Raw genomic sequence first — 144,179 nt, 5'->3', positions numbered from 1 at the left:
TGAATAGTGCCGCAATAAACATATGTGTGCATGTGTCTTTATAGCAGCATCATTTATAATCCTTTGGGTATATACCCAGTAATGGGATGACTGGGTCAAATGGTATTTCCAGTTCAAGATCCCTGAGGAATCGCCACACTGACGTCCACAATGGTTGAACTAGTTTACAGTCCAACCAACAGTGTAAAAGTGTTCCTATTTCTCTACATCCTCTCCAGCACCTGTTGTTTCCTGACTTTTTAATGATTGCCATTCTAACTGGTGTGAGATGGTATCTCATTGTGGTTTTAATTTGCATTTCTCTGAGGGCCAGTGATGATGAGCATTTTTTCATGTGTCTTTTGGCTGCATAAATGTCTTCTTTTGAGAAGTGTCTGTTCATATCCTTCACCCACTTTTTGATGGGGTTGTTTTTTTCTTGTAAATTTGTTTGAGTTCATTGTAGATTCTGGATATTAGCCCTTTGTCAGATGAGTAGGTTGCAAAAATTTTCTCCCATTCTGTAGGTTGCCTGTTCACTCTGATGGTGGTTTTTTTGCTGTGCAGAAGCTCTTGAGTTTAATTAGATCCCATTTGTCAATTTTGGCTTTTGTTGCCATTGCTTTTGGTGTTTTAGACATGAAGTCCTTGCCCATGCCTATGTCCTGAATGGTATTGCCTAGGTTTTCTTCTAGGGTTTTTATGGTTTCAGGTCTAACATTTAAGTCTTTAATCCATCTTGAATTAATTTTTGTATAAGGTGTAAGGAAGGGATCCAGTTTCAGCTTTCTACATATGTCTAGCCAGTTTTCCCAGCAGCATTTATTAAATAGGGAATCATTTCCCCATTTCTTGTTTTTGTCAGGTTTGTCAAAGATCAGATAGTTGTAGATATGCAGCATTATTTCTGAGGGCTCTGTTCTGTTCCATTGGTCCTATATCTCTGTTTTGGTACCAGTACCATGCTGTTTTGGTTACTGTAGCCTTGTAGTATAGTTTGAAGTCAGGTAGCGTGATGCCTCCAGCTTTGTTCTTTTGGCTTAGGATTGACTTGGCGATGTGGGCTCTTTTTTGGTTCCATATGAACTCTAAAGTAGTTTTTTCCAATTCTGTGAAGAAAGTCATTGGTAGCTTGATGGGGATGGCATTGAATCTATAAATTACCTTGGGCAGTATGGTCATTTTCAGGAAATTGATTCTTCCTACCCATGAGCATGGAATGTTCTTCCATTTGTTTGTATCCTCTTTTATTTCATTGAGCAGTGGTTTGTAGTTCTCCTTGAAGAGGTCCTTCACATCCCTTGTAAGTTGGATTCCTAGGTATTTTATTCTCTTTGAAGCAATTGTGAATGGGAATTCACTCATGATTTGGCTCTCTGTTTGTCTGTTATTGGTGTATAAGAATGCTTGTGATTTTTGCACATTGATTTTATATCCTGAGACTTCGCTGAAGCTTTGAAGCTACTCTCTTCAAAGCTGTCAGAGAATGACATTTAATTCTGCAGAGGTTACTGCTGCCTTTTTGTTTGTCTGTGCCCTGCCCCCAGAGGTGGAGCCTACGGAGGCAGGCAGGCCTCCTTGAGCTGTGGTGGGCTCCACCCAGTTTGAGCTTCCAGGTGGCTTTGTTTACCTAATCAAACAGCTAACTCAGCAATGGCGGGTGCCCCTCCCCCAGCCTGGCTGCCACCTTGCAATTTGATCTCAGACTGCTGTGCTAGCAATGAGCGAGACTCCGTGGGTGTAGGACCCTCTGAGCCAGGTGCGGGATATAATCCCTTGGTGTGCCGTTTTTTAAGCCCGTTGGAATAGCACAGTATTAGGGTGGGTGTGACCTGGTTTTCCAGGTGCCCTCTGTCACCCCTTTCTTTGACTAGGAAAGGGAATTCCCTGACCCCTTGCGCTTCCCTGGTGAGGTGATGCCTCACCCTGCTTCCGCTTGGTGCGCTGCATCCACTGTCCTGCACCTACTCTCTGGCACTCCCCAGTGAGATGAACCTGGTACCTCAGTTGGAAATGCAGAAATCACCCGTCTTCTGCGTCGCTCACGCTGGGAGCTGTAGACCAGATCATTTTTCTTTTTGAGGGAAGAAGAATGAACAACCAAAAAAGCAAACATTAGGAAATAATAAATTTCAGTATATGCAAATAATAGTGGGCCTTATTAGGCTGCAAATAGTAAAAATTGACCTGGTTTTGTCTTTTGATTGCTTATCATTTAATGTTCAGGTGAAGTCAGTTATTTAGCCAGAGAATTACACCTACATACCTGTCTGTGTTATAAGGAAATGATGTATCTGAATTAGATTATAAGCTCCAAAAGGGCAAGAAATATGTATGTTGGTTTTTAATACCTACTGATCCTTCAAGTATTGAATGAATAAAAATGAATAAAAAAGTATTTGTGAAGTATTAATATAAGGCAGGTATTTTCAAATATTCCTACCAAAGAATGCAGAGAGAAAATGCAAATTCTAGGACTATGGAGTCTGTAACCAAGAATTGTATCCGTCCTTGGAGCACACCATTTTTAAAATCTCAAATGTTGTCTCAAAAATAAGTTTAAATATTGCCTAATCAATCTAACTTTGTTCTACTACAAAATCAAGTTTTACAATTCCTGAGTAAATTGAGTGCTCCTGAAAGGTGTGCTCCATTTTTTCTATGCCTCAAGGAATTGCTAGCTAACTGGAAAGTAGCATAGAAGTCTACGTTTTCTCATTTGAAAAGCACAGAGTAAGGTATCATTGCTGTAAATTTATATCACCCAGCTGAGATCAGATTACTTACCGTAGTATTCACTAAAAATGATGAATATTTATTACCCTGCCAAGCAAACCATGTCACATGGCTATTTTATCAAATAATATCATATGTAATCTAAAGAATTTACAAAATTTAGTAAAAGCTGTCTATAAAGTCGACCTAAACTGAACAGTATTTCTTAACACTTTTCAGTTCTTAGATTCTTTTGTGAATGTGATGGAAGCTATGAACTCTGTCCTAAGGAAAATGGATATATGCAGATATACTCAAATGTTTTATTCAATTTTTATGAATCCTTTATAAACCTAGATAGGCTGAGAAAAGTACCATGTGGATTATAAATTGGAATAATTGTGAAGGTAATACATCTTAGACATTTTAAAATGAAAGTGTGATTCATGGTCGGTACCTCCTTCCTCTACTTCTTCGTTTTGAGAGGAAATACAGATTTTAGTGTCTAGATGTGTGTGTGAGGGGTAGTATTTTTCTTAATATATGTGCATTTAAAATTTACCAATGGTAGGAAAGGTTATGTAGTGAATATTTCCTCTTTTCCAGAGGTTAAAATTATTACCAGTTTCTTTGTAAGATAATTATGTGTACGTACGCATATATTTCATATGCACACATGCTAAAAACACAAAAATGTTTGCATATTTTGCAGACTGTTCTATGCTTTCCTTTTTCCCCCATATCACACTTAAAGCATATCACACTTAAATATGCTAAACTGTTTTTAATGTTGCAGAGTATTTTATTTATGTACTATCTATTTACCTCATCTCTTATTTTTTGATATATATTTAGGCTGTGTGTTTGTGGTCCTTTGCTACCAAAACAAATGAAACACTAAACATCCTGGTACACATGTCTTTATGTGCATAGGAGTCACTCTATTTTAAATACACTGAAAAGCTAGGGTAGTCATGGAATGACTGGCACTTGGTCGCATGCTCACCACATTCAGCACAGTATGTTCAATCATAAGAATGCTGTAGGGAAATTAATTCATTATATTCATGCCACCTAAGGGTACCAATCATCCTTTCTATTCTTGTTTCCATGTCTCTCATTGCAGCTTGGTTCTGTAAGGGAACGGAAATGAGGCTGAACCTTAATTATGTTTCACCATGTAGTTTGCCTGAATTATAGAAGAAAAGAAAAGCTTTCAAGGCTCTGTCTCACCCTGCCCACACGTCCTTCCCACAGATGCTGTCCAGAGTATTGTACACTGATTGTAGTCTGTGGTGGCGGTTGGCAATGTCTGACGCTGAGAGTTTCTGTGGGTGCATTGGGGAATAAACTGTGGCCTCTCTGGATTTCTGGTCCATGCATTTTCTTTATTTAATTATAAATTGACAGATCACATGATATGTTTTTATCAATAATATGATGTTTTGAAATACATACATATTGTGGCATAGTTATATCTAGCTAATTAATTGTTTACTTTCCATAGCTATCTTGTGTGTGTGTGTGTGTGTGTGTGGTGAGAGCAATGTAATATCCATTCTCCTTACATTTTTCAAGAATACAATATATCCTCATTAACTATAATCACCTTGCTGCAAAAAGGTCTCTCAGAATTTATTTCTCCTGTCTAATTGTGATTATGTATCCTTTGACCAACATCTGAAAAATTTGAGAAATTAAAATAACAAAAAGGCATACCTGTCAAATTTCTCTAATTAATTGAGTCAAGGTGCTGTAGTTATACATCAAGACCAAAAAGTTGATGCATGGTAAGAGTGTTGCTGTTCCAGAAGGCAGCAAGCATCTAAGACACTTTCAAACCTAAGCCATTCAGTTATCTCAGTATCAGTGCCTTTTTTTTTTTTTTTTTTTTTTTGACAATCTCACTCTATCACTCAGGCTGAAGTGCAGTGGCATGATAATAGCTCACTGTAACCTCAGACTCCTAGGCTCAAGCAATCCTCCTGCCTCAGCCTCTTTAGTAGCTGAGACTAGAGGTGAGAGCCACCACTTCTGGCTATTTATTTGTTTTTTTGTAGCGTAAGGGTCTCATTATGTTGCCCAGGCTGTCTCCAACTCTTGATCTCAAGCTATCCTTCCACCTCGGCTTCGCGAAGTGCTGGGATTACAGGCATAAGCCACCGCGCCCAGCCTGTGCCTCTTTTTGACTCATCTTGGCTCTTCTGACAATTTTGCACGTGATAGGTAAATGCCATTTTTTTCTGGATATGCTGACTTCTTATTTTTATCTTATTCTATGGCAAGCTTCCCTAATTTGCACATTGGCACTGATTTACTTCTGGCGTTTGACCCATTGTTTAAACATATGTCCCATTGGTGCTTACAGACTGTATGCTGTTTAGAAAACTTATGATTCACAGTACGTATAGATGTGTCACCATGTCCAACTGGTCTGTCTTCCTTGGATGGGCTTTATTCTTGTTCTTTCATGGTGGCATATGTATTCATAGGTGATTGGGGTTGTCAGGACAGAAGTCAGAACTGGGAAACAAGAAGCAGAGTACAGAAAGGTCTTCTAGGTATCAGAGGTCAGAGTAGAACATGAGTCAGGCAAAACAGATGCTGAATAGATTCATGACAGAGGATCAGGATTTAGTTAGATGACTTACAACAAAGAAGACCCCAAAATCAAACTCACACAAGAGAGCTCACAGCCAGGCAAACTGACATGGACCAAGAGAGCTATAAGTGCTGTTGGGGAAGATAAAAGGGATGAGAATAAATAAGGAACCAAGGCAAATAGAAGAGCTTATAACTCATTCAACAAATACTTGTGATGCAACTACTATGTGTTGGAGTCTCCTTTAGACATTAGAGCTACAATAAATTGTGGGGGATATAATAGCAAAAAAAATCGCTATTCACGTAGAGCTTATCTGAAGCAAAGTGTCTCTTTATATAATTAAAGTGAAAGGAAGAATCAAATTCCCCTGGATGAGTGACCCGAGATTTGTATTTAGAAATAATGTATAATTGAGTTTTATAGAATAATATTTCTTTTTTTTTTTTTTTTGAGACGGAGTCTTGCTCTGTCACCCAGGCAGTGTTGTGATCTCAGCTCACTGCAACCTCCATCTCCCGGGTTCAAGTGATTCTCTTGCCTCAGCCTCCCAAGTAGCTGGGACTACAGGCATGTGCCACCATGCCTGGCTAATTTTTGCATTTTTAGTAGATACAGGGTTTTACCATATTAGCCAGGCTAGTCTCAAACTCCTGACCTCAGGCAATCCACCCGCCTCGGCCTCCCAAAGTGCTGGGATTATAGGCGTGAGCCACTGCACCTGACCAGGATAATATTTCTTTAAGCATCTTTGGTGGAAGATAATTTTATAGACTGTTAAATATATATACACATAGAAATTCATGAGTTCTCAGTACCTTTAATAGCCCAGGGTCCCAAATGGGCTTAAAGAGAGTTAACATTTTGAGTGTTTCCCAAATGTACATATTCATGGAATCCTTTTTGAAATTGAGTATCTTCTAGAACTACTAGTCCATAAAACACATTTTTGACAAATGATGATGTAGGGAATAAGTGAGTAGGGAAAAAAGAGATAACTCCTCTCACCTGATGCCAAGTAATGCTTCCGTTGGCTCTCCTGCTCCTCCACTGTCAGTCCTCCTTGTGATGACACCAACTGTGCATGGCTGGGTGGGGGAGGGTGGGGGCAGAGAGACAACTTCAGCTACTTAACTTCTCTCCCTTCATCTGGCATGAGAGCCATTGGACCACATGAGGAGAGTCTATGAATTCTTTCCTGCAGCATATGGAGAAGTCAGTGTCAGATGTTGACAGAAAAGATGGCAGGTGCCTTCCTTCTAGCTGGAGTGGCTTCTGACTTTAATACATGAAAAAAAGTGTTGCCATCTGTACTTGAAGTCAGCTGTCACCCCAAATGTGAAAATGCGGGAAGTGGCTATCTCATATTGCCATGCTGTTTTGACAGGTGGAGTAGTAGAAGGATTTTCTCTAAATCTGCATTTTGTGCAATTCTTTCTAATGCAAGTCAGTCCAATCTCATTGCTTCTGAGAAAAATTCCTTCTGCCAGTTTCTAATATGTATCCCTCACTTGGAGACTTAATTGCAAGGAAACCTCATAATTGTTCACAGTTGTCACCTATATTTCTGTTTACTTCATGATAATTTGATATATGATTTAAATTTATACATTTATCTAAAAAATCAATTATCTGATTTGTATTTGTTAGGTTATTGAAAGAGAAAGAATAATATGTTTTAAGGGTTGCACTGTTTTTTACTTTTGTAAAAACATGGTTTTACAATGGTTAATGAAGTATTTTTTTTTACTGTTTTCATAATTTCAGAAACAATTCATCTACCTAATGGCTCTGATATATAATAGAAATAGAGCACACTATCTATATACTTGTAATCATAAGAACAGAGAAATACTTCAATAAAATACTCAAAGCACTGAAAGATAACTGCATGAATTGTGTCTGATATGAAAGAGAGGAAGTACCCCTATTGCTAGTTTGGCTGAAACAAATGTAAATATTTATTAAAATAATAGAGGTAAATATACCTTTCTTTGGTACACAGGATGGTGAGTTCATTGGCTACATTAAATTAGTACATTTCTCATGGAAAGTGGTTAACCTTATAGTTCAATAGACTGAAAGTAAAATAAGGTGTTGATTAGTGAGGGTATCTGTGCAATGCATCTGGGTATTTTGACAATCTGTATCCAATCTGACACTAATTAATGTATGATTCACAGGGGATGAGAGTTCAGTGGCTAAATGTCCTAATTGTCACAAAAGTTTTCTGCTTGGGTTGACAAGAGACAGAAACATGGGCAAATTACTTGTCTGTGATGATAAACATCATAGTGAATTAAAGGGTCAAGATAAAATGTGTGTAGAGAAAAGTAACTGAAATGCACAGCACTCCAATACCTTTTCTTCTTGGAGACAGTTAGGGAAAAGGAAAAGGGAGACTGCATGGACATAACTGAAGATAACTAGCATAGCTTTCAGAAGGCAGTATAGCTAGGCAAAAATGTCCGGTCCTCAACCGCAGATGGAGTTAGGTCAAATTTCTGTTCTAGCATCATTTACTGGAATAGTTCCATGGGCTTAGGCATGTCTTATCATCATGATTTATAAATATATATTTATAGGAAGGGTAAAATGAAATATAAACATGTCCACTACAGTAGTCATCATACTACAAATGCTTCATAAAAAGTGTTTTTATTGTTTCATCCCTATATCACATTTATATTTAAATCACATGCCTATTCTATACCTTTAATTTTCTTTTATGTCAGAACCTCACTTTCAAGTGACCCAGATTCAATTTTTATTTCATGTAATGTGCATTATGCATGTGTGTATATAGATAAATCTCTCTCTATATAAAGACAGACATATATGTGTGTATATATATACATGTGTGTAAATGATACACGTGTGTAAATATATACACATGTGTGTATAGATATATGTTTGTATATATAGATATCTGTGTGTACATCTAGATATGTGTGTATACAGATATATGTGTGTGTATGTAGATATATGTGTATTTATAGATATATGTGTGTATATAGATGTGTGTATATATAGATATGTGTGTACATATAGATATGTGTGTACATATAGATATGTGTGTACATATAGATATGTGTGTACGTATAGATATGTGTGTACGTATAGATATATGTGTATCTAGATATATGTGTGTATACAGATATATGTGTGTATATATAGATGTGTGTGTATATATAGATATATGTGTGTATACAGATATGTGTGTATATATAGATGTGTGTGTATATACAGATATATGTGTGTGTATATAGATATGTGTGTATATATATGTGTGTGTATTTACAGATGTATGTGTGTCTATATAGATGTATGTGTATATAAATCTAGGTATAGATATATCTATCTGTATCTAGATATGTATCTATATACAGAGAGAGAGATGTGTGTGTATATAGATATATATCTAGACATATCTATACACACAACAACATGGGTTAATATTTTCTATTTTCTTTTCTTTTTTTTTTTTGAGATGGAGTCTCACTCTGTTACCCAGGCTGGAGTGCAGTGGCACAGTCTCAGCTCACCACAACCTCTGCCTCCCAGGTTCAAGAGATTCTCCTGCCTCAGCTTCCCGAGTAGCTGGGATTACAGGCATGTGCCACCACACTAGGCTATGTTTTTGTATTTTTGGTAGAGACGGGGTTTCACCATGTTGGCCAGGCTGGTCTTAAACTCCCGACCTCAGGTGATCTGCCCACCTCTGCCTCCCAAAGTGTGATTACAGGCATGAGCCACCACACACCCAGCCGGGTTAATATTTTCTAGAAATACATAATAACATGGATACGTTTGCTTTACCCATTCAGTAGCTCCCTAGCAGACCATAGCTTTGAAGAAATAATAGGACAGCAAGAATCACGTCTGATGATTGAAAAAGGTAAAACCCAAGGCAGGAATGTCTTAGGAAAATGAAAACAGCCAATGCCCTGATCCTATGCTTCTATTCTCCTCTCACAGTCACTTTTTTTTACTACTGTCATCCTAATGGCTCTAATGAGTACCATTTTATTGTCTCTGTGTCTTCTCTCTCCACTCCACTGCATATACAAGCTTAACCTTCCTCACAGAGGATAGAAAGGTTTAAAGTACCACTCTTTCCAGATTTTAAGAATTTAAGAATGTCATCATTAGTGCATAAATGTCAACAGCGCTTTTAAAAAATGCAAAACTGTTTATCTTTATTTATCATTATATCTTCCCTCAAAGCCTCTTTGCTTACAAATAGAATGACCTTACCCTTTTCAATACATGAGGACCCAAAAGCCTAGACAGAGTAAACAACTTCCTTTGTTCACTGAGCAATGAAGAGGATGAGAATTTAGGCTCCTGATTCACTGATGTTCCTTTTACTCCATCTTTTCTTGTTTTTCACCCTATTCCACTTAAAACCATTCCCTCAATTGCCTTTAGTAAAATCCAAAATTCAATTCAAAATTCTAATGGCATTCTAACCAAAATACTCTGGAGAGGAAAAACATACTAAAATTCATTCATCGGTGGCTCTTGATATCTATTGACTTTAAATGCATATAATTGAATTGGTTGAAAGACCAATTAAAATATAATTAGACTTTCTTCCAGGCAGAATTTTACCTTTGAGACTGATTTGTTGATAGCAACCAATAATCTTCCTTTCCGATTCCATCAGGTACAATATTCTAAACTGAAGCCCCCCCCTCTTTTTTTTTTGGCTATAACCCACACCAAGGCTGTGGCATTTGGCAGGATGGTAGTACAAAATTGCAGACTTCTTCTGTTCATTCCACTACTATACATCTAGATACTAATGATATTAATGGACTTTCAGGGATAAGGGGAAGACTTAATTATTATTTGGTTGAAACCTATCATTTTACAGAAGGAACTTGGTTCAGAAAGGGAAGTGAGCCGTTCAGAAAAAGCAACAATTAGTGGTGGGTTTAGGACTACAATTTAGATATTGTGACTCTTCTGACACTTGGTTTAATATTTTTGTTTGTTTTTTAACTGTTAACTCAATGGCCCCTTTTAAACTTATATAACAAACTCAGTGGCCCCTTTTAAACTTATATAACACTATACATTTCCTGACAACTTACAAGTTTCAAGGTTGTATTCTGATGGATGCTATGCTCAACAAAGTGCACTAAATTTCTGATCACCTATAATCACATTGAACATGGCTGATCTCTGAATTATCCCTTAGGGTAATCATATATCTCATAAGAACAGAGATTTTTTAGCATCTCCTTTAGAAAAATCTAGTTAACTGATGACTCCTCACACTGAAAAGAAAGAAAAAAAGGCCAATGAGATTCTTAAAGATATCTATTCCCAGATTGACTTTAGAATTAATGGATCAAAATTTCCACACATGATGTCTAAAAACAAAAACAAACAAACAAAATACATAGGGTTATTCTGTTATACTACACATGGGAATCTCTTCACTAAGCTACGCCAGGAGGCAATACAATAAAAGTTTAGTGCAGGGGTGTCCAATTTTTTGGCTTCCCTGGGCCGCATTGGAAGTAGAATTGTCTTGGGCCACACGTAAAATACACCAAGACTAACAACAGCTGATGAGCTGAAAAAAGAAGATCGCAAAAAAAAAAAAAAAAAAAAAAAAAATCTCATAATGCTTTAAGAAAGTTTACAAATTCGTGTTGGGCTGCATTCAAAGCCGTCCTGGGCTGCATGTGGCCTGTGGGCCATGGGTTGGACAAACTTGGCTTAATGGTTTTGGAGATGCCTCTTGGTGTTACCAGCTAATCTGACACTGGAGAAATCTGGGATGCGTAATATCCTTATATACGAGCTATTGGGACCCCTGTCCCGGATGCCATGCTTTTCAGGGGTCTGCTCTTGCTGTTCCCGGCTGTGCCCACCCCTTCTCCAGAATAAGGATTCCACTGGAGCCAGTGAAATATATCCACAACTGGAATATGTATTTATGTTCTCTTCCAGACCATATTTTAGGTATCTGGGACCCAGAAGGTTCTCTGCTCAATCTGTTTTAAGTTTGTTTCAGGGTCTATGAGGACCTTTTCCCAAAATCAATCCTGCTGAAGGCACATTAACCCTTTAAGGAGAATTGCTGTTAGCCCTAGGCCTTGTGGGTATGAAGTGTGGATGTTTTGATGGATGTCTGTACACATACCAGCTAGGTCTGCGGCAGTGGATGGGGTTGGAGTGAAGTAAGAAGGTGGGAGTTATCCATGTGTACTTCTGTTCCTAGTTCTGCAATGTCAGGAGCAGTCTGTTTGAAATTACCTGATTTCATAAAATGTGGTAAGTCAAGACTAAGAACTTCTCATACATCATGTTTTTGTTTTAATGATATGATTAAGGTACAATGAGAAACTAGTATATTGGTTACAGAAAAATATGAACGAGGTGAAGTTTTTCTTTTGGTGCTCCCCCAAATTCAAAGTGCTATATGCTTTCCACAACTGTGATAAGCCACACCAATGCTTCCCTTGTTAGGCAGTGCCCGAGGTTGAAAGTAGTAACCGATTATAAAATAGATCTTTGCTCTGTTTATCAAGTGCCTGCTATCTTCTTTCAGAAGCTAATCAGCCATATTTCCACATTACTAGGAAACATATGACCCTAGGCATTAAAATGTACATGTCTTAATATATGGTACATCACCATGCCTGAACCCCTTCCTTTCTTTAGAATTAAATGATTCATCAAGAAGTTGTGTGAGGTGAGTGTGTTAGTAAAATGTTACATTTTACTAATGAGGAAACTCATCATGGGAACATTCCATTTTCTTGTGTGAAGTTAAATACTTAATAATTGGTAGGACTGAGACTCATTGGGGGATATAATTCAACCCAAAATTCTACATATGGTGTCGTAGGTAGAAGATGTTAGGGGTAAAAGAGACTGAAGGGGAGATTATGTTGGATTCTTGTTTGTGCCTATAATTTGGAGGCAGAAATATTCTTAAGTTTAGGAAGATAATAGGGAACATTTTTACTGTGATCCATACGTACAAGGAACCACCTGAAGAATACAAAAGGTAAATATGGCAAGTAGAAAACACAAAAAATAAGATTCAGAATAAATCCTAATAAATGAATTGTTATAATACATGTAAATAGGCTAAACTCGTTGTTCAAATAATGGCCAAGGTGAATAAAAATCAAGAACCTCTAAAATTATTATAGGAAAGATGCATATAAAATGATTATTTTTTGTTTGAAAAAATGTATAATCTAAAAGAAATGCAGGTTAGGACATTTAAAATCAAACCAAATTTACTATAAGAGTAGATGAAAGGGAAAATGTATCAAAAAGATACAAGTGATGGTTAGTATATATTTGTTGAAAAATATTTTCAAATTCATAATTAATAGTTGACAGAACTGTATGAGAAAAAATAAACAATTATAGTTCAGTAATGTAAAATACTCTTTCCTGAAAGTAAGATGTTAAGCAAACACAAAAAAGAAAATATGTAGGCCATTTGAAAACGATGATCCAGATAGAAATTTAGTCAACAAACATGTATTTTTTAAGGATACACATATATCTAAATAGGTATAAAGAAGGGACATTGTAAAAACATGTAATCCCAGGAATTTGGGAAGCCAAGGTTGGAGGATCACTTAAGTCCAGGAGTTCGAGACCAGCGTGGGCGACATGGTGAAACTCCATGTCAACAAAAAATACAAAAAATTAGTTGGGCATGGTGGTGCCTGCCCGTAGTAGTTCCAGCTACTGGGGAGGATGAAGAAGGAGGATCGCTTGAGCCTGGGAGGCAGAGGTTGCAGTAACCAAGTTCATACCGCTGCACACCAACCTGGGTGACAGAGTGAGACACCGTCTCAAACAGACAAACAAAAACAATATATATTAAATATACTAGTGTGAATATTTTTCAGAAGAGGGAGAATCTCAGTAGGAAAGAGAATGAAGAGAAAAATAACGAAATAAAAGGAGCTTTGTAAGGGTGAGTCAGAAGAGTGGGCATGAATAATTTAATTCTGTGTACCTAAGGTACAGATAAAATTTTTTAAATAAAGTGAAATTGACTAGTGATAGACATACATATATATGGAGCTTTCTATTTTCATCTTCCTTGCCAGGATTTCTTAAATTACAAGTTCTGCAAATACATTTGAAATAGGATTCAAATTACATGTTTTTTATCCCTGTGAACACATATGTAACGTAAGGTGAATTTCACTTGGAGTTACTTTTCAGTGAATCATAAGTTTTCTCCTTTTCCTTGGCTGGAGGAAACGGAATGGATAAGTTTAGATATTTCATTTTTCTTTTCAGACACTAAAGATGAAAGGAAGTCTGGTTTTTAGATAGCCTTTGAAATGACATGTTGCCACCTTGACTCTGAATCAAATTTCCCAAGAGTCCAGCTGACAAAGTAAGCCACTCTATGAATATTCTTTCCTGATGCTGAATTGAACTGGGGACCCAGTTTTAATGTAGCCCAAACACCTATTGTAACAATACACAAATGAACAAATAATGACACGTCAAACAATAAAAATTCTTGAGCAAGTATTATTTCATTTCACTGATGAAGAAAACTGAGGCACATGAAGATTTAGTGACATATTTCAAATCATGCCATGAATCAGATAAAACTCAAGTCGGAACTAGACCCATATTTTCTGACTCCTAGCAAGCCTTGTTTCCACTGTGTGCTCCCTAATAAAGTATTCAAGCACATGTGATTTAAGGTATGATAAAATGCATCATCAATATTTAAGATTTTGTATATGATGCTTTCCATGGAGTTTGAAGGTTTATAGGAAGATGCAAAATAGCAATTTATGTCTAAAGTAGAGACATTTTAAACTAAAGTTTTAATTAACTGGTATTTTTTTGTCTTCTCACAGTGCACAATAAACTTTATCTGTTTGCTGTCTGAAGCTCTGTGTTTGCAAATTAGGAGCTCCAGCTTCTTTCCATTTTAATTAAAAATTGTGAGCTTGACATAATCAACTTCCTTCCTTTTTTGGTTGTTTAATGAACATTAATGAAACAAAATTAAAGTGCTATTTAACATTCCGCCAATTTATTAATGGTTAGGCAGGATAACTTTGTTCTCAGGGACTGAAGTTGAACTTAAATAATTTAGGGAAATTAACTTTCCCAGTAGCATTTAATAAAGTCACAGTGGGCCATGGGACCTGCAAAGCTGGGTCAACACATCATTGATGTTATTGTTTATATTGAGAAGCATCTTAAAATCAGAGAAACAATCAGAAGCCCAATCAACAATGGCTTCCTCATGATTAAAATTCTGGCATTTCAGATGAAGGCAGAGTGCCATTCTTCCACGATAGTGCTTTGCCCACTTTATTCGTATATTTTATGTATTCGCATACATGCCCCCCAACTATCATTTTGTGCGTTATCTGCTTACATATTGAATGCTTTTTACAAACCTCGTCCTACCTTAGATTTTATATATTGTACTCTGAAGTTAATTTTTAAAAGTCCGTAAGGGGCAATATAAGAGAATATTCTATAATAAGTCTTCAAACTTTCACACCAAAAAGACCTTAATGTGAATTCTACATCTGCCTTTTACCTTGGGCAGTTTATTATTTTCTTTGATTCTCAAGTTTATCTCATCTCTGTTTGCAACATAAAATTGGTCATTCAATCAGGAAATATTTTATGCCAGATTTTGTACTAGGTCTTGGGCTGAGCAAGATGAACATCTAGGCTTGCAGGGAATTTACCATGTAGCAGGGGAGAGAAATGTAAAATATTAAATCATACATAATGATTATTTACTTAAATTTTTACCAAATTTTAATGAAATGCTTAGAAGTCTGAAAATCATTATAGAGTCCCTTAAAAAAATACAAAACAGAACTTGAAAGAAGAGGGGAAGTTGGCCAGGAGAAAGAGGTGGAAAGAGTGGCTCCGGGAGAAGAAAAAATGTGCAAAAGCTGGGAACAGGAAAGGAGTTTGTAGAAAGAAGAGAGTTGACAGATGTAGGCACAAAGTTGATCATACAGCACCTTGTAAGCTAAATTGGGAATGTTAGGTGACCCTTGAGTGCAATAGCAAGTCACCAAATGATTTTAAGCAGTTCAGGAAATGAGAGTGCATTTGTTTTCTATCACTGTTATAATCAACTAGCACAAACATAGTGGCTTAAAACAGCACAGATCTAGGATCTTAGGGTTCTCTAGATCAGAGGTCCAACACAGGTCTCCCAGGGCTAAAATCAAGGTGTTGGTAGAACTGTGTTCCTTTGTGGAAGCTCTAGGAGAATCCATTTCCTTGCCTTTTCTGGCTTCTGGAGGCAACCCACATGTCTTGGTTCACGGCCCCTTCCCTCTCCTTCAAAGCCAGCAACAGTGAGTGGAGTCTTCACTTTTCATCACTCTGACTGCCTCCACTTTTAAGGATGTGTGTGATTATAATGGACCCACCTGGATAACTGAGGATAATCTCCCTATCTAAGGTCAGCTTATTAACAATTTAACAATCATAATCTCATCTACGAGCTTAATTTTTTTCCATATAACATACTTATTCACAAGTTCTGAGGATTAGGATATGCAAACTTTTCTGGAGAGGTCTCATTCTGCCTACAACAAGAAGGAAGAAAAGCAAGGATATGATCTCAGGAAGAGTCCTGTAGAAACACTTTGGAATATAGATCCACATTAGAGTTAATAAATAACTCTAAGAATAACCCTTAAGAAATAAGGTTGCTCCAGTGAGAGGTAAATTCTAAGACTCTTCAGTTCTTATAGTCCAAAGACAGACTTCCTAAAGAGATGAAGGTACAACCAGAAAAGAAGGTAAATCAAGGCGTGTACAATGCACTATTGTCTTATGTAACACTAAAAGAGAATATCCTGGTAATTAAACTATATCAATTATGGGACATTTCTTGAATTTAGCAAGGATAAAATGTGAAAAATATGCATCTTACTATCAAGGAAATAAGACAATGATATAAAACTTTTATAAAGTACTTACCCTCATCAACTGATAAATCTAACTATCTTCACTCTCATTAATGTGAGCTACATATGCCAATATAGAACATGTTGTCAAGTTATACTCTCCCATTTGTCTGCTCCCTTACTCTCCTAGCTAAACAAAGTATTTGCAATGAACTCATACATTAATATGGACATGACAAACATGAGGTATATAAGCTCTGCAGCCATCTCTCTCAGGTTTTAAACTATTCATAACTCTGGGGAGGCATCACAAATCAATCAAAAATATTTCTATGGAACTTTAGGAAGACTGAGGGTCTTTCTCATAGGTGAGGTGACAATGTAATTGATGATTGAAACTAGGACCCTCCTGCGAGTCAAAGAGAGATCTATTAATAAATATGCTTCAATAAAATATCTGAAATGGTAATAACATCCTAGGCAAACTGGGATAGACTGTTCGTCACCTCATATAAGTTCCATAATTCACAGCCGATGGATTAAAGTTAGTGTGCATGTTGAAACCTCTTTACCATTCCTGTCTGAAAAATGCGTTCCTGATATAGTTAGAAACCGTGAAAGAAGCTCCTGGCTGGGCTGGAAAGGATGTGATGTCACGATTCGTCTGAGGAATCCTGGCAGTTGTTGCCTCCAGAGAGCTCTCTGTTCTGTGTATTCCTATCTTCCGACTTGTTTTCTCCCTGATCGTGGTTAGCTGTGTAGCCTTAACTTTGGTTTCATCATGCTGAAACCCTGAGCAGCTGTTTGGTGAGGTGGCCACTGACTCTTCTCTGTGTCTGGCTATTTCAGTGCCAATGTCGCCCTACTGACTACAGCAGCTTAGGAGCTGTCACCAGCCCTACTGTGGTTTTGACAATTGATGTGTCAGAGAAACACGGAAGAGAGAATTCAAAGGACAATGAACCACGGAATAGATACCCTTTGCAAGAGTGGCACTATGTAATGAAGAAATTATTAAAAATCACTTAAAATTGGACATTCATAATTGTAAAAAGTATAAATATTTTCTTTCATTTCTGACTAGAGCTTTGTGAAAAATGTAAGGGAACTATCAATACTCTAAAGGAGATGTAACATACAGAAGTGAGATGAGAAATAATTCTATTAAATAGTTTGATGTTTTATGTGTATAACGCAAATGACCTAAACAAGTGAAAATATGAGGAAAACACAAAGTATCTGATTACTTTGTGTTCTATGATTTGGAACACAAAGTAATCAGATACTTTGTGTTTTATAATTTAAAGTACATAAACACAAACATATACTATGCACACATATACAAGAATTAACGCCATGACATTTCTTCCTCATTTAACAACAAAATATTAAATCACAAATCCAGTTGATTCTACTCTCTTCTGACTCTAGGATAAAAAAATAAAGGCCACATGGATTAGAAAATCTACTATTCTACTCTTTTTCATAGCACAATTATTTTGTCTCTTTTGAAAAGAATTCAAGCATAAATATTTCTATCACAAATATTAAAGCTTATATTTTAATCACATAGCCTGAAGAAAGAAATTTAGAAGAAGAGAGACAAGATTAGAAAGAAGACAAAGGAACAAAAAGATAATACTTTTAGAAAGCTTTCTAGGTGGCTGAAGACAAACCACCTATCCAATATTTCCTCTCAAAACAATTCAGAACAGTAAAAAGAGGAATTACATATATAAAACATATTATAAATATATAACATTATATATAACATAGTTAACATATATAAAATGTTATGTATGTATATATAACATATATGTATATATAACATGTATGTGTGTATGTATGTGTATATATATATGTGTGTGTGTATATATATATATATATATATATATTGCTCTGGAAAATTAAAAAACCATAACATGTTCAATTTTCAAAATGCCTTAAGTAAAACGAGAAAAGTCACCAGATCCTAGCTCTATACTCTCTCCTGCTCCCCCTCTACCCCTGCCCCCTGCAAAACTTTGTAACAAAGAAAGATGGAAAATAATTTTGAAGAGAGAAGGCTCAGTTACCTATGAGGCCTAAGTTTAATTCAAAGCCACAGCCCTTAGTGTGAAAATACTAGAAAAGTGTCAATGTAGATCAGAGCATAGACTATTAGAGAAACTTAAAAGTATGTATGATTTAGAACAACAGTTTTGATATGCATAGTTTCTGAAGGAGGAAAAGGGAATAAAAGGAAGAAACAACCCCCCTTGTTGGATTATGAAGGGGAAAGAAGAAAAAAGAAAAATTTAGGTCTTTAAGATAAAACTTAGGATCTGCAAGTCACAGAATCTAAGAATTTTAAATCCTCCCCTACCACGAGAATAAACAACAAAATCCATTACTATATACATGGACAGAATAGGGTACCTCTAAAAAATCCTGTAAAATACCTCAATACCACAACAATTCATAAAAGGAAAATTAACAAATGCACATAGGGCTATTGTAAAAATTCAGAAGACAAAATTACAAATACATCAGCTGCAAAAAATTCTACAGGAAGCAGAGAAAACTGCAAGCTAACACTCCAAAATATACTGAAATAAGCATTTGAGGATATGAAAACCACATTGAATGAGAAATTCAAAAACTAAACATCAAAATAGACAAAAAGTAGAAATAAAGACTTGATTGGACTCAAGAAAATATGAAAGAAAGACAAAATTATTTCCAGGATGAAAAATAAATTACAAGAAAGAAGAGACTGAAATAAAAATTTAATACAGGGTGATATAGTTTGGATGTGTGTCCCCACCTAAATCTTATGTTGTAATGTAATCCCTAGTGTTGGAGATGGGGCCAGATGGAAGATGACTGGATCGTGGGGGCAGATTTGTCATGAATGGTTTAGCACTGCTCCTCTTGGTACTGTCCTCGTGATAGTGAGTGAGTTCTCGTGAGATCTGGTCTTTTAAATTGTATAGCACCTCCCCACTTGCTCTCTTGCACCTGCTTTCACCATGCGATGTGCCTGCTCTCACTTTGCCTGCTGCCATGACTGGAAGCTTCCTAGGCCTTCCCAGAAGCAGACGCCACTCACTATGCTTCCTGTACAGCCTGCAGAACCATGAGCCAATTAAACCTCTATTCTTATAAATTACCCATCCTCAGGTTTTTTTTCTTTCCTTTTCTTTTCTTTCTCTCTCTCTCTTTTTTTTTTTTTTTTTTTTTTTTTGAGACAGAGTTTCGCTCTTGTTGCCCAAGCTGGAGTGCAATGGTGAGATCTCAGCTCACTGCAACCTCCACCTCCTGAGTTCAAGCAATTCTCCTGCCTCAGCCTGCCGAGTAGCTGGGCTTACTGGCGCACACCACCACACCTGGCTAATTTTTTTGTATTTTTAGTAGAAATGGGGTTTCACCATGTTAGCTAGGCTGGTCTCGAACTCTTGACCTCAGGTGATCCACCCGCCTCGGCCTCCCAAAGTGATGGGATTACAGGCATGAGCCACTGCCCCTGGCCCCTCAGGTATTTCTTTATAGCAATGCGAGAATGAACTAACACACGAGTTTTTGAAGAATGTCAGAAAATCAACCAAGAGAAAGAAAATGATATAAAGAGTTAAAAAATGATAGAAGAAAAAGTAGGAGAAATAAAAGGCAGAGAATGAATAATAATGATTAATAATATTAACAGAATCCCTAAAGAAGAAACACTACATAATCAAATAGAACTAATAAAGAGAGTCACCATTCATAAAACACCATCAAAATAATTATTTCAGGCAAAAACCACTGATGAATGATAAAATCAGTGGGGGAAAGTACAGTGAGAAATAGAAAATGTGCATACCTCAAATTGACTCTACACTATATACTTATTAATTACAAAGGAAAAAATAGCAACTTTACAATGGAGAAACCTGGCAGACAACATGCTAATCAAGACATCAAGGTTAACACTATTTAAGATAGACAAATGTATATCCTGATAGGATACATTGAGAAAGACACACCGCCTCTGTGTTACTCTTGTTGAAACTGTGTAACCTCATTCTAAACATGAGAAGACATCAAACCTCATTGAAGGACATTCTACAGGAAACAATCACTGTTAAAAGTGTCAGGGCCATGAAAGACAACAAAATGTTAATTTCCTGGCTTCTATAACTTTAGTGTGGCTATGTTAGTTGTATATATTAGGGGAAGCTGAGTAAAGGATATAAAGGTACTACTTTTGCAGCTTTTCTTCATCTAAAGCTATTTCAAAAAGTAAAAATTAAAAAGAAAATCAAATGACGGTAACCACTATTTTTATTCTATAATGTGGTTCTGTAAGAATAACAGTTTATATATCAACGCTATATATTTTAGTTTAGTTTTATTTATATGTAAACATAAATATACAGCATATAATATGTATATATATTTTTATGTATGTAAAATCATCAAATATAAGCTATTTCCCAGTGGAAAAGATTCTTCAAGAGGTTTTCTTTGTTTTACACACTTGGTTATTTAAACTCTTATAATAGATTTTTACTTACTAATTAATTTGGTTACCAATGTATGTTAAAATCTACATGTAATACAATTTTCACATATTTCATTAAACAATGTTATTTAAATTCTTTAAATCATCTTTGCCATTAGTGTTTTCATTATCATTACAGTCACATTTTGGATCCTCTCACACAGTTATCTAGAGCATATCATCTTTTTTTTTCTAAATTATTTGATACATGGTACTTTTGAATCTGTTGATGGGGCTGTCCCTAAAATTTTTATTCTTAGACATGGTACTAAATTGCAAATAGGTAATGCTGTTTTTTTTTAATCCTTTTAAAAATTTCATCTTAAAATAGAAAAATTTGGTTGAATGATGGAACAACTTACTATACTGGGCCTTAAAAATTTTTAACATTTAAGAAAGTTTTATTTTTAATTGACAAATAGTAATTGTACATATTCATGAGGTGTACAGTGATGTTTTGATACATATATAGTGATAAGATCAAGTAGTCTGCAACTGCTTTGTAATTTGCTGATTAAAAAGTATTTAACACTCACAGCTATAAAGAATGATTACCATTCTAAAACTTTTAGTCTCTTTTTAAAGTTTACTGTCCCACAAGTTTTTAGTCATCAATACTTTTATTGTTTGAGATCTCTTCAATCTAATGTGCATTCCCCAAACAGTTCTTTAATGTACAAAATGAATTAAGAAACCATTTTGTATATAATATGTTTCTTGCATATTTTTTACTTTAGAGGAAAATGCCAAAAATCCACGGACTTTTTAAAAGCTATTCACGGCAGTGCTTCAGAACTGTGTACAGACTTCTAAAGTGGGATCGTTACTTAAAATCACGCCTCTGTGCATTGGGCTGGCTGGACTTCATAGATCCAAATCGTTCTCTGACCTTTCTCTCCATGCTATGGTTCTGATTAAAGCAGAATGGCTACAGAGAAACTTTACAGTTGCAGATAAAAGTCTACCCATTTTGGTAGAAATGAAATGATGTCTGACAACTGGTTGGTAATAAAATGAGATGAGAAGGTGCCTGCTTCCTGAAGTGGCCAGGTCCAGTGCATTCTGCTGTGCACCAGCTGGAGATAAATCTGTCAGCAGAATTTTATTTTCCTTGTCTTTAAGTCCATACAACTCTCTTCACAAATATTTTATTTTCTTTCACAGACCTGCAAATCTATCTATCTATCTATATATATATATATGTTTTGTTGTTGGTGAGATACATGTGGGGAATGTGATGTAGTTAACAAACTCAGGTGCACAAAAGAACACTGTGGGGTGAGGGAAGGGTAGGAATTCTATTACTACCTCACTCATTTATGGGAGATGTCCATGCTTTTAGGGAAATCCAGCAAATTCTAGTCTCCATCCTGTCATGGTTATTGCTGCTGGCTTTATTGTTCAAGTCCATGTGTTTCCTGGAAGACTGGCGGCTCTGGGGTTCCATGACACATGATGGCATGTGATTCTTCACTAAAGCAAGGGAAGCCAGGAGTCAGGGGCCAGGGGCTGGCCTCCCTAAGCATGCCAAACTTCAGCCTCAGCATGTTTCACCAGCACGCTGAAGTGATGTCTGGAATTGGATAATGTGTTCCTACTGCCTGCAAAACCCAGAGACCTTTAACTCCTACTCATCTGGGGGGGAAAAAATCTCATTTTCTCCTCTTATAATCTACAAAGGTAGAGACTCTCTGATATGGTTTGGCTGTGCCTACATTCACATATCATCTTGAATTGTAGCTCCCATAGTTCCCACATGTTGTTAGAGATAACTGAATCATGGGGGCAGTTTCCCCCATGCTATTCTTGTGGCTTGAATAAGTTTCACGAGATCTAATGGTTTTATAAGGGGAAGCCCCTTTTGCTGGCCTCTCATTTCTCTTTTGCTGCCACCATATAAGACATGTGTTTCGCCTTCTGCCGTGATTGTGAGGCCTCCCCAGCCACATGGAACGTTGGAACTGTGAGTTCATGAAACCTCTTTTTCTTTATAAATTATCCAATCTCAGGTATGTCTTTATCAGCAGCATGAACATGGATTACTATACTCTCCTTTTTCTCTAATGCTGCAAGAATGTTTTCTTCCCCGATTTTAAACTTTTACTAAAGACATGAAGGAAATATTTCACTTTGAAGCTTTTGATTTACTCCTATAAAATTCCTGAGACAAGGAAACACTAAGACTGGCATGGCATGGATGAGGGGCACAGAATAGGGAAGAAGTGAAAAATACTCTTAACAAAACCAAACTAATATCTCAAATTGCTGCAACTAGGAAAATTATAATTGACTAAATATTTGACCAAATGAATATCAGAAAAATCTGTTACCATTGAGTCTTAAGAGGAAGGTCAAGACTACAGATTTTGTTATAGTGATAGAAAACATTATTTGCATCCAGAGAAGCAAAAGCTGTGTGTCTTCATATATCCTCTCATTTGTTTGTCTCAGATGCTAACTTCTCTCATTCAAGAGGGCCTCCTCCCTGATCTGTGAACTCTCTAAGTGCTATTCTGTTTGTCTCTTTTACTTAGCTCATTCTAGCTTGCATGTATGTATACATGCTTGCTGTTCCAGTCATATGCTAGCTCTCTGAAGTTAGGATCCCTGTTTTCTTCATGTGGATAATGTTCACAGTACTGACGACAGTACCAAATTTACATAATACACACTTAATAAGTTCACTAAGATTGTACAACATAAGCATTCAGCATATGCAAATACAACTATACAAGCAAAGAAAAAAAGTGCTTTTTTTTTTCTTAAGAAGATAGATTTAGGCTTTTTTTTTTTTTTTTTTTTTTTTTTTTGGCATTTCACTTCTTGGGCACTGGGACACATTTGCTGCCTGTTCTCTGTATACCTCAGCATTCCGTTTCCCTTACTATGACTGTAATGATTGGAAAGCCCTTGTCTTTAACATAAGCCAAGCACAAAACTGGAATACAACAGTTTTATCCAAACTAGCAGTAAATGTGGCTATATTCAATTTAGGGAGGGATAATACAATACTGGTCATTCAGTAGAACTTATGGGACACTCAAGGGTAGCGTTCATTTGAAGCGATTTTCAGGTTATCCTATAATTGTTGAACCCAATCACCAGATGTGGTAAATCATGTGTATTGGCTCTCTTAGCTGTCTTTCTATCCATTTTCTCTTTAGAGAGGCTGAAAACTGAAAACTACACTTCCCACACTCCCTGGCAGCTGGGTCCAGTTATGAATCAGGTAAAGCCGTTAAAAGAATGTGTGCAAATCCATGAGTAGTTCCTTCCAGAATCCATCATTCAGCCCTTCTTGAGGGGTACTAGAAGTATTTACAGTAGCTGAATGTCTTGCTCCAGTGTTTAGGTTTCAGAATTGTAGTGGTGAGAGGCCTTTAAGGCTTGGGAGCTGCAGCAACTTGCTAACCTCAAGGTTGTAGCTACAGCAAAATGTTTCTAAATTTAATAAGCAGGAGGCTGACTTGTACCACTCTGCCCTCCCAACTATTTTGTAAGCACTTAATTACACCTTTTAAATCAGTAAGATTAGTTTTTCAAGAAATTACTGAGCACCTAAAAGCATGCCTATTTCCCTCAACCAGAAGTGTTGATAAAGAAAAACTATATATGAATGTATGTGTGATATAAATATGTATGCATATTTTACTGATTTTATTACCTATAACATCATAGAATGTCACTGTAATAAGGAACCAGAAAAAGTATATGTCCCCTTCTTTCCACTACAGTTGAAAGAACTAAAGGCAAAACTAATTTTGGCATGTCTAGATTTAAACCACACTGATCTAGAGCCCGGGCTACCACCCAGATGTTTCTGGCCACATGTTCAGGACCTTTTCTACTGTTGAAAAAAAAATCTGGTTGCGCCTGGGCACGGTGGCTCACGCCTGTAATCCCAGCACTTTGGGAGGCTGAGGCGGGCAGATCACGAGGTCAGGAGATCGAGACCATCCTGGCTAACATGGTGAAACCCCGTCTCTACTGAAAATACAAAAAATTAGCCGGGCATGATGGCAGGCACCTGTAGTCCCAGCTACTTGGGAGGCTGAGGCAGGAGAATGGCGTGAACCCGGGAGGTGGAGCTTGCAGTGAGCCGAGATAGCGCCGCTGCACTCCAGCCTGGGCGACAGAGCCAGACTCCGCCTCAAAAAAAAAAAAAAAAAAAAATCTGGTTGCAAAAGATTCAAGAAGATATTTTATAAATTTAAAGTCATTGTAATTTATGTATTCTATTCTTTGTTTTTCCTCTGTCTCTCCTCTTTATCTCTCTCTCTCCTCTATTCATCGACCCAGGGTCTAATTAATTGAAACTCAAATTTGATGCTTATACTTACAGTATGAAAGATGAAAAAAGTGTGAGGATAGATGCAAATGTCACGTTTTCAGGAATATCATTTAAGTTTGAAGATGATTTTAACCCAGTAGTTTTGTTGGTTTGCTTAGTTTTAGAAAAGAGGTCTTTCTGTGTTGCCTGGGCTGGAGTGCAGTGGCTACTCACAGGCATGATCATAGTGTATCGCAGCCTCGAACTGCAGGCCTCAAGCTGTCCTTCCATTCTCAGCCTCATGAGTAGCTGGGACTACAGGTGGACACCACCATACCTGGCAAGTAATATTATTTAGATGATACCATTTACAAAGTACTAGTCACTTGGGATATTATCTATGTTCTAACACTTTAATAACTGTGTGACTTTGGAAAGTTTATCTTTCTGGTCCCCAGTTCAATCTCTGTAAATTGAAGTTAATATGAGTGCTATTAAACAGGGCTTTCCTGTGTATTAGGTTAGTTATGCTTATGCATAATGAGGCCAATTTTTCATCATCTACATGAAATCTGATGTTGATCTCGTGACACTGGGATTGCAAACTCTGGAAACATACAATATAGCACTCTTGGCACAGACATTGCTCATGTCATGATTAGTAGAAGCACCTGTGAGACTTCTCCAAGCAGCCATTTAAACAGAATTTTAAAGAAGGAAGGAAGGATAGAGCACATTTCTTGTGGTGACTTTAGATGACAGAAAGGCATATAGGCATGTTGGAAGCACCCCATTGTGGATTCAAAAACATGTCTACTTTTGGGAGGTTTGTCACCTTGCCTGGGATAATAGATGTTACTAAGATAACATATTTTTATTATAAATTTGAAATCCTTAATAACAAATTATTTGGTATGAGAATATGCACTAAATAATTGATATGTCCTCATTACCCAGCTACTGTATTTTGTCGTTCTAATATAAAGAAGTTTTTGTCATTACTCCATGGGCAAACTTTTTTTTGCACAACCAGTTTCTATAGTTAGCAGAGTTCTAGGGAACTCAGCAATAGCTAGATTAAGAGATGCCATCATCCCAAGATGATTAAAGACCCAAAGAAAGTCATTTACATCACTCGCTGAAAGACAAAGTTAGGGGCTATATATTTCATAAAAGATCTGGGCACAGACATTGATTCTGCCGTGGACCAAGAGAGTCCACGCTCTGTCCTGGGGAAGCAAAATTTAGTGTTATTTTAAAAAGTTAATTAAACTCACTGATGTATGACCGGTAAAAAAAGTGAGCATGTCAGAATGCTGGTATTGCAAGAAGGCACTCAGAGAGAGCAGACTTCATGATGGAAAGGATGTCTTAAGAATGGTGCCAACTCCTGCCCTCATCTTTCTAGAGAAGCCCTGTTTTTAAAAATAAATAACAATAAATACCCAGATAATATAATAGCTTCTGAGAAGTCTAATGGCATACTATAATGAAAAGAATGCCAAGAAAAGGGCTCTATACTCCTTCTTCTCTCCATTTACTTATTTAAAAACATTTATTGAGCACCTAGGCCCTGTGCCGACTCTAAGAGATATAACACTCAACAAGAAAAATTATGTCTTTGCCTTCAATGAGCAGACACTCAATAGGTTCTGGTTGTACTCACTGTATGTACGTCATAGGTTACATTTCCTCCCTGTGGTTCAGTTTTTTTATCTGTTAGTTGACTGATAACCTGTGATTCTTTTTGTCAGACCTTGGGAAATAGGCATGCAAGATGACAAATTAGATTTGAAGGACAGCAACAGAGAGGTGGTGGGGTTTCATTTGGGACATAATGAGTGTGAGGTCCACCAGGGATTGGGAAATTTTGGATTGAAACTAAGGATGGAGGCAGAGATTTAACATAAAGAGGAAATGAATTTACAGGGTTAAAGCTTTATCAACTATCATTCTGAAGGGGATTCCACAAGGGAAGGGGAAAAGAGGATGGATGAAAGGAATGCACAGGGTTAGCACGCTTACCACATCTTCTTGTGATTCCTGTTGTTGAGATGAGAAAACTGATAGGCAGCAAGATTAAAATATCCATGATTACACACTTGGAACCTTGAGGCATCCTCTCCAACCCAGTTCATTCTAGCTGTATAGCCTATATTTCTCATTCCCTATTATGTGGCCTGTCCTAGAGTGCACAAAGAACAGAGAAGCAGCAAAGAAGGAAGCAGTGCTTCCCGCTGGGTGAAATCCTGTGGAGTTTTATGGAAGAGATAGCATTTAAGCTGGGTGATATTAGGACATGTGGCAAGGAGTGGCAGAATTGGCTATCAGTCAAAATGCGATATGAATAGAGAGAGAGTAAAAAGCCAAATGATGTAGAATGAACAATAAGATTGAGGCTTATGATATAGTAAAGAGACAACAAAGAGTGGAGATGTAAGTTAAAACCAGCTTTTCTAGGCTTTGAATACCAGGCCAAGTATTTTAGACTAATGCAAAATGGCAGAAGATCCGATGTGGAAAGTCTATGAGCAAAGCCGTGGTGTCCTCAGAGTTGTACTTTGTTAAGTTTGATTTTTCCATCATTTTCAGATTGACTGAAATCCTTGGTTATCATCACCAAAAAACTTTGAAATCTAGAGGAAGAAGGTCTTAATTGTGGTGCCTGGCTTTTTCGCAAAGTTGGATTTTCTATGCTAATTCTATTGGTTTATTTCTGGCTCCAGTTAAAGTAAATAAAAATGGAGACCAGGCTTGAAGAATCCCTGAGCAAACAAGGCCAATTAGGCCTCATAAGTGACTTTAACCTTAAGGTTAAGTGAAACTTAACCTGAGCCATTTCTTGTAAATTCCTATATTAAAGGAAAACAGAACTTAAGTTCAACCAATTAGAAGCAGCCACAAATGTATAATTATATAACTAGAGACTTTCTAACTGGGCACATCAAATAAGGCAACTATAGAACTATAACCAATCAAAATATTTTCCTTGCTTTACTTCAATGTTTGTCCAAAAAAAACACAAAAAACAAACAAAAAAAACACCTCTTTGTTTTACTTCCTTGATGGAGCATCTGAATGACTTCTGGCTTGGCATTGCCTGATTCATGAATTGCTGTTTGCTCAAATAAACTCTTTTAAATTTTATTGTGCCTCAGTTTACTTTTTAACATTCTTCCTCCCACCCACATCCCCTAAGAATATGTTGGACCCAGTGTCCTAAAATATTTTGACAGAATTGCAGGCTTCCCTGTTCCTATTCTGTTTGGTTAAGCCATGGCACACCGCTCTGTGTGTTCAGTGAGCTCTGATAAACGTCGCTTCCTGTGTTATTGCGTTGCTCTCTTTGTCTCCATGTATCAAATTAATAAGTATATGTCCATGAAACAGAGTTTCAGACACAACCTCTTAGATAGACATAAATCTGCTTGCATTTTGCCTTCTTCTGTACCCTAAAACCTGTCCCAGCGCAACGTGGGCTCTCTCTGTTATCTAGAAAAATCCTCTGGGGATCTGAGTAGATGGCTACAAGAGTCAATGTGGGCTATTGTTTCACCAATCGACTTTCACTGTCATCTGAAGGTCTCAAAAAATAAAGGACAAAAATAACAACAGCTCCTCATTTGTGTGTCTTTTTGGAACTATTCCATCAAAATGATACCCAAATGCCATTGTATTTTGGATACTTTTAAAAGGGAAACAATGTGGTTTTGATTCCCCAAGAACATGTTTGTAGACCTGGATGAAGAAAACCTGTTCTACAATGAACATCTATCTCTGCAGGCAATACCATAATACTGTTCACAATAGGTCCTTCTCCAAATGACTATGTAATCCTACCTTCTGGTATCAGGCCCATAGCATTTTCCTCCTAATCTTGAAGCCTAGATTGTCTTTGCATTTTTTTTTTACTATTGAAAAGAATTAATTTATGTCTTCCATTAACTAAATTACTTTATAAGACTCTACACCAAAATAAATAAGCATATGAAATAGTGGTTATTCTTTCTCACTTACATGACAAATACGGAGGTAGTTCCATATTGTCTCACTGATAGCTGGGTACTAGATGCAGTGACTACCTCATTATGCGTGTTTTATAGGAAGACTAAATAAGAAACACTAATGGTTCTTTTCCTATTATACTTTAAACAAGAACTTAGAAGTGGCATATGCTAGAATATTTTCTTTGGGATTATTCACCAGCAAATTTGGAGAGTTTTTAGATCTCACAAGATTTGTAACACAGAATATCCCAAGAATGTAGGCTACGCGAGACACTTAATTTACTGTAAAATATTGTGCCTCTCAATATTAAAAAAGACAAACTGTTCTAGCATTAGCTAGCTATTTCTTTTACCAGAACATTGAATCTAAAATTGTAAGTAAAACTACCCAAATTGCTAGAATTAATTTTCTTTTAAAATGTTTGTCTAAGGTGTTTTTCCATCCATAGACAATTATTTTTCATTACAAACCTGCTAGAATGCAGGATGCCTGTCAGTTATTAGCAAGAAAATAATGCATAGTTTGTAACTTTGGAGTCAGGAGAGAAAGATGCATATTATGGATGACAAATGTGAAGTGAAAACATCACTCCTTAACAGCTGTGAAATCCCCTTTGACCCTCCTCCTACTTTTAAAAATCAACTTGGTGCTTAGCATTTTCCTAAAATGAAACTACAAATATTTCCTTCACTAGAGAAATATGGTCTCACTCATTATAGTGACTTATAGTACACTGAACAAAGAGGGTTCTATTCTGAATAGATTCTATACACACAAAGAGAGAATGGTCTGCAAAGAGATTGCTCATATGCAAAGTCCAAAGAAAGTCAGTTACTAAAAGAATTGCATAAATTCTTCCCCCCCTGCTTATCTAGAAACCCAAATGGCAAATTCTCCCAAGAATTTTATATCAAGTCACTTTTATTATGCCCATAATATGACCCTCCAGGATTTGCTTGCAGCTCATCTTCATTTTATTTTCTTTGATTATTTAATCATTCATGAAAGCCTCTCTCCTGTCTGGCACTTCCATTTCTATAGAAGCTGATAATAGAAAGATATATTTTTAAAGCATCCAGTGAGGGAATTCATTAATTCCACACACTCTCAAGACAGCACCTACTTGAAGATGATCAGGATGTTTTGCTGGCGAATACATGACTCCTGATTCTTGCTCTTTGAAGGTCATTTGGCCAAAAGCAATTTCACTTGTCTTTTGTTTCTTTAACCTAATTATTCCCAAACTTTGTATTTTTTTTTAAATCAGATCTCAGCTAATAATCAGATTCTGTCATCAAACATGGAACAAGCCTTTTGTTGGCAGGAAGTATGAAAACCTAGGGAAGCTCACCGAATTTATAATGTGGATTTTATGTTTCATTTTCCTTACAATTTTTACTATGATGTTCAAAGATTTTTTTTATTATTATTAAGACTTGCATTGTTCTCTATAAGACCAAAACTGATTTTCAGAACTTAAAGTTCCCACTCAAATGCTCTGTTATTTGGAAGCATCTATTTCTGCCTCCATATTACTCTGTCCTTCTTCTATTCTACTCCTCTTACTTTCTCCTCCAGCTTTTCCCCATTCTCTGTTGTTTTTACAATGACCATGTTGTCAAGAGTTATGTATGGCACATATTGAAAATATTAGCATGCAATTGTCAGATGAATGAAAGGTAAACCTCATAGCTGTGAAAAATCACATATTGCTATTATTTTTTATTTTGTTTGGTTTTATTTGTGTGTGTGTGTGTGTGTGTGTGTGTGTGTGTGTGTGTGTGTGTGTGTGTGTGTGTGTGTGTGTGTGTGTGTGTGTGTGTGTGTGTGTTTGAGACGGGATCTCATTCTATTGCCCAGGCTGGAATGCAGTGGCCTGATCATGGTTCACTGCAGCCTCCCCTCCTGGGCTCAAGCCATCCCCCCACCTCAGCTTCCTGAGTAGCCGGGACTACAGACATGCACCGCCACACCCAGCTAGTATTGTTTTTATCTTTTGTAGACACAGGGTCTCACTGTGTTGCCCAGGTTGGTCTAGAATTCCTTGGCTCAAGGGATCCTACTGCCTTGGCCTCCCAAAGTGCTGGAATTACAGATGTGAGCCACTGCACCTGGCCTGTATATTTTTTAAAATATAAAAAAAATCACAGTAATAAGTAGATGGCCATTACCTTAGCTATGTGTACACTTTTGATAATGCATAGAGAGGTTGTTTGTTGCTCCTTCTCTAAAATGTATTCCTCTAATTTGATCACTGTCCTACTTCAGTGGAGTAGGAGAACATTAAAAAAGCCTGTGGAGATCAGACTTATCCTTGGCTACTTTTTCTTGCTGGGCATTATAAGAAGTTCTGCTGCACTCTAAATCTGCTGCTGTTTCCTGAGGCACAATCCTAGAATTGTGAAAATTGTTGATCCAGTTTAGATGAGAGAGTCTTATAAAACAGCAGCACGTTTTAAGCCCACATAACACAGCAAATCCAGCATAGAATCCGTTCTAAAACAATGTGTCCTGGGTGTTATGATAGGAAGTATTAAAAATTAAAAGGCTATATGATATAAATGCACTATATATTTTTTATTTTTCAGAAGGCAAGCTCTATATCAATAAATATGCAGTTACAGTAGTAGCCTTTTGAGGTGTGTATATGTGTATGTGCATGTATGTATGTGTATGAAGGAGGAGAGAGAATGAGAAGAGAGTGTGTATAATAAGAGTAACAATAATATAAATAATGTATAATATTTATGTAGTGTTTAGTATATATTAGATAAGACAGGGATGGGACTAGGATGAAACAAGGGAGGTACTCACTTCAGAAGCAAAATTTAGGAATGTGCCAAAGTCAGTAATCAAAATTAATAACATTTTAAAGCAGAGTTTTTTAAAAATCATAAGACAAAATATTTCATGATGAAAAATATCAGATTATTAAATAAAGCAGGTTGAATAGTAAGGTCCAAAACTCTTTGCTTACATTGTCTGGTTTAATATCCCTAGCATCCATATAGAGTTGGTATAATTGTTATACATATTTTACTGATAAGAAACCTGAGGCCCAGCACGGTGGGTTGTGCCTGTAATCCTAGTGCTTTGGGAGGCTGAGGTGGGAGGATTGCTTAAGCTCAGGAATTCAAGACCAGCCTGGGCAAGGTAGGGAGACCCGCTCTCTAGAAAAACATGATTAAAAAATTCTTAAATAAAAAGAAGAAAAAATATAAACCTGAGGCTTAGAGTCATGAAGAACAAAAAGAGAGCAAATCACCTGACAGTTTGCAGCCCCAGGTTTGGAAGAGCATTTGCTGTAATTTCAGAGATAGACATAGGTATCGCCTAATGGCCATTGTGCCCTGGGCAGTGCACGGGAATCTAGGCAGGACTGGATGGTAGATGCAGAAAGGAACTATGACTAACGGTTTTGGCTTTCCAGCTGAAAAGTTAGGGGCAGTACTGATCTCCCTGATGAAAATGAAGCTGGCTTGTTATAATGTGGTGGACTGGTAGCATCCAAGCCCTGTTCTTGTGCTTTGATATCCAGGGTTGGTGGAGCACTAATACCATTGCTGACATAAATAGGGGCAAGAATCCATGCATTGGGTGCAGCTGGATTGTTGAAAATTTTCTGTCTTGCCCAAACCTCAACACATTCTTAGTGAGAGGCCCAAGTTCCTCCACTATATGATATAACTTCAGTACGGTCCGCTGCTGCCTCAGAGAACTATGACTGATTGCCTGAAGCTCCCAGGTGTGGCCAGTTTCCAGGGAGCGGTTTTCAATTCTCAAATGGCCTTGTTCTGTAGGAGACCAACTGTTTTGCTGGGAGGCCATCCTTCAGGAAAACTCATATTTCAGGGGCTCCCTGAGTTAGCCCTTAACTCAAGTTTTTACTGTATTTGTGCAAGGCCATAGAGCCAATACATTTGGAAAGTAAGGATTCAAATACAGGTCTGTCAGATTCCACAGCTCAAGCATTTAGCCACTGTGTAATATTGACGTCATGTATTCATTCATCTGGAAAATATTTAATCTAGCTTATCTTGTGCCAGATCATTTTCTAAGTGCTGGATATACAATAGTAAAGAGAACAGTCACCATCTTTATCTTCACAGGGTTTATTAGTTAAAAGACAAGGAACGTAAATCTTTATGATTTTAAAGCAAAGGAAATCTTTCAGTGGGTCACTCCCCTTTCTCCAGGTTTATGTTGTGTGACATGCTATAATGGACCATGCAAGACAATCATAATGTATTTAAAATGAAATCCAGTCCAGGCCGCAGCTTGCAAGGCTGTGAATTTGGAGGGCCTTGCTATCTTTCACCATCATTTCATACCACAGTCTCCCTTGCTTGTTATATTCCAACAATTCTGGTCTTGCTTTTTAGTTCCTCAAACATACCAAGGTCCTTTTTGCCTTGGGAAATGCTGTTCTCTCTATTGGTAATTTCCCTCTACTGGCTTTTCTCTCCAAGCTATTTCATCTTTTGGGTCTCAGTCTAAATTTCCATTCCCAGAGAGGCCTCACATGACCACGCTAAGACAAGTGGATGATCACTGTAATCATTTTAGTTCTTTCTCTGTCTCTCGTTGTTTCTTGTTTCCTCATCAAAAATTGTAATTTGTAATAATTGTATGTATTTACTCGTTTACTTTTCTTAGTCTTCTTTAACAGACATTAAGGCTGGAAACAGGTTTGTCTTGTTTGCTATTACATGCCTAGAAAATTGCAGTGTCTTACATAAAATAAATGCTCACTAGATATTTGCTGAATGCATGTTATAATACTATGCATGTAGCAATAAGAGCTACATTCAACCAGGATTTAATCTGTTCCAAACACTTCTTTAAGTGCTCACAACAATTCATAATGTAGAAGCTATTTTCATAAAAACATCTTATTTTATAATTATAAAATAATCTTTTATAAGAGAAGAAATGCAAATAGTGCAGAAGGTTTCTTTTATCTAAATCAACTTTCCAGATGTAACTACTGTTCATAGCAAGCTACCTATTCTTGCAGATATGTTTTTATGACTATAAATGCTCTCAGATTCATCTGTGGTCCCAAATGTCAGTAACTCCACATTTTAAAGTGAGTCTATAGACCAACTATAGAGAACTTACAAGAGTTGATTAAGAGCAAAGAAATAAAATTTCTGCTATTGGCCACACATTTCCATCCTTTAAGACTCAGGAAACCAAAAAAGAAGATGCCGAAGTTTAGATAAAGGATTTATTTGGAGAGACTTGTTAGTGCTGTGGGTTCTATCCATGCATGCCTTGGCCAGGGTGTTCTTTTCCCTCACTTCAAGCCTCCTCTAAAAGAGTGCATCAGATTTTTCCCCATGAAGATTTCTGGGGCAGCAAAGGAGAGGTTGTATCTGTTTCTGTAGATGAGAGATCAACTGTGCATGTTTTCGTTTGGCTAGATATGAACCACATGTGAGAAAGAGCAGCTCTGGTATTGTTGGAGAGAGCTGCCTAAAGGAGCAAAGAACCCTATGCTAAAAGTGTTGCCACCAAATGCCTGAGGGTGAGGGGAAATCTGAGTCACATTTATATGAGTCAATAGAGCTGTACTTGTTTCTGAAGAAATCTTCAGGAGTAGATGTTTCTGAAGAACTTAAAAAGTACCACAGAGAAGAAGAAGTTAGCCTAACATATACCTGGTTCAGAGGAAACAAATGACAGATCGCATTAGTACTAGTTAGCAAGACCTTTGCTGGTCCTACCCGCCCTCCTGCTTTTGCAGAAAGAAATAGGGATAACAATAGCATTACTCTGTAGTTGCTTGATTGTATATTGACGTGGAAGTATTTGCATGACATAATGCAGAATAGGAGGCATGGCATGCTCTAATTTTATTTTTTTAAAGTGTGTGTGTGTGTGTGTGTGTGCAGTTTCATAGATTGATCAAATGGGACTCCAGGTACAACAAGAAAACAATTGAATTTCTTTTTTTATCATTATTATTATTATTATACTTAAAGTTTTAGGGTACATGTGCACAATGTGCAGGTTTGTTACATATGTATACATGTGCCATGTTGGTGTGCTGCACCCATTAACTCGTCATTTAGCATTAGGTATATCTCCTAATGCTATCCCTCCCCCTCCCCCCACCCCACAACAGTCCCCGGAGTGTGATGTTCCCCTTCCTGTGTCCATGTGTTCTCATTGTTCAGTTCCCACCTATGAGTGAGAACATGCGGTGTTTGGTTTTTTGTCCTTGCGATAGTTTGCTGAGAATGATGGTTTCCAGTTTCATCCATGTCCCTACAAAGGACATGAACTCTTCATTTTTTATGGCTTCATAGTATTCCATGGTGTATATGTGCCACATTTTCTTTCCAGTCTATCATTGTTGGACATTTGGGTTGGTTCCAAGTCTTTGCTATTGTGAATAGTGCCGCAATAAACATACGTGTGCATGTGTCTTTATAGCAGAATGATTTATAATCCTTTGGGTATATACCCAGTAATGGGATGGCTGGGTCAAATGGTATTCTGGTTCTAGATCCCTGAGGAATCGCCACACTGTCTTCCACAATGGTTGAACTAGTTTACAGTCCCACCAACAGTGTAAAAGTGTTCCTATTTCTCTACATCCTCCCCAGCACCTGTTGTTTCCTGACTTTTTAATGATCACAATTCTAACTGGTGTGAGATGGTATCTCATTGTGGTTTTGATTTGCATTTCTCTGATGGCCAGTGATGATGAGCATTTTTTCATGTGTTTTTTGGCTGCATAAATGTCTTCTTTTGAGAAGTGTCTGTTCATATCCTTCACCCACTTTTTGATGGGGTTGTTTGTTTTTTTCTTGTAAATTCGTTTGAGTTCATTGTAGATTCTGGATATTAGCCCTTTGTCAGATGAGTAGGTTGCGAAAATTTTCTCCCATTTTGTAGGTTGCATGTTCACTCTGATGGTAGTTTCTTTTGCTGTGCAGAAGCTCTTGAGTTTAATTAAATCCCATTTGTCAATTTTGTGTTTTGTTGCCATTGCTTTTGGTGTTTTAGACATGAAGTCCTTGCCCATGCCTATGTCCTGAATGGTATTGCCTAGGTTTTCTTCTAGGGTTTTGATGGTTTTAGGTCTAACATTTAAGCCTTTAATCCATCTTGAATTAATTTTTGTATAAGGTGTAAGGAAGGGATCCAGTTTCAGCTTTCTACATATGTCTAGCCAGTTTTCCTAGCACCATTTATTAAATAGGAAATCCTTTCCCCATTGCTTGTTTTTCTCAGGTTTGTCAAAGATCAGATAGCTGTAGATACGCAGCATTATTTCTGAGGGCTCTGTTCTGTTCCATTGGTCTATATCTCCATTTTGGTACCAGTACCATGCTGTTTTGGTTACTGTAGCCTTGTAGTATAGTTTGAAGTCAGGTAGCGTGATGCCTCCGGCTTTGTTCTTTTGGCTTAGGATTGACTTGGTGATGCGGGCTCTTTTTTGGTTCCATATGAACTCTAAAGTAGTTTTTTCCAATTCTGTGAAGAAAGTCTTTGGTAGCTTGATGGGGATGGCATTGAATCTATAAATTACCTTGGGCAGTATGGCCATTTTCACGATATTGATTCTTCCTACCCATGAGCATGGAATGTTCTTCCATTTGTTTGTATCCTCTTTTATTTCATTGAGCAGTGGTTTGTAGTTCTCCTTGAGGAGGTCCTTCACATCCCTTGTAAGTTGGATTCCTAGGTATTTTATTCTCTTTGAAGCAATTGTGAATGGGAGTTCACTCATGATTTGGCTCTCTGTTTGTCTGTTATTGGTGTATAGGAATGCTTGTGATTTTCGTACATTGATTTTTTATCCTGAGACTTTGCTGAAGTCGTTTATCAGCTTAAGGAGATTTTGGGCTGAGACGATGGGGTTTTCTAGATATACAATCATGTCATCTGCAAACAGGGACAATTTGACTTCCTCTTTTCCTAATTGAATACCCTTCATTTCCTTCTCCTGCCTGATTGCCCTGGCCAGAACTTCCAACACTATGTTGAATAGGAGTGGTGAGAGAGGGCATCCCTGTCTTGTGGCAGTTTTCAAAGGGAATGCTTCCAGTTTTTGCCCATTCAGTATGATATTGACTGTGGGTTTGTCATAGATAGCTCTTATTATTTTGAGATACGTCCCATCAATACCTAATTTATTGAGAGTTTTTAGCATGAAGTGTTGTTGAATTTTGTCAAAGGCCTTTTCTTTTTTTTTTTTCCTTTTTTTTTTATTATACTTTAAGTTTTAGGGTACATGTGCACATTGTGCAGGTTAGTTACATATGTATACATGTGCTATGCTGGTGCGCTGCACCCACTAACTCTTCATCTAGCATTAGGTATATCTCCCAATGCTATCCCTCCCCCCTACCCCCACCCCACCACAGTCCCCAGAGTGTGATATTCCCCTTCCTGTGTCCATGTGATCTCATTGTTCAATTCCCACCTATGAGTGAGAATATGCAGTGTTTGGTTTTTTGTTCTTGCGATAGTTTACTGAGAATGAGGATTTCCAATTTCATCCATGTCCCTACAAAGGACATGAACTCATCATTTTTTATGGCTGCATAGTATTCCATGGTGTATATGTGCCACATTTTCTTAATCCAGTCTATCATTGTTGGACATTTGGGTTGGTTCCAACTCTTTGCTATTGTGAATAATGCCGCAATAAACATACGTGTGCATGTGTCTTTATAGCAGCATGATTTATAGTCCTTTGGGTATATACCCAGTAATGGGATGGCTGGGTCAAATGGTATTTCTAGTTCTAGATCCCTGAGGAATCGCCACACTGACTTCCACAATGGTTGAACTAGTTTACAGTCCCACCAACAGTGTAAAAGTGTTCCTATTTCTCCACATCCTCTCCAGCACCTGTTGTTTCCTGACTTTTTAATGATTGCCATTCTAACTGGTGTGAGATGGTATCTCATAGTGGTTTTGATTTGCATTTCTCTGATGGCTAGTGATGATGAGCATTTTTTCATGTGTTTTTTGGCTGCATAAATGTCTTCTTTTGAGAAGTGTCTGTTCATGTCCTTCGCCCACTTTTTGATGGGGTTGTTTGTTTTTTTCTTGTAAATTTGTTTGAGTTCATTGTAGATTCTGGATATTAGCTCTTTGTCAGATGAGTAGGTTGCGAAAATTTTCTCCCATTTTGTAGGTTGCCTGTTCACTCTGATGGTAGTTTCTTTTGCTGTGCAGAAGCTCTTTTTTTTTTTTTTTTTTTTGAGGCGGAGTCTCGCTCTGTCGCCCAGGCTGGAGTGCAGCGGCGCGATCTTGGCTCACTGCAAGCTCTGCCTCCTGGGTTCACGCCATTCTCCTGCCTCAGCCTCCCGAGTAGCTGGGACTACAGGCGCTCGCCACCACGCCCGGCTAATTTTTAGTATTTTTAGTAGAGACGGGGTTTCACCGTGTTAGCCAGGATGGTCTCGATCTCCTGACCTGGTGATCCACCCGCCTCGGCCTCCCAAAGTGCTGGGATTACAGGCGTGAGCCACTGCGCCGGGCCAGAAGCTCTTGAGTTTAATTAAATCCCATTTGTCAATTTTGTCTTTTGTTGCCATTGCTTTTGGTGTTTTGGAGATGAAGTCCTTGCCCATGCCTATGTCCTGAATGGTAATGCCTAGGTTTTCTTCTAGGGTTTTTATGGTTTTAGTCTAACGTTTAATCTTTAATCCATCTTGAATTGATTTTTGTATAAGGTGTAAGGAAGGGATCCAGTTTCAGCTTTCTACATATGGCTAGCCAGTTTTCCCAGCACCATTTAAACTATCTCTCAGACCACAGTTCAATCAAACTAGAACTCAGGATTAAGAATCTCACTCAAAGCTGCTCAACTACATGGAAACTGAACAACCTGCTCCTGAATGACTACTGGGTACATAATGAAATGAAGGCAGAAATAAAGATGTTCTTTGAAACCAACGAGAACAAAGACACAACATACCAGAATCTCTGGGACGCATCCAAAGCAGTGTGTAGAGGGAAATTTATAGCACTAAATGCCCACAAGAGAAAGCAGGAAAGATCCAAATTGACACCCTAACATCACAATTAAAAGAACTAGAAAAGCAAGAGCAAACACATTCAAAAGCTAGCAGAAGGCAAGAAATAACTAAAATCAGAGCAGAACTGAAGGAAATAGAGACACAAAAAACCCTTCAAAAAATCAATGAATCCAGGACCTGGTTTTTTGAAAGGATCAACAAAATTGATAGACCGCTAGCAAGACTAATAAAGAAAAAAAGAGAGAAGAATCAAATAGACACAATAAAAAATGATAAAGGGGATATCACCACGGATCCCACAGAAGTCAAAGGCCTTTTCTGCATCTATTGAGATAATCACTCAGTTTTTGTCTTTGGTTCTGTTTATATGCTGGATTACATTTATGGATTTGTGTATGTTGAACCAGCCTTGCATCCCAGGGATGAAGCCCAGTTGATCATGGTGGGTAAGCTTTTTGATGTGCTGCTGTATTTGGTTTGCCAGTATTTTACTGAGGATTTTTGCATCAATGTTCATCAAGGATATTGTTCTAAAATTCTCTTTTTTGGTTGTGTCTCTGCCAGGCTTTGGTATCAGGATGATGCTGGCCTCATAAAATGAGTTAGGGAGGATTCCCTCTTTTTCTATTGATTGGAATAGTTTCAGAAGGAATGGTACCAGTTCCTCCTTGTACCTCTGGTAGAATTTGGCTGTGAATGCATCTGGTCCTGGACTTTTTTTGGTTGGTAAGCTATTGATAATTGCCACAATTTCAGAGCCTGTTATTGGTCTATTCAGAGATTCAACTTCTTCCTGGTTTAGTCTTTGGAGGGTGTATGTGTTGAGGAATTTATCCATTTCTTCTAGATTTTCTAGTTTATTTGCATAGAGATGTTTATAGTATTCTCTGATGGTAGTTTGTATTTCTGTGGGATCGGTGGTGATATCCCCTTTATCATTTTTTGTTGTGTCTATTTGATTCTTCTCTCTTTTCTTATTTATTGGTCTTGCTAGCGGTCTATGGATTTTGTTGATCTTTTCAAAAGACCAGCTCCTGGATTCATTAATTTTTTGAAGGGTTTTTTGTGTCTCTATTTCCTTCAGTTCTGCTCTGATTTTAGTTATTTCTTGCCTTCTGCTAGCTTTTGAATGTGTTTGCTCTTGCTTTTCTAGTTCTTCTAATTGTGACGTTAGGGTGTCAATTTTAGATCTTTCCTGCTTTCTCTTGTGGGCATTTAGCAAGCTGTATGTAGTCCAAATTTAGCAGGCATAAAGGGAGGACTATTGTTGATTAGGATGCAATGTGTGCATATCTTAAGGATTATATCTTTTATCAGAATGGACAATAACTTTTTGTACAACCAGTACATCTGGATGAGGTTTTGATTGTTTCAAGTCTAGGAGAATTTTGATAATGGTTGTTGTGTTGCATAACTTTAAAAGTGAAACCCCACTGGTGTGCAGATACATGTGCCATTGCACATAGCTTAGAATCAAGGCTTATGAAGGTCATCAGGGTCAGAACTTGGCTCTGCACTTACTTACTATGTAAGTAAGAGCATGGACAAGTTGCTTCATCTCGAGCCTCATTTCTTCATTTCTAAAATTAGGTTAAAAATACCCATCTCGTGTGTTCTCTATTCAAAAGAAAACACGGTTTAAAAGCACTTAGTTGACATGTGTTATAGGCTCAAAATTTGTAGCCATCATTATAACCCCATTTCTCTTACTTTCTGCTCCAGTTGGATGGAGGTAAGGGAAAGGATTTTCTGTTTCAACATGTCCAGGGCCATTATCCAAGCTCTGAAAAGACCTTGGTAAGTGGGGCACGGCCAACAAATCGCTTGTTCTGGTCTCATATAACAACAATGGCAAATTGCCTTGTGTGGGAGGCAGGACCTTTATGATCTATGAGACTTTTACTATGTTGATATTGCTGTAGATGTTACAACAGTGTCTTTCTTGGAATTTATAGACAGAAAAACCCATGACCTTGCAATCTTTAAAACAGGAAGAATAGAAACTGAAAAAATTTTTATGTTTTTTTTTTGTTGTTTGTTTGTTTTTGTTTGTTTTTTTAGCACATCCAAGATTCTTTTATTTGGACTGAACCCTGACCTATATATTCAACAAGAACAGCTAATTAGCTAGTTTTTCTATCTGTTTACATGCATCTAACACTGATGAAATTTTGGGGAAGGCATTAGCATAAAGTACAGGAAAGGAACATTGTCTCTGCTCTTTCTACATCATCATGACCCCACCCCAAATCCAAGCTCCACATGGCAGCCAAAGGGGCATTTTACAAATACCGTCTTGACTTGTGTAATGAACTGAGTTGGGTTTCCCCAAATTTACATGTTGAGGTTATAATATCTGGTGTCTATATTTACAGATAGGCCTTTGAAAAAGTAATCAGAGGTAAATGAAGTCATTAGGAGGCATCCTAATCTAATAGGATTCCTTATAAGAAAAGGAAGAGATATCAGGAGTGTGCATGCACAGAGAAAAGGCCAGGTGAGGATGCAGCCATAAGGCAGCCATCTGCAAGGCAGGGAGAGAGGACTCACCAGAAACCAACCCTTCTGCCACCTTGATCTTGGACTTCCCAGCCTCCAGAACTGTGGGAAAATAAAATTTGGTTGTTTAAGCCACCCAGACGGTCATATTCTGTTGTGGCAGCCTTAGCCAACTTAAAAACCTTAAAAGTCCCTATCACTCCCCTTTTATTTCTGAATAAAATTGAGTCTTCTTAAGATGGCCTCTGAAACCCTGTGTTTGGCCTTTCCACTTTTCCAAACTTATCTACTGCTCTTTTCTCCTACTACATGCCATCCACAGGGACTTGAATTCCTTTGACAGACAAAGTTTGTTGGAAAAAAAATAGTTATCAATGTCCTTACGCTTGAAGCTTGTTTATCTGGAACTCTGTTTCCCTGATAGTTTGCAAGGCTTCTTCTCTTTATTCAAGTCTCATTTTAAATGCCTTCTCATCAGAGAGGTTATATCTGAGCATTCCATCACAAGTATCTCTCCTTCTCCCCTACCCTCAGTACTTTTGACCATCTTATTTTATTCCCTTATCACCATTTATTACTGTCAGACCTTATCTCCTTTATTTACCATCTTTGTGTTTATTGTATGTCATTTCTCACTAAAATGAAAGCTCCCAGAGTGCAGGAACCTGTCTATCTTGGTGAATGTCTGTTCTCTATCTCATTGTCCAGCAGAGAGCCTGATATATGAGCTGCCCAGTATGTGCATATTGAATGTTGAATGAATGCATGCTTTTCTTCTTTCTGTTCCCTATTTCCCATTTCCCTTTCCACTCTATGCCTGTCTCATAGCTCATGTCCCAAGCTTCATGCTTTCAGATATCTGCTCCAATTAACTAAAAGCTCTTATCAAATTAAGAGAATCCTTTCACAGGTGCAGTTGTATTTCCCTTGAAATTGGACTTCTTAGGTTGGAAATTTAGTCAAAAGGACAAATATTGACAGATACCATGACTTATTCAGTGCCCCTCAAGTTGAGATCACCATCAGTAGCTTTTTATTCTCTCATCCCAAAGCTCTTATAGGGTCTTTAGATCTATAAGAGATAGTAGTCTTATATGAGGTAGAACACTGGCTTGTTTTGAAGGTCTTTCATTGCATCAGGGCTTCAACAAAAGAGAATTCCTTCTGCCCTGGAGGTATGAGAGGGAGAAAATGTGGGAATGTGTTGGTCACAAATACAGAAAAGCTCCATAACCTGACAACATTGAAAATCTGTAGTGCATAGTGTAAGCCACTAAACTATGGCTAGATTGACTTACAGCAACTATACCACTTCACATGCTGATAAGACAAAAAAGTAATGTGTTTAAAACCAAATAGAATTCCTAATCACTAGTTTCCTCGTTTTAAGATGCCCCCAATCTATTATCAAACCCTTTATCTCCATCTGTTCCTGCAAATTGTTCTCACTGAAGCCTTCTGATTAATGCTGTGATCTTTCTTGTCATGTTTCATTACAAGTGTTTGTATAGGAAATATTATCCCACCTTCATGGAGGAAGACTCGAAGTTCATTTCCTTCTTCACTTCATTATGCTGAGCCTAAGCTCAGTTTCAATATCAAAGACGGAGAGAATGATCTGAATCTAATAGAGTAGAGATTGGTTACGGAGAAGAATTGACCAGGCCCCTACAAAGAAACATGGTTTCTCAACCAGTATCTTGCTAACAGCTCCTTCCCCCTACTTTATTAAAATAGCTTGACTAACTGGAATGGTTCCAGATTTGTTTTCCCATTGGCATCCAATGCATCATTTCAGTAATTTGCAGATAAGGATTGTATTAGGTGGTGTTATATACTTAGCATTGAATATATAGTTATTTTTCCCCAATTGTGCATAACAGAAAAAGGCTACTTCAGTTCACAGAATTCTTAGCACACAGATGGCTTACCAGTTCATTGAACAGCCCTAATAAAAACAGGCCTCTGTAAGTTTAAATGCTACCTTCAGTCTATCCCATTTGGCTTATCCCGATTGCCTATGCATGTAGAACCGTGTCCCTATTTTGCTTTAAACTCGATTTGATTAAAGAGAAGTTGCTTGTATTTCCTTTGCCACAAACATAAAGAGCAAAGGCAAATCCTACAAACATCCCTCACCTTTAACAGGAGAGAAAAATAACCATGACATCAGATCAGCTGAGAGGGCTGATGAGATAACTTGCAGCTGAAAAGAGAAGTGAGGATAAGGAAAAAAATAAAACCTTTAAAATTATAATAGACTGGGAGATGAAATATATTACCTTCACGCCCTGGCAATGATTTCTGCTGAGAAGGGCATAGTCTTATTTTCCCCCTTTTCCCCTTAAGAAACAATTTTCTAGGAAAGTGAAGTGTTTTTTTCCCTATTAAATGGAAAATCATAGCAGTTTTGCAGTAATACTAAAAAAACTAAGAATACATTCTATTTGTAAATAAATTATCCTTTTGGCAGACTTGCAAGAACAAATCAGCAGCAATGTTTGGTCTGGCATTTATTTCTACATATAGGAACTCTCCCTAAAGTAAGTTGCTGATAACATTAAGTACAGCTTATTAAAATAGATGGCAAGACTTTTAAAGGACTTGCATCTTCTTTGCTTATAAAGAAAGAAAAAATTCTAGTAAATAAAACTTCTAATGTTTATACAGTCATATGCTATGGATTAGCCATTTAAATATATGGGATATAAGATGAAGCATGAATGCATATTATCAATATTTTTATGATCGCTTTTGTTATTCTTCACAAATAGCAAAGTTATTATTCACTATGCCAAACTTTCTCCAATTCACAAATAAGAAAGATGAAAAACTCGGCAACCACTTATTTACATGATCTTTTTCTTGATAAGCTCTCTAAGTTGGCATGATATTTTCACCTTGTGATCAGACTCAATTTCAAACCTACTGAATATTATGGTATTTCCCTTAAGATGAGTGCAGAGTTGTTTAGCTGGATATATAGTAATAATAATGTTTGTTAGGGTAGTAAAATAATAAAATAAAAAGAACTAACCCTACTCCAGTATGCCTATTTTCTAATTTAGCTCAGTTTTAAAAACAATCTTTAATTTCACCCTTAGATATTCTATATTTTGTTTCTCATGTATTGTATATTTTATTTAAATAAAAGTGTAGTGGGATACATATTTTTTTATTTTCATTTCCTGCATATCTTAATCATTGTTACTTGTCTCGCGTTTTACGAACAGCAGTCTTCCTGAGGACTGCTTCTAGAATGAAGTAGTAGCAGTTTTGGCCCTCTGAAAACTCTGAATCATTATGTTGCTGGATAAAAGTTTATGTTTATTTGTTATTATAGTGATGGTTGTATTTAGAAAAAAACACCACTTTAACCTCTGCAATTTATTTAGTAATAGATAACATTTATTTAGTAGACACTGCCTGATGGACACTGTTGTAAGTGTGTGGTAACCCAAAAGAGAAGAGATGCCATATTCAAAAAGGAGGATTTGGGAGTTTAATTAAGGGGCTATTCACAAAAATATGGGCAGGATTAAGGTAAACCAATAGAAGGTGGTGAGGTACCTCTAAACTAGAAGGAGCAAAAGGTGGGAGAGGTTAACAGAACTTGGCAAAACTGTAGGTGTGGAAGAATGCCATTCAATGTCTGCCACTCAATACTTCAGTTTTGGTTGCCAACTGCAGCACTCTCTATCTGTGGCCTGGCAGGGAGCTGGCCTATAGGGAAAGGTACACAAACCTCATTTTCCTTCTGACCTCCCATCTCCTGTGGTGTCTTGCATTTGCTGAACCTGATAGGAAACCAGAAGAGAAGGAGGCTTTATCGCAGCAGAATACACAAGCCTGCCTCCCAGGCACCAAAACGAGGGGAGAAAAGTGGATTGTAAACCCATGGAGGTGAGTGGAAACCCTCCAGCCCAAAGTGATTCCTGTGGATAACTGATTTAATCGTCACAATAACTATACCATACTGATAAATAACATTAGTCCTATTTTACAGGTGAGGCAACTGATTTAGGCACTCTGCCGTTAGGTCATACATTTCATGAGCAGCAGAGGAAAGATTTGAACCCAGACAGTCTTTTTGCACAAACAGTACTCTGACTCACTACAATGTGCTACCCAAGGAATAGCTTTCTCCCTGCTCCAAGGACAAACCCCAAGACACAGAACATGGCTCTCTTCCTGGAGGGTTTCTTCCCTTTCATGCTTTCCCATTTTTGTGTCTACACATTTAATTTGAGAACCATAGCAGCCATGGGATAGTGTGATATTTGTCATTCACCTTAGGATGTAGATAACCATGTGAGACATTCTTCTCAGAACAGTTATATTCTTTGAATCAGTAAACTATTTTAAGAAAATAGGCCCACGACTTCCTAGAATTATTTTAAAATTGCAGGGTAGGAGTGAGACACAGGGAAGGGTGATAAAAAGCATATGGAGAAAGAAACTAAATATTGGCTATATGTTATGCTAGGTATTTTCATGCAGTAATATTAATAGTAGTAGTAATAATAGAAAATGTCATAATAGAAAACATTTATTGAACATTTACTACATATCATCCCCTAGATCTAATTTTTGCATATTATGTTAAGTAATCTTCATAACAAACGAATGGGGTAGGAATTAGAATACTCATGTTATACATAAGAAGTTGAGATTTTATTGGGTTAAGATCGTCACATAGACACAAACAAAAGTTAAAGCTCTAAATCAAACATAAGATTGTCTGATGTCAAAAGCCCTGATCCTAATCAATGTGTATCCTTACTGTTAAGCTTTGTCAGATGATCATTATTCAACTAGCTTTTTTAGGTGCCTAAGGGACTTACATAGCTCATCCAGTTTCCCAGTGTTAATAAAGGACAAGGCTGGAATTGGAACCCATCAATAGGACTTCAGTACCACTTCTAATAAGAAGCACACAAAGGCATCAATTGTGTAATTTTATCTACTAGCACAATGAAGTCTCCTAGAAAAAGTGAACTGCTATTTTCATTGTGCTCGCTTTAATAAACCATAAAGGTTTAGGGTATATCTTACGTAATAATTCCACTTATGACAAATCAAAAGTGACATCAATGGAATCAATTGAGTGAGTGGACACTTAGCTGGACAATTTGTTTCTTTTGTCACTTAGTCACTGCAGTCATTTACAAACCATCTAACCAGGCCTAGAGATTTAGTTTTCAAATTAGTTATTGATCTAAACTCTAGGAAGCACAGTTTTTTTTTTTTCCAGATTCAGAGGAATCCACAAAATAAACGCTTCAGAGTTATGATGAACAAATATCTCATTTTTAAAGAACTTTCTTGTAGTTCTGAATCTCTACCTTAAAGAGATAACACATTGGTATTTTCTATAAGGAGTGACTCAAGAAAACATGAGGGAGGATCTTAACCTAGTACTCTTTGTCTTTTTTTTTTTTCTTTTTGAGATGGAGTTTTGCTCTTGTTGCCCAGGCTGGAGGGCAATGGTGCAATCTTGGCTCACTGCAACCTCTGCCTCCCATTAACCCTAGTACTGTTTATCATACACCTCTGCAATGACTCAGGTCACAGTCACATTCTGATATTATAATTTGAATGGTTTATTCTTACATGTATTAGTTTTCTATTACTGCATAACAAGTCATCAATCACTTAGAAGCATAAAACAACACACATTCATTATCTCACAGTTCTGTGAGTTAGGAGTATTGGTAAAGCTTAGCTAGATTCTCTGCTCAGGGTCTCGTAAGGCTGTAATCAAAGTGCTTCCAAGCTGGATTCTCATCTGGAGGCTGTATTGGAGAGGAGTCTGCTTCTAAGCCTACTCAGGTCAGTGGCAGAATGCATTTCCTTGAGGCTAAAAGGTGTACGTCCTTGGCTTCTTGCTGACTGTTGTCCAGGGATTGCTGTCAGCAATAAGAGGCCAATTGCAAATCTGTCACATTGCCCTCCCTACAGGCCCTTCTATAATATGGTAGCTTACTTTTTCAAGGCCAGAAACAGAGAGGAAGAGAATTTAGCAATACCTAGACAGGTACTAGAGACTTACGTAATCACCATAATCTTTGCCACACTCAGATTAGAAGCAAGTCCTAGATCCCACCCCCCACTCAAGGTAAGAACATTTCACAAAGGTATGAATGATGGGAGTCAAGAACCATGAAGGCCACCTTAAAATCTGTCCTACACTTTGCTAAAATGGAAACAAGCTCATTCTGGAAAGGTGCATTGAATAGTTCCAAACATATTATATCACTGAAAAGGCCAAAGTCTAGAGTTTTCTGGGAGATAACCTTTAGCCATGTGTAGTAAATAGATTTTTAGGAATCTTACTGTCTTGTAAGTATTAGAGTCCCATTAAATCTAGCTTACACTATAAAAAACAATTTGTAGACAAGAAGCTACCTGTCTTACAATATCTGGACTTTGGGCACTGTTTGGAATCATGTATGAAGTAGTTGTAGGAAAGCAGAATTTCTCTCTTTCCATCTCTTGTTTTTGTTTCATTTTGACCTGTTGTATTCTCCTTTCATATTATAGACAATTTTCTCTTTTGTATTGGCCCACATGCAGGAAAATGGTTGGAATGGAAGGAAGGCTTAAAAGAAGTGTCCATTTATGCACTTTGGGCCAAGAATTTAACTATGAATTATACATTCATGACCAAGGGGCAAAATTATGTATCTGATTGTGCTTACCTCAACCATGTTTTACTTGGAGGTGGGGAAAAAAGGAAGACTTTCTAGAAAAGTGATAAATGATAGAGTTGGAGTCTTTTCTGCCTTATTTAATGTCTAGGAATTCTCTCTCTCTCTCTCTCTCATTCTCTTTCTGTCTCTATTTTTCTATTTAGTGAGTGAGAGAGCAGACTGTGCTTTTCATGAACTTGAGTCTTAAGATCCTGAAGTACTGGCATTTTTTAGCACTGTGATTTATACATTTAAATGTTCAATAAATGCTGAATTTAATCTGTTCTATTTTCAGTGACAGCAAGTCAGAATTTTACTCTGTTGCTTAAAGCCTTCCAAAGGCTTCCTATTTTCTTCAGGACTTTCAAAGATGATGGGCTATGTGGCTTATAGGATGAGGCCACTGTTTCTTCTCTGACCTCATCTCCACCTACTTTTCCTCTCTTTCACTGAGCTTCAACCACACTGGCCTTCTTGGAAGCACCAACCAACTTTTTCGTCTCAGCTCTTTACGCTTGTCCCCCAACCTTTTTTTTTTTTTTTTTTTAGACAGAGTCTTGCTCTGTTGCCAGGCTGGAGGCTGGAAAGTAGTGGCACAATCCTGGCTCACTGCAACCTCCACCTCCGGTTTCAAGCGATTCTCCTGCCTCAGCCTTCCGAGTACCTGGGACTACCGGTGCGCACCACCATGCCCAGCTAATTTTTGTATTTTTAGTAGAGACAGGGTTTCACTCTGTTGGCCAGGATGGTCTCCATCTCTTGACCTCATGATCTGCCCGCATCGGCCTCCCAAAGTGCTGGGATTACAGGTGTGAGCCACCACATCCGGCTGATCACCACTTTTAAAATTGCGAATGCTCTTCCTTGTTCCTTCATTTCCTACTGGCATTCCCTAATTTATTGCATCTACACCATTTATCATCAACCAGCATACCATATACTCTGTTTTACTTGCTCACATGTTTAGTATATATTTCCACATCTAACATGTAATCATGTGGGCAGGCATTTTCGTCAGTTTAATTCAATGTTATGTTGCTTGTGATCAGGGCTTGGTACATAGGAACCTTTAAATATGTATGTATTTATCACAGTAATTGACTTTATGGCCACCCACATTATTTGTTTAGATTGAGACTGTGGGAAAATTTCTTTGGGCCATTCTTTTCAGCAGTGTGTAAAAGGCATATTCCTAGAGCATGCATAGGATGCCAGGTGGAAGTAGAAGGCACTGGGGACTGTGAAAGGAGGACATTTGAGCTGCAGTTCGATGTAGTTCTATGGCCTCTGAAATTCTTCGTTTTATACATCATTGTTTATACATACTTTATAATTTAGTGCCTCTTAGTTTTCTGGTCATTGAGAGCTATGCTCTTTGCATTGTTTCTGCAGCTTTTTAAATTTAAACATTGAGTAGAATATTCATATAACTAGAACATAAGAAAGGAATGTAGTCAATGTCAAAATCATATGCTGTAAAAATGACCATAAAATGGCAGTCTTTTGGTTGTGCAACTGATGTTATACCTTGTTTTATTAGCCCTGGCAGAATTTTGTAAATTGGATTTATATTTCCTAATTTCTATCAGTTTGGCTTTTTCATTACTTTCAGCTTGGACAATCAAAATAAGGCATTCATTATGTTTCTCTGCTGTGTTTGCACTTCTATCCAGGCAATAAACGGGAGAGATGCCTGCATATACAAATCAGATAGAGAAGAAACTCTGCTTACAAATTGAAGACTTTATAGCTGATCTCATGGCCTTTCTCATTCACCAGGAAGGTTGGGGCAAATTCAATCCTTTTATTAGGGGGAGTAATATAAAATAGTTTGGGTGACTAAGACAAATGATTTCAGTGATTAGGGAGAACATATATGTCATTAAATGCATTAACCTGTTCCCAATCTTATTCACTGCATCAGGCACTGTTCATGCACCACTGCATAGCCTCTCAGTTTTGCCTGAGTGTTATTTCAGCAGAGGCTGCAGTGATGCACTCTGAAAGGATTCTGACCAGCTTCGCTCAGGCTCAACCTGCCAGTGTCTTCCTCATACCTGTGCCATGTACTTCTTGCCTCCCACCCTGGGTCTTCTGTGTTGACATGGGGCTTTGCATGTGGTGGACTTTCCTCTGTGACCATAATAGTGAAACCTGCTTCCTTCTTCACTTTCCTGACCTTTATCCTGCTCGCTGGGATGCCATTCCTGAATAAAGCAGTACCTTATAAATCTTTGCATTGTACTCTGCTTTGTAGCAGAAGGCAGGTTAAGACCGTTGGTATTGGGGAGGTGGCAGAGCTCTAGAAAGAAGATGAAAATTTGGAACTTGATGACTCTTTGATCTGGTGTCAGTAAGATCATTGCTGGTGATAATTGGGGTGGTTGTAACCATCAAGGCTTTCAATTGTGAATAATCGGAACAAAGGGCAGGTAGAAGGTAAGCCACTGGATTTGCAGTGGCTGAGGGCTTGGATGGTGTGGGGGAAATGATAATCATAAGAAATGTGAATGTGTTCTATTCTTTTTCGGAAAACTTGAAATGAGAACGTGATAGGCTCGGGACAGCCAGCTGCTAACTCAAAGCACACTATAAAGCCAAAGAGCCTCTGGGACAGCTATGAAGGGTACTTTCATCTTCTGAAGCCATAGCACAGAATGCACTGAAAGTCAGGCTCATTTTAAGAGTGACCCCTCCATGCGGCATCCTTCCTCCAGAAGACTGGCCAGTCCCATGGTGGCAGGTCAATTAATTTGGATCCCTTCCACTAAGAAGGGAGAGAATTCCTTCTTACAGGAATCAACACCTACTCCAAATATGGGGCTTCCTTCCCTACCTGCTGTATTTTCACCATCACTGCTTAAGGACTTAAAAATGCCTAACTTATTGTCATGGTAGCCCACACATTATTTTGGAACAAGGGATTCTTGTACAGCAAAGGAGCTACGAAAAAGTAGCATGATAACAGATGCATTGTTCTTATCATAAACCCCATCACCCAGAAGAAGCAGTAGAATGCATTGTTAAAGGATTAGCTAAAAAGGTAGTGAGGGATCAACATCCCGTGACACTGAGGCACTGCCCACCAGATTACAGTCTGTTTGCTGGACCAAGAGTGCTCATAATAACTGGTATATATAAGCCTGGGAACCAAGGAGTAGAAGTAGTGCTGGCTTTTCTCACCTTACCCCAATGATCTGCTTGTGGAATTTGTGATTTCTGTCCCCCTGACTGTAGGCTTTGCCAAGTCAGTGGTCATAGATCCTGAGAAAAAGAATGTTTCTCTTAGAGACACTAATGTTTCTGTTGAATTTTAGGCTTTAGCTACTTTCTGGTTGCTTTGGGATTCTTAAAATAGGGAACAGGCATAAACAAAAGAGTTACTAGATTGTTAGGGGCAGCAGACCTGATTACCACAATGAGCTAAGGTTGTTCTACATAGTTGGGGGTGAGAAGAAGGTATATTTTGAATGCACAGGGTTCACCTTGGCACCTTGTGTTTCTGTACCCATGATAAGAATAAACTCTTGATAAACCTTGACTTTAAAAAAGTAGAACAATTGAAAACACAGATATGGAAGCGATAAGTGCCTTGGTCACCCCACCAGATAAGCCATCCAGATAAATTGAAGTGCTGACCAAAAGTTAGGGAAACTGATTATGGAGCCAGATAGGATAAATACCAAAGATAATCTTGGCGCAAACTGTAGCAGTGTGGATGGTAGCTTTTTCACTAGGCTTCTGGGCTTACATCTTTTCAGATATTGTGTCTGTTCTTACTTTGAAGGGGATTCTATGATAGACGGACGGGGTTTGTAATTCACCTTTCAAGAAAAAACAAAGCATGCTGTCCCTACTACAAATGGGAATTTCATACTGCAGTATTGGAGCTGGATAAAATGAAGAACGTACAATGAGACATGGTTTACATCACATCTTGGAGGATGATCACAAGACGGAGCAATCACTTGCCCTTTGGAGCTGTGAGCTCTGTAGTACGTCCTTGTCACAGGCTGACCCTCCTTTCCTGTTCTGCTCTCCTAGTCCCTCACTTCTGCTCCTTGGGATTGCACTCGAAAATAACAAAGCAACTCAGTAAGATTTTGCTTTGTTTCTGCTTTTGTGGGAATGTAAACTGAGATATCTACTATATATTTTAATAATTTAATAATTTTATCAATAAAGTTTTATTATTTTAGCTTCAGACCGAAGAGTTTAAAATCATATTACTTATCAGTTGGGTGATGTTGGGCATGTGGCTTAACCTCTCTGAATTGTTGCTCCTTGAATAGGTTGTTGTAATATCAAGAAAATATCTTCAAAGCACGTTAGATATTTAATAAATGGTAATTATTATTGTTGTATTACAAATTCCTTGTTCATGGTTGAGCTAACAAGTAAAAAGGAGATTATTTCCCCAGATTACATGGAGGGTATGCTAGAATGCATCCAAATCTGTGGATCCACCAGGATAATTTCCTTACTATGGTATCATCCTAGAAAAAGGAATCAATCACAACCATTCTATAAAGGTATAAGCATCTGAATTGACACCACCTGGCATTCCACAGAGAACTGTCTGGGCTCTACTGGCTGAGATGACCATGGATGGTGTCCTGGAAGAAGTGCCCCTTAGCTTTGTCCTTGAAAGCTGAATGGGTTTTTGTCTCTACCTTACTAGCTTATTTACATTTACTTCACTCAAGTCATTCATAATAATTACCTCTTACTACTTTTCTTTCATGGTTTTAAGGTGAATCACAGATGCATATCCTAAGATAATCAGTAGAATGACAAGGTTTGGGCCTAAAAAATCATAAACTCTAAAAGGACTGGGTAGCTCTTCTTAAATAGCTGAAGGGCTAAGGAAGAAATATTCTGTCTTCCTGTATAGCTCCAAATGAGAGAACTGGGACCAGTAGATATACATTTAAGGGAGACATACTGTAGAGTTCCAATGACAAGACATTCAGTAAAAGGCAAAATAGTGAAAAGATCAATAGTTGCCAGAGGTTGGGGAGGTGGATGGAGAGATAAATAAGCAGAGCTGAGAGATTTTTTAGAGCATTGAAACTATTTTTTATGATACTATATTAGTGGATACATGTCATTATGCATTCGTCAACACCCATAGAATGTAAAATACCAAGATGGAATCCTAATGTCAACTATAGACTATACATGATAATTATATGTCAGTGCAGGCTCATCAATTGTAACAAATGTACCACTCTCATGGGGGATGTTGATGGTAGGAAAGGCTGGGGGAGGGGAGGGGGAGGAAATATACAGGAACTCTTTGTACTTTCTGCTCAATTTTTCTGTGACTATATATACATTTCATATATGTATACATATATACACACATATATAAATAAGAAACAAAACAAAATATAATAACAAATTGAGAGTCAGAAGCATGTAAAAATGGAATGGGTTGCCTTTGTCAATAGTAAGTTTCCCACATTAGCGTTTTTAAGCACAGAGTGACCAAGGGGCCAGGTATTTCACAGAGGAATGAGATGACCTTTGGTGTGTCTTCTCATCCTGAGACTCCAAGCCTCAAGAGATCCAAAGATTAAATTTTATTTTCTAAATCAATTTAGCATCTCCCTGTTTTGTATTCATTGCCTGATTCCGTTTGGATACTGTTTTTAATTATTCTGATAAATAGATGGCAACTGCCTCCTTGATTCCCCTACAGAAACTTGTTCTTCATGATATATCAGGTGCACAGAAAACAAGAAAAACAAAGTTCTCAAGTAATGCCTAAGATGATAATTGGGTGATGATTAACTCTCAGGTTCAAAAATACATACACTTCACATACAGTAAGCTGGTGTTTAAGCAAAAGCCTTTTCATAAGAAGTGCAGATAAGAGCTGTTTGTTATTTCTTTAGAGTAAAAGGAAAAACACCTTAATCATCGAAGGGAAGAAACCAACCTGATAGGCTAATGAGATGTTCGGCCTCGATAAAGGAGGATCCAGGAAGGAAGTATTGCCAAGATCAGGTTTTGCTGCATTGCCATGTTAGGAAGTCCTGGAGCAAAGAGCAGAGGAGGAAAAGTTGAACTTCAGGTGCTCGGCAGGAATTATAGGGGGTGTGGACTATAAAACAGCAAGGCAGCAATTCTGCTCCACGCTATTCTGCTCTAAGATCTTTTTTTTTTTTTTTTCTTGAGATGGAGTCTTGCCCTGTCTCCTAGGCTGGAGTGCAGTGGCATGAACTCGGCACACTACGATATCTGCCTCCTGGGTCAAACAATTCTCCTGTCTCAGCCTCTTGAGTAGCTGGGACTACAGCTGCGTGCCACCATGCCCAGCTATTTTTTTGTATTTTTAGTAGAGACAGGGTTTCACTATGTTGGCCAGGCTGGTCTCAAACTCTTAACCTCAAGTGATCCGCATGCCTCAGCCTCTCAAAGTGCTGGGATTACAGGCGTGAGCAACCGTGCCCGGCCCAAGATCTTTTTAGGTAGGAGTGATCCTCAAGGTTTGCTATGTGGACTTGAACAAATCATTTATCTTTTTAGAATTTAGAATCATTCGCTATAAAATAAATCACAATAATGTCTTTATAATACTCTAATTAGACAATATTATTAGCCTGTTCTATTGCCTATAAGCTGAACATTAAAACCGGAAGTATTATCTATTCTTCCTATTTTGAAATAGATTTTATTCTTGAAAATTTGCAGCCTTCACTAGTCACTAGTTTCTGCTCTTTGTCCCAAGAAAATAAGACATTCATCCTAGTAACCCATCAAACTTTGCTCTGACTTACAGTAACTTTATTTTCTTGGATATGATCTTCAAAACAACTGCCCAGGATTCTCGTAAAAGATACCTGAAAGTAGTCATTAAGGCTTGGGTGGAATGGAAATGTCTCATTAAAACAATACTGCTGTCTTAATGACTGTAACACACAGGTTCAAGTAAGCATTAAGACTGTTGAAGATGCTGTACAAGACATAGCATAGAGAAAATGGCTATTTGTTAGAAGAATACCAGGAGTGAGATCTAAGGGGAAGAGACTGAGTCTTACCTGGCAGATGCAGACCTTCCTTAGTGATCTGCCACTGGTTTAAGCCGGCAATGGCTTTGTGGGTTTTATTTCAGAATCTCAATGCCCAGCAGAAAAAGGCAATTTTTTTCCCAAGTAGATTTTGGGGAATTATACACATGAGGCTGGTTATAGAAAGTATGAGTTGCATATAAAATTATCTGAGCACCTAAACATATCTTTGATTAGTTGGAAATTGCAATTATCTTGTAATAATACTTTAAAAGCAGCTTGTAAGAAAAAAAATTGACCTTTTCTCTCCCATTTGAAAACACTTCTTTGAGATTAGCAGATAGTATTAGAGAAATATCTGCTTTTTCTGCATCTAATCCTTCAAAGACAGGGTGGCTGGATGTTTAGACAACTTCGTCAAAGTAATTACAGGTCTCTTTGAAGAGTTGGGGTTATTTAGATGTTCTGAGCCAATTATAGGGCTCTCCTATTTTTCTTGGTTATACTACAAAATTCAAGTCAAATTTTCCACCTGAAAAATGCAGATGAATTGTTATATCTGGTAGTGGCAATAATATCTACTTCTCATGGGATGATCAGTGAATATTCAAATTACATATATAAAGCATTTTCTTAAACATCAAATAAAGTCTAATATTATTATTCTTACCCATTCATTTGTTTCTTAAATGGGAAATACAGTTGGTAAAAATTACAAATTTGTTTCTTTTTCTGAAGCTGGCCAGGAGTCAATCATCATCGTGAAAACTTTGTTTTGTTAGACCCTAAATATGGTCTTTGTTTTGTTAGAATCTAAATATGGTCTATATATTCTGTATTCTTATACAACAATGTTGAACCATGAAGAGAGACATCAACCCCTGCCCCAAGGAAAAATGAAAGGATGAATTGTAACAATGTGGTCTTAATATGTTAGAGTCAACTCTCATTGTGAAATCTGTTTTGTTAGACCATATTTAGGTTTCACAATGAGGATTCACTCTAACATAATTAGACCACATTGTTACAATTTATCCTTCCGTTTTTCTTTGGGGCAGGGGTTGATGTCTCTCTTCATGGTTTAACATTGTTGACTACGAATACAGAATATATAGATTTCTTTACATATCATCTATAATCCAAAGTGGTTATTCATTGATGAAATTATTTTACTCACCACAGCAGTCTCAGCTGTGTTTTCCAATATAGCTGCCAATTATCTTACAGATTCTATGGACACTCTGATGTTGTCTAGACAAGAATGTGAAATCATGTATATACTTTTTGTAGCTCAAATGTACTTAGAAATTAGTGTCATAGTAAAAAAAAATAACAATCAGAAATTGAATTAAAGAAACTGAGACCTACTCACTAATTAGTTCCTATATTTTCTTACCTAGCATTAGTTTAACCCTTCTGTAAACCAGGACTGTGAATTATATTGCCTATCATTTTAGTTGTCCCTATCAGATTATCTGGTCCATCCTTCTCACCCTTGTTATTATGTTTTAATCAACAAGGAAATAAAAACTCAGGAAGTTGAAGTTATCTGCCCAAATATATACAGGTGTGTGTATGTGTGTGTGTTTGTGTGTGTATATGTGCGTGCACGCATGTACGTGTGTGTGTGTGTGTGTTTGGCAGAGCCAAGAATCTTACCTAGATTTAGTTTCAAGGTCAACACATTGGGTAAATTTTCTTGTTGATCTCTGCCTATCTTTTGAAATGTTAAATAGATGAGATTATATACCTCCTAGATTATCAGAAAGAAGCTAGTAAAAATAGATGTTTCATCCTTAAAAACTGAAGGCTAAGAGTTGATCACAGTAAGTCACCTTCAGGCGTGGAGCAGTGTGTGAAGAAGTTATCATCAGCACCTAGTGTCATCTCCCTGTAACTCTTCCCCTGAACTACCTAAGGTCATACCCCTCTCAATGCAATTTCTGCTTGATATGGTTTATTATTTATTAAGAGCAACTTAATGTGGCTCCCACAGCTCTCTCAGCCTAGAGGACTGAAACCCCCAAATTAGATCTCTGAAACGATGCCACCAAGCTGAACCCATTTAATTTTGTCTGGTTCTATTCATTTGCATAATGAATATTGAGTTTATTTATAGCTCTATGAGAACACTCCATATTAGCTAACGGCAAAATAAAACTCTTTTATCACCAGGATTTTGTAAGTAGCATTCACCCAAAATAACTGAAGAAAATATTTAAATTGTGAATTAAACTAAAGATAAGTCTATATGTATATTTTCAAAGTTAAACAAAAAATTTGAAATAAAAGGAATAATTTGTTACTTAGTATAATTTAGTAATAAAATGAAACAGAGGAGAATTGGGGAAGATGGGTGATTAAATATGTGTTTCTCATCTGCAGTTTTTGTCATCTTCCTGCTTGGCACTTGAACTCCTAAAATAATTAGAACTGGCTGTAGTTGCCTAGTGGAGTACCAGACATACAGGTCAAAACACTCATAAAAACAAATAGAGGCCGAGTGTGGTGGCTCATGCCTGTAATCCCATCACTTTGGGAGACCCAGGCAGGCAGATCACTTGGAGCCTAGGAGTTTGAAACCAGCCTGAGCAACAGGTGATACCAGGTCTCTACAAAAAATACAAAAATTAGCCAGGCATGGTGGCCCATGCCTGTAGTCCAAGCTACTTGGGAGGCTGAGGTGGGAGAATCGCTTCAGCCCGAGAGGTCAAGGCTGCAGTAAGCTGTGATTGGCCCACTGCACTCCAGCCTGGGCAACAGAGTGAGACCCTGTCTCAAAAAATAAAAAAGAAAAAAAGCAGATGAAGTTTAAATTGTATATGTATTAAGAAGGCATCAAAAACCTGCAGGAGCATATAATATTGAGTTAAGCCAAATACCTATGACCATACACTTAATGATTCTATTAATATAAAGTTCTAAATAGGCAAATTTATGGTGATAGAATTCATAATGGGGTATATTACTTATGTATCATCACTGCATAACAAATTACAACAAATGTAGAGGCTTAAAACAACACATTCATTATTTATTTCATGATTTCTGTGGGTTAGGAGGTCAGGCATGGTTTAGCTGGGTCCTCGGTGTAGGATCTCACAAAGCAGAGATCAAAGTGTCTGCTCAGTTGAATTGTCACATGCAGGTTTGGCTGAGAATTTCTTTCCAAATGCACCCAGGTTGTTGGCAGAATTCATTTCCTTGGCATTGTAGGATCGAGATATCCCAATTCTTGCTGTTAACCTGAAGCTGCCCGCAGGTCCTAGAGGCTTCCTGCAGTTCCTGCCCTCAATTCCTGACCCTGTGGTTTCCTCAACATGATCACTTACATCATCAAGCCAATAATAAGTGTCTGCAGAGCCAATTTGCTAGCAAATGAAGTCATATATAACATAATTTAAGCTCGAGTGACATCTCATCACCTTTATTGTGTTCTTTTGGTTAGAAACAAATCACAAGGCCTACCTATACTCAGTAGGATGGGTTTATACAAAGGCATGAATACAATAAGAGTTATTGTTAGGTATATTAGTCTGCTTTCACACTACTGATAAAGACATACCCGAGACTGGGAATAAAAAAAGGTTTAATTGGACTTACAGTTCCACATGGCTGGGGAGGCCTCAGAATCATGGCAGAAGGCAAAAGGCACTGCCTACATGGCAGCAGCAAGAGAGAATGAGGAAGAAGCAGCAAGAGCAGAAACCCCTGATAAACCCATCAGATCTCGTGAAACTTACTCATTATCCTGAGACTAGCACAAGAAATACCAGCGCCTATGATTCAATTACCTCCCCCTTGGTTCCTTCCACAACACATGGGAATTCTGGAAGATACAATTCAAATTGAGATTTTAGTGGGGACACAGCCAAACCGTATTAGTAGGGCTTTGGGGGAAGCCCCTAAAAGTCTTTCTGCCTTGTATGTATACAAAGTTGTACAGTGGGAAATTACTGAAATGGGGCACAAGGGAGGTTTTGTGAAACTGAATATATGGCATTTCCTTTGGTGGTGGTTACAGCAGGATGGTCACTTCGTAATGGTTTAGCTAACTATGACTTTATTTTTACCCCTTAAGAATGTTATGTTTTAATTAAACGTGTGTTTAAAATAAAGGAAATGTATATGCACGCATTCATTTATAATATATATTTTGTATTTACTATAAATATGGTAATACATTATGTAAATGCAAAAATAGAAACTGGCTTTATTAATAATAATGTTTCATTCAATGCTAACTCCATTATTTAATAATAAAGAATAGCTTTCTTTTCCAATGTATACAACCTATAGTAATAGACTAGTCATTACCTTCTTGTACCAAACCTCAAAGCAGGGAAATACATAAAGGAAGATATTTTACAGAATTTGATACATCCAGTAGTCAAAAGTCAAAATTTGAAATACAATCAAGTATTTTCACAGAGATCATCACACGTATACATATTCTTTTCTTAAATTGATGAAATATTCACTGAAAAGCCCACTAATATAATTAGTAACAGAAAATCTAAACTTCCAAATATTTGGTACTTTATAGGATGAATTCTTTTATCATAGTCAAATCAGATTACATAACAACAAAGAAACAAACATATAACAAGAAAACAAAATTATACCCCTTCAAAGGTAAGAAACAATATTATAAATATTTCCTAATTCAAGTGATGTTATACCTAGAATTATAAATTATCTAGATGTGAATCAAAGTAATAAATCATAGCAAAATATGAGTTTAAGCTAAAGCTGTACTCAGAGAAACATTTGTACCTCTAAATATTTTTAAATTTAAAAAATAAACTTGTGAATAAATTATTTATTTCAAGAACCTAGTAAAGTAAAACTAAAAATGAACCAAAATATTGAGAGGAATGTTTTAATAAAGATAAAAATAGAAATCAATGAAATAAGAAAGTGGAGAAATTACATCTAATCCAATAAATAGCTACTTTTCAAAACATTGGTTGGTTTGATTAAAGAAAAGAAATAAATACATCCAAAATTAAGAATGAAAAGTATTAACCTGATTTCTGTAAAAATTATAGAAAGTTGCAAAATACCATTGTGTAGAACTCTTTGAAAATATATTGAAACTATGAAAAATAGATAATTTTGTAACAAAATATAAATAATACTTTGAGAAAGTTATAAAGCCCGAACAGAAAAATAATCAAAGGAAAGTTTTCAAAATTTGTTTAATAAAGGTAACTTAATTTTATTTATTTATTTTGAGACAGACTCTCACTCTGTTACCCAGGCTGGAGTGCAATGGCGGGATCTTGACTCAATGCAACCTCTGCCTCCTGGGTTCATGCAATTCTCATGCCTCATTAAATACAAAAATTAGCCCGCCGTGGTGGTGGGTGCCTGTAATCCCAGCTACTGGGGAGGCTGAGGCAGAAGAATTGCTTGAACTTGGGAGCTGGAGGTTGCAGTGAGCCGAGATCATGCAATTGCACTCCAACCTGGGTGACAAGAGTGAAATTCCGTCTCAAAAAAAAAAGTGCAAAACTCAGATGAGTTTGTTAGTTCCTCAGGAGTTACATAAAAATTTAGTTAAAGCTGATTAATAATTCTTATAGGTCCATACCAAAGAAAAGTCCAATTAATTTTATGGGTTAGCATAAATTTTCTTAACCAAACCTAAAATAGATAGTACAAACACCACAGACAAAACTCATTTATAAATATAGGTGTGAAAATCCAAGATAAAATATCAATAAATCATATGTCAGAATAAGATACTTCTCAGCAAGTTGGGGTTATTCTAGGAGTGCCAAAAATATTCAGTGGTAATCTATCAAAATGTGAACACTGTCTTTAAAGTAAAAAGTAACATCCACAAAATATTAAATGAGACATATATTAATGTAAAAGAACAAAAATGCAATCTAAGTAAAATTCAATGAAAGTAAAATACAAATAGTACGAAACTACCTATATATGATCCTATTTATCAACCCCAAACTAATAGCAAGCATCATCTTAAAAAGCTAAATGTTGAAGTCATTTTCACTGAAATCTGGATCCAAACAGGTATGATCGATATCGCCACTATTAATCAGTACTTTAACAAATGTTTATCCAATTAATAGAATTCAAAATATTTCATAACATGAAAAAAATACAATTAACTTTGAAGAATTGATTACATGCTTGTATTTTAGAAAAATCCAAGTGAATCCAATATACAGGAATTAATAATTAGATGTTTGATTATAAATCTAGAAATTCCAAAAGTTTTCTTTATTCAAAAGTAATGTCAAGAATGAAAATGAAAAAGAGTATTTATAATGACCACAAAAATATAAAATACTTAAAAATAAATTTAATAAGATAGATAGATATACATATATATATATATGGCACCTAATATAAAATCTAAAAAAGTTATAGAAGAGCATAAAATAAGATCTTGATAAGTAGAGTAACAGATCATTTTACTACATGATATCAATTAACATGAAAATGTTGTTTCCTACCAAATATATTAAGCATCAGATTATTTAATTATACTTTTAAAAATATACTTTGAATCATATCACCAGCTGACATTTTTTGGAAAGAAAAGAAAATGTAGGCCCACATGTAATTTCATATAGAAGAATAAATATAGAAATAATTAAGAAAAGGAACAAAAATGTGGTCAATAGTGATGAAGCATTTGTATCTACCTCACATTAGAAAGTTCCTTTCATGTTAATGGTGTGTGATTAGAATAAGGATAGGGAAGTGGATAAGCAGAAGAGAAAACAGAAAGTTGAGGAAACATTTTTATTTAATAAAGTAATTTAATATATGTAAAAGATGGCCATTAAATTTAGTGGAAAAGAGATCGATTATTTAGAATAACTAGATACTTTCCATTTATCCCTCTATATTGCTGCTATAAGTCACATATGTAATTTCAAACTGGTAGCCACAATTAAAAAGTAAAAAGAGGCCGGGCATGGTGGCTTATGCCTGTAATCCCAGCCCTTTGGGAGGCCGAGGCCGGTGGATCATGACGTCAAGAGATCCAGACCATCTGGCCATCATGGTGAAACCCCATCTCTACTAAAAAAAAAAATACAAAAATTAGCTGGGCGTGGTGGCGGGCACCTGTAGTCCCAGCTACTCGGGAGGCTGAGGAAGGATAATCGCTTGAACCCGGGAGGAAGAGGCTGCAGTGAGCCAAGATCATGCCGCTGCACTCCAGCCTGGCAACAGAGTGAGACTCCATCTAAAAAAAAAAAAAAATGTAATATATTACCATTTCAGTGCAATGAATATAAACAATTATAAATGAGTATTGCATATTCATTTTCTTTGTTTTTCCTACTAATTCTTTGAAATCCAGTACTTATTTCATACATACAGAACATCTCCAGACTGGCCACATTTCAAATACTCAGTAGCTGCCTGTAACTAATGCCTGCCATATTGGATCCTGTCTCTAACCCTCACCATTCACTGAGACCAAAGGTGTGGACTACCTTGATCAGTCCCCTTGTTATCTGGTTTCTTATTGAATTCAGCCTAACACAGACAACAAAGAGATGGACTTAGAGAGTAAAAGGAGAGTGATGTTGTGTATATATTACTCCATGTACCTCTCTGTCGGACTGTGAGTTTGTTTCATTGCTCTCCTGGGGCAATAAATTCATTTAATGGCCTTCTCCTGCAAGGTCCTGATAACACATCTCTCCTCCTCTTACCTCTCCAAGTCTAATGAAGGAGAAGGATGCTTCACTGTTTCTTGGTTTCCCTCAAGCTTGCCCTCTCCCTTGTAAATTATCCTTTTATTAAGTTGTCTACTTTTACCCTGTTTGATATTTTTCATACCAGGATCCTGGTTGATATAACTATTCCATTAGAAGAATATAAAAGTATACCTCATCTCATATCACATGCAACACACACACACACACACACACACACACTAGATGAGTTATTGCTTTAAATATAATATATAAAAGACAAAACTTTTGAAGAAAATATTTGTATAATTTTGTGGAGAGGAGCAAAAAAGCCAAGAAGCCATAAAGCAATAAGCAAAACAAACAACCCTGATGGATTAGATGACATTGTACTTAAAATTTTTATATGGCTAAATTTGGGCTCATGCTTGTAATCCCAGCACTTTGGGAGGCTGAGGCGGGCGGATCACGAGGTCAGGAGATCGAGACCATCCTTGCTAACATGGTGAAACCCTGTCTCTACTAAAAATACAAAAAAAAAAAAAAAAAAATTTAGCCGGGTGTGGTGGCGGGCCCCTGTAGTCCCAGCTACTCGGGAGGCTGAGGCAGGAGAATGGCGTGAACTCGGGAAGAGGCGAGATTGCGCCACTGCACTCCAGCCTGGGCAACAGAGCGAGACTCTGTCTCAAAAAAAAAAAAAAATTATCAAGAATAGTCAAAAGGAAAAAAAAGACAGAAGAAAATATTGACATCACAAAAAATGGGCAAAATGTTAATTTCTTTAATATAAAAAGATCTATAAATTGTTTTTAAAAAGAACAACTGAAGGAAAATGGACAATAAATTTGAGTAGGAAATTCACAAGAAATTAAATGCAAACATCAAACAACCCCATGAAAAGACATCCAACTTCACTAGTAGATAGATAATTGCAAATTAAAACAATAATATACCTTTTTTTTATTCACAAAATGGAAAGGATTATTTTCAGTTGGTGCTAAAAAAAAAAAAAACATTAGGAATAGCTGCATTCTCATAGACTACTGATGTGAGTGTAAATTTAAACAACCATTTACTATCCTTCTTGGATAGTAAACCCCGTGATTACTCGCCATAATGAAGTAAACGTATAAGTTAATCTTATCAAAAAAAGAAAATAATAAAGGAAAAACACATGCATTTATATGTATATAGAAAACTATTATGAATGGATAGATAGAATATTAAACAATTATATCAACAAGTTGGAATTGAAGAGGGAGAAGTCACAGTATTACAGTTACGTAGAGAAAAATACATAATTGTTCATTACAAAGAGCAAATACTTTGAAATAAGAATAAAGAACAACAAAGGAAAACTATACAAAACATTATTTAATCTTTAAAAAATATAACAACAATGTTCTGTTAACATCCTAAAGTTAGATTCTGGCTTCAATCTGGGTATCTGAATGTTGCAAAAAGAGAAGGTTTCCACTCATACAAAACCAGATTCCTATAAGACTGACCTACTGTCAGATCTTCTGTGCCTAGAGATCAGTTACCAATTTAGCTCCTTATGATCATTGTGTATTTATGAATTCATTAACTAATATTAATATAATTATTTGAAAAACTTATTTGACAGTTTTGGCAATAGATCTGTCTAAGTTTAATTCAGGAAAAAAAAGTCTGCATTGGGAAGTGTGAGTTTCTATATCAACATTTTTTTCTATAGTAGGGGTACATAGTCAGTTTTATACATCTTAACCTAAAATGGTTTTGTAGCACCTGAGGAAGTTGAATGAAATCTATGTCATGTGTTATTAGAATTTTAATATTTAGTAATCCCTATTCTTGTTCTTAGCTATTCTATTGTAAATGATCATTTCTTTGTTAATTTGTTTTCTCTGCAGATATCTGTACTTAATCTGATTTTATAGTATTATTGGTATAGAGAGTTTATGAGGGCAAGAAAGAAAACTACAAATTCCTGCTATTCTAAAATAAATGTCTGTTGGAAAATGGCCAACAGGTACATGAAAAAGTGCTCAACAGCATTAGTCATCAGGAAAATACAAATCAAGACCATAATGAGATCTCTCTCACTTCTTAGGATGGCTATATCAAAAGGACAAGAGAAAAGTGTTAGGAGGATTTGAAGAAAAGGGGATCTTTGTACATTGTTTGTGGAAATAACAATTAATACAGCAATTATGGAAAACAGTATGTTTGTTCCTCAAAAAAAAATTAAAAATAGAACTATTGCATGATTCAGCAATCCTACTTCTGGGTATATTTTCAAAGAAAGTGAGATCACTATTCGGAAAAGTTATCCTTATCCCTATGTTTATTGCAGCATTATCCACAATAGCCAAGATATGAAAATAACTTAAGTAGTTGGTCATTGTTAAATGGATTTTTAAAATGTGATAGCCATACACACTGGAATATTATTCATTTTTTAAAAATAAGGAAACCTGACATTTGTGACAACATGGAAGAGTCTGGAAGACATCATGCTAAGTGAAATAACCCAGAGGCAGAAAGATAATTACTTAATAGTCTCACTTACATGTGGAATGTACTCTCAGAGACACAGAGAAAGAAAAATGTTACCAGGGATTGAGGACCATAAGAAATGGAAAGATGTTAGTCAAAAGTACAAGCTTTCAGCTTTAAGAGGAGTAAGTTCTGGAGACCTAAAGTACAACATGGTGACAATAGCAAATAGTAAAGTAGTGTATTCATGATATTTGTTAGGAAAGTAGATCTTAAATATACCTACCACAAAAAACAAAATGATAGCTATGTGAGGGGGCAGATATGTTAATTAGCTTGATGGTGGTAATCGCAATGTTTATACATATCAAAATATCACATTGTACACAGTAAATAATAGAATTTTTATTTGTCAATTATACCTTAGTAAAGCTTGGGGGGAAAAAAGAGATGCCTCCATTTGGAACTCAAGATGAAAAAAAATTAAAGTTCTTGAATATAACCAAAAGCAAATAAATAAATACAAACAATCAAAATGTGCTGCCAAACAAAACTTACCCTCTGTGTTTGTTAGGGCTCTCTCTTGCTCTCTCTCTTGCTCTCTCTCTCTCTCTCTCTCTCTCTCTCTCTTCTTCTCTCTCTCTCTCCTTCTGTCTTTCTCCTTCTCTCTATGTATATAGATAGATACCTCCAATATCTATCTATCTATCTATCTATCTATCTATCTATCTATCTATCTATCTATCTATCTATCTGTCTGTCTCTATCTGTCTATCTGTCTCTATCTATCTATCTATCTATCTATCTATCTATCTATCTATCTATCTATCTATCTATTGAGAGATACTATGCTATTATGCAAACTGAGGAACTAGCAAAGACAGTGGTGTCATTCAGTCCAAGTCTGAAGGCCTGAGGACCAGAAAAGCCAATAGTATAACTATCATTCTTATTCCAAAGTTATGAAAACAAGGGGTGAGTAGCAGTGGTGTAAGTCCCACAGGCCAAAGCCACAAGAATAAGAGTTCTGATGTCTAAGGATGGGAGAAAATAGATGATTTAGCTCAAAAAGAGAGGGAGAGGTAGAGATAGAGAGAGAGAGAAAGAGGAAGTGGAAGTCAGCTTTTCTCTCTTTGTTTTATTTGGGCTCTCAATAGATTGGATGATGCCCACTCACACTGATGAGGCTGGACCATCTCAGCCTACTGATTCAAATACTAGTATCTCCAGGAAATATCCTCACAGATACATCTAGAAATAATATTTTACCAGGTACAGCTATCTGGGCATTCCTTAGCCCAGGCAAGTTGATACATAACATTAACCATCACATGCTCTAAATCCAAAATCCTAATATAACAAGTCTATAGTTGGCAAATCTGACTGGCTGTTGTCTGGGAGACTACCAAACTTAACATAAATTTATTTTGCTAGGAATCTATGAAAAATCTTTGTAGGTAACAATATGTCTTTTTAGTCCTGCAATTTTCACTTCCTGGCAAGTCCTACTCAATTCTAACCATACCAAATATTTTTTCTACCCAGTCCTTGTTTAAATTCCACATTTTCCCTAATGATTTTCTTAATTACAGTGATTGGAAATTAAATTTATTTTCTCTTATCTAATACTGCCGTATAATTTTGATAAGTGTCATGAGTTTTAGGATTCTTAATACATTATAAACTTCCAGTTAGTTGAACTTTGCACATGACATCTTTTTTCATAAGAAAAATATTGAATATCAAAGGATCTTTTATCCTTTTTACACCATGTTAAAGTAATTCCTTAAAAGATTTCAATATGGATGTTTTGGAGAATTGCAGGTACAGCCCAAGTTTCATAACAGAAACTAGTTCATGAGTTAGAGGGAAAACAAAAGGCAGTCCACTGGTTCTATATCTATTTTATAATACTTTAGAGACCAGAGAATATTGGAATCAGGAGATTTATAAAACACTAGCCCTCCAGGTTTCCAATGTTTGGTTTTCCAGATGGTACACTGCATATTGTGGTTATTCATACAATACAGAGAAGATTAATCAAAAGAGCAAAACATGTAAGTGTCTTTTTAAATCATTACTTTAATACTCTCCTTTCTCCACCTCCAAAGATTTGGATAAAATATTTTTCCACATTGGCAGTATTTTTCTTTGGAATGCAAATTCCTAGTGTGGACCAATCCTATAATTATTCAGGCCAGACGTCTCTAAAATGGTAAACATAAGCGGAAGGTTTACCTGTAAATTTGTGGTATGTATTCAAACTCACTGATGATTTTAGATAAACATAAGTAGAGAACCTAAATGAAAATATTTACTTACCTTAGGAAAATAAAGCTTGGAAAGCTGGTATCAACTTTCTTTCTGTCATATAAACCTTGCTTATCCCTACTTCTGACCATTTACTCATGCACTTCCATGCAAAACTTTCCTCTTCTCAGCTCCTTTTTATGAGTTTATATTCAGTGGTTACTTTAAGTTCTGTCTCAAAACTAGTTTCCTCCAAGTTACTGTTCAAGATTTTCCTACTCTGAAAATTTCTTTACCTAGATTTCTGTTTAGTACATATCTAACCATTGTCATATAATTTTCTTATCATGTATATGTTCTAACTTGCTAATATGTTATTTTGCCATTATTCTTGAATGGGATTGTCTTTTTTACTTGGAATATAAGCTTCTTAATATAAGAAACTTTGTTTCAAGCTTGTCTAACCTGCAGCTGAAGGGCCACGTGTAGCCCAGCATGGCTCTTAGTGCAGCCCAACACAACTTTGTGAACTTTCTTAAAACATCATGATTTTTTTTTTTTTGCATTTTTTTTCTAGCTCATCAGCTATCATTAGTGTTCATGTATTTTATGTGTGGCCCAAGACAATTCTTCTTCCAGTGTGACCCAGGAAAGGCAAAAGATTGGACACTCCTGCTTTATTCCATTAATCTTCTACTTAGGGGTTAAATATTGATGGCGGAAAAACACATCATTAATATATTAAATGAGAGAGTTAAAATAAAAAACATTAGAAAATACTGAAATCCTGGACTTGGTCTGGTGAGGTGAAATTTTGATAATTGTATTATCTTTTGGTTCACAGAAACTAGAGCCCAAATGCATAATAGAGAGATATTGTAGCATAGAATTACATGTGAAAAGGCCAGTGTTCTATTTGGCTCTAAACTAAGTCATTGGAAATCAAATCTGCATGTTATAGAAATGATACCTATCGAGAATGGTTGGAGTTCATGATACAAAAGCTGAAGGAAGGCTCATGAGATAGCTAAAGTACATAAAAGTCAGTTCATGAAAGCCTTGCATGTCATTATTTTTAGGCCAAGATTTATTGAGCACTGAACAGATGACAGACACTGAAAATAATCAATTTCAATCCTTGCACTATCCCTAAGATATAGGTGGTCTTATTCACACATTATACATGCAAAACCTAAGCCTTAGGGAAGTAGAATAGCTAAAAATAAGTAGAGAAGTTTTTATTGGTTATTTGCTATGAAGTTGCAAATAACCAAAAAGAGAATAGTCAATGAAACAATTTATCCAAAAGAGTGATAGTGTCAGATGTGTTATAAGACAGAGGGGAACTTCCTTGATTTTCTATAAAAAATAGTAATCATGAGAGATGGGAGAGCTGTATGCAATTTGGAGGGGGCAGGATAAAATTTGGGATTTTGGTAACCTCTCTACTTACCCATTTGAGAATCACTGTTTCACAAACATTTGTTGACAGCAACATGGAGGGGGACTTCTATTATGCCCACTTCAATTTAATATTCCAAGAAAGAGAATGTTTGGTCTGTTCTCTGCATGGTCTGTTCTCTACTTTTAATACATCATTTATTTGCAAGACACTAATTAAGATAAATTGATAAAGTGCCTGTTACTCAGGGTCAAGCAATTAGGATGGTGAAGGCAAAAAATCATTTTATAATGAAAAAGAAATCTGGATATGTATTTAAAGAAGAGAATATTTGTGCAGTGGAAGAAATATGCATTTTGAGTGATTACAAAATATAACTTTTTCAGGGTTCAGCTTGATATAAGCAATTTTTCATAATCATCTTCTACATTGGAATGGATTGTCATTGAAATAGGTGAATTTCTAATTACTGAAGGTTTTAAAACATGCTGTGCAACCTCTCATCAGAGGTATTATTCTCTCCCAGTTTTTCCACTGGATATGTAAAATTCTTTAACACCGGTATTTTCTATGTTGCAAGCCTACTCAAACCAGCCTAACTTACAAGGGAATTCATTAGCTTATGTAAATGGAAGTCAGGAGATATGGCAAGCTTCAGGAATAGTTAAGACCCAGAGGGTTATCTGTCCTTGACACCAGAGGTATAGTTTCATTTCTCAGGCTGGCTTTCCTCATGTTGACTGCAGGTTGGCATTGCTCTTGAGTTACATGCATCTTGGTTCATATTTAGACAAAAGAAATGTTTGTTTCAATAAATTTACCACATTCAGTTTCATATCTATCCCTGATACTTACAATGGCGGAGGTCTGCGTTATAAGCCCATCCCTGACCCAAAACTGTCAGAAATAGATTGTGAATATATTGATAAATTTGGCGTATTCCCCTGAGCAAGAGTTTTCAAACTCTGGCATCCTAAGAATCACCTGTATTGCTTGTTAAAACACAGATTCCTGGGCCCCACATCCAGAGTTTCTGATTCAGCTGGTGTGAGATCCAATGATTTATATATTTTTCTTTTATTGCATATGTTTATTGTATGCAACATGACATTTTGAAACATGTATACATTATAAAATAGCTAAACTGAGTAATTAACATGTGCATTCCTTCACATAAAATTTGCATTTAACACCTCCCCAGGTAATGATGATGATTAACCACTGCCTAGGCCTCATCTCAGAATAATTAAATGGGAATCTCTGAGGATGGAACCCAAGCATCTGTATTTTTTAAATGTGCCTACAGATCGCCTGGAAATCCTGTTAAAATGAAGATTCTGATTCAGTAAGTCTGGAGAGGGGCTTGAGATTCTGAATTGCTAATAAGCTCTCAGATGATACTGATGCTTCCAATTTGAGGTACTGACTTTGAACAACAAAAACTCGACAACATTCTGGTCGAATTAATCTGAGGAAGACCCAGGTGTTTCCAGTGGGTGGACGTAGCTGAGAATCATTTTCTGATGTCACCAGGACCCAGGAATTAAAACTCAATGCAAGAGAAAGAGGAGTGAGTTTCTTCTGGAAAGACAGTCCCTTTGCCAGACAGTGGGTAATTGGATTGGTTGGGTGATCTTTAAGGTATGTTGTAACTTTTGGCTTCCAGGAATTGTCTTGAGTTCCTTTGTGTTAGCCCACAAAAAACAGAACTTTGCTTCAGAATCAATTTATAGTTGAAAAATCAACTTCAATATAAATATTTGTTTTGTTTTGTCAACTCAAAAGGAATCTGAAATCATAAAAATCTTCCATTACTGGGCTCCAAGTCATCCTGTTTTAAGTCACCAGCATCGTAATCTTTCCTTAGAACCTTAGGCACTTACACAGCTGTCATCATGGAAAAAAAGGAAAAATCATTTTCACATGCCACACAGAATTTGGATAAGCACATCAGTGATTTTTTTCCTAACTCATCTGCAGTGTTTAGTTTACCTTACCAATGTGTGTTGCTTACTAATAGCTGCTGATCAGAGCTGAATGAATAGATTTGTTTATAGGAAAGATTTGCATGATTGAGAATCAATAAGGCATGTTTAAATCCTCAGGTGATATGAAGAGAGGAAATAGGACAGATTAAGCTGGTGAGTGTTTACAATTTAATTGTGAGCAGACAGGTGAAAAAAATCTACTTTGGGAGAAAAAGGAAAAAGAAAAAGTTGTATGATGTCAAGGGCGAAAATATCAGAAAAATGTAAATACAGGAATCTGGATATTTTAGGCCTATGCCTTAGCCCACATTGATTAAAAGTGATTTGAGCTAGTGGTCCATCTGTCCATTATTAATGGGAGAGAATGGCTTCAGCAAATAACTCATTAAATATGCACTGTTTGGCCCAATGTGAAGTGATATATCTAAATGGCATTTGTAAATGCTTATGTGAAACTACTTTTAGAAATGTCTTAAACCACAAATAAAAATAAAGAGATAGAAAGGAAGAAGAGACATCTTTCTGTGGATGCTTTTGTTGTTGTAGGTACCCATTCTCTTTAATTCTGAAGCCTGGTAGGTGGAATTGAGATGAATTTGTTACGGTCATATTTTAAACCTCAGGTAGCACTTCCCCCAGCTATCCACTATCTTTCCATGGCATATTTTATAGTTTAGATCTGCAGGGTAAGCCTCATAAAAATTACAAATTTTATCACCTCACATTAAAGTGACTGGTATGACGATCTGTATGAGTTAAGAGCATGGCTAATTATCTACCTCTTAGCATTTGCAAGGTCAGTGCATCAACCGCTAAGAAGGTCAGTACTGGGTGAAGGGCTGACAAGAATTTGGGAGGTTTTGTGAAAAGATCAATGACCTTCATTTGTCTTAGGAGGCAAAACAGGCTGAAACAATTCCAGCAGAGGGCAGCAGTACCTACATCAGCATGGCACTGTGTCAGAGGCCAGTAGCAGATGGCAATAATGATAGTTGTAGCAATAACAACAATTACCAATAGGGTTTGTTACTCTATGTCAGGCTTTTTATATGTATTCTTCCTTTTAATTTTCAAAACAACCACATAAGGTTTTTATTATACTCATTTTACTAACAAAGAAGCAGGCTTTGATTTTAAGTAATATACCAGAATGAGTTGACCAGATGTATATAATAGAAGTATGACTTTTGAATCAAGGACTGGCAGGCAGGTCAGCACTCCAGAAAACGATGGGTACTACAACTACTATAATTCATAGTGTTCTGACCATGGTCAATGTGACTTCCTCCAACTGTATTCTTAGAACACTAACATTCCTGTTAAGATGTTACTGAGTGTTCTTTGTGTGTGTGTGTGTGTGTGTGTGTGTGTGTGTGTGTTTGTGGTGGGGTGGTGGTGGTGGGGTTCCTACATGGGAAGGAGTTGGATAGGATTTATGACAATGTCGAGTTATCTAATTTTTAGCAAGTTTATCTCTTGTATTACTTTTGCAAGGAGAGATACAATAGGGAACATGATCAATATATTACAGAATATTATCTCCAGTGGAACACAATTTATAAAGAGCTGAACGAGAAAAAGAATACAAGATCAACAGTTAAAAACCTAGTGTGTTAGTCTATTTGGGCTGCAATAACAGAATACTACAGACTAGGTGCTTATAAACAACATACATTTTTTTTTTTTTTACATTTCTGGAGGCCAGAAAGTTCAAGATCAAGGCACTGTCAGACTTAGTGTCTGGTGAGGGCTCACTTCCTGGTTCATAGTTGTCCATCTTCTCACTGTGTCCTCACATGGCAGAAGGCATGAAGCAGCAATCTATAGAAAGATTGATTTTATATGTATATAAAAGAAAAGAAAGCAAAAACTATCAGACTCATTGGTGAATTTAGTGGATCAAGCCATAAGAAAAAGAATGCAGACTTCTAGAAGATAATAAGTAATATATGGCAATTAAATAGTTGAACCTCAACTTGCTTCTAAACTTCTTTATAGCTAAAGAGTCTCAAATTTAAGTGTCTTCACCTAGTGACTTTGCCTTGTCACTTGGAATTGAAAGTTTGTTTTCAAAGTAGAAAACAAAAACCAAAGAATAGGAATAAACTATATGTTTAGGGGAAATAAGAGAAGAAACTGCAGAAGTTTAGAGAAACTTAGGAAACAGAGCCAGAGGATTCTGTTTGATCAAAAATACACATTTTAAACTCCTGGATTTAGAGACCTTACTTGAAATATATACCTCTTCTTCTCTGCAACACTGTATCTATGCAATTCCCTACTTTGATATGAATTGTGATCATAAAAATGATATTATAGTATTTGTTCTTCCCCTGTGGGTCTAAGATATGTCTGCCAACTAAGATTTGCAGAATATAGAAACAAAAGAAAAAATAACATCTGGATGACAACATCAGAGCACATGGTTTAAATGGGAATTTGTTTACTTTGGAGATGGACCAAAAACAACATCATAGAAACCCTTAAACCATCAGGAATAGAAGAGCCTCACATCTGGCATCTTTTCTACTAAAACAGGAAATTCTTCTTTTTTGACTAAGATGTTGCCCCCCTTGGCTGGGTGCAGTGGTTCACGCCTGTAATCCCAGCACTTTGGGAGGCCGAGGCGGGTGGATCACGAGGTCAGGAGATCAAGACCAGCCTGGCTAACACAGCGAAACCTTCTCTCTACTAAAAATACAAAAAATTAGCTGGGCATAGTGGCATGTGCCTGTAGTCCCAGCTACTCAGGAGGCTGAGGAAGGAAAATCACTTTAATCCGGGAGGCAGAGGTTGCTGTGAGCTGAGATGGCACCACTGCACTCCAGCCTGGGCAACAGAGCGAGACTCCATCTCAAAAAAAAAAAGAAAAGAAAAGAAAAAAAAAATTGCCCTTCTTACTAAGTGTACTCTACAGGATTTATTTGAACCAAAAGTACCTGTACTCCTAGAATAGTAGTACTTCAGCTCAAGAAAGTTAAGTCAAAAGAGGCCTTGAGGGGACCAACATTTTCCAAATAAGAAAACTGATGCCTGGTAGGGTGCCATGCTTTCTCAAAGCAGCTTGATGACAGAGCCAGGGCTTCAAGTCTCTAGTGACCCTGTATGCAACCCTTTGAGAAACTGTCCATGTGTCATTTTATATCTACATTCTCAAAACTGTAGTGTGTTTTATAACTCAGAGTGTCAGAGTTAATTGGAAGTCAAAAGAAGAAGGTATCCCATTGAACATCTAAAACAAAACAGATTTCAAGTAGGCACACATGGAAGGAGAATGACCTGTGTTTCTGCTTTAGAAAGTGTTTGGGGAATGAGGCTAAGCACTTAAGAGTTAGTTAATATTTACCATGCTGTGTTATAATCACAGGAATCTGAGCTGATGCTGTTGGGTAAAAATGGTCTCCATCTTTTCAGAAAGCAGCTTCTACCCAGCCATGGGGAGGGAACAAACAAGACCATGGAGAGACATGACTGAATTATTAAAAGCCTCGTCTACTTATAAGGATTAATTGTGAGTTCTGAATCAATATTTTATCATTTTAGCTAGTGAAAAATTTATGAGACAGCCCCTTTCTGGCAAGTGCCCCAGTATAATTAAAAGAGATCTAACCTTTCAATTGGCATATTTTTCTGCTTATACCTAGATGACATTGATTAGCTAAGCCCTAATCGAGCTAGGAACAGTCTCTTAGACCCTCTTTACTCAGTATCATTGTACCCATATTCCCTGTATACACACAATGCTTAATGTATGAATTTATTCACTCACTGAGAAAACACGTGTTGAGTATTCAAATGAAAATCACTGAAACAGATGCCATGGGGTATATAGTGATAAGAGATACATAGTCCTGGTCCACGCACAAAACCCAGATATCATTATGATTAAGCACCTACATGTAATCCAGCTTTTCTTAGGTCACACCACTGTGTATATATGTGTGTGATGTGTGTTTTTGTGTGTGCGTGTATGTGTGTGTATGCAATGGATGTAGTTATTGATTCACAATAACGAAACAAGAAGCCGAAATTCTCCTGTCTCCTACTTAACATTGTCAGATATATTCTATATCCTCTTTTTAGTATCTTTCCTAAGATAATACTTTTTTGAAAGCTCTCAGGAAGTGATCCACATAGAAGCAGTGTAAAAAAATGGATGTCAGCATGAGCTTGGAATTTGAATCCAGACTACACAGCTTAATAGTTTTGCGACCACAGACAAGTGTCCTAATCACAGTTTCACCATTTGTAAAATAAAGATAAACAAAGTACCTCCCTCCACATATTTGTTATAAAGATTAATGAGAATAAAAATGTTTGGTACAGTGCCTGATGTAAAATAAGTGATCCATTGTTATTTATTATAAATACGTGTCTAGTTTTATGTATCATATATTTCACTGGCTCTGAAGTGCATTTTTTTCTATTTCAGCATCTTTGAAATTGGGATGTGATTTAGAATCTACAATGTCTCAAACATGATGAAAGACAGAATTATATGAGAGAATTATATAAAGCACATATGTATATAACAATAAATGATATGTATTATCATGGGCTCATGGACAATCACGTCAGCAATGTTAATACTTCTATCCTTTTATTCCTTCTTGATCCAGTTCAGTGTGGTGAGTCAATGTTTAGGTCCAGGTATCATGATGTGGGCTTTATAGCTGGGACTCAACAAGACTTCTTGCTGTGCTGTTGTTGTTGTTGATGTCTGCTGATACCTGAACTGGGGTGTCTAGCAGTCAAGATCTGGTGCATCAAGGTAACTATGGAGAGCATTAAGGCCTATTACTACAGGAATGATTTGAGCTTATTATGACAAAAGTCAGTGTAATTTCTGCTAATGTGGGAGATCTTTTCGCTATACCTTTGTATCACACTCTGTTGCCCACAACTCAAGGCAGTTCTGCCTGGGACCCCTTATACTTGAATGTATTCATTAAATAGCTCATTCAGGTTTGGTTTGCAGACTGTCCTTGAGCTCAGGCTGGAGGGAGAAGTTAGGTGACTGGCAATGTGTGCTTATCACACATTGTCCCCTTTCTCAGGAAAATATGAATATCTGACTCTTATTCAAAGACAACTTGTTTCCTAGGTGTCTGATCACTCCCAAGTTGCCTGTGTGTGCTGCACAAATATCACAGCAGAGCGTTCAGGTGGGGATGTGCAGTGTGTGGTATGGCGGTCCTGGTGTCTGTTCCTGTGCTGTCTGTTTCACTTGTCTGTGCTCAGGTGCATTTCCTGCATTTCCCCTGCTTGGCTTCATATCATAGGGGATTGACCCCTGCAAACTCTGTTTCCCAGGACTCCGTCTCCTTCTGGCTTCCAGCTAGGTCTGGGCAACAGTGAACACTCACAAGAGCTTGAACAGAGGGAGAAAAGAAAAACTTGAGTTACTTCTCATTTTCTCTGTTTTTGGCAGTGTTGTTAGAGAGGACTGCATGTCTCCTATGGTTCCTGTTCTTGCTGGACATCTCCTCTTGACCTCACCCCCTACCATTTCTACCCCACCAAGGTAACCAGTCTCTCGGACTCTGGAAATTCCATTCCCTCCCTTATTCCTATAGCCTAAGGGTGATAGCAACTTTCTACTTTTGCTAATTTGGGGGTTACCTTTTTATCAACTGTTTGGTATTTAAGCTCCTCCCACATGTTTGTAGCTAGTTTTCTATTTTAATACCATACTAGTTGGCTACCTGGAATGGGTTTTACTTTCCTGATATAGGCCCATGCAAATAGACCTCAGGAGTCCCAACCCTACAAAATACCTACCCAGGTGTATCTGAACACTGGTGAAGGCAACATAGACTTCACTTGCATCTGTAATACAGGCATATATTGAATCAATTAACATATGGCCAAATGTGAAGACAGAGTCATTCAAGAGCCATCTGGAACTTTTGAACAGGCTGATAGAAAAGATGGCAAGGGTGGTGATGAATGTTTCAGTGCATGGAGTTCAGGATGAGGGGTGGCATTTCTGAAAAATGAAACATCACATTTATAGAATAATGAGTCATTTAGGCTGGGCCTGATGGCTCAAGCCTGCAATCCCAGCACTTTGGAAGGCTGAGGTCGGAGGTTCAGTTGAGCCCAGGAGTTAAAGACAAGCCTGGGAAACAAAGCAAGGACCCCTCTCTACAAAATAATACTAATACTCTAATAATAATAATAGTTAGAATAATGATTCAGTTTGGAGTATGGTATACTGTGGAAGACAGGGAAGATATTACAAATTAATAACAATATCAGTGACAACTAATATTTATTTTCATTTTAATATTTGCCAAGCACTAAGTGGTCAGTATACATTCTGTAATTTATTCTTAGAAAACCTTGTAATGGAAACATTGTAAGCTACATGTAATGATGTGGAAACCTAAGATGAGAAATGAGAGTAACTCTTGAAAGTAGAAAATGAAAACTAAGTGGCAGAGCTAAACTATCAAATGTGATGCCAGCCCCATCTACTCAGCCCAGACTTACTTTTCAGCCTTCAACAGGCCAAGCCAATGTCCACTTTAGGGCATTTTCACATTTGCTTTTATATCCTTGGAATGTTGTGCCTCCTGATCTTCACCTTTTCCTCTTTTTGACATCTAGAAATAGTGTATCCATGTATTTGTTTCTGATTATTTTCTCCTGCTCCTACTTCAGCTAGAATATAAACTTCATAAGAGCAAGAACTTAAACTACCTTTAATGTTGTGTAACTTGTGCCCAGAACAGTACATGGTATGGAGCTACATCATAATTATTCATTGAATAGAAGAATGGCACATAATAGGGCTTTAGTAAATATCCATTCTCAGCTCCCTGTGTGTCCAAAAGTCAGTCCCTCAGCCACTTTCAAGGGCATAGGCTGCATACCCATAAAGGTCGATGTATCTGCTTTCAGAAAAAAAAAAAAATAGGGCAATCTATAAGCGGCAGCATTTGGGACAATCTCTCCCAGCTAACTATTATCGTTTAGGCTGAGAAATGAGATTCGTACCCTGCCAAACTATTTATACTTTTTAGGTAATTAAAGTAATGAAGTTGTCTGGGAGCACAACACATTGCGTGCTATCCCCTCAGGTCCAATTCATCTGCTTTAGTTTCTGACTCCAGTTAACAGTTTTATGTAGGAAAATCACATAGAATAGTGGGAATTCATGCAGAGCCGCACGCCAGAACAAGCTATTTGCTATTTCCAAGAGAGAAATGAATGAGGAAAGGAAACAGGGCTTAAGTCTGCCTTCTCTGTTTCACACAAGAACTGTGTATTTTAAATAGGCCTAATGAGGCGTGGGGAGTCTCAGCCTATGCAACACAAGCCCTCTATGCGGACATTGGAAAGCACTTTGTATTTAAAAATATATACATAGATGTAAACATATAGAGACAATTTATTTTGCCAGAGATCAGTGTAGCATAAAGGGTATGTGTATTCCTATAGAAATATTTTTCTCAAACAGGACACAAAGCACTGTTTCTTTGTTAAGACAAAGCCTTAGGCAGGAAATTGCCTCTGGGGTGGATAGTTTGAGCTTCTGCACACCTTCAACAGCCTCTTCCTTTCTACAGGTTCAGCCTAAGAGGCAGAAGTCTTAAGGCAGGCTCTCTTGCATCTACTCTGTGTGGAAGCAATGGCTTTCCTGGTTCCCTACCTCTTGGACAGCAGAGACCTTGGCTGCAGGCCAGCAGGAACACAGACATGCCAGCCAGTAGGTTAGTTATGCTTTCTAACTAGTCACTGCCAATCTCTGGAACATTTTCCTTCTTTTTTTCTAATTTTTCCCTCATTTGTTTTACTATGTAGATGGCTTTCAAATTTGTCTTCAAATAATTACAAATATTCCATACCATTCCAGTTGAGGTGTAGAAAACAGAGTGAAAATATGATGTTCACAACACTGGGGAAAACCCACCAGGTTTCCTCTCATCTGGGCCCAGACAGTACTGGGGAGCAAGGTAAATAAATCTTCAGATCTGCCTATAGACACTGGAAGCTGCATGTGTGAGCCAATTTTGCTGTTTTTCATGCCGATGTGTTTTACTACGATTCTCTTCACAAATATCCCTTCAAAGATCACCTTCCATCCAGGTCTGACATTCAGACTGTGTACTAGAATGGCTATGTCTGGTCTTTTTGTTTATTAAAAAAACAACAGAAATATTTCCATACAAGCTGGTAAATAGCCATGCCCTGAGCCCCCTAGATTCCCCAGCTTCCCTGGCCACCTTGACTCAGAGAACCCTTGATTTTCAGGATCCAAGTTTATATCTGGCCCCACAGGTGGTCTGTCAACCTGTTTCAACACTGTAGATGACAGCAGTTGTGACTGCCTGACCAAGTTTTGAAGATTAGGAATAGCACTCCTGCTTCTAATAAAAAGGGGGTTCATCTTTATAGCGCCATCCAGTCTTCCCTCACTTTGGGAATAACTTAGATTCCATGAGAAGAGCTAGAAGCACTGTTAGAAGACAAAGCTGCACAGCACAATACAGGCTTGGGGGTCAGCCTGAAATGTATTTTAATTTTACTTGCCAGTTGGATGAGTTTCTGCAGTTGTCTTCTCCAAACATTGCTATCATATTTTGTCTTTGAACTTCAGTAGCCTGATCTGTGAATCAGAGTAGTAATTGGAATGCAAGCAAGAGGAATCGAAGTGACTGATATTTGAAAAACAATTTTTTAAGGATGCAATGAAAAATAATTTACTGCAGTTCACAGAGTCAAAGGAGGAATTGAGCAATGGAGCATTGTTGGGAAGAGTAAAAACCACAGCAGAGCCGGGTGTTTCTGAACAGATGGCCGGGCTTCAACTATGTTCCATTTCCCTTTATATTTTATTTTATTTTGTGTCTTGGAGACAGAGTCTCTCTCTCTCACCCAGGCTAGAGTACAGTGGCACGATCTAAGCTCACTGCAACCTCTGCCTCCAGGGTTCAAGCGATTCTCCTACCTCACTCTCTCAAGTGACTGGGATTACAGGTGTGCACCACCAGGCCTGACTAATTTTTATATTTTTAATAGAGATGGGGTTTCACCATGTTGGCCAGGCTGGTCTTGAACTCCTGACCACAAGTGATCTGCCTGCCTCAGCCTCCCAAAGTGCTGGGATTATAGGCGTGAGCCACCATGCCTGGCCATTCATTTGTATTTTATTAAGATTCATATTTTTGGGACAGAGAATCTGGTTGCGCTAATTTGTTCTCCTGTCTGTCCCTATATCTAGGAGAGCAAGTCTGTTTTATTGGTAGCCCCAAAAGAATAGTAAAGAGGAATTTCCTGAAGAAAAGGAAAACAAGTAAACAACAATAATCAAGATATCTACTTATCCACTAGACATTAATCACAGGGTACCACAGAGTTTAAAGGAGATAACATATATCAATTGCTTAGCTTAGTATGTAGTTCAAACACTCAATGAATAGATGCTAATAATATAATGAATGATAATAATGCGGCATAGAAGAAATATAATATCAGTGCTATTAAAAGTAGCAGCTGCTGGGTGTGGTAGCAGGCACCTGTAATCCCAGCTACTAGGGAGGCTGAGGCAAGGAGAATCCCTTGAACCTGGAAGGTGGGGTTTGTGGAAAGTGAGCTGAGATCACACCGCTGAACTCCAGCCTGGGCAACAGCGCGAGGCTCGGTCTCAAAAAAAAAAAAAAAAAAAAAAAAAAAAGCAGCTGTAGTGCTGGTAGTAAGGTGAGAATATGGTCTTTAGCTTTAAAAGGCTAGATATAAGATCAATGGCAAATCTGAGACTCATTTTCTTCATTAGAGAATGAGGGATATAATAGTTTTTTTGAGTTACTAAATTAAATAACATAATGTACATAAAGCACTTATGGTTCATGGCTAAGTACTAAATTTTTTTTGTGTGTGTATGTCCTTATGTGTATATATATATATGTGTGTATGTATGTATATATACCTCTACACCTAAATTTATATATCTTTATCTGACATATATGAGATTATATCTTAGGACTTTAAAGGAATCATAAAATCCATGATTAAGGTAGGTTTGAGGTTGTGTCTATCGGTAGCCTTTCCTTGACCCCCTTCCATCTATAAATAGGCTCCCTTAGCATCCACATGTAGATAGATCTGGCATTTCATTCTATAAAACACATCTGCCTCTTGCAGTCTTTGTGCAAGAATATTGTTTCCTCATCAATTTTAAGGGTGATTTATTATTGTTTTTGCTGTTATTACCCCACATTAATTATTCAAAATTAATAACAGCTGCATTTGTAAAATGAGATCTAGATAGAGATGAAAGAATCTGCTCATGAAGCTGACCCCAGTCCTGCGTGACTCAAAGCCCACTCCATGCTCCTTTTCTGTGCTTCCTTCTGGAGAAGAAAAGCTCAGAGCCAGAGGGGTTGATGTCATTAGGAACAAACGGACACTTTCCTGGTGACTTCCTTGGGAATTGCTCCTTTGCTTTCCTATCTGAAGTCCACCTTGATAAAGCAGCTGGCCCTTTGTACTGAAAGGAGGGGTTCTCTCTTTTCAGGGAAATCTCTGCTTTGAATTATTCGTCTTTGAAAGTAAATGAATTAATAAAGTTGTCTCACTACAGAAGAGGACACAGTCTATCAACCTAAGTCCCCATTATGTGTTGTGTTTTGTGATGTTCCAGAATACAAGGGGAGGAACATTAGGCATAAATGACATTAAAACAGCTTGAGGTCAATAGATGATGGAACTAAGTAGTTGTGATAGTGGTAGTTTTCCCCAACAGCTGCTGTCCATTCAATCCTAGCTAATTGTTTACCCTTTGACACACACCTAGATGTATTTCAAAGTGGTCCCACTCAACTATTTAAATAAATGATGATGCAAAGATGTAGTGTAGCACTGGCAGCTGTTCTTTTTAAAGACTCTATAATGACATGGGAGAAATCTTTCAAATATATTGTTTGGTGGAAAAAAAAAGTCAGGATTCAAACATGATGTAATATAATCTCAAATAATATGCTTATATAAATGTTTTTAAAAAGGCAACTATTCAAAATTCTACTTTCCAAATATTCTATAAAAAATATATGTTTCTTTATAGACATAAAATCAATAACTGCTCTGCTGTTAAAGAGGGCTTCAGCAGTTCTTTATGCAGCCTAAGGATCCTGGTAAGGAATGTCACTGGACCCACCCATCCCTGGAAATCTAGGATGCCCTCATCCCTTTTCATGAAATTTATTCTTCTACATGTGATTGCCCAGGAAGTTACTTTAGTCCACTTACCACTTAGACTTTCAGATAAGATTCAAAGTCTATACCTGACCACATTATTTCAATTTGAATGGTGGAATCTTGCCACTTCCATACTGAATTCATACTTAGGAATTCCATTATATTCCCCAATTCATTTTTCCACCTTGTTTTATGATGTATGTACCTAGTAAGCTGTCTCCCTCTAGATTTTGGGCTCTGTAGAGGACATAGAGCGTCAGATTCTGCAATACATTCTTTGTGTCAGCAGGTCACCAAAGAGCAAACAGTGCTAAAAATTGGTATGAGCAAGGTCTTCTTAATGCAAACTGCTTTGGGGTCTGCAAAGATTACTATATTCCACATCTTTTTTTGTCAAGGAGAGAACAAGGTGAGATAGATATGGTGATTATGTGGTGACAAGAACACAAATAACTATTATATAGTCATAGGACAGAAGACGTGTCAGGTTCTCATAGTATAAGCAAAGACTTGAGAGATTCAACGGAGATTGAACTCGTATGGTTTAGTGGGTTTCCGAGGATGACTGATGAAGGATTTTTCCCTCATGTTGGGACTTGAAGGAGATAGAATTTGGTAGGCCGATAATAGGGTACTTGAAGAAAAATGCAAAGCATGAGTAATTGGAAAGTGTGGATAATTTCCAAAGATGGGTATATTTCTGGGAGCCAAGAGAATTTACTTCTTACTGTGTCATAAGGAATAATATAGAGAATGCAGGGTACTTAAGTCAAGGTCCTATTGCCAGGGTTAGTTTGTTACAGGGAGGTTATTTTCAATTTGGTAGGAACTGGAAAATTACAAGTGGTTTTCATGTAAAGTTATGATATTACTCAACTGTGTGGAAGCCTGATTTATTTAGAAAGAATCTAGGGACGGGGATACTAATTAGGGGGTTATTATATTATGTTGTTAAAGATAGAAGGAGAAACTAGATTTGCAGCATCAGGAATAGAAAGGAGAGAAATACTGAAATGCACAAAATCCATGTATCTAAATCATAGCCATTTTGCAAGGTACATAATGTTCTTTACAACCTATACTTAATTTGTAACTCATGCAGTAATGGATTACAAGTCTCACCTACCCACATGCATTTCTGCCTCCATGAGTACATCATTCTTCAAGCAATTCCACATCATTCTCTAGTCTGTTGTTTTGTGCATGCCATCTTTGTCCAGAATCCCCTCTCAGTAGCTCAAATGCTGCTTCTCAGTATCTATTGACTCCTCCAGGAAGTTTCATTTAATTTTTCTGACAATATTTAGTCTAATATTTGATAATGCATGGTAATCTAAATGAATGCATATCTGTCTTTCCCACTAGAGCCTGAGTTCTCACTCCCAACCTCGGGATATCTGCACATTCAAAAAGCATTTCTTTTAAGCCCTCTAAGTCATTGCCCCAAATATTAAACCGGACAAGGCCAAGGCCCTGTCATCCTCCAAATTAATTTTATTTTAAAATATTTATGGAGGACTGCACTCTGATGAATGCTGTGCAGGATTTAGAAAAAGTAAAATGCATAATTCCTGTTCCCAAGTTGCTCACAATATAGCGCAAAAACAAGACTGACACTTGTAAAACAATTAGAGGACAAATATCACATTATATAATTAAGGGTTTAATTGTATGGTGAAGATTTACAGGAGACTTAAGTGGAGGGAGATTGGAGAGCATGAAAAAGTCAAGAATGGCTTCATGGAAGAGATGGAAAGAAACAAAAGAGAAATAGCAATAGGACTGGAAGGTGTTTCCTAACTAAACCACCTGCTCTGACTTTCTCCCTTGTGACATATACCTCTGAGACTTGTCTGAGACAGATGGAGACATGGATGTGCAATGGCTCAGAGTCAGGGGATGAGGCAGGAAAGGACGTGAACATAGACATTTTGAAAATAAAGAACTAAACCAGCAGTTTTATAGGACAAATCAGCTTTATATATGAACAGTTCATTTCATCTGAAGTTAGAAATAGAGTTCAGCTGACATATTCACTGTCTCTTTCATAAAGATTCAAAAAAAGTTGGTAAACCAGGAAGAAATTGATTCCTTTATAATAATTACTAAAAGGTCCTTGTATCCAAATCTTTCCTCTGAACAATTCAAAGCAGTCAAGGAATTGAACTCTAGCTATTCAAATGAGACAAATTTTAAACAACTATAGACATAAACATTAATGCTGATATTTATTTGAAATTATTTGTCTTTGATCTATTTTTGGCTTATCATTCTAGAATCAGTAACAATACATGATTTGCAGATTATAAAAACCTGGCTTGGCCGGGCGCGATGGCTCATGCCTGTAATTCCAGCACTTTGGGAGGCCGAGACGGGCGGATCACGAGGTCAGGAAATCGAGACCATCCTGGCTAACACCGTGAAACCCCGTCTCTACTAAAAATACAAAAAAAAATAGCCGGGCGCCTGTAGTCCCAGCTACTCGGGAGGCTGAGGTAGGAGAATGACGTGAACCCGGGAGGTGGAGCTTGCAGTGAGCCGAGATGGCGCCACTAAACTCCAGCCTGGGTGACAGAGCGAGACTCCGTCTCAAAAAACAAACAAACAAACAAACAAAAAAAGCCTGGCTCAAACCAGGTATCCTCAGAAATGAGATGTATTCCATTTCCGCATTAAAGCTGCATAATGTTAACACGGTGCATGGAATAAGAGGTTGCCATCAGTGAAAACCCGCTGCAGTACTGTATTTTGTCCATAACCTTGTTTTTCTTCAATATCAAGAAATTAATTTTTATGCCGAGTTTTTTAGTCCATGCATCTGAGAATTAATAATTGTGTAGAATTGAGGATGAGCCAAAAAATCAAAATGTGAAGGTAGATTTAATATTTCTATCTTCAAATGGTTTGCTGTTTTTTTGTATTGATATTTTATGAACACCAGCAGTAAAAGTATGCATATACACGTATACACACACGTATATGACAGTGCATATACATCTATTTTTGCAACACACTATTCTTGTATAATAATATTGAAACAGAATATTTCTCTGAAATCTTTAGATTAATTTGCATCACTTTTATATAATTTTCTCTCTGTATGATTGAAGAAATATTTGGGTTGTCAGGCTTATTTACATATAAAGAGAACAATCAGAAATAGTGAAAATTTACACGTGATATGTTTTTCTCCATCTGACTTTACTGCCTTTTAGCCACAAGGTGGCACTCTCTAGATATGTCTAAATTGAAGCCTTTTTAATAAAGATACATCAAAATAGAAATCTTCCTCAACCAACCTTCATTGTTAACAACCTTCCCAAAAAACAAAGTGAATTCACAAATGCAGTTTGGAAAACTAGTATGGTTAAATGTATCGCATAGATCCCTTACAAGATGTCACTGTTTATATTGTAAATCTGTAAAGTCCTTAATTCTGGATCAGTCAATTTAGGTCTGATTTTGTTCTCAGTATGAACAGCAAAGCGGATTGTCCCTACTAAATCTGATTAGTCTTGAGGCACCTCTATTCAGTATTTCTTCTTAGGAAGTACACAGGCGCAGCCCAGAGGATGGGGTTTATGGAGAGAACTGGTGTGCTGTGATTGCAGTGACCACATGTCCCCAGTTTTTTTGGACAAAAATAATTTTAAATGGGCTATTCTAATAACCACATCTGGATATTCATATTTCTAGAGAACGTCTTCCTTTTTTTTTCTTTTTTTTTTTTTGAGACGGAGTCTTGCTGTGTCGCCCAGGCTGGAATGCAGTGGCGCGATCTCGGCTCACTGCAAACTCCACCTCCCGGGTTCAAGCAGTTCTCTGCCTCAGCCTCCAGAGTAGCTGGGACTACAGGCGCCCACCACCATGCCTGGCTGATTTTTGTATTTTTAATAGAGACAGAGTTTCACCATGTTGGTGAGGATGGTCTTGATCTCCTGACCTGTGATCCACCCGCCACGGCCTCCCAAAATGCTGGGATTACAGGCATGAACCACTGTGCCCGGCCCCAAATTTTTAAATTCAAAAATAGTTAATATTAAAGACAGTCTTGATCTCCTTCTCAACCAAGTGTACATGGAGTCTGTTAGCAACATGACAACAGATGTTCAGTCCTTTTTTAAGTTCAATATTGGCCCTGGGAGATGTCCTATTCATTGGTCGGTGGATGCACAAAGGCTCTGGCAGCTGGATCCTAGGATCAAGTCCTCCCTATCAGCTTTCACTGCCTTTCTTAGAAGCTGTATCAGGAAAGAGATATGCCCTTTGCTTGAGACACTTCCTTTGAAATTGAACTCTTAAAAATCAGAGAGAGCATCCTCCAAAAATAGTTCCATAGATCTACATTCTAGTTTTTCAGACAGAATTTTATAAAGCCTCTTTTTTTACCATTGAATAATTATAAAATAAAGAGTTTTTCAGTAGAGAAAATGATATGTTTTCTATATCATGCAATTGCTAGGTGCACACTGGGTAGTGCCTACAGATAAGAATATTAGAGATCTCGCCCCTCACCGACCCCCTTATGTATGTAAAAGAAAAGCAAGTCATACTATAACTGGTTGTCACTAAGACAGGTTAGAGTAAGGTAACAGATTTGTTACAATCCACATCTCTGCCTTTTGCCTAGGTAGAGATAAATCAGCAACAAATTCTACATTCTACTAATGATGCTACTAGAGATGCAGTCTGCTTATGTTTCAAAGCATTTTCTTGGTACATGGAGCAGCTGATTAAAATGTCCATGAGGGAAAGCTCATGTATAAAATGAACTCAATTTGAATGAAAGGAGGTGGAGCCTGTAGAAATTTCAAATACAGAAGAATGTGAAGTGGGTAATGATTACCAGGAACCAGCAAAACAGAATAAAATAAAAATTTGATTAACTAAAAAATGGACTAGACAGAGAGAGGCATTGTGTAAAATTTTCATACAAACAATGTCCTCCCTTGTATTATTGTGAAAATGACAACTGGGAGGAGTTACGGGCTTGCAAAATTGAGTAGATGCAATAAAATGGGAGTTTTGCTTTGTGAAACATCTTTGATGCATATGGTATTGTGAAAAGCATTACAGCCCTGGCATAAATAATCTAGGTATAAGTATACCTGATAGACACTTGCAGGCAGTAATGTAAGTGGAAAGTAAACAGAAGGATTTGATTTGATTTAAAATGAGGAGGGAATCTGGTAAAACAGAGACTATGATAGAGGAGTCAAATGGAAGAACAGGAGTAATAAAGCAGACACAAATCAGCATAAAGAGATGAAAATGACTATAGAGATGAGCGAAATATCAGCCCAGCCCTAAATATGTTACACATTGGGCTCCTGCTGTACACAAAGAATATATGCTACCTGACCTCAGAGGCTGCAAAGGGGAACAGCATAACACAGAATCTTTTACCAATAATATTATAATCTTATTGAGGAGAAAAGATATAAATACATTAAAAAGTTAGGTTTAATACAAGCATTAACAATACAACAAAATTTTTACAACATAATTCATGAAGAGTTACAGAGAGACAAATCACATAACTGTAAATGGAGTTTATCATCAACATTAAAAGGAAAAAATAGATAATCAATATCACACCAATTTCTTGGACACACTTTTACACAACTGTTTGAACTCTGATAATAAGAACTAACACAAGCTAAGGTAAAATGATATAGGCATATCGAGACTTTGCTTTAGTATTTATGGTTTTCCAAAATGTAAGCTTCAGCCTTTGAGCTCAGCAATTTAAAACTGTAATGGCTATGTTTGATAACTCAGAAAAATATGCTTTCTGAGTCCTTTATTTTTATATGTTTATTCGATTAAAGCAAAGGAAAAAAGATGCTAAAATAGAAAAACGGTCTCTATACTTAAGTTAATTTAGCTTGCGTACCAATATTTTTAAAATTAATTTTTGGATCCCAGGGAGAATCACTCACTCACATTAGATTTTCTTTTTAAATCTTGCCAGTGGTCATTGATTATGTACAATCATTTGTGACATTTAAAACTGTTAATTTCCTTTGTGATTTAGGCTGTGGGGATTTTATTTTTCAAGGAAACAGTTTCTCAAAACCCATACTGTAAATGATTTTAAAAATACCTCAATGAATAGTAACCATTTCTTCTTCTTCTTATTATTAATCTATTTGAGTACCTAGGCCAGGAACTATGTATACATCAACCCTAGTTGACAAATTTGTAGTTAAGTCATTCAAAAGACAGGAACACTCAGAAAGGTAAAGTGATATTCCCTAACTAGAAAATGGTTGAGGGAGGGTTTATTTCCAAATCTGCCTAATTCCCAAATCATTGTTTTTTCCACCAGCTAATGCTGCCTCCTTAGAGAGAACCATATTGAGATGCTGCCATATTATAGATGCCTCTGTGTGTGTGTGTGTGTGTGTGTGTGTGCGTGCCCTCAGAGGCTTTCACACAAATTTTTATATCCTAAATAAGTCTCTAACCAGCTTTATAATTTGGCAAAAACTGAAGTGCAAATTAGAATTAGATTATTTGTTTTATCTTTTCTGTTCTCGGCCTGCACTACCTTCATCCTATTCAAGAAAAGAGACTTTGCTGGGTGGCATGAAATTGGTTGCCAATGACTCTTAGGTGTCTTTTTGTTTTTATTTGCTTCCAGGGACTGATATTTCAATGGCTGCATAGTACCTGACCTAAAGAGGATACTCAATAAATGTCCTTGAAAGACTGAATTGTATTAATCTGTGTTTATATCTGATTGTTCCACACATAGCCCTTGTTTTCCCTCTTCTTGAAAATACCCAAATACACATTGCAATTTTACGTATTAAATAAAATGTATTCTCAGATGCACTTACATATGGACAATGTTTTAAAACTCACTTATATTTGCATTTGAAAAGCTTGTATCAGACCATTATATAATCTAACAATTATTAGGGCTCTTAGAGATACTATGGTTGAACCCTTTCATCTTACTGAAAGATAAAATTGAATCTTTGAGAAAGTAGGACATCTTTGTTTTAAAATTAAATAAGATTATAAATTCACCTAGGAAATTTAGAGATGTGTTTCTTTCAGTAATGGTAGTGTTTCCTTATGTTGGTGACCACTCCTTCCCTTGCTGGCTTACCTGTTGTGGCTGGGTAGGAGGCAGCGTTGCATGGAATGTTGGGGTCAGAATGACCTGAGTTTGGGATATAACTCTGACATGCTTGACATGTGGCTTTGAGCAAATTACACAATTTTCTCTACCCAGAATTTCATTTTTTTAAATAAATTAAGCATTATAATAACTATCCCCAGAGATTGTTTTAAAGATTAAATGAGATAGTGTATGATAAGAACTTAGCATAATCCTCTTATAGTAAATGTTCAATAAATCTCAGGTTTTAGCACTGTTGTGACATAACCACTGCTTATAGTCTTTGAATTTAAAGATATCTATTTAACCTCTCTAAAATACATTGAAATGAAAAATGTTAATCATTCCTGCTCTGCCTACTGTGGCACTCCTACTGTGATTCCTTATCCTAACACCTCCTTTACTGGCTTTTCTCCTGCTCTGAACTTCTTTCTCCACTCTCATCATCTTGTTAAATTTTACCTTAAATTAACTATGTGCACCCAAACCTTTGACCCAGGCTCTGTCTGTAGGAGAGTTCATCAAAGACAGCCCTTTATATGAATTCATTTTCAGAGCTAAGTAAATTAAAACCAAATTTAAATGGATTGTTATGATAAAGAAATTTGTTTGATTCACACAATTCAAAGTCCCAGAGAAAATATTTATTCCTGCACTTTTACTAAAGTGCCAATATTACAAAGATTTGATTTCTCTCCAACACCTTGCTTAGACTTCTAATATACCGGCTTTATCCTATGGTTGCTATTCCTCATGGTCCCAAGATGGGTTCCAGAAGCTTCCACAGTAAGATGCATTGCCATTTATGGGTGATGTGAACGACGTGATGTCTTCATTCCAGGGTGCTTAGAAAATTTCCTGAGATTCACCCTGACTGCATCAGCATATGTTCCATGTCCATGCCTGTACCAATCACTGTGACCAGGGAAATTAAACATGTGGATTGGCTTAGATTCAGTTATGGGTTTCAGCCTAGAGTGGATGAAGGAAGCAGCTTCTTTGAACCTATAGAGATTCCCAAGCAGAAGTTGAAGCTGCTGGGAAGGGTTAACACCTGGGAAGGTGGTGAGCAGGTAATAAAAAATGTCGGCTGGGTGTGGTGGCTCACGCCTGTAATCCCAGCACTTTGGCAGGCCAAGGCAGATGCATCACTTGAGGTCAGGTGTTCAAGACCAGCCTGGCCAACATGGTGAAACCGAGTCTCTACTAAAAATACAAAAATTAGCCAAGCATGGTGGTGCATGCCTGTAATCTCAGCTACTCGGGAGGCTGAGGCAGGAGAATGAGTTGAACCTGGTAGGGGGAGGTTGCAATGAGCCGAGAGATAGCACCATTGCACTCCAGCCTAGGCGACAAGAGCTAAACTCCATCTCAAAAAAAAAAAAAAAAAAAAAAAAAAAAAAAAAAAAAGTCTACTACTTGACTTCACATGATTGCAGTGAAACAAAAAGGAAATGATATTTGTGAATATTCTCTATAGTATAGCTATAAAGTGATATACAAATATCTGGTTATTATCATCTGATTTTCCTTGGCAGGAGCATCTCAGGAGGTCTATCCATTTGTCTCTAACCCAGACCAAGGACTCTATGCAAAACAGTCCCAAGACCAACTTCACTTCTCCTTGGTGCTCAGTGAGAATGGTTGCTGCCTTTTGAGCCATGGCACACCAGCAGATGTGCATGGGCAGAAAAGCGCTGATAAATTTCTATATAGACAGAGCAATGCACGTGTTCCTCTGGGCAAGATTTGATATTCACTGAAACAGCTGTTATCTCTCAGCCGTTGCACATAAGGTTAACGGGAATAGGATATTGTTAGTATAGACTCAAGCAGTTTTTTTTTTTTTTTTTGTAGCAACAGGACCACACCACACATGGGCCATTCTGCCATCTATGAGACTGTTCAATTTTGTTCCTCACAAGAGGAAAGAAATAACCTGAATCCACAGAAAACGTTACAGTCTACCCTAAATATAGCATGCATTCTGCTTTCCATATTCCAAAACTCTGAAACAAATTCAGGAAGTAACTTTGACTTCTTGTCATCAACTATGATTTATTTAAGAATAGCATTCCAAAACCTGAGTCCCAGAACCAACTAAATTAAAAAGATGAAACACATTTTAAAATATGTGATGGTGTTTAGATCAAAAGGATCCCAAATGCTGAGGTAATTGTCTTAGTAAATAATACGATGGGCACTTCAAATATGAACAAGTGTTGGTCAGAGCACAGATAGAATTTGTAGATGACATTTAACAAAATGCAGTGAAGACGGCGAATGTAAATGTTTTTCTTTTTTTCTTAATAAAAGAACATAGGGGCCATATGCTGACGCACAAACAGTTGGAAAATGCAGTAATCCAGGAAAAAGAAGCAGATCAGCATTAATTCTAGCCTTGCTTTGTAGCGATAAATGTGTTTTTTAAAATGACTAATTGAATACATGACAGGAAAAGACATTCCTGGAAAATAACTAGCAGTTGAGAACATATCGCTACCTTGCAGAAACCGTCTCACAGTAACTTATACTGAAACGTGAAGTCAAACAAACAGAGTTAGAATTAATAAACCACAGCAATAACTCAGGGCATTGTGAAATGACTGAAAAAAATAGTCGTTACTCTGCAAACTTTTGGCACAAAGCTGCTTCTTTAAACCTGCTTGTTTTTGCGGGAAATCACACGTGATGGATGTTTCTATGAGTAAGAAGTCATGAATATTTCAGGCTATAGTAGTCGATTAAGTACACAGGCAGGAAAAGTGAAGAGGGAAATAGCTTGAATTGGTTATTGGCAATGTCTATGACTTGATGGTATATTTACAAAAACCCCCAAGGCATCACCTGGTTTTATGAGTTGTATCCTATCATCTGATGCCACAGATAGGGTGTAGTAGTGTGACCAAATCTGGGCCAATGGTATGGGAGAAATATTGCAGGGAAAGATTCAAAATGTCACTATACAAAAGACATGTAATATGCAAGATTGGGATAGAAGGCAACTACAGCAACTCAGAGGCAAGAAACTGTATCAGTTCATTCATTAGCACTCCAGAGGACACATTCATACAAAGAAGAACAAGGAAGTTAATTTCAACACAAGACAAAGGAAAACTTTCTACCACTGAAAACAGTTCAAAAGTAGAAGGTCTAATCAGGTCCTTTCCAATGAATGTGGTCAGAGACCTCTACCCCCAGAGATGTTGAGCATCCACCTCAGGGCTGAACCAAATAACTAGGTGAGGATGCAAAAGCTCTGGGGGAGATCTTTTTTTAAATTTTTATTGCGAATATTCTTCTTATTTCTTTGGGACTTTGGAAGTTAGGAAGGAATTTCTGGAGCATTTGACAAACATTTTATATGGAGATCTGCAAACAAGGAAATTTCACTGAAGTTCTCAGAATTTATGAATTGCAGGACAAAGTTATTGGCTTTAATTTCTTTGAAAATAGATATTTTTTCTAAAATGAGAAGTGTGTATATTAGGACTGAAATTGATGCGGATGCAAAATAGCATTTAAGAATAGCATTCCTAAACCTGAAAGCCTAATATGACCAAAAGGGAAAGTTAAAACTTAAGTTGTCAATATAGAAATATTATGAGATTAAATGAGAATACACATATTAAAGGTATGTCATATAAACACTGGTTCCCTATCTTTTCATGGAAAACTCAGAAGACATACTTTCATATGTGCATGGTAGAAGTGTACAAATTCTAAAGACCTCTAACTTGGTAGTAATAGTCTACAGTTCAGAAAATCATCCACCCCTAGATTTCAATCTTTGGTTATTTAGTCAGGGGTTCTGCAGTGTCTGCGAGTTCTTGGAATGGGAGTGTTCAGGTTTTCTCTGCCTTGAATTGTGGTTGAGATTAAAAAACGCCTTGGCACATCCTGTTTGAAGTACAGTAGATGAATCAAGTTCTGGCCATGTCCCAGCTATGGATGCTAAAATGGTATCATCTCCCTCAGCAGCTAAGGTTCCCAGCCATAAAGGCCAGGCTTCTTTAAGTGAAAACTTCAATGGGTTAATTGACACTTAGTGAGGTTTTTTTTTGTTTGTTTTTGTTTTTTGACAGAATGGCACAATCTCTGTTATCTCATGGGAACAAGATGGTAGAGTTCTGGCTATGGTGTTCTGTTGGACATCAAGGCATAGCCCAATCAGCATGGGGAAGTGTAAAATGTAGTACATTTGAGGTTCCCTGGTAGAAAACGAGAACTTCCCAAACATGAAGTGATGCATGGAGAGAAACATGGAGATAGCACGCATGTTCTCTCCATGTATGAAGAGAAATCTTATTCATAGAAGACTTGAGCTAGAAGGGGATAAACTGTGACCTTGCCAGGAAAACAGTCTTGAAAGCTGAGGTTACAGTGATGTGGCAAAGTACAGGTCTTTTTTTTTTTTTTTTTTTTTTTTCGTGCCTGCTACCTTTGTTACCGATGGGAGTCCTTCAGAGTGGTTCTTTAAAGGAATAAGATATTTCAGTATCTTGCTTAGGCACCAGATCCATACTTTTAGATGTCTTCGCCATTACACAGCCACTTCTTAGGTGCAAACCAGCCTTGACATTGCGGTGACCTTATGGATTTGGCACCAAGCCTGCTACAGGCCAAGAACCACTCCCTACTCTACCTGAACCACTTAATCCCCCAAACATGGGACATCTTATACACATCTCTCCAGACAGTGAGGACTAGCCCCTTGCAATTAGTCTCCCAAGGAAGATGATAAGTGAATTCAAGGTGATTTGTCAGTCTCAGTGTGTACTCTGAAATGTTTGGCTCTATTCACTGAATAAATAAAGATGCCACATTCAATCTAGTGATACATCTTTCTATTAGGCATAATGTTGGAAAAGATATACAATAGTGTTAATATTAGTGTTAATATTTAAAGCAAACACTCCCTCACTGTTCCTTTTCAAATCTTCTAAAGTTCATAGGTGAAATTTTTAAGGTAAACTGTAAGATAACTTTGTAAAAAATGTCATCAGGATTTCAATTATGTTTGGTACATATGTATTATTTGCAGAATTTTGAAAATATTACATATATTTATTTCTTCCCACCAGATGAATAATCTATTCCTCCATTTATTTGAACTTTTTACACATTTTATGATGAATTTCTATAGTTTCCTGATTTTGGTTCTAGACTTTGTTTTATGACGTAGAGTTTTGGAATATAAAAAGCTAAGAGCTTTATATATATTATATTCTCACTATTATATCTTCATTGTTTTAAAGTTTTAAAGTTAATTTTCTTTTATTTCTAGGGACAATCATATCATTTTGAAGTAATGTCTGTGTCCTTGTTCTCATCTGTTATAATCTCAGTTGACTTTTTGTATTATTCCTGATCTTAGGAGAAAGCATCCAATCTTTCACCCTCACATATGAGATTAACTGTGAGTTTTGATAGATTTCCTTTATCAGGTTGAGCAAGTTCTCTTTTTTCCCTATCTTGTTGAGTGTTTTATTTTTTTCTAACCATGAAATGAGATTGGATTTCTTTTCAAATACCTTTATGTATCTAGTGAGATGATTGCATAGTGTTTTCCTTTTATTATATTAATATGGTGTTTTATATTTATTGATATTTGGATATTAAACCAGCTTTACAACCCTGGGATAAAGCCCACTTGGTTATAGAGTGTAATCATTTTATGTGTTAATTGGATTTGGTTTGCTAATATTTTTTCAATATTTTTTGTGTCTATGTGTCTATATTCATAACAAGTATTGGCCTGTAGATTTCTTTTCTTGTGATGTCTTTGGTTTTAATATCAAGGTAATACTGACCTCATAGACAATTTCTTCCTTTTTAAAAACAGTTTGTGAAGATCTAGTATTAGCTGTTCTTCAAATGTTTGGTAGAAATTACCAAGAAGGCCCTCTGAATCTTAAGCTCTTCTTTGTGAAAAGTATTGAAATTATTAATTTAATCTCCTTACTTTTTATATTTACTTTTTATTTGTGTAAAGCATCAAATATACTTTATTTGTTAATTTCTTTCAAATTATGTGTGTTTGGTACTGATTAAGAGAATGTCAGTACCAAAACACAGAAATAAAGGAATAATAAGGAAAGAGTATTGCAACTGTATGCCAATCAGAGCAGTTCCAAACATATTTCAGCCTTAGATTTAGAAATATGAATCCTTTATCATTTTTCTTAATCATCCTAAATTTTTGTCAATTAAGTAATATTTTAAAATAACCAGTGTTTGTTCTGTTGATTTTCTCTACGTTTATTTCATTTGTTCACACACTTATTTTAATTATTCCCTGTCTTGTGCTTGCTTTGTGTTTAGCTTGTTCTTCCTTTCCCAATTTCTTATGGCAATAGATTATCAATTTGATTTCTTCTTTTTTTTCAGTATAGATGTTTAAAGCTATAAATGTCTCTGTCAGGACTATTTTAGTTTCATCTTATAAGTTTAAGTTTTAGTATGTTGTATTTTTGTTTCCATTATCTCAGAATTTTCTAGTTTATCTTGTGATTTCTTCCTTGACTCTGGTTATTTAGGAGTGTGTCATTTAATTTCCATATATTTGTGAATTTCCCAAATTTATTTTTGTTATTGATTTCTAATTTAATATCATTGTGGTCAGGAAACATGGTTTATATGATTTTAATGTGTTTAAATTTACTGAAGCTTGATTTATAGTCTAGCATATTGTCTATTTTGAAAATGTTACATAGTACCAGAGAAGAATGTGTATTCTTCTGCTGAGTGAAGTGCCGTATAGATATTTGTTAGATTTAGTTGGTTCAGTGTTGTTCAGGTCATCTATATCTTTGTTATTCTCTCTAGTTCTATCCGTTATTGAAGTGAATATTTAAATATCTAACTATTGTTGAATTGTCCCTTCCTCCCTTCAACTCGTATAGACTTTATGAGTTTTGGGGCTGTGTTGTTATGTGTATATTTATTTATAATTGTTATTCCTTCTGGATTTATTGATGCTGTTACCATTATAAAATATCTTTCTATTGATATTTTTGTTTCAAAATCTATTTTGCCTGGTATTAGTATAGGTCAGTTTTTTTTATGATTGCTGTGCGCCTGCTATATTTCTCTTCATCCTCTTACAGTCAACCTGTTTCTATATTTGAATCTAAAGATACAAAGTATCTTTCCATCCTGAGAACAGAATATTGTCAGAAATTTTTTTTTAATGCATAAAGTCTAAAAAACCCTGCCCTTAATGCATTTGCATGTAATGTTGTTATTGATATAGTTGGGTTTAGGTCTGCCATTTTTCTTTTTGTGTTTTATATGTCTGATGTGTTTTCCTCCTATTTTATTCCTCTTTTACTGACTTTTTTTGTGTTAAGCTGAGGTTTTCTGGTGTAATGTTTTAATAACTTGACATTTGTTTTCATTTTTTTATTCTCTTAGTCATTGGTCTAGGGCTTACCATATGTTTGTTATCAGAATCTACTTCAGATTTATACTAATTATAATGAAATATAAAAATTTATTCCTATATATCTCAATTCCATCTTCTTCCTTTTCATGCTATTATCATTTTACATATTATATTTATATGTTATAATATAAAAACACATTATAAATGATATTTTATATATTTTTATGTTTATAAAAAACAGGAAAGAAAGAAGATCAAGTATATATTTATGAAGTTTGCTATATTATTATTCTTATTTTCTGTTTCTGGTTGTCTTCTTTTGTTCCTATGGATTCAAATGACAACTGATGTCATTTTATACTTCAATACAGCTTTGTTCCCACCTGACCCCTCTGTGCTGTTATTGTCAAATACATATGTTCCTCCACTTACAATGGGTTGTACCATAAACCCATTGTAAGTCAAACATGCATTTAATACCCTTATAAACTCATTATGAAATTAAACATTTATAAATTGAACCATCATAAGTCCAGATGCTTCCCAACTTAGGATGGGGTTTTGTCCAAGTAAACCCATCATAAAGTCTAAAAATCATAAGTCAAACTATCAAAAGTTAGGAACTGTCTGTATGCTAGATTTCTGCATGGTATATGCCCAATATAAAAAGTACAATTATATACAAATTGTGTTAGACAATATTTTATCAATCTGTTGAGAGTAGAAAAGAGACAAAACATGCATTTATAGTATCTTTTTAAATTACACAGTTACCATTACCAGTAATCATTCTTTTTTCATGTAGATTTGAATTACTATCTGGGATCACTTACTTTCAGCCTGACGAAATTTCTAAGTATTTTTTTAAGATGAGTCTGCTAACAATATATTTTCTCAGTGCTTCTGTTATCTGAGAATATATTTATTTCATCTTCATTTTTACAGATAGTTTTGCTGGATGTATAATTCTTGGTTGACAGCTTTTTTTGTTTTTTATTTCTTCTTTCAGTACTTTGAATATGTCACCTCACTCTTTCCTGGTTGCCATTATTCCTGATGAGAAGATCTTAATCTCACTAAGGTTCCTGTGTCCAAGCAAATCATTTTCCACTTGCTGCTTGCAGTATTTTCTGTCTTTAAATTTCAGCATTCTTACTCTGATAAACCTGGGTAGATCTTTTTGCATTCATCCTACTTGTGGTTCAATGGGCTTCTTTGATGTGCAGATCATTCTTTCATCAATTTTTAGTTTTCACTCATTATTCTTAAAATTTTTTTTCTGCTCCTTTCTCTTCTCTTTTTCAGGTACACCCTTTATGTATATGTTGGTATGCTTAATGTTGTCCACATTTCTCTGAGATTCTATACATTTTTTAAAATTTGATTTTCTCTCTGTTTTTTGGGTCACATAATCTCTATCAATTTATCTTCAAATGTGCTAACTGTATCAAATATAATGTTGAGCCTCTCTAGTGGATTTTATATTTTGATGATAGAACTTTTCACTCCAGAACTTACATGTGGCTATGTTTATAATCTTCTCAGCTAAAACATTGTCATCATAGCTTCTTTTAACATATTTAAGCATGGTTCCCTTTAGTTTTTTGATATATTTATAAGGGATACTTTGACTCAGTTCTTTTTATTCTGTTAAATCTGACATCTGGGCCTTCCTGGAGGCAGATTTTATCGTCTGCCTCTACAAAGCAGACAATATTCCTGTGTATGGCTCACACTTTCCTGTTTCTTTGCATGTCTCATGATTTTGAATTGAAAACTGGATATTTTACTTCATATACTGTAGCAACTCTGAATTCTTATCTTTCTCACCCCTTTTGGCACTTCTTGTTTGTTCTTGTTTGTGTGTCTATTTGTTTAGTAACGTGAGATGACTGGACTACTTCAGTGAATTCTATTTCCCCAGTAGTGTATAGCTTCTGATGTTTCTTCTCAGAATGTGCATACTTGGCCTACATAATCTCTCTGAGCACCTGAGAAATTCTGCTTCTATTAATATCATGCCTAGCTTTTAGCATCCACAAATTGCTTTCTAATTGTTCTATTTTTTTGAAACAATGCTTTGAGGCATAAATTGTTCCACAGTTTGATCCCGTTAAAAGTAAGGCCCCTTTGCGGGGAGAGGATCTTTCCAGTCTTGAAGGCTGCTCTGAACCCATGAAGGCTCTTATCTTATTCTCTGGTTCTCTCTATTAAATATCTATCTCATCTACAATTTTTCTTTTTGTTATGGGTGTCAGAGAGCTACAAGTCTCTCTTAATTGCTCATTTGGTGATCTCCATTGTGTTCAACAATGCCCTCAGTCGTGAACTCACAGTTTCTTCCAAATTAAGTAAACTCATTTAGGAAGAGATCTGAGCTCTTTGTTCTTATTTTCTGCCTCTCCTCTGGATAGAACTTCTGTGCCACTTTAGCTGGGCTGATGGTGAAGGCAGTGGCCCACTTCTTTTAGGGTGACACCTCTACTCAACAAGTGGTACTCTGGGCAGGGAAATAGATCCTGAACTTTTGAACTTGTCCTTGTTGACATTGAACCTCTACCCTAAGCAAGTTGGGCAGGGCTGTTATAGATTCCAGTTTCCTCGATCTGTTGTGCTTGGGGCATAACTTCTGCCATTGGAGTGGGTGTTGGGGAAGGTAAAGGAGATCAGTGTTCCCACTCATGGCTACCCAGAATAGAGATTCTGCAATTCAGGGCTGGAGTGGAATGACATGGTCTTGCTGTTCCTGGAGTAAAACTGTAACCCTTGACTGAGAGTGAGGTAGGGAGGAAGCCCCACGTCTTCAAATGACTGAACTAGAGTTTTCATCACACAGATCTAGGAGGGGCAGGATAGAAATGGTAGCGAGTTTTGGCTTAAGTGCCACATATTTTTGCTGTTCTTACATACATTTAGTAGATTTTCTTGAATAAATGGTTGTTCATTTACTATATACCCAGAAGACAATTTCCAAAGACTTTGCATGGTTAGTTTTAAAAAAATACTCACTCACTAAATGATTTTTATTTTCTACTGGGAAGGTGGTTCACTATACTCTTTACACCACTATTTTGATAGCAAATTCCTCTGGTTGCCCTTAAAATAACATCGTTGCCTTTGATACTCTGCAGGCTTACTACAATATATATAATTGGACTTGCTTTCACTTATTATGTTGGTGGCTCATTTTATTTCTCAATCTGAAAGCTCTCTCCTTTTTCATTTTGGTAGTATTCTCAGCCATATAGTTTATAACATTGCTTCTTTTTAAATGTATCCTATTTAATTTCCCCTAGAATATTTAAAGTATGTTGTACAATTTCTATGTTTCTATATCTCTTAACCTCTCTTTTATATTCTCTAGTACAGTTCTCAATTTTGCATGTATCAGAATCTGGAGAGCTTCTTAAAAGACAAATTACTGATCCCTGTCCTTAGAATCACTGATTCCACAAATCTAGGACAGAGCTTAAGAATTTCATTTCTAACGAGTTTTCAGTGATGCTGAAATTCTGATGTGAGGACTACACTTTGAGATTTACTGCTCTAGTTCTTATATCTCTCTGCTGGATTCAGATGATTTCTTCAAATTTATCCTCAGTTTACAGATTAGCCATCTCTGATTTGCTAGTTATCATCTCCTACGTTTTAAATTTCAATGACTAGTCTTCATTTATAGAAATTCTGTTTTTTTTAAAATCTCTTCTGTTTATTCATGGCTTATTATTATTTTTTGGTTTATTTTCTGTATTTTGTCTTCGATCCTTTTAATCTCATTTTTTATAGTTATTTAAGAACCTATTTCAGATTCTACCATTATATCAAGTTCTGTGATGTTATTTTGTGTTGTGCCAATAGACTGCCTATTAGATAGAATCATTTCTTCATGTATTGGGTGACTTTTGATAAGAGGTTATCGTTGGCAAGAATTATTTGTCCATGAGAGTTTTGCTCATGTTGGGTTATAGTAGTTTCTGTTTTATTGATTAAATCTGGAGTTTTATTTCTGCCAAGAGCTTGCAAAACTTAATAAGCCTAGACCTATTTTAACAATAAGTTCTCATCACGTAATTTATGCACCATGTGTGGTGTAAATTTGGATCCCAATTTTGGATTCTATGGGGGATATCTTATTTTAGTTTTACACCTCAGGTTCTGGAGGAATACCAGATGAGCAGAATTTTCTCTATTCTCTTTTGAATTGAGGACGGTTGATGTGTGTGTGTGTTTGTGTGCGCACATGCATTCATGTGGGCAATTTCTCTTCTAGTTTTTCTACCAAATAAGGTCAAGATTTTAGAAACACAGCAGCATGTATAGAATTGACCACTACCTACATCCTAAACTGGACTGTAAAGTATTATCACTTTTTTTCACAAATCACTATTTTAGGCTCTGGAATTTTTGTGCCATTTGCCTTTCATATTTTAATCTAAAATTCATTATCTTAAACTGATATTTATTTCTATATATGAAGCTGGGGACGTACACATCAGCTGAGTCTTATGAATATTGGGAATTTATATTATTTAGTAATCCAAAAAATAAAATTAAAAAAATTGAAATGGGGTATTAATCAAGGAATGTGCACTTATGATCTGTACACTTATTGTATTTCATATATATATATATATATATATATATGGAGAGAGAGAAAGAGAAAGTTTTAAGTATAGGTAGCAAAAGCTACTTATACTGAATATTTATAAACAAGCATGCCCTATATTTAAGATTTACATCTTCTGGGTATGTTAACTTTCTTCTACTATTGGCTACTTTTTACACCAGTCATTGTTGTAATAAAATTACCGATTTAAAATGTTTTCTGTTTCTTGAGAGTCAAAGAAAAGTTGAATTTACTATCACTTTTAAGCAGTGATAGAACTGACAAGCAACTGGACTAACATGTAAGTACTCTGGTGCCATTATGATGGACAGTTTCCCAGTTCCACAGAAATCACAGTGTGTAGGTACCCCTAGCTTTTTATTTACTGGTATGTTCCAGCATATAGAATAGTACATGGCATAAAGTGGATATTTAATAAAATTGTTGAACAATGACATGAAGCTGTGAAACTGATCTAACCAAGGAAATAATTGTGACATTTGTAATCAAAGTCTGACATTCCACATATTAATTTCCAATCAGAGCTCTAGCCCAAATCCCCTTTCCTAACTGAAACCCAGAGAATGTTCTAAACCTGACATGAATGTGAAGTAATGGCAAGAATGAGGGTGCTCTGTGGAACTACGACTATTTGTGAAACTCACCACTGCTTAAAACCTTAACTTTGCTGGGATTTATGCTCTTTCTAATGAAACAACTGCCCTTGGGATTAAAAAACATCCCATTGTTTAAGTGTCAGGCAGTTAGATTATTATTTTAACAATCCCATAAAGAGGAAACATGAGCTCACATGCAGAGGCTGGTTAATTTGCTAGTCACTAAGGTCACAGCCTGGGCAGAGGATAGGATGAAAGTCAGCACTATTAGAAAGGTCCACTCAGAGCCACAGACATATCCAGTGTTCTTGCTTTTCCCTCACAGACAGAAATCTTGTTACTGGATAGGAGCAGGTAACTGACATAAGGAAAAATCAGCCTTCGTCCAATAGTCTCTAAATATTTGGCCATGGGGTCACATCTGGGCTTTGATTAATGAAAATTTTCCCATAGAATCTTGCGGGTGTTTAATGAGTATTCCCAGAGTGTAATCATTTGTATGATTTTAATAAATTCTTCAATGGAAAGTGAGGTAAGGCTGGATTAGATTTTGCCAGTTATCTGCTAAGTTAAAATGAAAGCTTTTAGACTCCTGTTATTCTTTAATTCAAAGAGTTTTTCTTTCCCACTTTGTCCATCAAGAGTCAGCACCTCAGAGATCTTTTATTTTAGTCCCAGCGTGATCTAGGGGCCACTTCTAAGACTAACAGAGCACACTGAATATACACTAGCATTACATTTACTGCGACTTTTATTAGTAATTAATTAACATACTAGTATTTCCTACTAGATACTATGCTCCTTGAGAATAAGGTCCGAATCTCATTTTCATAAACCTAGTAGCTGACACGGTACCTGGCACGTCACCTACTCAATACATATTTGTTAAATAAATGCATGATGCTCCACCTCACCCTACATGATGATTCTCAGCAAAAGCCTCCAAGAATCCAGCAGCATGAAAAAATCCTTTCCTCATGAGATCATTCCTTCCCGCTATTATGGAAAGCATTTGAAATGTCTCTCTGTGTAAGCCAGATGGATTCAAATTAATATAGCTAGAACAATGTGGCTCATCAAAAGTTAAAATTAAAATAACAAAGAAAAACTGGACCCCCATTGTAAAGCCCTCATATTTTTTTTCTTAAAATGCTAAAATATTTTGTTAAAAACAGAATATTGGAATGCTTAACATGTAGTTTGCTAGTTAGTTTTGTTTCTTCTTGAAATTTTCCTCCAAGGGGTGGCAGACAGAAAAGTAAATGTTGTATTGGAATTTGTTTTATTTAATCAGTTAATGGTACAGAATCATCTCCTTTCACCAAAGTGGGTCCCCTGATTAACGAATCTCTTTTGGTTGTCATGACTAAACATTCTCGGGAAGTGGGAGAGGTGGGCAGGAAAAGGGGGCACAGAGACATCAGCCAGGAATTTCAGTAAGCCAGACCTGGTTCGGGCACACTGTTTCTCTGCTTTCGGTGTCCTCATCTACTGAATAAGGGTCTTGATCTAGAATATTTCTTCCAGTTTTAACATGCCATCCTCTCTCTAATTCTGAAACAATTCTGCCCTCTCTGGCACCATTATCACCAACTGATAACAGAGGAATCATATAGTTGCAAGGGATCCACTGGGCTTAAGATACAGAAGTAGGGTCAGAGTCAGAGTTTGGGCTGCTGCATCTGCACACAGTCAGGTACCGTCAGGATCCTCCATGTGCACACCCTTCATGGGAATGCAGGATTTTCAAATACCAGCATGTTTTCAGGGGATTCTTCTGTAAGGCGGCAGGGTAGGGGTAGAAGAATGGTACATAGCAGGGAACGTGAAAAGGAAGGGTGGGATACAGTTATTACCATGCTTACTACCTATTAATCTATCAATCATTAAACACTTACTGTATACCAGGCACTGTGCTGTGAACTTCCACCTCCAAACTCAAACTTGAAAATAAATCTGTGAATTAGGTATTGCTTTGAGTCCATTATACAGATGGAGAAATTAAGCCTCAGAAATAACACAGATTTTAAGTGGTGTGAATGGTAAACCCAGGCAGTCTGACTCCAGGAGCCAACCTCATAACCATTGACCTACAAAGAGTTTCTCACTTTTGTTAGTTAAAGACAAATAAACAAATGAAACACAGTGGGAAGGAACGATCTGACAAGTTCCCACATTCTCAATGTGAGCATCAAAACCTGCTCCAAAGAACCTTTGTCTCGAGTTCTTGGAGCAGTTCCTGCACCTGCACCTGCAAAGAGCCCTGAATGTGAGATGGTGCAGGATCAACTCTGAAATGTAGTCCAGACAGCTAAATCAATAACATATAAATAATGATAATGTTTGATTTTCTGGAGATATATATATATCTTTTATATATATATATCTTTATATATATATAATTACTACAGTAAAATTGAAGTAAAATGGAACTCTGCAGGAGCCTAATTTTAAAACATCAATTTCTCAATGATCATGTTAATGCATAAAATGTTTTCTTTTCTTGAGTGCAGGATTTGCAAATACTTTCTCTATAATTTGATGCCATTATCAAACTTAATTCAATGACACATTGATTTGTTATTCATTCATTTATTCAACAAACATTTATTGAATGCTTTCTGCATGATGGGCACTGTCCCACACCCTAAAAAAGAGTTACAGAAAAATTAGACAGCAATCGCTGGCCTCATAGAGTTTATGTCATGGTAATATTAAAGGATCTGAAGTTTTATCATTCTGGTTTTATCTATCATCTGAGTATTGGTGGAGAGTAGAATGTTATGACCTTGGTTCTTAGGATCTGGGAGCTACATGAGGAAAATTTTTGCCTAGAATCTTGAAGAAGCTTCCCTATTCCCCACTCTTCTTTAGAAGTTTCTTAGGCCAATAATCTAGAACAGAGAAAAAATATAGAGCAACTTAATCCGCAGAGTCTAGAATCTCTGGCTCTGAAAGAAGACTTGATGAGAAAAGCTTACTTTTCTGTTTTTCTTTCCTTCAATGTCATTATGGCCAGCATAAGTTTCTTAGACAAAAGTATGTATAGTATCAGATGAAACAAGACAGTCATGTTGGGCCACAATGAGGGAGATAGCCTTTAATACACTTGTATTATAATAAATTTTTGATTTCTTAGTAAGTGTTCTTCTCCATGTTTAATGGTCTCACTTCATTTTTTTCCAGGGTACCATGAATTGCTATGCCCAGTTACCATAAACCTGTTGGGCTTGAGCACTGTAAAACATGGCAGAGCATGAATAGGATACAGATGTGGGTATCGGGGCATGACCAAGTGTATACTGATTTTCCAGAATTAAATCCATGGTTGTCTTCATTTTTCAAAATTAAAACACAAACATAAATCACTGTGTTTTATCACGAAACATTTCACTGTCTAGATGTAAGTAGTCACCAGGAAAGAGTGTATAGCCTGAATTTTGATCTTCCTTGGTTTCTTTTAGGATCTCTGCAATTTTACAGTGACATAGGGTCAAAAATCAAAGCATCTTTTTGATGCTAACTTATCTCCTTTCTTTGGAGATTTATGATGATATCTTAATGGTCCATGAGCCTGTGCCTAATCTTTGTTAAGTCACTTAAAATTTTCCTTTAATTGCAATGGGTGGCTACATTTCATAAAATCATAGAACTGGAAGGTAACTTAGGTGACACACACACACACACACTTGAAATGCCTGTGTGTCCTTGGCCAGTGCTCAATCAATATTTTATTTCACTGATTCTAGTAAATGTAACCTGTATCTGAAAGCCACCTTTTCTTTTTGAGCATATTTTTATTAAGAAAGTTATTTAGTTATTATAATACATTTCATGTTTACTTCTATTGCTGTTTTGTATTTTCTGGCTCCACATGAAATAGCATGTCCACTTCCATGTGAGAGTCCTTCCTGCGTTTGAAGAAAGCTTTTAGAAACTTTCAGTTTTCATGATGCTTGCCCTTTCTATTCATTGTTTCTCCAATCAAAATGTATTTTTAGCATTTTGCCTAGATTACAGAATCAGAATATAAAATGTCCTGAATCGTAACATCCCCAAATCATCACTGTAAATGTTTGACTGCTGCCTGTATGTTTAGTTTCAGAAGAACCCATAGCCTTGCTGAGATTCTATCATGCTGTAAGACTACTCCATCCTAGATTTACGGTTTCCTTCAATATATGGGGTCAGATGACAACTAGCCACTAAAAGTCAAGTATTAATATTTTCTTTTACAAATCCTTGATCTACATTTTGTGGTACACACAATAAATAAATACCAGAAGCTGGAACTATGGCCTCCATCCCCTGTAGCACTCCTGCAGCACTTCTGTGCAGTCTTGGTTTAGAAGCTATTGGGGACATAAAAGAAGGAAAGAGCATCTGCCGCCAAGAAACACACAGTTTACTTAAGGAGTCATGGCACCTGGAGGACATTATGCTAAGTGAAATGAAAGAAAAATATTGTATGGTCTCTCTTATATGTGAAATCTAAAAAGTCTAACTCATAGGAATGGAGAGTAGAACTGTGGTCACCCAGGAACTGGGGACTGGGGAAAATGGGGACATGCTGATCAAATGGTATAAACTTTTAGTTATAAAATGACAAATTCTGGCAATCTAATGTACAGCATGGGTGGTATTTGAAGTGTTAATTTCATTTGATTTTGACAATCATTACACAATGCACAGATGTTCTTTGGCTTGTGGTAGGGCTACATCCCAATAAATCCATCGCAATTTGAAAATAACATCATCTGAAAATCATCTAACACAAAGCCTATTTTATAATAAAGTGTTGAATATCTCATGTGATTTACTGAAAGTGAAAAACATAATAGTTTTATGAGTACTGTATAAATGCATATCACTTTTGCACCATTCTAAAGTTGAAAAAATGTAAATTGAACCAGCATAAGTTGGGAACTATCTGCATACATATATCAAATCATGTTGTACACCTTGAATATATACAATTTTTAATAAGTTATGGCAGATGGTCATTAAGTAAAGAACAAAATATATAACACATTTATGTGACATCAACTTCTGTGATTGTGTTTTGTGTGTGTGTGTGTGTATGTGTATTTGTGTGAGACGGTAGAAATCAATATAACAGGGTTATTTGGAAAATTATTTCTAAGAGGAGGAATGCAAGTTTACTATTTTGATTACTTCAAAATATAAATCATCTGAAAGAAGAATGCTAATGCTTGGTATTTAAACATTTATATTCCCTAAATTCCAGTAGAGCATGGGATTTTGCTATATCTTAATGATTTATGTGCTTTGAATTTCATGTTTAAAAGAGAAATAATGTGGGGAGCATACACTGTAGAGTCTTAATGCAAAATTATTTTCCACTTCCTCATTGCCCCTATTCATCTAGCTAAGACTTCTTTTTTTTCTCCATGGTCAGCTAAATAACTGTGGAAGATAATAACTCATGGATGTGAACTTCATTGTCATTTTTGCATGTGTAGATATGTCCCTTGCTTTCTCAAATCCATGACCACAACTCTAAACTCTAGCAGGTACCAGAGGACGTAAGAAGTAGTAATAGAGTATTATGCAACATGAAAGGCTCAGGAACACCACAACTTCTGGTTTATTCTTGCTTTTTACACCTTTATGTAAATATTCATTTAGATAAATATTAGAGGAGTGGTAGCTATACGTGTGATTTTGCAGTTTTGTTTTCTACTTACTCTTTCTTGACTTACAGGAGAAATATAGCCAAAACAAGAGCTGCAGTGTCATAATGCAAAATAAAGTTAATTAGTTCACACACACACACACAAACACACTCACACCCCAACATCTGTGATGGCTGAGAAATTAAAAATAGAACAGAATGAGAGTTTGGGTGACATATTCCAGCTTGAATCTTTAAGAGCAGTTTAGCTGAGGCGCTTTGATGAAAAATTACATTGTGCTTCTTTTGCTACCATCTTTGTTTTAATTTCTAATCCAAACCTTAAATCTTGACAGATTGGTGGGGGTGGAAAGAAAAACAGGGCTTCTTGCTTCTAGCAGAGTCTCAATGTCCTGCTGAGTTTCCTGCCAAATCTGCAGGAATCCATATAGCCACCACTGCCCTATTAAGTGGGTCGTGAGACCCCATAGCTAGAAAAGACTTCCACATGCTGTCCATTTCAGTTCTACCCCATATCTGTTGCAATCATAATCCTGGCTGGCATGAACCTAAATCCTAAACTGGTTTTTATTTTTCTTATTTTAAATATTTAATTGACAACATTGTATATATTTAAGATGGACAATGCAATGGTTTGATACATGTGTAGACTGTGTAATCTTACCACAATCAAATTAACACATCCATCATTAGCCATAGTTATCATTTGTGTGTGTAGAGGGCTGAAGACATTTAAAATCCACTGTTACCATACAGTGTTATTAACTATAGTCACCATGGTATCCATTAGCACTCACAACAATTCATCTTACAACAAAAAGTTATTACCCTTTTTACAAAGTTTTAGTCTGATCGGATGGTGACTACAGTTAATAGTAATGTGTCATATACCTGAAACATGCTGAGCAAGTAGATCTTAAATGTTCTCCACACAAATAATTAAGTACGTGAAGTGATGCATATGCTAATTAGGTTGATTTAAACATTTCACAACACATATATCAAAAAATTACATTGTTCATACATATATATGATTTATATTTGTCAATTATACCTTAACAAAACTGAACAATAATTTTAAAAATTTCATACCCTATGAACAATATCTCTCCACTTCCTCCACCCTTCAGCCCCTGACAACCACTGTTCTACTCTCTGCTTCTATGAGTTTTACTTTTTTAGATTACATACATAAGCGAGATTATATAGTATTTTTCTTTCTCTGTCTGGTTTATTTCGCTTAGCATAATATCCTCCAGGTTTACCCATGATGTAACAAATGGCAGAATGTCCTTATTTTTATGGCTGATAAATATTCCATGATACATGTGGCATCCATTAATGGACACTTCGATTATGTGTAGCCGTTGACTATTCTGAATAATGATGCAATCAACATGTGGTGCAGATATCTCTTCTATATACTGATTTCAAGTTATCAAGATATAGCCCCAGGAGTATATATTGCTGGAAAATATAATCATTCTATTTTTAATTTTTTGAGGAACTTCTATACTATTTTCCATAATGGCTGTGCCAACTTACATTCCCACTAATGGTGTACAAGGGTTTCCTTTCTCCATGCCCTGGCCAACACTTCTTATCTCTTGTCTTTTTGATAATAGCCATCCTGACAAGAGTGAGGCAATATCTCACTATGGTTTTGATTTGAATTTCCTTGATGATTTGCGATGTTGAACACCTTTTTCATATACCTGTTGGTCATTTGTATGTTTTATTTAGAAAAATGTCTATTCAGGTTTTTTGTTCATTTTTAAATCGGGTTTATTTGTATTTTTATATTGCCATATATATTGAGTTATTTGGATTCCTTATATATTTCCATATACCTTGTCAGATACATGGTTTGCAAATATTTTTCCCACTCTGTAGGTTGCCTTTTCATTTTGTTGATTTTTCTTTTTTGTTGAGATAGGGCCTTGCTCTGTCATCCAGGCTGCAGTGCACTGGCACGAATACAGCTCACTGCAGCCTGAACCTCCCAGGCTCAAGCAATCCTCCCACCTCAGCCTCACAAGTAACTGTGACTACAGGCATGCATCACCATGCCCAGCTAATTAAAAAAAAATGCAGAGATGGGGTCTCACTATGTTGGTGAGGCTGGTCTCAAACTACTGGGCTCAAGGCATCTTCCTGCCTCGGCCTCCCAAAGTGCTGGAATTACAGGCATTTGACATCATGCCCAGATGATTGTTTTCTTTTCTATGCAGAAGTTTTTTTTTTTAATTTGATGTAGTCCCACTTGTTTATTTTTGCTTTTATTGTCTATGCTTTTGGTGTCATATCCGAAAAGTGATTGCCAAGACCAATATCATGGAGTTTTCCCCTATTTTCTTCCAGGATTTTTATGGCTTCTGGTCTTACATTTAAATCTTTAATCTATGTCGAGTTAGTTTTTTAATATGGTATATAAGAAGTGTGCAATTTCATTCTTTTACACATGGATATCCAGTTTTCCCATCACCCTCTATTGAAGAGACTATCTTTTCCCCATTGTGTATTCTTGGCAGTCTTGTCAAAGTGTGATTAATCATATATGTATGGGTTCATTTCTGGGCTCTCTATTCCTGTCCATGAATATATGTGTCTGTTTGTGCCAGCACCGTGATGTTTTGATTACAATAGCTTTGTAATATATTTTAAAATCAGGGACTGTGATGCCTCCAGCTTTTTTGTTCTTTCTTAAGAATTGCTTTGGTTATTTGGGCTATGTAATGGTTCCATCCAAATTTAGATTGTTTTTTCTATTTCTGTGAAAAATGTCACTGGAATTTTGATAAGGATTGCATTAAGCATATAGACCTCTTTGGGTAGTATGAACATTTTAACAATATTAATTCTTCCAATCCAATCCACAGAATAGTTTTTCATGTATTTATGTCTCCAATTTCTTTATTCAATATCTTACAGATTTCAGATAGTTTGTCGTTAGTGTATAGAAAACAACTGATTTTTATATGTTGATTTTGTATCCTGAAATGTTATTGAATTCCTTTCTTAGTTCCAACAGTTTTTTGGTGATCTTTAGGGTTTTCTATATGTAATATCATGGCATCTGCAAATAATTTAACTTCTTTTTTATGACTTTAATGTCTTTGATTTCTGTGCCTTTTATCCCCTGTGTAAGGTCAATGCTCATTATTTACTTACATGATCACATTTCTAAGTAGACATTGTAATTATTCCCACTTTAATTAAAATGAAACTGAATATTAGAGAGATCAAGTGACTTGGCCCAGATGCTTCATTAACAAATGGTAAAGCCAGATTTAAATTCAGATCTTCCTTTCTCCAAAGCTCACGCTGTTCACTAGCAAACTATACTGTCATCTTTTAACTTAAAATATAGAATCTCATTAAAATGCATATTACCCTGGAGATTAAGAAGTGGGAAAGGAAGTGATAAGGGGATCCCAACAAAGGGAGTTTGTCCCTTACTGTAATCTCCTAGGACTGCTGTAACCAAGTACTGCTAAATATATGGTTTAAAAGGACAGAAATGTATTCTCTCACAGTTCTGGAGGTTAGAAACCAGAAATAAAGGTGTCAGCAGGCTCCTGCTCCCTCTAAGGACTCTATTTAAGAATGCTTTTGTGTCTTTTCCAGCTTCTGGTGATTACTGGCAGTTCTTGCTGTTCTTTGAACTGTAGCTTTATCATCCTAATATCTAATTCAGTTGTTACGTGGCCTTCTTTTCTCTGAGTCTTTGTGTTTCTATGTCTTCACATGGCCTTCCATAAAGGTGTCAGTCATTGGATATAGGGCTCACTGTACCTAGTATGATGTTATCTTAACTACTTATGTCTGTAAAGGCCCTATTTCTAAATACGGTCACATTTATTGGTACTGGGGTTTAGGACTTCAGTTTATCTTTACGGAGGACACAAGTTAACCCACAGCACTACCTTCCCATTTTCTTTTTTAGCTATGATTCCTTCAAAAGTTATGTTTGGGTTAGCTGGTGATTATTATATTTCTTGTAGGATGTAAAAAGACCATTAAAACTGTCTTCCCACTCAATACAAAGGATTTTTAAATAAATTAGTGGGCAGAACAAAATCTTCCATTGCCTTATATTTCCCCAGGCCTATCTTTTGAGCAAATATATGAGCTGTTCATTAAAAGAGCTGCATATCGGAGAGATGCTCATTGTGTGCAACTGCGCTCTACTACTAGAGAAGGAAAGGAAATAAGTAAGACCACCTAAAGCTACACAGAATATTCAGGGGGTGATATAGTGTTATCTTTCCTAGCGTAGTGCACATTGCTATTTGTTGATTGTTAAATAAACAAGGATCATTCTTCCCTTGGAAAGTCTCAGTATGGTTTGAGGAACCCTGGGAAATATCATGCCATCTCACTATTTCATTTGTACTTTTCTATTCTTTATTTATAAACTGCCTTGTTCCAACAATGATTTAAAATAACAAGCTATAATAAATGTAAACTAAAGAAAATAAAAGGATGTAGATGGTAATATTTTAGAGTCTGGTTCTTCCAAAACAAATGTTGTACTCTCCACTTGATCATTTTGGTGTCCCATAAATTAGTTAAAATTTGGGTATATTAAAAATATAGTGAAATGCTATAACTAGAATATTGTGTCGCTAATTGAATCCTGGAACAAATAGCTGTACTTTAAAGGGAAGTGATATATTTGAAAAGGATTGGTGAGTTGTTTTTATCTAATCTTTCTGGGTGCTAGATGCTTGGCTGCTTGCAATGAAACGTGGTCCTCAAAAAGTGAGGGACCTATGGCCTTTTGGTCATTTCTCCAGGGCAACCTGAGGCAAGAGAGCAGGCATGTATCAGGTCATACAACTGCCATCTATTTGCTGAACCCTGATCACAGAAACACTGTGCCACTTGTGATTCAAGTCAAGATCCACTTTCCTTGGTGACCAAGAAGCAGAAAGACGTTAATTTTCCTTTTTCAGTGTCAATATTTGCCATACCTGCTCTAGAATGGTGAAAATCCATTGGTCGAGAATGCTTCTCTTCTTCCCACTTGATTTAGGAAAAATAAGAGGTCCACTAAATCGTGTTTGTTTGTTTGTTTCCTTTTCCCTATGATTTTTTTTAAAAAAAATGGTTGAATTGTTTAAGTTGCCTTCATTAAGAGAAAAATGGTTCTTGGAAAAGCATTTATCATCAGTCATTATGTTGGGACAATAGGCATAAACTAGGATTTTCCCAGGCACCCCAGAACATGTGGCTATGCTGTATGTATCATCAGTGTATATTTATAGCATTGCAGCAAACTCTGATTCCGTAAAAGCAATTCTATGGTGAGCAGGTAGGAGGGATAGATTGGACAAGTTTGTTTCTCAGATGGTCTGACTCAATGGAAGGATAGATTTTAGAGAACCCAGTGTCATCAAGAGGTAGCATATTGTCCAAGCAGTCCTCCACCAGTACTTTCTTTCTGATGAATTTTGAAGCCTGAGCTCCTAGGAATCTGAGATTACCTTTCTTGAGAATTTCTTGGATTGAGGGTTTTCCAGATTCACAGTCAAATGCAGCATCTTAGCCTTTAATAATCAAATATAACCAAGTATAAATTGACCTTTTCTTTAAAGAAATGTATGGATGCCAACACACACTGAAATAGAAGGCCTTGCTTCATATGCTCTGATGTGAGCAACATTTGCTTCTACTTTGCAAGCAGTGAATGCTTTGGCTTATTGGCAGCTAGTCTCTCTCTACCTTTTCCACACTGTACATTTGTCTACCGGTTATCTGGGTGCTGAACAGACTCTGCCTGGAACTTTATGGCATATATTCTATGAGGCATTCCATCATCTTGATTTCATTGTCATTAAAAAGTCCCTGGCAACTCAGATGTTGAATGCTCATAGCAGGTCTGCCTGGTGGGGCACCTGTCCTCTTAGTCACCATTGGCTCTCTCAGCCATGGTTTCTTTTAATTGGCAATATTATCAAAACGTTCATTTCATTCATAATACCATCAACTTTTCTAGTCTGAAATAATTTCAAAGTTCATCAAGTTCACATACTTTTTTTTTAGAATTAGGGAAATTGAAGTGTAGAGGTCATATGAGCTCTTAGTAGCAAAGCCCGTAATAGAATCCAGACATCTTGACATCTAGCTTAATCTATTTTCTGCTTTTGTAAATTTCAGGCAGTTCTGCTGAAAAAGATTGAACACACTTGATTCACACATCCCTCTTCCTCAAACATCTTTTTATGGGTTAATTTCTGTCATTAAAAAATGTATTTTTCATGTCTCCCAGAATGTATCAACTGCAGGCAAGTTCAGGTAAAGTTCTCCATTTGATTTTTCAGTTGACTTACATGAATAGGATTTATTCTCCAGGCTTGATATCACCTGAGATATTATAGCTGTCATGACTTTGGAATGTATCTGGTTGTGGTCAGATAAATACTAAGCACCACCAGAGCTTCTTTAATCTGAAAATCTTCTAGAATGGGGGTCTGCAAACTGTAACCTGTGAGCCACATCTGGTATGCTGCCTGCTTTTGTAAATAGTTTTATCAACCATGCTCATTTGTTCACAAAGCCTGCTTTCAACTACACCGGCAGAGTTGAGTAGCAGTGACAGAGAATGTTTAGCCTGCACAGCTTGAAATATTTTGTCTGACCCTTTATAGAAAAGGTTTGCCAACTGCTGCTTTGGAAACTATAAAAATCCCTTCTAATAATCAAGATTCTGTTTGTTAGATACTATTTCTTTTTTATTTTCTACAAGAAAAGCATTAGGTAATTTTAGAGTCATGCTAAGGTTTGTAAATAGACAATTTAGTTAATGACTTCCAGAACAATCAATGATGTTTTCCTTTTTGTTGTATGGTGATTCTTCCTGTGTTCTTGAATATTCATTTTTCCTGAAAGCTGACAGGTAATTATAAATTGAAATAACATCTCTTACATAAACATGGATGGTTTCTCTTTTTACACGTAAGAACCTGAAGATACAAATGTGTCTTTGATTTGTGAATTGACATTTGCAAGGCCTTAATGAATTATCCATAAGAGGAATATGGGAGAAATCAACATGCTTTGAAATTACTCTTGAGTTTTGTGCCTACTCTTGTTCTTGCTGAAGATGCTTCTTGTTCTTGGTGAAGATGCAGAGGCAATAGATTTTTTTTTTAGTGATTATATTCATAGAATTGGCTTTGTAGTAAATTGCCAAAGTCTTGGATAATTTTTTGAGAAATTTTCAAGCAAATCTAATAAACAACCCGGCACCATTTATAAAGTTGACTTAATTTTGTTAGGTGCATTTCACCATTCAGCCTAATCATATTCTAAACACGAAATAAATATCTGCAATTTGTATGCTTAGTCTTTTTCTTCCAATTTTCTCCAGCAACACTGGTCAGTATTTCAATGACTTTTCTTAGTGTTGATATTTTAGGCAGTAGTTACTTTGTAACTGAATTCTGCAATGATTAATCACCATCACTCTGAAACTACCCTTCCTTCATCATAGTCATGAGTCGCTTAACAGTGGGAATATGTTTGAAAAAGTATTCCTTAGGTGATTTTGTCATTGTGCAAACATTATAGAATGTAAAAGATTTAAAAAACACAAAGGTACGCCTATGTAAGTTACTTCCTGTGACTGAAGCGTACAGGACTAAATATTGCTCTGGGTGAGTGAGTGAGTAGTGAGTGAATGTGAAGGCCTAGGACATTGCTGAACACTACTGGAGACTTTGTAAACACTATATAATCAGGCTACAGTACATTTATAAACAAATATTTTTTAATAATAAATTAACCTTACCTGTAATTTTTTACTTTATAAGCTTTTAATTTTTTAACTTTTTGATTCTTGTAATAACTTTCAGTTCAAAACACAAACACACTGTATAGCTGTACAAAAATATTTTCTTTCATTATATCATTATTCTATAGGCTTTTTTCCATTGCAAATTTATTTATTTTACTTTAAAACTTTTTGTTAAAAATTAAGACACAAACACACGTATTAGCCTAGACCTACAAAGGATCAAGATGATTAAGATATCATCAGGTGATAAAAATTTTTCAGCTCCATAATAAATCTTATGGAACCACCATCATATATGTGGTCTGTTCTTCACTAAAACATTGTTTGGTGCATAACTGTACTATAGTTGCTTATTTTAAAATCACTCTTTCATTTGACTGTATGTTCTGTGAAATCAGACACCAACTATATACTCTTCACTGTTGTATCCTCATTTCCTCATTTATTAGTAACTTCTTTATTCTGGACACATTATTGAGCATGCGCTATTGAGCTATGCTAATCCTGAAAAGGAGCAGTTTGAAGCAATCATGTCCCAGTCCTCCTGGAGTTGGCAATTATTTCCTAGCACAGTACTGAGCATGTAGAAATTGCTTAGAGTTCCTCATTGAAGAAATACATTAATGAAGGATATTAGTGTTTGGTACTAAATCAGTAACAATTACAGCTAATTTTCTTTTATTCCATAGCTACAAGCCTCACATCTCAATAAGTAAGACTCTTGACAACAAAAAGGATGAGAAATAGTATAGTTCAACACTCATCCACTACTAGAAAAATAATACCTCACATATTATGAATGATGCAGAAAAGCTGAACTTAAATTTCATTTCCCATTATAATTTTTAAGTAAACATTTGTATTTATTGGGTATAAATGCCAAGATATTTATAGGGGCCTCTAAAGGCCCATACAATCTGTCTCCCCTGGAATTATAACCCATATCCTACATCTCTCCCCTTCATTCATTCTGCTCTCACCACACTGGCCTCTTTGTTCTTCAATCATGTCAGATGTGTTTCTGCCTCTAGATCTTTATTCTCTTTCCTCTATCTGAAACATTCTTCTTCAAAGAATGCACAAGGCTTACATTCTCAGCTCCTTTGCTCAGATCTTACTTTACTCATGTTATCTTGTCAGAGACCCTTTCTCTGACTTCCCTATCATAAGTTTAATACCCCCCTCCCCAGGTACTAACTATACTCACTTTCTGCTGGCTTTACGCATTCATTTGTTTCTGCATTTATTTATTTTTATTTTTAATTCATCCTTCTGTCCATCCATTCATGTGTTCATTCACATATATTCAGCTATTTACATTCTTGGACCATAGTTACTACAGATTTAAGGGTCATTTGTATATATTACGAGAAGCAAAGTTATATCAACATGGGTAAGGTAATGGAGAGTGCCTTGGCAAAATACAAATACAAATTTAATGCTATTAACATTCAAAGGAGTAGTGGTCACTGAATATTTCAATAATACCAAAAAATCTAGTCTCTGTTTCTTAATAAATTTAGAACTCATCTGAACGAAAGCCATTGGCTACAAATGTTCATAGAATGGTTTCCAAATATTCTATGATCAATCTCTGTGCAACATTTGAGCAAATGTTGTGTGCAAATGACTCATGTATTTTTTTTCCGACATTTTAGGTCCTGAAGTATGACCTTTTCACTCTACTCCCAAATTTCAAATGGTTATGCTTACTAGAGTCCAGGCTGAACATTGTTCAGGGTTGAAACAGGTGAAAGCTAGAAGCTACAGACTTTTGCCTTTTGATCGTATTGTCTCAATGCAGAAGTCCTTGAAAGCATCTTTTAAATTTTATCAACCCAAATACCAAAACTTGCTGTACTCCCTGGAAAATGTTCTGAAAATTCTTAACCCACAGTGACAACTTCACCAAACCTAGGACCAGCAACTCAGGCATGCAAGTATGACATATTGTTTCCTATGCTATTCCTACATGGGCTTGGCTAAGATAAATACATCCTACTACATAAATCTCAATGTCTACGTGGAGTTATGTGAATTATGTTGTGTAAAAACAGGCCACCATTTCAAAATTCAAAATCACTACTTTGATAATGATAAGACTACATTAGAGGAAGCATATGCAGGTACAGCCTGACACCTCATCTAAACATTGTCTTGTAATCTACAAGCCAGAGGAGCCACTTGACTTTTAGTAGATGAGAAAACATGACACTTAGCTGTGGAGGGGAAATTGGACTTTATTGTTAGAAATTAGCCATTTGGGAAATTGTACTGATAACACATCTTAAAGGACTATGGTACTTATCCAGGACAATATTTTGACTAAAAATTATAATTTTTGTTCATAGAAGTGTTGCAAAATCTACAAAGAGATTACAGTGTTGTGAAGATTTTCTTTGGGAGAGAGGAATAAAACTTTAAGAATTTCTTCAAAAGTTGCATTTTATGTTTAAGAATATGAACCCAGTCTAGAGTTCTCTTGATTATGGATGCAGATTTTATTTTCACTGTGTGTAGATGTTTGTAGTCATCTTATATCCACATATAATTGTTTATTTGCATGTTCTGAGGGTACCACATAATTTTTGAACATGCCATGGAAAGTTATATTTTTCTCCCAGTCCAGCTGTTAGCTTGCTTAGTGTCCTTCTCAGACATCCCACACACTCTTTGGTTGCTGTTGGAGACAGTTTGATACCACAGTCTGTGATCATGGACCCTTCTGCCCAGGGAATGCATGACACATTTGCTGTTAGAGAACTGTAGTTCACAAGCCCAAGCCTAACAGGTCTCCCTAAGCTTGCATGGTTCCACAAGAAAGCAGGAAGTAAAGGGTGGTTGAGTAGAACCTGTTGGTTTGCAGATCTCATTCCTAGTTTAGAGTAAATCAGTCACAGAAGATGCTGAAGGCAGCTGGTTTCTCAATCTCATCTGAAAATTGTAGTTCTATCATAATATATTTTCTACGGTAAGTAGAAATATATATGATTGAATCTATTTCCATTAGTTTTCTCATTTAATAAATTAAGTCAACATTCTGTCTTTCACCTTGAGGCTTTCTCTCATCAACAAATACATAATTGAGCTTTATTAGAAGCTATGAGCTTCTTCAGTGGCCTGCATTTTGCCTTGGATCCCAGTACTGGATATCCTACTAGAAATGTTGGCAGTTCTTTCCTAAAGCCATGTTGAAGCCTTCAGTCCAGGAACATATGACCAAGGAGCAAGCCAAGAGCAAGGGCAGAGTCAACTGAATGGCACAATCAGCAAATTTGGGGTAAGTCAACTTTTCCTAGACCCTAGCCTTGGCACTAGCTCCACTGCATTCATTTCATAGATGCTGTTCTCATGGCCTTAATATTTTCTCCAGGACCTTGTAAAACAATATGCATGGGATCATCAAAATCTGTGATGATTTCCATCAGGAGCCACAAACATCCTATCCCATGTTATTATCATTAAGATTATGTAGAAGTCATTGAAATTGTGGTTAGAAACAAATGTGGTATCCATTTGTAGATGTAATTGTTAATGGGATTTAGTCTTGAGAAAATACTTTACAAAGGTTGAAGCAAATCCTTTATTATCTGGATTATTTTTCTAGAAATCATCTCTGCTTCTGCCTACAGAGCTCAGAGACAGGCTAGACATGGATCAAAATTCCCATGTCTGCAAATGTAGGGCTGAAGCACAGGTAAACAACAGGTTAACTAATATTGACTTTAGTAAAACAAGTGTCATCTCAATTGCTTTCTCATATCTGTGAACTCTAAATGATGATATAGGCTACAACCACCAAAATCAGAAGAATCATTTCTGACAACAGCACTCCTGAAGAAATAGGATAGCCATAGTAATAACAAAGCAAGTGTTTTGTATTATACCTCAGGGCAGAGTTTTGTTTGCTTTTCAAGGAAATGGGATTAATAAAGAACTAGAAGGATTTTATTCCGAGTCTAGTTAGAGCACATCTCACATTCTTGATCTGTTTGAATATATTACGGCAACTGGGAAAATAATATAGTAATCTAAATCATAGGTACTCTGGATTTGTGTGGCAGGCAGAAATAAGACATAGGTTCAGAAGAAATGTATGCAAAATAGTTACAGGTTCTCTGTGAATGCCAGAAGATACATAAGCCAGATAAGATTTCTAGAATCATTGAAAGAACTGTTCCTTCTAAAGTATCCATCTTAGAGCTAATGATATCTCTTTTCCTCCTTATCATCCTGGTAAGGAAATGAAAGTCGGCTATGTAGGAACTTGTTTGGTGGGCTTCTATCAAGCAGCTGGTTTATTTATTGACATTAGGATTAGGTATATGGTATACTAGTGCCTGAGTTTTTATGAGGTTATTTCCAATATACTCTGCTTGATATCATCTTTGCTGGACAAGGAAGTAGAACTGACAGTTTGAATATCAGCTTCTTTCCTGGTTTTACATTTGAAAGATTTGTTTGCAGAAATATTCATATATATGTATTATATATATGTTATATATATAATATGAATGACTTTCATGTACAATTAAAGATATTTTTAAATTATAAGTTATAAATTATAATTATAAATTAATATAATTATAAATTATAATAAACTATTCCTGTAATTATTATAATAACTATACATTATAATAAACTGTTGCATTCTCATGCAACTCTATTCCCTGTTAAGCAACTAGGGTCATCCTTTTGATCCTAGATATGAATCTGCTCTGGCAAACCAGAGGCTTCTATACCACCTGCAAGGGTCTCATCATTAGCCATATATTATCTCAGGGTCCTCTACAGTGTCTCTTTTTATATTCACTTCCATGGAGGAAATGATGTCAATCACCAAATCAAGAGAATTCTTTGGGTTCTTTATTATAAGGGGATTAATCTCATTCGTGAGGGCTACACCCACGTGACCTAATCACGTCCCAAAGCCTCCACCTCCTAATACCATCATCTTCGGGGTTAGGATTTCAACATATGAATTTTGTGGAGACACACATATTCAGACAGTAGCACTTATATTTTGGTGATCCCTCAGAAAATTAAAAGTAGAATTACTGTATGATCTAGCAATTCCATGCCTGCATGTATACCCCCAAAAATGGAAAGCAGGATCCTAAAGAGATATTTGTATACCCTTTATCATAACATAATTATTCACAATAGCACTTCAGGTGTCTATAAGCACCTCAGGTGTCTATAAGCAGGTGAATGGATAAACAAAATGTGGCATATACATACCAGGAAATTTTACTTAACCTTATAAAGGAAGGAAATTGTGACATATGCTACATCCTGGATGGATTTTGAGGAAATTATCTATGTGAAATAAACCTGTCACAAAAACACAAATACTGTGTTGTTTTATTTATATGAGATACGTAGAGTAGTCACATTTATTAAAAACAAAAGTAGTAGGGTGGTTGCCAGGAATCCAGGAAAGGGAAGAATAGGAATTGTTGTTTAATGGGCATAGAGTTTCAGTTTCTCAAGATGAAAAGAGTTCTGGAGATTGATTGTACAACAATGTGAATACACTTAACACTACTCAACTGTGCACTTAAACAGAGCTAAGATGATAAATTTTACATGTGTTATTATGCCACAATTAAAAATAAAATATAATACTCACATATTAATGCCACACTTGATATTTTATATCTTCTTGGTAATCTTTAAAACAATTTCATTCATTTTCAGGGCACCAGTCCAGAGCAAGAGGTTCATCAAGGGTCATTTCTGTTTTGTTAGGTTTTGTTTTGTTTTCTCTAGGATTCAAGTCTCCCCCTGTTCTATGTGTGGAACACTTTCTCTTGTCTGCCTGGCAAATCTTCAACAAGACCCCATACACTCTGACATCAAGGAGGATATTGTCCCAGAGCTTTCTCCCAAGATACTCAAACCTGGTGGTTTGCAGGCATGAGGTGGCCACCACCAACCTTTAGTCAATAGCCAGCAGGCTCTGCATGGGCATCAGCCCTTGGACACAAAAGTGACTAAAAGGAGCTGCTAAATGCCCCAGTGTGAGCACCAGTAGGGCTTCTGAGAAGAAAGGGCAGCAGAGTACCAGGAGGAGAAGCCTAAAGAACAAAATGCATTTGCTGATCCTGGGGGAACTTGCAGTTTCTATGCCCTTGATACTGTTACCAAGCTGAGCAAGAGGGAGAAGAAGCAGTGCTCAGCGAGTAAGTCCTTGACCAGGCCTTCTGTACCCTGAGATTTGCCACAAGCTGTTTCAGCCCCAGCTGTTGCAAGCAGGATGAGCAAGCCAGAATATTCACCTGGCCATCCACTCCAGTAGTGACAAGGTGTGTCGAACAGTGTCTGCAGCTTGGGTCATTTCAGGTACACGAGGATAGAAGACATCTCAGAGACTAGCCCAAACTTCTCACTTTACATATGAAGAAAACTGAGGTCCACATTCATAGATTTACAGTTCAGTGCTTACTTTACTTTGTTTGAAATAAGTTATGTGTCAAAAAAAGTGGGGGTGATGTGGAGAGTATTAAAATAGTACTGAGCTCCAAAGGAAGAATTTCTAGTATCTTACTCTCTCCTATTCCCAAGCCTTCCCCTTTCTTCCTAATGGAAGGGAAAATTCGTCACTTCCATGGTCTTCTTTTTCTTGCTTTCGAACTGGAGAAAGCCCACCCGTATTTTACCTTTCTTCTCTCCCTTCAGTAAAAAAGAGTATGGTAAGTAAAGTACAATATTCTTCACACACCAAGATAAAACCCAGGCATCTTTCTCCTCCTCTCTCCTCTCCAGAATCTACCCCAGCAGCCAGGCTGGAGAAGCTGTCTAGGTGATCTCCCTTAACATTATCATAAGCAAACATTCTTTCTTGGTTTGGGTCTCTCTATGATTATTACCTTTGTTCTAGTCCTTCCTTCACATCATAAGATAAGGTCTAAGTTTTAGGTTTGAATCGTCCCAGACAAATGCAGAATGTCTAGTCTCTCCTGTCTACAGCACTTCAACATTTAAATTGAGCTACCTTAAAAATAAGTTTACTACGTTGGGCATGGTGCCACATGCCTGTAATCCCAGCATTTTGGGAGGGTACACTGGGAAGATCACTTGAAGCCAGGAGTTTGAGATCAGCCTGGGCAACAAATGAGACTCCGTCTCTTAAAAAAAAAAAAAAAGAAAGAAAGAAAAAAGATAAAAAGAAAATTAGCCAGGCATGCTGACACATGCCTACAAGCCCAGCTACTTGGGAGCTGAGGAGAGAACATTGCTTGAGCCCAGGAGTTCAAGGCTGCACTGAGCTATGATCTTCCCACTGTATTCCAGCCCATGTAATAGAACGAGACCATCTCAAAAATAAAATAAAATAAAATAAAATAAATAAAAACAAGGAAGTTTACTAAATGTTCTAGTCCAGTTTATAAAATACTTTTCATTTTATATTTGATACCTAAGTCACTGCTTAAAAAATTTTTTTTGTCCAGGCACAGTGGTTCACTCCTATAATCTGAGCACTTTGGGAAGTTGAGGCAAATGGATTTCTTGAGCCAAGGTGTTCAAGAATCCCATCTCTCCAAATAAAAGTATCTAATTCAAGTATCTATTGGCGTGTGTGTGTGTGTGTGTGAAGGTGTGCAGGGAAAATGCACCTATCTTCATAGATTAATGTTACTTAGCATCCCTGGGAAAATAGTAACTCTGACTACAGAAAAAAACAATCTCCAATTTAAAAAAGTTTTTTATATAACTTCCAAGGTCAATGGTTACCTTATTTAATTTCAGACGATAACCAGAACTTCTTGAAATTTTAAAGGATGGCTAAGTTGTTAACCAGGGAAAAACTGTGATTAAATTCTTACTGTAAAGAGCCAGATCAAGACAAGTGAATATATTTCAAGGAAATGACTGCATTAAGGAATCAATATATAGTTACAAGAGCTTTCCAGTGAGTCTACCATCCACAGAGTAAAACATTTTCTACAACTATTATATCAATATGTGGCAAATAATATCTTAAGATTTATTCACAAGTTGTTCCCACTTGAATATGTAGCCTCTTCTTTGAAATTGTGCTTTAAAGTGATCATTTGTAAGCATAAGAGTAACTGCAATTCTTGTGTCTTTCATTTCAAAATGTTAGAAGTCATTGGTGAATACATGGGTAAAGATGAAAGAAATTAATGATTGCTAGATATATACTTCAGGTTTTAATTAACTTATGTCAGTGATTTATAAATAGTTGTTCTGTGGAACACAGAGTCTGAAAAATGTCTTAACAGAAAAATTAAATGTTCTGTTAAAAGCAATGAATTTTGGAAACACTGCATTACTGTAATGAGGAATATTAAAGAGATTTTGATTTGGAGATAGCCAAGGGATTTGGATTTGGGGATATAATATAACCAAGTGGGGTTCATCCCAGGTAAGAGAATTTAATTTAATATTTAAAATCTATTAGTAATAATGATTTTCTCAATGGAAAAAAGAAAATTTAATATAATTAAACACATATAATAAATACTCTCAACATACTTGAAGCAGAAGAAAACCTTCTCAGTCTGGTGAAGAGTTTCAACACAAAGGCATCAGATAGCATAATTCTTCATGGTTAAATAAGTATTGAATAGTGTCCTTTGATTTTAGGAAGTAGACAAGGATATGTATGATCTCATTTTTGTATCTGGCTTCTTTCATTTAGCATAATGCTTTTGAGATTCATCCACATTGTTTCAAATATTAATAGTTCGCTGCCTTTGTTGCTGAGTACTAGTTAATTGTGTGGATATAGCATAATTAGATTATACATTCACCAGTTGAATGCTTATATTGTTTTATTTATGTTGTTGAATGAACCATATAAATGTTTCCAGTTTTGACTATTATTAATGCAGCTGCTATATACATTTGCATTCAGTCTTTGTATGCACATGTTTTGTTTCTTTTGGGTGGGGTGGAATTTCTGGGCAATAGAGTGTCTGTTTAACTTGACAAGAAACTGACAAACTCTCTTTCAGAATGACTCTATTATTTTTATTCTTTCTAAAATAAACATTTAATCCTATACATTTTCCACTAAACACTGCTCCTGCAGCATCTCACAAATTTTGATACGTTGTGTTTTCATTTTATTCCTCTTGAAAATATTTTCCAATTTCTCTTAGGATCTTCTCTTTGACCCATGGACTATTTGAAAATGTATCGTTTAATTTCCAAGAGTTTGGAAATTTACCTATCTTTCTATTATTTATTTATAGTTTAATTCAGTTATGGTCAGTGTGTTAGTCTGTTTAGTGTGTCTATAACAGAATACCTGAGACTGTGTAGTTTATTTTCTATATGCATTTATTTAGCACAGGATTCTACAGGCTGGGAAGCTGAAGAGCATAGGGCCACAGGTTGGGTCAAAAACTGGCATGGGAAAAGAGATCACATGGCAAGGGAGGAAGAGAGAGTGTAGGAAGTCCATCTTGCTTTTATAACAGTTCACTCTCTAGGAACTAGTCCAATCCTGGGAGAGCAAAATTTCACTCCCATAGGAGGGTATGAATCTACTCATGAAGGATCACCTCTGAGACTCAAACACCTCCCACTAGGCCCAACTCCCAACAACACCACACTGAGAATCAAGTTTCAGCATGAGTTTGGGTGGGAAAACCACAGCAATCAGGGAACATATTTTGTATGATATCAATTCTTTTATGTGGTTAAGATTTGTTTTATGAATCAGGATATCCTTATTTGGTGAGTGTTGGGTATACACTTGAAAATAATGAATATTTTCCTGCTTGGGGTGGATAATTATGTAAATATCAATTAGAAGCCATTGATTATTGGTGGTATTCAGTCCCTTTATATCTTTTCCAATATTCTGTCTACTAGTTTATGTATGACTGATAAATAAATCCACTGATATAATTGTGGATTTTTCTACTTCTCCATTCAGTTTTTTCAGTTTTTCCTTCATGTTCTGAGGCTCTTTTGTTATATTCATGTACATGTAGGGTTGTTATGGCTTCTTGGTGGATTTACCCTTTTATTGTTATGTAATGTCTCTATTCTGGTAATTTTCTTTGCTCTGAAATCTACTTTGTCTGATACTAATATAGCTATTCTAGCTTTCTTTTGATTAGCATTTGTATGGGAAATGTTTTTCCAACCCTTAACTTTAATCTAACTCTATCATTGCATTTGGCATGAGTATATCATAGATAGCACTTGGCTGAATCCATTTTTAAAAATCTATGTTGTCCATCTCACTTTTTTAGTTAGTATATTTAGATCATTTAGATCCCGTTGGTTTATAAACAACTTTATGGGTTTGTATTCCTGAGCTCTCCCTAAAATCTCTCAGGTATTTTCCAGTTCCCTAGTGCTTTCTTTTTCTGTCCTCTGGCCAGAAAGCTGGAGCATTGGTTACTCTTTGCTGCCATATGCTACCCATGACCGTGTCAACATTAGGGGTAGCGAAGATCATAGTAATTGAAGCTCCAGGTTTCTGGCCTGTGGGAAGACAAAGAGGAAAAAATATATAATTGGAGTTTTCTCCACTCTCTTGGGACAACAGATCCTCTGGTTAGAGTGGAAGATTTTCCTCCCTCAAAGTTTATATGCTCCTGGATGGATGTACAATCATTTTGGAGGTCAATATGCAACACAATATCTAACATACTTGAAGATGGGCAGCCCTGTAATCCTGTTCCTCATCATACACCCTAAAGAAACTTCAATGTGTATACCAGAGACAAAAATTACTTTATCATTTTATAGTAGCAAAAACTTAAAATTAAGCTAAATTATCATCAACAGAGGAGTGAACAGTTTGCTTCCTCACTTTATTCATGTCTCTGACCTAAAATGCAGCCTCTTTAGAAAGGCCTTTCATGGCCACCATATTAAAAATAATTCAATCTTCTCCCTCAACCCTAATCTCCTTCAATCTCCTTATCCTATTTTATTGCTCCTAATAGTTCTCATTATGATCTGACACTAGATTGTATTATTGGCTTGTCTCCTGTTGTTCTCTCCCACCATAATCCCATACATGTGTGGATTCTTTGCTGTTCATTTTATATACTTCACTACTTCACATTATATACTTATTTGTTAACATGTTTGTTTACTACCTCTCTCTCCAACTAGAATAAAAATTCCATGAGAGTTGGGAAATTTGTCTTAGTTACTGTTGTATCACCCATATCTAAGAATGTGTGGTACTTAATAAGTGCTCAAAATATTTGTAGAACATATCAACGAATAAATTATGTAAATCTGAGTAAAGACTACACGACATTTTATAATTCTCTATCTCTACGTTTTCATATTTTATACCTTTTTTTTTTTGAGAAATGTTCTTGCTCTGTCACCCAGGCTGGAATGCAGTGGCATGATCTCTGCTCACTGCAACCTCTGCCTTCCAGGTTCAAGCGATTCTTCCGCCTCAGCCTCCCAAAGTGCTGGGAGTACAGGCATGAGTCACCGTGCCCAGCCTATGTTTTATAACTTTTGAAAGAGAAAATAACAATACATTGTTTTAAATAATCTTTCAGTGATTAATTTATAAGTGATTTTCTTCCTTATGTTTTATTTTTAAAAACTTCTTTGAACAGATTTGATTTTTATAAGTATAATAATACTTATTTTTGCTATTAATATTTTATTTTATAATTTAGCTATAACTCTTTTGGTTAGCATTCAAGGTCTGTTTCATTTTATATCTACTCCCCTGCCAACCTACCTTTCTAGCCCAACCATTCAGTAGTCATGAACGAGTATTCTGCATGCAAAACAAAATGGAAGATTGGTAGTTTTCATATTATGCTCTATGCTTATTTCTGTCACTCCTAACTCTTCCTAACTTGCACTGTTCTCTTCATCTGGAAAGAAAATCCTTTCTCTCAGCCCTGTCACTTTCTCCCATCAAAATTGCAATCCTTCTTCAATGGCACATTGAGTGCCTTTTCACACTTTCCTATGGCAATAAATGCATGCAGCAGAGGTGTTATTTGTGTATCTCCCTATCTTTTTGCCTTAATGTCTTTGTTGACCAACCCCGTTTCCTAAAACACATTTTATAAAATTTGCATTTCACAGAATGTTAATCTAGGTCATGTGGAGAGAAAAAAAAAATGATTCCATGGTAACTCAATTTCGAAATGGCTGTATTTAAAAAAAAATTTAAGTAGATTATTTTAATTTTGGACCTATCAAGAACATTTTATTTGTCAATATCCATTGTGAAACTTCAAGAGGGACCTATAATATTCAGACTTTCAACTTGTTGTCCATAAAACTACTTTGTACATTTTAATGGTTTCCCTCTAAAAATTTCTTTGTGTGAGTATTTCACAATGTGGGCAATTGTATTTTGTTATATTTCATATTTTGTGTGGGAACTTATCTCTCTTTTTACCTTCAAAATTCACTCACTGCAATTGATTAGCATAATAGATACTATATCAACACTAGATAAATACATGATTAATCTATTTCTATTAGGAACTTCTATAGAGAGTTTAGTACTTTGTCTAGTGTGACCCTTTAGGAATATACTTTTTTAATCATCTTTTTTTAGATAAGGAAATCTAGCCTGTGAAATTGACCCCCAAGTCTAATCCTCCTCTGCTTTCCAAAGTTGATAGTGAGTTGATAAAGTATCTGTGGAGAATTCATCCTCTCTTGTTACCGCTGAATACATATGAGTCACAATCAATTTGACAGATGACAGTTACCTTCAAACTTTTGATGGGAATGAGAGGACAAAAGAGAACCTGAATTTTTCTCCACTCATTTAATGCTTGTTGACAGTGGAAATTTTTAAGAATTAGTCAGACTGTGGTTGTAGAGAAAGAATGGGTTGGAATTTTATACGGTTTCATGGTCAAACAAATTGACTAATTTGGGTTAAGGCTGAGTTCTGAATGGAGACTTACTTTACTTTCATAGAATTTCAATGTTTGTCCACTTCAAAATGTATTAAGAGAATAAGCCATTGTTACTCTACATGTTTTGCATCTGACAAGTGTAATCCTCGTAGAAAGGTTTTGGCTGAAATCACTTACGAGCTAGAAAGGCCTATGGTGACAACATTGAATTTGGGAAACTCTTCTGTACTTTAAAAATTATTTTAGCAGAATAGTGAGTAGATCCATACAAAATAGTTCCAATGAGAGCTTCATAATTCATGTTATTGACTGACTCCCAAATCTGTAAATGTCTTTTTATGATTGTCTCTGCTGATTTACCCTCATTTTTTGATGATTGAGGCATGTTTCCAAATTATGTGGTAGTATTATTGTTAGCACTAGTGTTGTGATTAAAACCTATTGTGCATCAGACATTTCCTAAAGTACCAGGAAATATTTTACATATATTATTTCCTTTAATATTTTACATACATTATTTAATATTTTACATATATTTTTATATATTACTTATTTTACATATATTTCATGTAATCATCTCCAAAGTTATGAGATTAGTGGAATGTTATTCCTTTTTATTATCCTCTACCAATAAGAAGACTTACATGACCAGAAGATTAGTTACTTTGTTCAAAGTCACAGAAGTAGTAAAAGGTTAAATTTGGATTCAAACACACACAATCTTAATCCAAAACCTGAATGTCCAGTTATGGCTACACAGTATACAAATGAGTTTAAAAGTATAAGCTCTCAAGTAAAAAAGTATCCCAAATTGTAAGCTCTGCTCTATATTAGTTGTATGTATTTGGGTTCATTGCTGAATCCACTTAAACCTCAGTGTACTCAAGTATAAATTAAGGCTAAAAAAGGCACACATTTCAGATGGTATTTGTAAAGACTAAGTAAGTTTATGCACATGCATAGACGAATAGAGTAAATGATGAGTAATTGTTACCTATTGACATGACACCTACCAGTATTATTATTACTATGTTAAGAAAGTTTCTCCAAATGAACTTGTTGATTTCTCTATAGAAAGTTCTGTCAAAAGGCTTATCTGGGAAAAAAAAATGTAGCAATATAGTAAATTTTAGTGTGTTTTAAGTCAAAGATAAGCTTTCCTGCAAGAATATATTATTTTTAAATCAATCGGGAATTAATCTTTTCCTTTCTGAAAGGAGAGCAGTTCAATACCATTATCATAATCTTTATCACCAAATATCATATTCATGATCAATAAAGGCATAAAGAAGTATTTAAAAATGTGTGCTCCAATCAGCAGAGAAACAGCACCCCTGTCCTCTCTGTTGACCACAGAGGCAGCCTCACCAATCGATTCTTCAGTGTTCTATGTGGTTCCAATCAGCTTCTCAATCCATAACACCAAATCAAAGATTCTACTTGTGGAACAGATTGATGATTCATCAGAAGATAATGTATACACTAATTCATAATTCTTTAACAGACACAAAGCAGATTTACCCTCCTTAAAATACCCAGAAAATAATAAATTCCTAAGGAATATTTTGGAAAATTAGTCTTTTTATTGCACTTATTATATGAAAAATGGCCTTCCATACTAAACAAGTTCATAAATTCTGTTTATTTCTCACATATTTTTTGTGATCCAGGTACTTTTTAAAGTAAATTTATTCTTCTCTCTAGAATTCAGATTTAGTCATAATCTAATCTACTTAAAAGCTCAACTCAAGTTATAGTCTTCTGCAGGCAATTTGCTGGTTTCACACACGAATCTCCCTTGGCAGAATCCAGTATAGTAAAATGTATTACTGCACATTACAGTCATTGTCTATAATTCCTTTGATTCTTCCCTACTTTTTTGCAGTACCTAAATTTGTCAGTTTGTATCTTCTTCTTGAATTGCCATTATTTCACTCTCACACCCATAATGTTTGTGGCTGTAGTCTACAAAGGGGTTTTTGCATTATAAAGATAAGGCAGTGGTAAACTGTATTGCGTCTATAAAACCAAAAGTCTGATTGTAGAGACTTTCTCAGTTTGGGTTTTACACTGTTGCTTCAACAAAATAATGCATAAAACAACTGGACAGGTGATTTTGAAATCTGCTACACCCACTTATGCCTCTTATGTTGTTCATTCGAACAAAGACATTTTTGTTAAGGATAATTTAATTTCACCCTCCATGATTTTTCTCTTGAATGTAATGTTAAAGGCTTTATCTTGGGTCTGTCATTGACAGTATACAGCTCTAAGTAGCTTCCCATAAGTGGCAAAGGCAAAGGCCTCTTTGGATTATCAATAAGGTATTGCATGTTTACAAGAAAAATTCACATATTATCATATTAAGTCTCCTCCTCTAACATGCTGTTTATCCTTTAGCCCCCAATCAAGAAGGGTTTAGTGGTCCCAGACACCACCTAGATGCCAACATCAGCTCTGACATTTATGGTTTGTCTTTTCCTGAGCTTGCTTGCCTTTTTTTTTCTTTTTGGCTGAGGAGGGGGTAAGATATAAATTAATTTTTTTGACTCTGTGAAAATGATCTAAAAAGAGTTGACATCTTCTAACAAGTCTATACTACTTTTGATTCATCTTCTTTATTTTCTATCCGCTCTTTAATTTGCTCCATTCTGTCCCAACTCCCATCTAAACTGCTCCTTTCAATGGTCAAATTAAATGGTCATTTCTTTCTGTATTTATCTTGCTTTAAGTCTCAGCAGCAGCGTTTTAAACAGTTTTCTGTAGCATTTGACTCACTCTCCTTCTCTCTCTTGCTCTCTCTCTCTTCTAAAACTTTTCTTAGATTGTTGGCGATCATGCTCACTTAGTTCTTAGGTATCTCTTGCTTCTCAGTGTCTTTTCACAGCTGCTCCTTCTCAACTTGTTCTTTGAGTACTGAGAAGTTGAATCTTCTTATATAAAGACATATATATAAATATATACACACACACATGCATACATATATGTCTATGTATATAGATGTCTTTATAAAGACTCAACTTTATATATACACACATATATGTCTTTACATATATATGTATACATATATGTCTTTAAGCACCTCATTTATATATATATTTATATATAGATGTATAGATGTCATTAAGTACTTCATTTATATATATATATTTATATATAGACATATATATGTCTTTAAGTACCTCATTTATATATATTTTAATATAGATGTAATATATAGTCTGTCTTTAAGTACCTCATTCAGTTCCAGAGCTGGAAATACTCTGATGACTCTCAGATTAGAATCTAAAGTCATGAACTCTCCCTTCAGCTTGGATTTAGACATCAAAATGAAGATTGAAGAACTAAGCAAGATATACACTAAAAATCTCAAATTTGATATGTCCCCCAATTTCCCACAGAAACATCTTACTCCAGTCTCTCCTGTCTACATAAATGGAGCTACAGTCTGCCCTCTTTATTTACTCCAAAACATAGACAATTATACTTAACTGCTTTCTGCCCTTTTTCACTTTCTCAGAGAAACTGATCAGTTCTGTCCCTCAAATATGCCTTTAATTTGTTCAAATTTCTTCACCTCCACTGTCACTTCTACATATCATTATCAGTTCTCACCTGATTTACAGTAGTGGCCTTTTAACTGGTAATCAATTTTCCTCTCTTAACTTTCCCAAATCAGGATACACTGCAGTAACAGAGGGATATTTTGAAAATGAAAATCTGGTTGTGTCATTCCCCTTTGACAACTTGCCACTGGATTCCTACAACTCGTCGCTGGATTCCTACAACTCTTAGAATAAATTCCTAAATCCTCACCGTTGAGAAGACAACATGAACCGACCCTCATCTAAGGCCTGGCCTCATGCAGCTTCGGTAGTGTACATCTTTGATGACGCCAACTCATTCTCTCCTTAGTGCTTAGTACAGATGCGCTTTCCTCTGGCTCTTCAAATCTCTGGCTCCTCATTAGACAGGTTTCATTTCAAATATCACTCCCTAATGGGCGAAGCCTTTTCTGAACACCTTACCTACGTAGCCCCTCCCCAGTCACTCCTCCAGCCCATAGCTTCATTATCTTCCTTGCATTCATCAGTATCTAAAATTATCTGATGTATTTTTTCAATTATTTATTGTAGTTGTCTTTTCCATTAGAATGTAAGCTGTCTGTGGATGAAGACCCTTTTCATTTTGTTCATTGCTTTGCCAGCTGCCCAAGAAGAATATCAGAGACATAGTATATATTCAATATATATTTGGAAATCAAAGAGTGAATGTATTTTCCATGAATGTTTATTCATTCTTGCTGAATCCTGACTTAGGTGCCCTGAACAGTCATTCTGAGTTTTTGTTTCCAGTCACTACTTTAACTCTTTGTTGCTAAGGACCTACTGTGCATTCAAACCATTGCCAGGCCTATGACTGTGGCACATGAAATTTCAATTTCTAGAAACCTGACAGTTTTCTTCAGGGTAGTGAAAGTTCTTGGCTAGGTGTTGTGGCTCACACCTATAAACCCAGCACTTTGGGAGGCTAAGGCAGGAGGATCACTTGAGGCCAGGAGTTTGAGATCAGCCTGGACAACATAACAAGACCCTATCTATCTCTACAAAAAAAAAAAAATATGAAAATTAGCTGGGTGATGTGTGCCTGTAGTTCAAGCTATTCTGGAAGCTGAGGCAGGAGGATCACTTGAGCCCAGGAGGTCAAGGCTTCAATGAGGCAAGATCATGCCACTACACTTCACCCTGGGTGACAGAGTAAGACCATGTCTCAGAAAAATGTTCTAGATGCCTATTTGCAAATCTAAAATCTATATTTTTCTGGAACCCACGCCTCTACTGCATCTGCTTTCCATATGTCCAAGTAGCTATGAGCATTAAGGACCACTGGGGCTGTGCTAATTCCTGAGAGCAATTCCTCTGCTGCACTGAGGATTGAAAGATGACCTGGAATTACAGATGCCTGCCCTCCCAATGCCTGCTGGGCTTGAACTCCACCTCCCTGGGGAGGGAGCAGGGCATCAGGCTGCAAGTCCTGATGAAGAGTCTTGGATGTGCTTAGGAGAAATGCTGTCAGAGAGAAGATATATGAATGAATTTAATGGTTCTGCTGGTTCTGGTATTGCTTCATTCAAACTGCATTATGGCCTAGACACTGCATGCTGAAGAGGAGATTCTTATTTTTATCAGTGAGGATTCATGAGTAAAGAATCAAGGACAAAAATCAAAGGAAAGGAATGAACCCCAGATAGTGGGGATGTGGTGCGTGTGCGTAAGGTATTATGACAGCGATGGTCTCTAGCATGCAAGCCCAACAAGCTGGGATAGGCATAGATATTTTACGTGGATATTAAGTTTGATATATATGTATATGTAAATTTTCATGTGAAAGAAATGGACAACTATAGGGTTTCAGAAAAGAAAGATATTGCATCCAGTTTTGTTTATTAGGACAGACATGATGCTAAAATCCTTTTGAACGAAACAAGATAGGAACAAAATGTTCAAAGAAGAACCAAATCTCAGAGAATATGAATCAATTAATTTCAACCAAAATTTATGGTTTGTTTAGGACAGTAATAGTGGGAGGCTCTTAATGTAATGATCTATCTGGCCCAATCTCTTTAATCTCTTTAGTTTTTGTCTCATTTTCTTGATTATCCTAACAGTCAGCCTTCCGGATTTGTAACTTTTACTATATTTTTATGTTGCATGTTCAACGATGAGACGATTAAACATAATACAATGAAATTCTAATTATATTCTAAAAGTGTGTCTAATGTATAATTGTTGAAAGAAATAAAAGGACACATTTCCAGACTTAGGATATTTTTACTAAAATGTTCCTCTTCTGTGAACTATTTTCATTTTAAAACCATTGCATTAATGGCTGTAATTTTTATTATGAGCAGCTGACTCCACAGATGTAGCATCAAGCTCATTGACAACCCTCATAGGAGGCGGAGGTCAAAGGGAACATGACTGAATCAGTTTGCACATGGAATCAGAGGAGAAACATCTTTATTACAAGGCCTTTCATTCTTTCATTTTTTTAAATGTAGAAATTAATTCACTCTGATGTAAGAAAATAAAAGTGATGCATAGAATGTTACCTCTCCTTGTTTATCTTATATCATCAAACTTCATGAGTGGAAGTGAGCGAGCTAGTCTCTATGTTAAAATGTTTCACTTCAAACACAATTTTCAACTTGGAAAAAAGATAGGGTTGAAAAGCGGGCATTTTATATAATTGAATTCCTAAAAAGAAAGACTTTTTGTATACATGGAATCATATACCTTTGAAACAAGAATAAATTCAAGTGAAGACAGTGTCTGTCTTCTTAGAAATTAACAAGTCCAGAAGGGGAAGAAAGGAATGTGGTTTCACAAGTATCACATGATTCTTAAACAGATGCTGTTATAGCTTTTGAGGGTCAGGGGTAAATTGCAAATGCCAGTGTAAAACGCAGCAGTCCCATACACTTTTATTAAAATAATTGTGGGGAAAGCTACCTCTTGTAATTAGTCTAAAGACCGTTCTGGAAATGTATATGTTTGAAAATCTACAGTGGCAAAAAATGAAAGAAAAAAATTGTCTGATTGTAAGGCAGCCAAGGAAAGACTGACTGATCCTCTACTCTTTATCCTACTTCTTTCTCAGAATTCCCTTCCTCTTCCCTTTCACTCTGCACTGGGAAGTATGAGAAGATGATCAGAAGAGGAGCAGAAAGTACTCCAGTATCCAGCACCAACCATCTGAAGACTTTGGTGGTATTTATAAATATTTGACAAAAATAATGGTACTTTTGGAGACAGGTGCTCCTACTTTAGATGAAATTACTTAAACCAGGGGTTGGCAAACTTTCTAGATGAAGCCAGATAGTAAATATTTTATGCTGTGTGGGCCATACAGTTTTTGTTGCAGCTATGTAACTTTGCCATTATAGGATAAAACATTCCATAGTGTGCAAGCAAATAAACATGGCTGTGTTCCAATAAAAACTTCTTTTTTTTTGAGATGGAGTCTCGCTCTGTCACCCAGGCTGGAGTGCAGTGGCACGATCTTGGATCACTGCAACCTCTGCTTCCTGGGTTCAAACAATTCTCCCTGCCTCTGCCTCCCAAGTAGCTGGGATTACAGGCACCCACTACCATGCCAGCTAAGTTTTTTGTGTTTTAGTAGAGACGGGGTTTCATTATGTTGGCCAGGCTGCTCTCGAACCCTTGACTTCAGGTGATCCGCCCACCTCGGCCTCCCAAAGTGCCGGGATTACAGGCGTGAACCCCATAAAACTTTATGTACTGAAACAGGTGGATGGTCAGATTTGGTTTGGAGGCCTTATGTTGCCTATTGCTGTCTTCAAATATTGAATAATATTTACTAAGGGAATATTTATTAGAAAAAAAAGACAAATCTTTAGTGCAAAATTCACTAGACCCATGGTTCTAGGGACCTCACTCACTGAGGGCATCCAGTTCATGTAAACACACACACCCACACATGGAAATAGAATATATGTAACCTTGTAATGTTTAGTTTTAACTGAAAATAAAAGAATGCTAATTCAAATATATCATATGCTATCTACATGATGTGGGGGAATAGTAAACAGATTTCCAATATCTGAACCCTGATTTTTAGAGCTGCACTAAAAGGAAAAAAATATATACTTAAATGGCTCTGTTTGCTATCATCTTTTTGGAACAAATTGAGTCATGCATTAGGTAATTTTTCAGTAAATCTCCTGTTAGGACTGTAGAAATCTCACTCCAAACTTTCTGAGAACTCTTAAGGCATGCCTGAAATCTTAAAAGCTTCATGAATGTAAATAAATATGCTTTAAATCCAATATAGCTGAAGTAGGAGGTACAATTGCAACTTTTAAGAATTTACCAATTACTCTTCTAATTACATCCTTGTATATAATTGTCACTATATTCTAAGTATCTTTCACCAAAGCATCAGATTTGCCATCAATTTAGATTGGAAAAGAAACATCTGTAAATCAAGCTGTTGTTAGCAATGTTAAAAAATATGCAAAATTTGGATCCAAGTAGTAAGCATATACTAACAAGCACGTAGTTTTAGACACAAAGGGTCAAACTACCTTTTCAGTAGACTCTAAAAACTTTATACGTGCCACGGAATTGAGTCCAGTCTTCAGGAACTGCTTAGATTTTAACCTAAAAATAATGACATATGAGACGATGGATGGAATAAAGGAAACACTGGCATAATTAGATACTAGTGAAAAGAACATGGAGCTTAGATTATAAGGCAAGTGAGTTAAGGTCCAACCATTGAAAGACTGTTATAGGTTGAATGATGGATTTAAAGAAAGAGTGAGGGATTTTTTAGAATCTGTAAATTGGAGGGTTTGAAAACAATCCTCCTTACACATTGACAAAAAAGCTCTTTGGCTTTAAGATTCACAATCTTTTTACCCCACAGGTTGGTATAATAAAAACATCCAGCAATCCATACAGCTATTATTAACAAAAAGTCCCAATGATTTACAAAAATATATTAAATAGATTTTTGTTTTGTTATGTTTCTATTTTCCCACTATGGAAGTTAGAACATGAGTGGTCTCCTAAGGAAAACATGATCTTAAGAATGCAAAACTAATTATTCTGTCATTAGGATTTGAAGAAGGAAACAGAAAGCAGTAGATTTTTTTTTTCCAGTTAGAGTATGGCAGATGTTCATGTTCACCAGAGCCTATGGAATTGTTTCAATTAGTCACTGAAGTCTAGTACCAAACCTCTTGCATACTGTCTAAAACGCATGTAGGCCACCCACAGTCCCAGAAGAGCTGCACATATTTCTGAATTGTGTACTGTGGCCTTAACGTCCATAGATTCTTGCTTTCTATGGCAGCCTTAGTGAGGATGAAAAGGTACATTTTTATAACATACACCATGATATGCATAACGTTTTGCCTCCAGTCCCTGTATCTTAGAAGTGTATTTTCTGTGACATATAGCATACAAGGTAAATGCGCTGTGGAATAACAAATTAAAAAGCTTTTATAGAAACCTCTAAATACTATTTATGACTCCCCTGGTATTACCTAAACTTGTTACTGCTCAAATAATTACAAGTTTTCCAATGAGCGTGGGGTAGGCATTGTTGACTAACAATAGATGCAATGAGCAGTGCAATTTATTTTGAAGGCTGAGCCATCAAGGTAGTTTTTATCAATGATGTCCTTTCTGTGCACTGCCAGGCAGACAATGAGAAAGGGCATTTTTAAAAACGGTGGTATTTTTCTGCACTGACACAGTTCTTCCTGGGTGAGAACACCTCAATCCTGTCCCTTTTCTTTAGTATATAACATCGATATTATTTTTAAAATGAGCTGATACACAGATACACTCACCTGGTTATATAGGAATTTAAACATCATGAAAAGTTTGCAGTGCATCTGCAGTTATATAATTAATAAATTTAATGAGACCTATCTATAGGCTGTAGTCGCAGCAGTTTGGGAGCCTGAGGCGGGCAGATCATTTGAGATCAGGAGTTTGAGACCAGACTGGCCGATATGGCGAAACCCCATCTCTACTAAAGTGCAAAAATTGGCTGGGCGTGGTGGTGTGTGCCTGTAATCCCAGCTACTTGGGAGTCTGAGGCAGGAGAATCACTCGAACCCAGGAGGTGGAGGTGGAGGTTGCAGTGCGCCGAGATCATGCCACTGCACTCCAACCTGTGCTACAGACGGAGATTCTGTATCAAAAAACAAACAAACAACAAAAAAGAAAAGAACAGAAAAGTGTTTTTTTGATCTCAAGGGAATCATGATCTAGTAAATAATTCTTTGGTTTATGATTCTTTTTCAAAACAATGACAAAGTGGCATGAATTTGATTCATCGAAAATTTATTGAGCATCTACTAATTATCAGCTATTGGCTAGACTCTGGGACTCAAACATTAAATTCCCTGGCCTCTGGATGTTCATGATCTCACGAAGTATGGAGAAGGTTACATAAATAGCACTTGTAGATGGTAGACAGGGGTAGGTGATCTGAGTTCCAACCAACATGGTATTGAAGGAGGCAAATTAAGATTCTGAGTGGATCTGAGGGCGTATTAGGAATAGGTATTAGGAATAAGGTAGAAGGTGAGCTTGCAAATGTGATTTAGGACTGGGATGACAGGGCTTTCTAGGTAAATAATGACTTATTTTGAAAAAAAATACATGAAGATAAAACTAGCAGAAATATAATTTATGCAAGACTGAATATCAGCCAGAATTATTATTTGGACAGCTGTTTGATGGGATGATAAATTAAAATAAAAAGGATAATTATCATTTTCGTGACACATGCAGCCTAACTGGAGAGTAGAAGAATCCATTCTGCAGGATCAGATATGTTTCCACATACTCTGTGTAATGATAAAAACTTGGATTTTGAAGCATAACAATTGTTCCCACCCTACCTATCTGTTAGGGATTTTATGACTATAAAGAAGAACACACTTGGAATTGCTTTATAAATTTTTAAACTTTAAAGAAATGTCAATATTCTGGCATGAATTGAGAGATGTATAAGTACTGCTTGTCCTGACATATCACACAATTGACTTCCCAGCAATCCAGCCGCTGTGTTGGGCAGTGCAGACAATGCTGGCCATTTGGACATGACTGGCAGTGACAAAATACTGTCCGTAATGATGGTGCCTCTTTGGAAGGTCAGATGATGTTGTATTTTACCACGCTATGAATGCCCTTTGTGCAGCTGACAATCAAGAAGTCTAGAAAGAAAGTTGCTGTCATTTACAGAGTGTCAATGTGGTAGTCTTTGCCTCTCATGTTGGAAGCCTCAGGTCTGCCTCCATCAGTGAGGTGGGAGACACTAGGCTGGACCTTTAAACACATAAGCAACAAAAAGTACAGAAGCAGCGACAGCACAGGTGGCCGGGAATCCCATACTTGTATAGAATGCTGATGGAACCTATTGTCATTCCTGGATGGAACCGCAGGTTTTTGGTGGCTTGTTGGGTTGTTCTCTGATGACTTGCTTTATTCCCACCTAGGTGAGTCCAGGCTAAACAGGACTGATCAGGAAGCCCTCTGAAATGTGGGATTATGATGGGAAGGATTACCTCAGGATGTAGAGAAAGAAAAAATTGCAGAGATAGACTCAAAGTCAATCCTAACTGATTATGTAAAGGTGGATCCTTCTTTCTTTGAGACAGAGTCTCCTCTGTCACCCAGCCTGGAGTGCAGCCTGACTGTCACCACCCACTGCAGCCTCCACCTACTAGGCTCAAGAGATCCACCCACCTCAGCCTCCCAAGTAGCTGGGACCACAGGCAGGAATGACTATTCCGGGCTAGGTATTTTATTTTCAGTAGACATGAGGTCCTGCTATGTTGCCCAGGATGTTCTCAAACAACTGAGCTCCACTGATCCTCCCACTTCGGTTTCCCAAAGTGCTTGGGATTATAGGCGTGAGCCACTGCACCGGGGCCTGGATCCTTCTTGTGCAGCCCAGGCTGTTGTTCCAAATACTCCCTACTACCCACCTGATACGGTTTGGATTTGTGTGTTCACCCAAATCTCATATCAAATTGGAGGAAAGTCTTGGCGGGAGGTGATTGGATCATGGGGGCGAATTTCCCCCTTGCTGTTCTTCTGAGAGTGAATGAGTCCCCAGGAGATCTGGTTATTTAAAAGTGTGGCACCTCCCAGTTTTCTTTCTCTCTCCTGCTCTACTGTGGCAAAACGTGCATAATTCCCCTTCACCTTCTGCCATGATTGTACGTTTCCTAAGGCCTCACAGCCAGGCTTCCTGTACAGCCTGTGGAACTGTAAGTAAAATTCTTTTCTTCATAAATTACCCAGTCTCACGTAGTTCTTTATAGCAGTATGAGAATGGACTAATGCACCACCCATATTTTATTTTTAGAATATTTCATTTTTATATTTTTCATGTGACTCATATTAATTATTATGCCCCCTCTAGTCCTCACACAAATCTGAAAAGTAGAGGAACACTATTTGATCTCTTTGACACTTCATGTTATTTTTCCATGGCTCCTCATTTCTCAGACCCTTTATGTATCCGCATTCTTCTCTCTTTTTTAAATTTTATTTTATTTTAAGGTCCAGAATACATGTGTAAGACATGCAAGTTTGTTACATAGGTAAATCTGTGCCATGGTGGTTTGCTGCCAGACCTATCAACCCATCACCTAGGTATGAAGCCCAGCTGCATTAGCTATTTATCCTGATATTCTGCCTCTCCCTGCCCCACCGACAGGCCCCAGTGTGTATTGTTCCCCTCCCCGTGTCCATGTGTTCTCATTGTTCAGCCTCCACTTATGAGTGAAAACATGCAGTGTTTGGTTTTCTGGTCCTGTGTTAGTTTGCTGAGGATAATGGCTTCCAGCTGCATCCATATCCCTGCAAAGGACATGATCTTGTTCCTTTTTATGGCTGCATAGTATTCCATGGTATCTATGTACCACATTTGTTTTAATCCAGTCTATCATCAATGGACATTTGGGTTGATTCTATGTCTTTACTATTGTAAAAGTGTTGCAATGAACATAACATGTGCGTGTATCTTTATAATAGAATGATTTACATTCCTTTGGGTTTATACCTAGTAATGGGATTGCTGGGTCAAATGGTACTTCTGGTTCTAGCTCTTTAAGGAACTGCCACACAGTCTTCCACAATGGTTGAACTAATTTACATTACCACTGACAGCGTAAAAGCATTCCTATTTCTCCACAGCCTCACCAGCATCTGTTGTTTCTTGACTTTTTAATAATCGTCATTCTGAATGGTATCAGATGTCATCTCATTGTGGTTTTGATTTGCATTTCTTTAATGATCAGTGATGTTGAGCCTTTTTTTCATGTTTGTTGGCCACATAAATGTCTTCTTTTGAGAACTGTCTGTTCATGTTCTTTGGCCATTTTTTGATTTGGTTGTTTGTTTCTTGTAAATTTGTTTAAGTTCCTTGTAGATTCTGGATATTAGACTTTTGTCAGATGGATAGGTTGCAAAAATTTTCTCCCATTCTGTAGGATGTCTGTTCACTCTGACAATGGTTTCTTTTGCTGTGCAGAAGCTCTTTTGTTTAATTAGATCCCATTTGTCAAATTTTGCTTTTGTTGCAATTGCTTTGGGTGTTTTCATCATGAAATCTTTGCCTGTGCCTATGTCTTGAATAGGATTGCCTAGATTTTCTTCTAGGGTTTTTATAGTTTGGGTTTTACATTTAAGTCTTTAATCCATGTTGAGTTAATTTTTGTACAAGGTGTAAGGAAGGGATCCAGTTTCAATTTTCTGCATATGGCTAGCCTGTTTACCCAGCACCATTTATTAAATAGGGAATCCTTTCCTCATTGCTTGCTTTTATCAGGTTTGTCAAAGATCAGATGGCTGTAGATGTGCAGTCTTATTTCTGAGATCTCTCTACTGTTCCATTGGTCTCTGTGTCTGTGTTTGTACCAGTACCATGCTGTTTTGGTTACTGTAGACTTGTAGTATAGACATTGGGTAGCGAGATGCCTCTAACTTTGTACTTTTGGCTTAGGATTGTGTTGGCTCTATGGGCTCTTTTTGGTCCCATGTGAATTTTAAAGCAGTTTTTTTCCTAATTCTATGAAGAATGTCAACGGTAGTTTGATGGGAATAGCACTGAATCTATAAATTACTTTGGGCCATATGGCCATTTTCAAAATATTGATTCTTCCTATCCATGAGCATGGGATATTTTTCCATTTGTTTGTGTTCTCTCTGATTTCCTTGAGCAGTGGTTTGTAGTTCTCCTTGAAGAGGCCCTTCACTTCCTCTGTTAGCTATATTCCTAGGTATTTTATTCTCTTTGTAGCAATTGTGAATGAGAGTTCATTCATGATTTGCCTCTCTGCTTGTCCATTGTTGGTGTATAGGAATGCTTGTGACTTTTGCACATTGATTTTGTATCATGGGACTTTGTTGAATTTCCTTATCAGATTAAGGAGCTTTTGGGCTGAGACAATGGGGTTTTCTAGATATAGGATCATGTAGTCTGCAAACAGACAGTTTGACTTCCTCTCTTCCTATTTGAATACTCTTTATTTCTTTCTTTTGACGAATTGCCCTGGCCAGAACTTCCAACACTATGTTGAATAAGAGTGGTGAGACATGGCATCCTTATCTTGTGCCAGTTTTCAAGGGGAATGCTTCCATCTTTTGCCCATTCAGTATATCTGCTGCAGGTTTGTCATAAATGGCTGTTAATATTTTGAGATATGTTTCGTCAATACCTAGTTTATTGAGAGTTTTTAACATAGAGGGATGTTGAATTTTATGAAAACCTTTTCCGGATCTATTGAGGTAATCATGTGGTTTTTGTCTTTAGTTCTGTTTATGTGATGAATTACGTTTATTCATTTGCATATGTTGAACCAGGCTTGCATCCTGGGGATAAAGCCAACTTGATGGTGCTGGATAAGCTTTTTGTTGTTCTGCTGTATTTGGTTTGCCAGTATTTTATTGTGGATTTTTGCATAGATGTCCTTCAGGGATATTGGCCTGAAGTTTTCTTTTTTTGTTGTATCTCTGCCAGGTTTTGGTATCAGGATGATGCTGGCCTCATAACATGAGTTAGGGAGAAGTCCTTCCTTTTCAATTGTTTATAATAGTTTCAGAAGAAATGGTACCAGCTCCTCTTTGTACCTCTAGTAGAATTTAGCTGTAAATGTCTGGTCCTGGTCTTTTTATGGTTGGTAGGCTGTTTATTACTGCCTCAATTTCAGAACTTGTTATAGGTCTATTCAGGGATTCAACTTCTTCCTGGTTTAGTCTTAGAAGGGTGTATGTGTCTAGGAATTTATCCATTTCGTCTAGATTTTCTAGTTTATTTGTGTAGAGCCATTTATAGTATTCTCAGATGGTTGTTTGTATTTCTGTGGGGTCAGCAGTGATATCCCCTTTATCATTTTTTATTGTTGTCTATTTGATTCCTCTCTCTTTTCTTCTTTATTAGTCTAGCTAGCAGTGTATTTATTTTATTAATTTCTTTTCAAAAAAACACCTCCTGGATTCATTGATTTTTTGAAAGTTTTTTCGTGTCTCTGTCTCCTTCAGTTCCACTCTGATCTTAGTTATTTCTTGTATTCTGCTAGCTTTTGAGGTTGTTTGCTTTGGGATTTCTAGTTCTTTTAGTTGTTATGTTAGGATGTTAATTTGAGATCTTTCTAGCTTTTTGGTGTGGACATTTCGTGCTATAAATTTCCCTCTTAACACTGCTTTAGCTGCATCCCAGAGATTCTGGTACATTGTTTCTTTGTTCTTTTTGGTTTCAAATAACTTTTTGATTTCTGCCTTAATTTCATTATTTACACAGAAATCATTTAGGAGCAGGTTGTTCAATTCCATGTAGTTGTGTGGTTTTGAGTGAGTTTCTTGATCTTGAGTTGTAATTTGATTGCACTGTGGTCTGAGAGACTGTTACAATTTCAGTTCTTTTGCATTTGCTGAGAAGTGTTTTACTTCCAATTATGTGATTGATTTTAGAATAAGTGCCATGTGGTCCTGAGAAGGATGTATATTCTGGTCCTGAGAAGAATGTATATTCTGTTGTTTTTGGGTGGAGAGTTCTGTGGATATCTATCAGGTCCACTTGATCCAGAGCTGTGTTCAAGTGGTGAATATTCTCGTCAATTTTTTTTTCTTGTTGATCTTTCTAATATTGACAGTGGAGTGTTAAAGTCTCCCACTATTATTTTGTTAGAGTCTAAGTCTCTTTGTAGGTCTCTAAGAACTTGTTTTAATAAATCTGGGTGCATATACATTTAGGATAGGTACTCTTCTTGTTGAACTCATCTCTTTACCATTAAGTAATGCCCTTCTTTGTCTTTTTTGATCTTTGTTGGCTTAAAGTGTGTTTTCTT

At 36.6% G+C, this 144,179-nt stretch overlaps 1 long non-coding RNA gene across 1 annotated transcript; it reads right to left on the bottom strand.

Annotated features, from left to right (window-relative positions):
• Positions 1-72,684: 72,684 nt before the first annotated feature.
• Positions 72,685-121,220, bottom strand: LOC109028526 (uncharacterized). Its single transcript, XR_002007536.2, has 5 exons — positions 121,060-121,220; positions 77,522-77,634; positions 76,808-76,855; positions 74,373-74,450; positions 72,685-72,847 (listed from the first exon to the last, which is right to left on the bottom strand). It is a non-coding gene; the product is annotated as an uncharacterized lncRNA (long non-coding RNA).
• Positions 121,221-144,179: the final 22,959 nt, after the last annotated feature.

The sequence above is a fragment of the Gorilla gorilla genome, chromosome 8, assembly GCF_029281585.2.
Source record: "Gorilla gorilla gorilla isolate KB3781 chromosome 8, NHGRI_mGorGor1-v2.1_pri, whole genome shotgun sequence".
Lineage (NCBI taxonomy): Eukaryota > Metazoa > Chordata > Mammalia > Primates > Hominidae > Gorilla > Gorilla gorilla.
This window is presented reverse-complemented; position numbering and strand designations above follow the sequence as displayed.